General features: G+C 36.4%; 14 protein-coding genes and 1 long non-coding RNA gene across 15 annotated transcripts; 8 read left to right on the top strand and 7 right to left on the bottom strand.

The window, feature by feature from the left end:
- Nucleotides 1-810: 810 nt before the first annotated feature.
- On the bottom strand, nt 811-6418 carry LOC145204142 (E-selectin-like). The gene is made up of 15 exons (XM_080076587.1): nt 6318-6418; nt 6041-6126; nt 5757-5970; nt 5450-5534; nt 5251-5354; nt 4720-4905; nt 4203-4385; nt 3921-4100; nt 3355-3537; nt 2927-3127; nt 2496-2652; nt 2275-2378; nt 1646-1806; nt 1157-1323; nt 811-968 (listed from the first exon to the last, which is right to left on the bottom strand). Exons 1-15 carry the CDS (start codon nt 6376-6378, stop codon nt 932-934), a joined length of 2109 nt encoding a protein of 702 aa, XP_079932713.1. The 5' UTR covers nt 6379-6418; the 3' UTR covers nt 811-931.
- Nucleotides 6419-7582: 1164 nt separating this feature from the next.
- Nucleotides 7583-14462, bottom strand: LOC145233191 (COP9 signalosome complex subunit 1-like). The gene is made up of 13 exons (XM_080097872.1): nt 14291-14462; nt 14009-14104; nt 13458-13558; nt 13227-13307; nt 13007-13168; nt 12748-12883; nt 12233-12354; nt 11759-11855; nt 11346-11440; nt 10862-11048; nt 8935-9072; nt 8361-8495; nt 7583-7758 (listed from the first exon to the last, which is right to left on the bottom strand). Exons 1-13 carry the CDS (start codon nt 14336-14338, stop codon nt 7714-7716), a joined length of 1443 nt encoding a protein of 480 aa, XP_079953998.1. The 5' UTR covers nt 14339-14462; the 3' UTR covers nt 7583-7713.
- A 4345-nt stretch (nt 14463-18807) lies between these two features.
- On the bottom strand, nt 18808-22228 carry LOC145228521 (uncharacterized). Its single transcript, XM_080093599.1, has 3 exons — nt 21953-22228; nt 21483-21691; nt 18808-20273 (listed from the first exon to the last, which is right to left on the bottom strand). The coding sequence occupies exons 1-3, from the start codon at nt 22214-22216 to the stop codon at nt 20003-20005; spliced, it is 744 nt and encodes a 247-aa protein (XP_079949725.1). The 5' UTR covers nt 22217-22228; the 3' UTR covers nt 18808-20002.
- Nucleotides 22229-22367: 139 nt separating this feature from the next.
- Nucleotides 22368-38753, top strand: LOC145209095 (uncharacterized). The gene is made up of 11 exons (XM_080079342.1): nt 22368-22464; nt 22775-22911; nt 23104-23247; nt 31317-31418; nt 31891-32055; nt 32273-32416; nt 33348-33509; nt 34533-34688; nt 36300-36554; nt 36728-36936; nt 37008-38753. The coding sequence occupies exons 1-11, from the start codon at nt 22368-22370 to the stop codon at nt 37279-37281; spliced, it is 1845 nt and encodes a 614-aa protein (XP_079935468.1). The 3' UTR covers nt 37282-38753.
- A 6187-nt stretch (nt 38754-44940) lies between these two features.
- On the top strand, nt 44941-46391 carry LOC145214722 (CXXC motif containing zinc binding protein-like). Its single transcript, XM_080083311.1, has one exon. It carries the CDS (start codon nt 44985-44987, stop codon nt 45471-45473), a length of 489 nt encoding a protein of 162 aa, XP_079939437.1. The 5' UTR covers nt 44941-44984; the 3' UTR covers nt 45474-46391.
- A 29-nt stretch (nt 46392-46420) lies between these two features.
- LOC145214729 (nuclear transport factor 2-like) lies at nt 46421-55013 on the top strand. Its single transcript, XM_080083322.1, has 4 exons — nt 46421-46520; nt 46588-46659; nt 49093-49203; nt 54325-55013. Exons 1-4 carry the CDS (start codon nt 46428-46430, stop codon nt 54433-54435), a joined length of 387 nt encoding a protein of 128 aa, XP_079939448.1. The 5' UTR covers nt 46421-46427; the 3' UTR covers nt 54436-55013.
- Nucleotides 55014-56241: 1228 nt separating this feature from the next.
- LOC145214703 (transport and Golgi organization protein 6 homolog) lies at nt 56242-74248 on the top strand. Its single transcript, XM_080083289.1, has 18 exons — nt 56242-56706; nt 57604-57982; nt 58229-58346; nt 58921-59143; nt 61329-61476; nt 61790-61956; nt 62271-62412; nt 63983-64198; nt 64472-64586; nt 64843-65037; nt 65544-65690; nt 66090-66215; nt 67952-68232; nt 68367-68558; nt 68729-68847; nt 71055-71206; nt 72072-72182; nt 72625-74248. Exons 1-18 carry the CDS (start codon nt 56631-56633, stop codon nt 72817-72819), a joined length of 3102 nt encoding a protein of 1033 aa, XP_079939415.1. The 5' UTR covers nt 56242-56630; the 3' UTR covers nt 72820-74248.
- Nucleotides 74249-74291: 43 nt separating this feature from the next.
- LOC145214711 (uncharacterized) lies at nt 74292-76278 on the bottom strand. The gene is made up of 2 exons (XM_080083301.1): nt 75903-76278; nt 74292-75377 (listed from the first exon to the last, which is right to left on the bottom strand). Exon 2 carries the CDS (start codon nt 75368-75370, stop codon nt 74729-74731), a length of 642 nt encoding a protein of 213 aa, XP_079939427.1. The 5' UTR covers nt 75371-75377; nt 75903-76278; the 3' UTR covers nt 74292-74728.
- A 10871-nt stretch (nt 76279-87149) lies between these two features.
- On the bottom strand, nt 87150-90227 carry LOC145209085 (uncharacterized). Its single transcript, XM_080079333.1, has one exon. It carries the CDS (start codon nt 90225-90227, stop codon nt 87150-87152), a length of 3078 nt encoding a protein of 1025 aa, XP_079935459.1.
- A 1243-nt stretch (nt 90228-91470) lies between these two features.
- Nucleotides 91471-92446, top strand: LOC145208918 (uncharacterized). The gene is made up of 3 exons (XR_013854962.1): nt 91471-91675; nt 91968-92065; nt 92140-92446. It is a non-coding gene; the product is annotated as an uncharacterized LOC145208918 (long non-coding RNA).
- A 2369-nt stretch (nt 92447-94815) lies between these two features.
- On the top strand, nt 94816-99784 carry LOC145209235 (dipeptidase 1-like). The gene is made up of 10 exons (XM_080079506.1): nt 94816-95009; nt 95156-95276; nt 95392-95533; nt 96719-96851; nt 97159-97309; nt 97403-97454; nt 97735-97911; nt 98422-98506; nt 98829-98904; nt 99448-99784. The coding sequence occupies exons 1-10, from the start codon at nt 94946-94948 to the stop codon at nt 99665-99667; spliced, it is 1221 nt and encodes a 406-aa protein (XP_079935632.1). The 5' UTR covers nt 94816-94945; the 3' UTR covers nt 99668-99784.
- Nucleotides 99785-101436: 1652 nt separating this feature from the next.
- Nucleotides 101437-102736, bottom strand: LOC145220385 (hydroxyacylglutathione hydrolase, mitochondrial-like). The gene has a single exon (XM_080087625.1). The coding sequence runs from the start codon at nt 102660-102662 to the stop codon at nt 101814-101816; it is 849 nt and encodes a 282-aa protein (XP_079943751.1). The 5' UTR covers nt 102663-102736; the 3' UTR covers nt 101437-101813.
- A 514-nt stretch (nt 102737-103250) lies between these two features.
- Nucleotides 103251-127962, bottom strand: LOC145220376 (ATP-dependent DNA helicase Q4-like). Its single transcript, XM_080087615.1, has 25 exons — nt 127711-127962; nt 125493-126361; nt 120869-120972; nt 120465-120633; nt 120333-120377; nt 119522-119740; nt 119123-119259; nt 118317-118415; nt 117381-117551; nt 116550-116640; nt 115261-115352; nt 114839-114976; nt 113591-113666; nt 113469-113516; nt 113197-113335; nt 112429-112513; nt 110705-110811; nt 110546-110625; nt 105784-105942; nt 105632-105678; nt 105235-105316; nt 104977-105163; nt 104789-104915; nt 104290-104350; nt 103251-103537 (listed from the first exon to the last, which is right to left on the bottom strand). Exons 1-25 carry the CDS (start codon nt 127854-127856, stop codon nt 103356-103358), a joined length of 3660 nt encoding a protein of 1219 aa, XP_079943741.1. The 5' UTR covers nt 127857-127962; the 3' UTR covers nt 103251-103355.
- Nucleotides 106876-110323, top strand: LOC145220393 (dynein light chain Tctex-type protein 2B-like). Its single transcript, XM_080087636.1, has 7 exons — nt 106876-107674; nt 107762-107823; nt 108183-108302; nt 108475-108606; nt 108667-108724; nt 109378-109498; nt 109768-110323. Exons 1-7 carry the CDS (start codon nt 107623-107625, stop codon nt 109931-109933), a joined length of 711 nt encoding a protein of 236 aa, XP_079943762.1. The 5' UTR covers nt 106876-107622; the 3' UTR covers nt 109934-110323.
- A 2147-nt stretch (nt 127963-130109) lies between the features above and the next one.
- LOC145208679 (E3 ubiquitin-protein ligase Midline-1-like) lies at nt 130110-138016 on the top strand. The gene is made up of 11 exons (XM_080078993.1): nt 130110-130509; nt 131716-131844; nt 132088-132186; nt 132793-132950; nt 133190-133311; nt 133659-133812; nt 134455-134591; nt 134885-135062; nt 136083-136221; nt 136590-136686; nt 136900-138016. The coding sequence occupies exons 1-11, from the start codon at nt 130186-130188 to the stop codon at nt 137055-137057; spliced, it is 1695 nt and encodes a 564-aa protein (XP_079935119.1). The 5' UTR covers nt 130110-130185; the 3' UTR covers nt 137058-138016.
- Nucleotides 138017-142623: the final 4607 nt, after the last annotated feature.

The following is a 142623-nucleotide window of genomic DNA, read 5'->3' as shown; positions in this document are numbered from 1 at the left end:
AAGGCAGCATGTCAACACAAGTTTCACATGGCATATCTGGCAACAAGAAAGTAGCCTACCTAACTTTCTTTTTTAAAGGCGTGCAAGCAGACATGTTTAATATGCTATCTGGCATGTAGGCCTACCACAGTTTGAAACCGAATGCCAATGTGGTGTTGTGTTGATGATTCACATTCTGCCAAATGTTTGTCATAACTTCTCATACGCATTTGTAAACCTGAGAATTTGCAAAAACGGCTTTCAGAAGTTTTACCACCAAACCCCTTCCGTTATTCAATCATATTCGAATATGTTGTGAACGATCGGTGGTGAAGCATCGCTTTGAAAGCAGCCTATTTTTATCTCGGGTGTATTTGGTTATTGTGACGCCATGTATACACATCACGGTTACCAAAGCCTATGTTTTATGTTGACTTTGACTGTTACAAGGCAAAGATTCTCTTCAAAACATTTTCAAGGGGTTTGCGCTACCTAGCCTACTGTACAACGATTTACGAAAAAGAAAATACCCTGGCACGCGTTTGTTTAATCGAATTGTTTACAATTTACATGTAAGAAATTGCAAAAAAAATCTGGAAATTAGGTAATTCCTATATACCTGTACATAGAACGAGATGTTCCTAGCTTACTAACCAGCCTGGAAATTGAGTTGCTGTACCGTATTTATCTGTAACGTAAATTTAATTTGATGCCAAAACACTAATTTCAGGAATTTGTAACATGTTATCTTTTCAAGTTAGCGTATATGCTTGAGTTGTAAATTAATAACCCCTGTATGTCAATAATTGCCCACCGTATTATAATATGATATCAGTGCTTGTAAAAATGTATTAACAATTTGCAACAACAAAGCGACAAAAATATGAACAGCAATATGTAAAAAGTGATGCCATTTTCCGTGTCTTTTAAACTGGCTGATGGTTCCATGTTTTTAGGTTGAAATGAACTCGGCGTACTGGTTCCTTCGGCTGTAACAATGTGATACATAATAAATTAATCGTTGCACACTTTAAAACGTTTTGCAATATTAAATGACGGATTGGAAATTAGGTCAGTACAGTTTTGAACAATGACGACTGCGTTGTAGCATAAAAGTGACTGTATTTGCTATTTCATACAATGCACCCGAAAAAAAAAAGAGATATGTAAAACTTACTCGCAAGGATCGCCACAGATCTGGTTCAAAATCACTTCCACCAAATCGTCAGTTAAACCTCCAAAACCAGATTCCAGCAAAACAGTTTTTTCAGGGTCTCCAGCAATATCAATGATATCATCCTTCTTTAAACTTCCCTTCTCATTTACGACTCCGAGTGCAACCACCTACATTACAATTTACCAAAATTATTTTCACGTGTTCTTGTACAGGGCTTCTCAAACTGTTGATCGCGACACCAATTGGGGTCGCGAAACATTATGTGTTATTATATCAGTACATTTATTGTTTAAACATCGTTCCCGTGTATAGGCTATACCAGGGGTGCACAACCTTGCGGCTGTACAGAGACGAGTTTGTGCGGCCGTGATCATGTTTATTAGAATATATGTACTGGCGGCCGTGACGTAGGGCGGTATGGCAACCCTGGGTATGTAACATAGTTTGGTTAAAAAACGTTTATCTGAAAGAAAACCAAAATTTTCGTACATTTGCTTTTGCTGATCGAAGTTCTGAAGCAGGTCCTGCTGTATCATCTTTGGAAATTCCATCAGTAACAACCAAAACCATATCCTGAACATTTGGTCGGTTGCCTGGCGCTGTTAGCATTTTCTCACGCACATAAGTCAACGCTTGTCCAGTCAAGGTTCCTGTGAAATTGCACCTAAGTTAGAAATTTGCGCCAGAGGATGACAGTTAAGTCTGATTCAATTCTAAGGGAAGGAAGACTTCATTTACCCGTAAAGCCAGTCATAAATGGTAAGTGAAAAGCTTCGCTCCAGTACTACTTGAAAATTAGAATTTTTTGATTCGTTGAAACAAGAGATCGACAAACACTGCTGCGTGGCCTGGACAACTTATTTATTAGGCTGAACATATAGGTGACACAATACACATGCCATTGACTACCACACCACACTTAGATGTGAGCACTACATTGTGACGAAACAATCCCATGTCTGTCACTAAATGAGCGCCTTGGTGACTAGCGTTTTGAACCAGACTTTATGAGGCTGGCTTATTACGAAACAGATATCTATGGTACATGTAGTACATTTGCGAATCATCATGCACTGACTTTGACGAGAAACCGGTAATTTGAATCACATATATTTTACCTGAACCATCGTAGGGAAGATTGATGATTGCATCCGTTGTTGATTTAAGATCCTGATATTGACCAATCAGTATTTCACTGTCTGTGTCAATATATCTGTTGTATCTGTTAAAAAATGATGTATTGCTTAGCTTTTTGGACTGTGGGTTTGTCACGATCGATCAAAAACACATTTGAAAAACATAAACGCCAAATATCTAAGCACAACCAGCAAAAGCATACCTGATAGCAGCAACCAGCATGTCACTTGAGGACACCACGAAATTGTCTATCACGCTCTTGACAAAATAAACTGTTTTGTTCCAGTTTTCCTTTCCCACAGAACTGCTTGAATCGAGAACCAAAAACAAATCGACTTGGGCGAATGGGGGGCAACGTTCTTCGAAAAATCAGTCAGTTAGGAATAAATATGTACTTTGCAAAACCACATGCTGCTACTTTTATCCACCAGACATAGTTTAGAATTTCCCTGCTTGATTTAAGTTTGATAATTTAGGAATATTTTTGTCTTCTACTTAAAAAAAATTTCATGATAAAAAGAACATAAAATTTCAAGTGACATCAACCAGCTAAATCCCTTTTTAGTCACGTCAGCGTTGCCAATAATAACAAACTGTACTAAAACAATTTTATTTCTATAAGTTATGTCTTACTTGCACAGCATGGGGGATCATTGGTCCACTCGAATGTGCCAGTAAATGGGTCTTTTTCACAAGCAGTTTCATTTGAGCCGAATATATCCCAATTGTCTGTCTGCAACCCACACGAGAACTTGCATTTGGAGAAAGATTTGTTTTCCTGGTCGCATTCTGCCAGACCATTTTGAGGGTTGATGTCCGCTGGACCGCAAGTTTCTAAAGTACAGATTTTTTTCGTACATTTATTTGGTGATGTTACTGTACAAACACATTATATTTAAATTCGTAAGTAAATTGTTGTCAGGACGAAACAAAATACCAAAATAAGCAGAACTCGTCTAATATTCGACACTAGGTGTTTGATGACTAATTAAGATCGATCCAAATAAAAACACGAACATTCAAGATCATAAAACCAAAACAACTGTTCATGTTGAGTATACCTCGTTGGCACGATGGCGGAGGGTTAGACCAAACACCATCACCGATGCACTGTATTGTGTCCTGTCCAGTAAGGAAATATCCATCATCGCATGTAAATGCACATGAGGAGCCATAAATGTTGGAGTCTGTGCACTCCGCATCACCATTCTCAAAATCATTGTACGCTTGTTTTTCGCAGGTAACTGAAATAAAAATTTCCATGTCACAAAACGTTTAATGTACGACAACAGAAAGATGTAGGTAAAAATGACTTTCATTGGACAATCATCTTTTAAAAAAAAGCATCTTTTTCTAAGACGCTGTCCTAACATAAAACAATTTTTGGGAAAAGGAACAGTATGGCAGTGCTAATTATACAAGCGGCGTAAAAAGTCTCCTGCGTGATTGATTACAAAAGTGTTTCCAAACATTAGCATGCACTATATGTGAAGTACAACTCATGACTGTAATAAATAGGGCTTAATCAACTGTGAAATTATCTCTGGGTAATTCCTTGTCATCCATCTCGTCAACAACGATTCAAGAAATTTAAAACTCATGTTAATAAGGTAAAAGTATTTCTTACTTTGTTCGCAGAAAGACGGCGGGGTTGACCAGATAAAGTTGTCTTGGCATGTAACTCGAGCTGGACCGATAAGTAAATATCCTTCATCACATGCAAACGTACATGTCGACCCATAAAAATTGCTGTCAGAGCAGACTGACAATCCATTTCCAATTTCAACATCTTGTTTTTCGCAAGTCACTGCAGAATAAAAGTTTTAATTAAATTAATCAAATAACATATTCGTTTCAAGCGTATGATTGGAGCAAAAAACTATTTTAAAAAATGCAAAGGAATACAAACCTCTTTGACATGTTGGTTTCGACACAGTCCATTCGCCATTTTGTTGGCAAGTAGTCGTTTCATCTCCTTCTAGATAAAAGCCAATGCGACACGAAAACACGCAAACCGATGCATAGAAATTGCTTTCTTCACAGATTGTTTCACCGTTGGCTATGTTGGATGTTGCAGCAATGTCGCAAGTAACTGTTCATAAGTGATAAATCGTCGCATTTAAAATTGATCGGGGAGCTGAGTATTGTTTTAAAATGAAAAAAACTGTTGCTTTGAATTGTATTATGTAATAAAATATGATACTTGCTTCTATTACTAAAAATGCTAATATTGTTTTATAATGAAATATTTTGGAGTAAAATGTTCACTCACACGGCAGTTTTAAGACAAATCGTATGACTTTAATCGATTAAATGCGACATATTGGTTTATTTGCAGATTTATAAAAGTGTTAGTAGTGCTACTGCTATAACCGTTTAGCGTAACGAAAGTAAGCTTAAAACCCACCCAACACCATGTTTCTAACCTCTGATGCAAGTAGGTGATTCGTTGCTCCATTTTCCGTCTAGGTTGCAGTTGATTTGGAGATTTCCCATTAGTTCGTATCCTTCATCACACGAGTAAATGCATGAGGAGCCAACTTTGTTACTATCGCTGCACCTTCTGCGCCCATTTTGTCGTTCAGGTGCCTCCAAAGCATCGCATTCAGCACCTGACATTAATAAAAACGAAAGAGTTATAGATATAGGGACAAAGATTTTTGTTTGCATTGCTACACCTGTGAGTTAAGAAGATTCCGAATCAGAAAATACTGCTTCTGTTAAGCCACTCAACAGCACAAGGTTAGTAAAATGTATATGTTTGGTACGAATACAGAATGGTGTCTCAATCTAATTGGCTGTATATTACATGGTTGAGCCTGAAATAATTTATTAAATTTGCACACAAAATATATTAACCATTAACTTTTTAACTGAATTCGACACAAATCAATTAAGTTGCTTGATTGGTGACCTATGTACGTAACCAACTTAAAATCGCCACTGGCAGCTCTTACGTTCACATTTTGGAGCGGTCCTCTCCCAAACCAGCCCTCCGGATGTTTCAAAGCAACCAACTTCACTATCTCCAACCAGATTGTATCCTGGGTTGCACTTGTAACTGGCAAAAAGGTTTTTTTTTTCAGCTTTTATGTTGAGTCATAAAAAGCACATTGTTTTATTATTAATGCAAAGAAAATCTTCTAAAATATAAACCTGCATGTGCTGTTGAGAAAATTCATGTTGCTACATTCTACTGATCCAAAAGTAGGATTCATTGCCGGTGGACATGTCGGGTTTTCTGGAATAAAACAACAAAACTCTTCACAACGTAAAATCAACAAAACAGACAATATGCAATTCAATTGCTTCTACTCAAAACGCTTTGTTTGCATTTAAACGTATTTATGGAATCCAGAGTACGAATTTACGAAATTTACGGAAATAATTCATTTTATGGTCGTTGATAGTTGTATAAAAGGCGAAATAAAATTGTTAATGTGAAACAGACGACGTATCTTACCATCACAAGGCAGGGCTCGTTCATTACAGAAATCATCATCACAGCAACATCTACAGACACTGTTCTTTGTAAACAGTGGGTTGCATTGAACTGGATCCCAGACTGGCATGTTATTCTGATTTTGGTTGTTTTGACATGCTTCCGACTGCTTACATCTTTTTGTTATTCTATATCCAACTTGTTCGTTCAGTCGGACCTCGTTTTGGCAGGACAACTGCAAGAACATCATCATTAATATTTTCATTTAACGGGTTTGTAAACTAATTAAATTTCAATTGTGTCACCTCATTATGAGCACATTCCACAAGCTTTCCGTTTTCGTTGCACTCTTCATTCGATGTTGCATCAATGCATGTAAAGCAAGTTAAACCTATAGATACAATATAAACAGCAATGATTTTAAAGATATAAAAAAAGATAATTAATAATCTGCATGAAAACTAATGTTTACCGTTAAAATTTAAATTTCAACTTCGCTACCACTATGTCATGACTTTTCGCCGAACTAGTATAAAGAGACTAAAAACAATAGACTATGCTTATTCATGAAACGTCACTTACCGTAACAAAAGGGCAGCACCGCAGAAAGGCATACAGCGAATAACAAAAACGATCTTGCCATCTTGTAAGTCTACAAAGGTAAATATTTTGTAGTTGATGCTAAGTCCGGTGGTGTCTCTTGTTTATATATAATCTTGAATACATTTTTTCTTTGCACTAATTGTCCCTGTGCGTTCATCAAAAGGCGAACAAATTGCCTTCAAGTCGATTTATCACCGGACAAATTGACAAAACCCTGGAAGTAACAAAATCGTTTTGTTTTGAAGCGAGGTGTCTAATTGTGGGTTAGACACGTCTCAAGTAATTTTATTGCATCCGCAATAAGACTTTCGCTGCAATAATTAATTTCCCACGTGCTTCGCCCACTTTTAATTCCGATTACAGTCTGAATACATTGCAAAAAATATGATGATACAATGGTTGAAGTACTTCTATAAAGTACTTCTAAAGTTGAAGTACTTCTAAAGGTTGAAGTACTTCTATATCTTATTTGGCGTCGGTTTGTATCAGTAAATCAGTTTAAATCGTTTTGAGAATCGACTTTCTCCATTGCTAAACAAGAGCTATTTTGCCTGACAACTAACAATAATGTATTTGTTCGCGCACAATTGTAGTGTTTTTTTTTTGTCTTGACTGTGATGTCACAAGCTGTCTTTGGATCATTGTATTTTGCACAACTATAGCAAAACTCTTGCAATCAACTTTCGCTTTTCTGAAATACACATTTAGGCTTAAGGACCGCGAGCCCTTGAAATAATGGCAAAGGGACCATTTTGAAAAATATATGAAGAAGTTTGAGAACCAGAACCACTGTTTATCAGGTCCGTACAAGTCTAAATTTATCCACCGCTATTTGGGGTTTGTCATGCTAACTAGTTATAAACTTTTACCCACAAACAAGCTAAATCCCAAAATTGGTAAATCGATGTTTTGGACCAGTGCTCTTCAACCTTTTTAGTGGCACGGAACCCTTAAGGACAGTGGTTCTCAACTGGTGGTCCATGATGACTTTTTGGGTGGTCCACTAAGTTTGGTGATAAACTACAGATTATTGCATATTACATATGGAAAGAGTATCAAAATGTTAGCTGTTAATAATTGTATCTCACGTATTGAAAATCGGTTTCAAACAATTATGTTTCAAGCCCAAACAGTAGTTTTGTATGCGCACTTCGACCTTGCTAAAAAATAAAATGGTCCACGATATTATTATTTTTTTGACGATCATTGCATTTTATTTAAAACACGACTGGTGTCACACGAGGCAACGACCTTGATACTTTATTACAAAGCCAAGATTATGTGAATAAATTTACATAAATTCCTCAACAATAAACAATGCAAACAAGCAAAGTCATGTAGTAGCAGAATGTCGCGACAAAAATGCTATTTTGCGTCATCTGTTGCTGCTGCTGGCTTCGCTGTCCTTACTTGTTTGGTTCTATAAAATACATTTAATACTGTTAAAAAAGTAAAACAACGATGGTATGTGAATAAAGTTTTACACGCAGCGTATCTGTAAAAAGACAAGATCATCGATACACCTGCACATAATGACATTGTGTTAGATACGATTAAAATGACGAATTGGCGATTTGTTAGTGAAAAACTTTACATAATGATCCAAAATATGTTCTCTTTAGATTTAAGACAAGACTGCTGAAACAACAGACAATAACAAAACTGTAAAGTGAAATACGTTTTGTCGATAGCTATTAACAGATTTCGCCACAATTTTTTTCATGTGACCAACGAGTTTGACGGGAGTTGTACAAGACTGGACACATGTTATCATTTTACTCACCCTCCGGTAGGCATCCATTGCCAAACAACGAAGCCAAAAAAAGCAATATGCAAATATTATTTCAATTAAAAACAGACAGTGTAGCGATAGTTAACAAAAACTATATTCTTGTTGCCTAATAACCCAATAAACGTTACACAAAAAACATCTTTGACAGTTTTTTTTCTAATTGTAAACCCTTAAGATCTGTCTAATTTGTTTAGTGCCCAATAATAATAGTTTCATTTTGCACTACTCACTTGAACTGACAAATTGTTTCGAATGACTGCATTACGAAGAATAAGGGCTTTAGTCCGATGAAGATATTCTTTCCCGACATGAAGAGTTTTCGCAAATGTTAGGCTTCGATGATCCGTTTCACGTGCATGTAAAATCTAAAGGAAACCATAAAAACTCCAAAGTTAATTGTAACGTACAATTTTACAAGCACTGCGCTGATTACCAAGCGTCGATTTTGGGTCTCGGGAAAATAAATAAGTTGTATTATACAGTATAACTAAAGCCTGGTTAATATAAAATGGTGGAATACAACCCATACCTGCTATTTTACACATGCATATGTGACATTTTCAAACATAACAATATTTCGTATTGTACATTACAATGGGTGCCATCGACCCGGCATTAATAGACATATACATATCTATTTCTACAGCGGAAGTGTGCCACCAATTTTTTTCAATATTATACCATTTTGGGGACAACATTGTTTCAAGTTTTGATTTGCCAAAAGATTTCGTAACACCATCCTATGCATAAAGTTAGCACTACTTCAGGCACTTAGATCGATATCTTTAAACACTAGTCTTTTACCTTATTTTGGGAGTCAATACGAGCCTGTATTTGTCCATCCAGAATAAGTGGCATCAGCTCATCCTCCAACTCGGTAACACTGCAGTTAAATGCGTTCGCCATCCTATGCATGTCAGCCAGTTTGTACGGACTAAAATACTATAAATAACACAAACAGGAATCAAAACACATTGGAACAGGGGTGTGCAACCTGCGGCCCGCAGAAACGGTTGGATTACAAATGTACTGGCAAACGAGTCCGCTTATTACATATTTTTGAGCAGATTAATGTGCCCGATGCTATTTTTCTGCGACCTGGCAATATGTGGCTCGAATCAAATGCGAATTCTACTTGTAGTTAAGCATATTTGGTATGGAACAAGGTAAAATCATTTTGTGTTATATAAAGATGCGGCTCACGATCAAATTTTGGCAATTGTATTTGACCCCACAGTAACAAAGATGGCACACCCCTGCATTAGACGAACCAAAACTATTTCAACGAAACATTACCACGCTAGTGGTCCGCCTGCAAAAACACCTATTCTAAACCAAAATTTCAAAAACTGTCAAAAAGGTAATGTTGTTGGCAGATTCTAAATATGGAAACAGGTTTCCAAAGAAACAGAATCAGTCAATAATGGTTAAGAAAATAAATATGTTCGCATGTTGGTCATCATTTTTCAACAAAACTAGAAGGGTGGCTTAGCACATTTTGTTGTTGCATTTACACTATAACCTATTTTAAAACATTAATATATTTCCTATGCTTATTTTGTATTGGGTCCCATATTAGCCATTGTCTTTTAAAACCTTAGTCGCTTCTACAGGCAAAAACTCATGGGTCCCCACACATGCAAAGTTGAAAATAATGCAATTCAAGAGATAACCATGAGAAAGTCGGGTGTTATAAGGTAAAACACAGTGATCGGCACTGGGCTTAAATAATAATACTATGTAGAATACAAACTATAAAATTAGATTCACCCCAGATATTGTTTGAAGTAAGTCCTATTTAACGTTTTAAAAAATGACCCATTTTAGAGGGCTAGTAGGGTAACTAATTGGGTTCGACACACAAACTAAGAAATATATAAAAACCACAATGACTCAATCAATAGTACCGCAAAATTTCAGCCCAATCCGCCAATGTTTAAAATTTCGACCACTAGAGGTGTTTTGAGCAACAACCGTTAATGTTTCTGACGTCATAGGGCTGTTAACAAGCCCCTAACTGCCATGGCGCAAAAACGTCCACCAAGCAACATACAACTGGTTGCCCTTGTAACACAGAAATATTGAGCAACAGAAATCTTTCGTTTGTGGTACCCAGTAACATACAAATACGTTTTACACTTTAGGGGCTTGTGGGGTAAATGTTAGGACTACAGGGTTGAACACAACAATCAACACCTATAAATGGCATACTATACAAGAAATCCAAATTTCAGCCAATTCTCACACTGTTTAAAAACTCACCCATTTTAGGGGGCTAGCGGGGTAAATACTGGGGTTATCAACAAAAACAAAGTGGGATGCACATCTACATGAATATATCTACCATCTGTGTAAATTTCAGCCAAATCCATCAAACATTTGATGGAAAAAACGAGTCGGACAAACTTTGGGTAAAAACACCCATTTTAGGGGGCTACCGGGGTAAATACTGGGGTTATCAACAAAAACAAAGTGGGATGCACATCTACATAACTATATCTACCATCTGTGTAAATTTCAGCCAAATCCATCAATCATTTGATGGAAAAACGAGTCGGACAAACTTCGGGGAAAAAATACCCATTTTAGGGGGCTAGCGGGGTAAATACTGGGGTTATCAACACAAACAAAGTGGGATGCACATCTACATAACTAAAAGGAAGAAAAAAAAGAAAACAATTTGAGTAAAATCAATATGTGTCCCCTTCAGGGAAGGGGACCCATAATTAACCTGCACAAGAGCACGACAACGGATCTGGGAATAAAGTTTATCAACATGTTGGGAGAGATACAAATCAAGAAGCATTCCATCCCGACCTTCCTGCAGCAAACCAAGACATCGGCCATACTGAGATTTATAAAATGCGAAGACAATTTCCCGAATGGTTGGCTCCAGTTCCAGTAACAGCTTGAAAGAGCTATAATTGCAAAAAAAGATTAGCTTACCGGTTATTGCAAGTAATAACATGATGCCCAAGATTCCTCTTGTTTAACAACATAATATGCTGTTTGAAATATGCCCGGAGTTAATTTTTATTACACAGCTCTAAACATAGTCATAAATGCTGCCAATCTATAATCCGTAAATTTATTTTGACATAGCTTCACAGTGTAATGATTCTCTACAACACATATTTCTACACTGGCATATTTTGTAATTCCAACAATACAACAAACATTTTGCCATCAACTATATCTTGGTCATACAGATGTACCTGCTGGTTATCACTTGAGATTGTAGTTCATGTCTGGTGAATGTGGCAAGTGCACATAAGCTACCATACACTGCCACATTGTTAGGTGATAAAAGCTAAAAATATACAAGTAAAATTTAATTTTCTTACCAAATAATTTGCAATATTACATTACAAAATAAAAGCTGAACAGAGTTTATATAATTTCTTAACAAATGGTGGGCGACGGTGCGATAACCAGATTCTGGGAAATCAAGGTTATGCTTGGAGGAGACACAGATCACTAAATCTAAAGACGTCATGACATAATAATACAATAGATCTAAAAAACATACAATTTTTATCTTATAGTAATGACAAAACATAAACATTACATAAAAAACTACAGGTTTGGAAACAAAACTTTCAATTGATAATGATATGAAAAACCACACCTCTGGAAAATCACAGTGGTCCAATGATATTTGGAGAAAACTTTTAGCAGCAGCTTTGTACTTGCCCATAGCCAGATGAGCTAATCCAGCAGCGCACCTATGTTTAATGGATTTGAAAGAATTGATTTAAACAGCAAAAAAAATATAAGAAGTTGTAATTCTCGATATATTTATAATCTGCACGAAGAAAGACCTTGCTTAAAACTGGCTTCTCCAGCCAGCTTTTTTAAAACTAACATTGATAAAAAGATCTTCATTAAGAACAAATGCAAAAAAACATCTTTTTGAAAACAATGCAGACAACTGCTATTTCTACACAACATACTAACTGTTATTATTTTCACAAAACATAGCAAAAGTTTATACAAATGTCAACATTTTTCACAGTCACTTTGAATCAAAATCTGCCAAGGCGATCTGTGTGTTGTATTTTACTACTGGTGTCAACAGTTTTTATCTTGTATAACAACAAACCTGAGTTTTGTGAATGTAACATGACTTTGATTATCTCTTTCTTTTTCAGTAAAATCTCCAGTAGCTTCTGCCTTGTTGACATAGGTGAGTACATGTGACCAGTTGCCAAGATAAACACATACCTGCAGATGAAATGTAAATGAAGATCATTCGAAGTTCAAACACTGTTTGGGGCAAAAGGACTAAGTGTCTAAGTATATATTTTTTTTATTTCTAAATATTATACATCATCATTGATTATCCACAGGCAGCAGAAACTAATTTAAATTGTGAAAAACAATCTTATTGGAATGTCTGTAGACTTTTACAACCTATATTACACATCAAACACCCCCAACAGGAAAGCACAAGCAAAACACATTGTAGCTGTGCTACACTGTTGTAAAACACAACAACATTCAAGCAAGGAAAAAGAGTAAAGTTCTTTATTTAGTTTAAATGTACCATTTTTTATTGTTGATGGTGTCACTGAACAACAAAAAAATGAAAAAAATCTTTTAGTTATTTTTATTCACCTTTATGACATTAAGGCACATGCTAACAATGTGTTTTGGGGAAGTACAGTATTCTCGTGCTCGGCTGTAATTCTTCAGTGCATTGTTTAAATCTCCCATGCTCAAATAGTGACTTCCAAGTTCATCAAAGCCTCTCCTATAGATGTAAATACATGACGTGATGACAACTGACCCATAGGGTAAGACCAAAGTAAACATTCCCAGTTCCACAAAAAAACATGATATTTAAAAAAAAACAATAAAACACTGAGTTTCCTACCTGATGCTTTCTTTGATTGAGTTGCTTTTGCAGTTTTTTAGGTTTATGTCAAGTTTTTCGAGTATCGTTGTAGCATGTTTAGTTGTATGGTCCATCCACTGAGTGTCCAGGGATGGGGATTGGATTAAACCAGCAACAGCATCAGGCAAAACTGAAGATGACCTGCAAACAGCCTCCAAAATGGCAACATGTTCTTAGAAAACACAAACAAAATCTTTACCTTATTGCTTCATTCAGCTTTTTATGAACTTCTTCGTAAAGAGCAACATTAAGAGAATTTCGTACAAACTGTAGAGCCATTCTGCAAAAACAATCAGTTTGTTACGTTTTTAACCCTATTTTCTGAAACTTCCTGTAGTTTTTTAACAGCAAGTTTTATTTAATTTGATGAACACCAAGTTCGCCAAGTGGCTCTTTAATTAGTACGTATGTCAAACACAATATAAAAAACCTTAAAGCTTCTACTTTTAGTGAAGGGGCATGAGCTGCAACAAACAACAATCTTTCTATTTTCATGATTCCTTTGTAGCCACTCGCATATGCATCAAGATCCTATAAATAACATATTTTTATTACATGTTTTTTTTTCAGTTATCTTTACTGACAAAATTATACACAGATCCAATATTTATTTCATGTGTCAACAAGGGAGGTATTTAGGTCCTTGCTTCTATTTGATTTCATTTTAAAAAAATGTTTCCTTTAAAAAAATTGTGATTTTTCGGAGCAACGTAAATGGAAACACAATATCTGCGATGATAGATGGCTTTGAAACTTAACATGTAAAGTGCCAGAAACATTTAGTAATCGTTGCCGCTGTGGTTTAGTAAACCATTATAGGATATGGTGGCTAATAAATGTAATAACTACAGTATATCGACTGACTGGCAGAACTAAACGTTTAAATGAAATTGTAAAATAAGATTTGTGGACAAAGAGCAAATGCAATGTTACCATAAAATTAAGATAGACTAAAAAGATGTAAAAAATATAAATATAAACCAGAGTGGAGTTTTCCACAATAAAGTTCTGTTCTTGCATTTGTTGGTCTGCGATATCATTTTCAGGGTCTGCATCTACTTGCATAGGTTCAACACTCTGTAAAAAAGGAAAGTATTTTTACAAACATGGTTACCTTACTTACATAGTAAATGCTTTTCAATATCAATTCCTTTTAAATGTGTTTTAGGAGCAGGAAACGTTTCGGATTTGCTAGACATTTGTTTTAACTTTGTTTGTAAAGGCTAAATAATAAATGATTTTCCAGCAGAATTTCATACTTACAGCGGCCAGAGACGAGGCATTAAATATCCCAAGAGCGTGTAGTGGCATCTCCAAACTCCTATGTTTCAATTGCAACAAACGACCTGAAGCAAAAAGTATTTTGTTTTGGGTTGGTCTTAACTTTTAGTACAGTACAGAGTACACTGGTGCTTTGCAAGCTGAACTTTTAGTCACGCTTCGTCGAGTCGAGCATTCGAGCATGCCAAATTGCTAATGATTTCGATGTAATCTTCAAACAAACAGATTAGTTCTAGTAGCATCAAAGTAAGACTAGAATAAGAATGAACGAGACAATTTATCGCCAATTTGAAAAAAATACGTGCTGTTTGCAGTCACGTATGTTTCGATCGGTTTGCACTCAGCCCTTACTAAATATGGGGCGCCGTTGTCGAATAAATTAAGTTGCAGCAAGATAGCTAACCTGCAAGAAACATAGCTTTCTTGCGACAAAAGATGGCTAAGTTGCGGCAACTTAGCGTTGCAAGCAACGAAATTTAGGTAGTTGCAACGCAAGATAGCTAACTTGCTTCAACTTAGCCTTGCAAGATAGCTAAGTTAGTTAACTTGCGGCAACTGAGCTATCTTGCAAGTTTCTTGTTTGTTTTCAAAACGGCCTTAAGGCGCCATTGTCGAAAGAATTAAGTTGTGCAACTGAATTTATTCGACAACAATGCCCCATAGCTAAATGCTGCGCTTTTTGATCATGATTGTGTGGAGTTAATTATAGTTTAATTGGTTGAAACGGTAAAGAGCTTTCTTACATGAACCGGAACTAAACCCGATCCAGTAAACCGGTTTGAGCTGTTAATTGAAGCTTAAATAACATTTTCTTCAAAAAACGATTCGGAGTTGAAGCCTATATTTTGTTTGGCGTTGAACCTGACGAACCGAACCGGTAACGAATGGAGCCTGTAGTTATTAAAAGCGACAAAAAAATCATTCCATGCAGATAAATGGTGAAATAAAAATTAAACGATAAAGGATTTAAACCGGAATATTTAGTGAACCCGAACCTAACAGGGAATACATCTCTCTGAGTTTGACGATCTTTGGTATTGCCGCGCGACTTCGTGAGGTTGAGATTTGGTATTACGAAACTCCGACTGAAGGACGCCGGTTGCTACGCAAGGTGTCCTCTTATTGGTTGTTAAAAGTCTGATATGCGGGATGTGGCGTGATTGGTTGAAACTTAAAAGATGTCATGACCCGCAAAATCTTCATTGTGATTAAACTATATACATCAGGGGTCGGCAACCTTTTAGGCGACACGTGCCAATTTACTTGTTATTTTCATGTGCTAATGACCTCACGTCCCAAAGTTTTTGTAAATATTAGTGGTTCGTGCCAGCAGATATCAATAATAAAAGGAAATCAGAGTGTTTTGTACATGTAACAGTCAATTTTATAACAATGACACGATAAAAACTATAAACAAGCAGTGTAACAGCTTAAATTGTAACTTTAATATGAACACGCAAATCGGTTGGGGTGCCATGAAAAACTACCTCGGGTGCCAACCTTGGCACGCGTGCCGGGGGTTGCCGACCCCTGATATACATTCTCTCTTGCGCCGTTATGAAAATCAGACAACACGCAAGTATATAAACTTACTGGTTGGGTTGAATGTAGGGTTACCATATCTGTGTGGGCAAAATTGCGGACGGTTTCAACAACTATCTTTAGCGACACCAAAGGTCCGTTGCAATGCATTGTATACAGGCCGGGTTGCCATGCCATCCTAATTATTTCCAAGATGTCCTTATTTTGAAAGGCAATGTTTTAGAAACATTAATTGTTCTTTTTTCTAAGAAATGTCCTTGTTTTTGACTTAAGTCCTTATTTTGTCAAATCCCTGCTACAAACGAAAGTAAACCGACGCCCGAGGTGTCGTGAGATACTGGAACAAATGGTTTCTTGCAAATAATACGGCAGGTGATATGGCATGGCTTGTATAAATGCAAAGGTTTGTTCAAAATCGTTTGCGACTTTTCGTTGGAGTCCATTTCGATGGCAACTCTGATTATATCACGCTGTTACACGTTACCAACCCCAAAAGTGCTATTTTTCATAGAATATCATTACTGTCGCAGAGATAAACGCAGTTTCGTTTCTCAATAAGTTACAAAGCAAAAAGTTTTACAAGATCCGGCACGATTCGTACATCAAAATCAGCACAGACAACGTATAATGTAATCTACTGTATTAATTATACGTATAATGTAAACCTTTTAGTCTTCCAAAAAAAGATTGTGAAAACTACTGTAGTTTAAGCTACTCGCTGGCGTCAAAATTCTGGACATTAAGAGTGTTTTTAAAAATATATTTCCGAACACAGATTTTACGCCCTAATTCCGGACATGTCCGGGAAATTCCCGACTTCTGGTAACCCTAGTTTAATGTGCAGGTAAACTACAAAAACAAAGCTGACCATTATACTTTACGTTTTAGGTAAAGAAGTTGTAATTTTGCGGTCGTTTTGCTCGTCATTTTACCATTTCACTCTTAGATTTCTACTGATTACACTCACAGATAAGTTTCTGATTTTCAGTTTGCTTTCTTGCAGCTTGCCGGTGTCTTTTTGACAAAGAATGTTTCACGAATTCGCATAAAATACGCATAGGCCTACAGGCCTGGTAATAATACTTTTGTGTTTCGTTTGGCTCGTTAGCCTCAACGTTGGCCCATAAAAGAGTGTTTCTTTTGTATTTTTTTACAATTTGTTTTTAGGGTAATAAATCATTTATTCTTAATTTCAGGCTGTGTTTTTCTTACTTCTATATTTTTATGCTACTATCACGTTTTTCATGTGTTTCATATAAATTTAGGATTTTTTTCCCACTTTCTTCTCAAATTGTCGTATTGAATTTGACAAGCAGTAACGTGGTAACTTACTTTGCTTAGAATAGTGGATTTTTTCTGGTGGTTTCAAACAAAGACAGTATGTATAGTGCTCGAACACGTCCAACCTGATGGCAACCGTTTAATTGGGCGCAACAGTCAAATATGCGGGGGCTAGATGTCTGCGCGGTTCCCGCAATGAATAACAAGGCCCTGAGCTGACTATTGGTTTGGAAATGTTCTTATGCGTCAGCTGAGCTTCTTGGGCTATGTTATTCTTTACTTGAAAGCTTGTTATTTCTTCTGCTTCTCGTGGTTCGTATCGGTCGTCTGCAGTAGCGAGTAAGTTTATTATTACGATTCTTAACGCTTGCTGCATAGAGCCGCCATGATCCACAAAAGATCAATTTAGTTCTTGTCTTTTATTCTGGTTACGCAACACACATCAAGTCTCGCATTTGTCTCAAGGAAAGTAAACGGTGGAAAAGAGAAAGATCAACGATAAAACATTTGCTTTTAAACTGATACTCGTTTTTCATGCGATCATTCCAAAACAGTACCTTCTTTTACTCACATCAGTTATTAGTTTGTTTTAAGTTAAACGCTTGCAAAGATATGCAGCACTGCAATGGATTGCACAACTATTTCACCCGGTTTGACGCAACAGCCTATCTTATGGTCAGGCTGTTGGAACATATCAGGAAGACGGGAACATGTAACAACAACACTGAATATGTACTTCCAATAGTTACTGAATCATGAGGACACATGGAACAGTAAAGTTACAGTAGCATAGAATTTCCATGAAACAAAAAGTCATGCTTGCAAAGTTAAAATTTTCCATTACTTAATGCTTAGCCAAACCAAAATGCCAAACTGATGGTTTGAAAGCACGTGACCGCTACAAATACGTAAATTTTGGTTGCATTATTATCAAACAAGCACAAGGAGCCTAATACTTCTTTATCACACAACTTTATCTAAATCTTTTGAAAGACGACCCGACAACGAGATCGAAATTTCACCTCGAGGCAAAATACATCAGTTTCCAAAGCTGCTATACGTGGTCGGTTTCGTGTAAGCTTTTTTGGATATTACCACGACTTTTGCAGGATGGCGCATGGTATTTGTATGCAGTAAGTTTCTAGCTTTTCTAGACTGGCTACATCAGTGGTTCCCAAACTTTTTCATATTTTTTTCAAAACGGTCTCTTTGCCATTATTTCGAGGGCTCGCGGTCCTTAAGCCTCAATGTGTATTACATAAAAACGAAAGTTGATTGCATGATTTTAGCTAGTTATGCAAAATTGCGCATAACAATCATCCAAAGACAGCATGTGACATCACAAACAGGACAAAATCATTACGATTGTGCGCGAACAATTGCATTTTTGACAGTTGTCATTTAATAAAGGCCATTGTTTAGCTATGGAGACAGTCGATTCTCAATTCTACTTTGATTTAAACTTATTTAGTGGTACAAACTGACGCCAAATAAGATTATAGAATTACTTCAACCGCTTCGCGGTCCCCCAAAATTGCCTCACGGACCCCTAAAGGACCGCGGACCCCAGTTTGGGAACCGCTGGGCTACATAATACTTTAAAAGTGATCATTGCAAACAAGCCCAAACATATATATTAGTGTCCGTTTATTGTTATTGTTTAGTGTTTAGTGAAACAGTAAAATTCATAAAAATTAAGACCAACTAAGACCGACATTTTTTACAACCAAAAAAAAATCGACAAATAAACGGCTATTAATTAATAAACGACAAATAAAATATGAGAGTGTTTGTGAACGAAACGATTATTTTAACAGAAAAATGAGCAACTTAACTTAGATATAGTTAACTTAGATCCTGCAAATAGATAGAATAGGTGAAACAATAATTTTAGATAAGGATTACAGCGCCAACGACTAATAAGTCGAACACGGTAACGTTAAGCTGTCAATAAAAGAAACTTGGTAATGGAGTAAGTTTTAACATCGCACAATACCGTACACATTAACAAAACTAACATAACCTTCCAAGTGCCCAGCAACGATTATAAGCATAATAATTTGCTTCCGCAACGAATTGTATCTTATTTGTAGTTATTTGTGTAAATTATTGCACGGACATTGGGATACTAAATGTAACCTTTACCAGTGGTGGGATTCAAATTTTTTGTCAGCCGGTTCTATCACAAAAGTCGTATTTTTCAACCGGTTCTGTCACAACAAGTCCTTTGACAGTAACCGGTAATGCTAAACGGTTCGTTGATCTCATAAAATTTCCTGGGACGGTCCTATAGAACCGGTGCGAACCGGCTGAATCCCACCACTGACCTTTACCCAAAATGCAAGATTGCGTAATTATTTGTAGTGATGCAAAAAAATCTACCTCAAAAGATTCGTATCGAAACCAACTGTTTGGCCCGAAGGTAGCCGAAGCCGAACCCTTACATAAGGGCTTAACGTCTTTGAAAAGGTGAGTGAGCTATAAAGCAAATAAACTTCTTTTGTGACATCCTGAAGCACGTTCGAAGACAAATGAAAACCTTTTTTGTTAGTGGTTTAGTCAACTTAATATACGTCTTAATTAATCCATAATAAATGTTTAAGCGTGTAAGTTGTAAAGTTGGATGGACCCAAAAGTTGTAAATCGGGCCGGGCCTTTCGGGTCGGTTACGGGCTTAAGTTTAATAAAGCCTTGACTTTACACTTGATTTCATTGGGTCGTAATACAACCCCGGAATATTTAACTTTTGGGTCCAATTCGGGATTTTAAAAACATCGTGTTCGGGTCTCCGCTGACAATTTTTTGGTTATACGCTTAATTTTGGTTGTTATACAATTTTGTACGCTTTGTTACAAGCGTTTTTTATAATAGCTAAAAGCAAACTGAAGCTATAAAATCTTGCACAGGAATTAGTTGCAAATTTTGGGGCAAACCGGTTTTCGATCCGTCCCTACCGGGAATTAGGGCCGGTGCCTCCTGATTCTTTTGTGATTGGTCAACCGCAATCAGATCCTTCATAAACTGGTTGGCCGCCTTGACGGCTCGTTCCTCGGTGTTAGAGTCGAAGTCGTACTTCACACCCAGGAGGCTCAAGTCATGGAACAAATCAGGGATGTAATCGACGAAAATGTTTGCAAAAATTCTGATAAAACAAGTTGAACAAAACCTAAATTAGCAAAGGTATAAAATCGTTGTATGTGCTAAAAGCGACCGCAACAAAATGGACACCAGTCATTCTTCCAAAAACGAGCGAAGTGTGTTCCTTGTTTGTATGGGTATATGTCACAAATATTCTAGTTGAAATTAACCATTGAAAGTTAATTTAATACGATATTTTCCGCAACAACATGTAAGATTAACTACATCTAGTTTTGCAAGGCGCATAAAAATCCAAAATTCGTTTGTTACGTCACAGGTATTACTAAAAGTGTCAAATGACTTTGTTATGCATTTGATCTGTTGATTGTGATGCAATAAATGACTAATGCAAGCACCGGAGATTTTTCAAAATTCCACACGATATTACTTTCTCAAGAAATCACTAATCAAACTAAATAAAATCGCAGTATACCTTTAAGGTCCCGACCAAATCGCTTCACAAAATTATTTCGATTAAAGAATAATTTTTTTGTTAATGTTTGGCACAAAACATTATTATAAAAATAACAGAGGGGGGAATTTGAACTTGGTGATTTACTTTAATGGGAAACCGCACCAAATAGGTTAAGAACCACTGGTCTAGAGTCTATCGTTGCAGGCGCTATGGTGTTGTCATTGTTATAGTGTGCCAGTTTTATCGCGTCGCCGTTGCCCGTTGCAGTGTTCATTGTTTTATCTGAAGGAAATCGTCATAGCGAGTTAAAGCCTTTTTTCCCGATCTTTGTAATATAAGATATACAAGCGCCCCCATCTAACGATTTAAGAGATAGAGAAGAAGATAGAATTGAGAGATAACTGAAAAGTAGTGCTGGATTGTTTGTTTGTTGTTTTGATTACGTGTGGTTGGACGTGAATAAATGTAAAAGGAAAAGGTTTGCTGCCGATCAGAGTACACGAGCGTTAGCTGTTAAGGAACTTCCGATAGTCAGTCCCAAACTTTTGCGTACCCGTGAAAACGGGAACGTGACAGTATACATAATCTAAACAGTTATTCATTGTGTTGAATTATGGGTTGGTGTTACTATTACACAATTACTAACATTGCGAAGCGGTTGAAATAAAGGTAAAATATGCCTGACGAACAGTTTTGAGAACAAACATTTTAGTTTTATCTTTTACTTGTTAGATTTACATAACTAATAAGATAAAGTCCCAAAAACACTCTGGGACACATATACCATGTTTCTTATACCTGGTTCTAGTTACATTTATCTTCTTCATCAGTAAAGCGGGATTGTTTATAACTTTATCTAAGGTCAGTTGGGGGTGATCTGCAAGAATCTCATTCCAGTGTTCTTCATTATCAAAAGATTCGTATGGATAACGAAATTCCATACAGGCATACTTTACGGCGAAGTACCGAGCAAATGTAATGTGGTCACAATAGTGAACAACGGCAACCTGTAAAAATGAACAATCGAAGAGCATAATAACATAAAAATCTGTATGTATACAGAAAAAAACATTTCTAATTAAACCCAAACATGCAGAAATAAGTTAAACAAAAAAACTAAAATTATGCCCAATGAGCAAACAGACTCAACACAGTTCGTCTATAATTTCCGAAACGTTATGATGTTTTGTTTGTCGCAAAGTGCTTAATTACGGGCCAGATTAGCTATAAGAATAAACTAAAGGATAATGCACTATAGTGCAAATTACCGTGTGAATAAAGGTTGCGATGACATCCACCATATCGGCTTGTTCAATTCCAGGTACGTGTCTTGCCATTGCGTTTAACATATTTTTCCATTCTTCTGGTGAAATTAGGTGCGAAACGGAATTCACAAACTTTCTTACTGGTTCGTAGTAAGCAGCAATGAAGGCTAAATAGGGTATTTCCCTGTACTTTTTGTGCTGAATAAACGATGGTGGAAAATGGGGGTGTGGGAAAACCAAAGAATCTTCGTCCTTTAAAAATACCATTAGTTTAAGTTTGTTCCCCGTTTTTTAAAAAAAAATAAGGCTTTGATTAAAAAAAAAACATGATGGTACCTTAAAAAACGTAAGTGTTTGGTGTAAGAAATATTTCTACAAATCAATAAAGTACCTGATTTTCGTCTGATTTAAGATACTCATGATAATGCTGGTGGCATTTTCGGACGACCCCTTCCACAAATTGCTCCTTGTTGACAGGAATCACTTTCCACAAGAAGTAATACTTGTCGAGAAAGGTTTGCTTATTATCCGTAGAAATATTCATGTTTAATGCCTGTCAAATAAGCGATGGTTGGTGCCTAAAGCTTTTAAATACCCTAAGGCTTAAATCAACCAACGCACAAGCCACAAGCGCCTCAACAACGTAATTGTTTGGTTTTTCACATCACAGTATTTTTTGACGATTGTAACTGGGCTTCAAGCAAAGCATTGTCAGCAATGGCAAGTTTGTAACAAATAAGATTAAACGCTAAATTAAAGTACAAAAAAGTAGAAGTGAGAGTAAATACTGTTTGCCAAAATCTAAAACACATAAATAATACACAGGCAAACAAATCTGCACATTCTTTTCGGTAACTGGTGCTTTGTTTGTACCGACAAATCAAGTTCTACTGCGTCGTGACACGGCCGCTCAAGATTCTGGCTTGAATGAACGCAAGAGATCAAAGGGTTATGGCAGCATAGTACTAATCGAATGAATGAAAACTTTACCCAAGTCCCGTATTTTAGCATGTTTGGGGTCATATCAATACATTTCATTATGATTCGTCTTTTATTTAGCAACTTGTTACGATAGCCTAAAAAGAGATTACAAACTTTAAGCAGACGTTCTCCTCAGCAAAGCTAAGTGCCAATCACGTCAAGTTACCTGATAATTGATACGTTCAGTGAAACGAAGATGGGGGTCAAGCAATCGACGTAAAAAGCTGTCAGGAGGCAGAACGGTTTTGGCAACCACTGTCATTGTGGATGGAAACACAAAATGTACATGCGTGTGGCTCAAACCAGGTGCACTAAAGGTAAGCCCAACCTAAAATGTATGGTCAATCTTGCAAGCCAAGTATTTACATTAGAATCGAGCAAAAGAGCGATTACAGTTTATAAATTAAACCACTATCATGCAACAGTTTAAGGTAACAGTGTTTGCTCATGTAGTGATCTTAACCTAACTCAGGAAAAAACGCCAAATCTTTAAACCACTTTTGCCTATTTTAAGCATCTAGGAACTATGGTTTGTAAAGGTTTCCGTACCTGTGCATGTAGCTTAGCCAAATTCCAATCACACATTTTTGATTCAGGACAAGGCCAATGCGCTGTATTGCCACCTTTTAATACGATCGTCATTTTTGTGTGTTCCTTGTTAAAACGGATCTCACGCACATCCCAATAGTAATTCTAAAAAAAAACAAAGAAATATATAAGCCCGTGGTATTGTTCATCAACTATCGTATTGATGAAACAAAGACTTCGTAAACATTGCCTTTTGTGCATGCCTAGACACATGCACGTTTTAACTACATAACAAAGCATTATTACCATAAACAAGATATGAAACTTGCAGTCCGTTTTGGCAAACAGTATAATCTTGAAGTGTTTACGCTATTTTCCATCTTTACTGTTGCAGGTAAACTGCCATACCTTGTAAAGATTAAAGTTTTCCAGACCCTCAAAAACCATTTTGTACATTTGCATTTCTCTGTCATACTGCAACGAATGAGCAAAAAGTGTGTTGGTGAGGATGAATATGAGTTCTTCTTCGGAAATGACGTTGACATTTTGATAACCAAGCCAATATTTCGCAATCTATAAAACACACATGTGCGTGAACATTTGGCCTCAAAGGATGTTGAAACATGTACTGTCGTATTTACTTGGTAATGCACTAATGCAGTATAAGTGTTCAGATGGTAAAAGTACTTTTTGCAAAGGTTTTAGTCTATCCAACAACAAAACAACCGTTCGTTGTATCCGAGAATAGCAGATGACATGAAACTTATGAGTCGTGGCTTAAGTTTTCACCAGTCAATTTAAAAGGAGTGTTTTTTTGTTTTTTTACCTCTCTTGCAGCCCATACAGTCATTCTAAAAAGGTACAACGGTGATCGAAATTTTAAAAATTGCAATTCCTCGTTGTCAGCAACCCTTGTAATTTCTGAAATCTTAAAACAAAAGGATGTTTAAGTTCAGTTTCTTATTTTCCCTTATTTTCCGCCAGTGCGTTCGAAAGTAGAACGATAAATCAACATACAGTCATCTGATAATTCATCAATCGTTATGCAGCAATTATACTTGCGTCCCAACACACAATAAACTATTGCAGGAACATCAACCAGGATATCGATCGTCAAACCAGGTCTCGATAAGAAACTATCGGATATAAAACACAACAGGCTTATGGCACCAAAATGGTCAGTCAAATCATCGAACATGACAATCACAAACCAGGCGTCTGTTTAACGGTAAATGTCATGTTTGCAAAGTACAGTAACATTGTAAATACTGATCATGCATGGTAAACTTTTGCAGGAACATGTATATCAAAGTGCAAACACAGAATAACTTACCGGATATTTGTAGTTTATCTTTCCCAGACTTCCTGTTTGCTGTCAACCAACACCCGTCAACAGTTTCAATTTCAGGATGCAGCACTTTGCGGTGATTACCACTAACCCACCAACAACAAACGGTATATATGGTATGAAGAAAAACACCGACAAAACATAAATAGAAAGCGTTTTTAGGAACGTGTTCATTTCTATTTTCTTGGAAGCTCCTGCAAATGATACAATATGTGTCTCCGAGGTTGATTTCAATAAGCCACCTTAAACTATAAATCACTACAAACGTTGAAAAAAGTGCATCTAAATGTTTTAACACACAAACACACGATACTCAAGAAAACTTAGAGTTCCAAAGAACCAAATGCCAGTTGTCCAGAAATAAAATCTGAAGAATTCGGCGTTCAGCCTGTTTGAAAAGCCTGGTACCGGCTGATGTATGAATGCATTCAGATTATCCACACATGGTAGGTAGCCTAGTTACAATCACAAAGTGACTTGCAAACTAGTTAAATTGCGCATTGTACAAATAAAAAACAAATGCGCCCAGAAAGTGTGCGCCATAAAATTTGAACATTTTAAGTCTGTGTTTCGTGGTTTGACAATAACATTAACTGAAACCCTCACGCTGGGACAAAACAGCTTAAAACTTCTGACATTCGATTTCACCAACATATTTTTGTGCTCATGAATCAGGTTTCGTAATATTTCCTGCTTTATCATCGTCAAACTAGGTATGGGTAAGAAACTGTGTCAACCTTTGTCAACAAACTGTTGGCACGGACATCAAACACAACAGGCTTATGGCACCAATATGCTCAGTCAAATCATCGAACATAACAAGCACAAACCCGGCATCTGTTTAGCGGTACCTAGAACAAAAAATGTCCCATAAACAAGTTTGCAATCTGCAAAGTAACATTATAATACTGATGATGAAAATCTAAGCTTGCAACTCAACTGTTTATTCGTCATCACAAAAGCTACGATCGACGATCTTTTTCACCCTTTTTAATGCTTGTTTAATGTATATTTTGCTACTTTGTTGTCCTACACCAGGGGTGCACATCCTTTTCGCTACGACGGCCGCATCGCAGATCCTTATTTCACCAATAGCCCCCACTTACCTGCTTTGTTTTTGTTTTAAAATTCTGAATGTAAAGAAATTGTTTTATATCATATATATACGATCTAACAGCGCCCAAAAAAATCCTGATCAACTTGATGCACTGACTACACTGTACCAGGGTTGCCAGGTACTGTCAGCTGGATTCGGACAGTATTTGTCTGAAAATCGGACATTTTAGGACAAAAAAAACGAGAGCGTATAATTGCTAACAAAGTATCAATATCGAGGTGCCAACTGCCATTTTTTGTGCGTTTACGTTCCCTAAACTCATAAGCGCCGAGTTTTACACAAATGCAAAGCGGCGGACGTAAAATATGACGTCACTTATGCGTGCAACCACAAGAACGGAAATCCAAACTTAAAGCACAACAAACTTCCCATGTTCGAAAACAACGATATGTTTGATAATATCTAGTTGACAATTGCAACACGTTGCAATTGGGTTTATCATTGGTTTCGCAGCGTTTGAAAGTGTTTCGTCAACTTGTTGCTTCATATCACCTTAGATACCCATTTATCACAATACAATTGCATTGTACAATGCAATGGCCAAACATTCACTGGCAGACAATTATGTGTTTAATGTCATAAACAAGGTACTAACCAAAACAAGTTGCACTTTTAAACCACGTTTTGTCGTAAAAAAAGGTTTGCAACCTTCAAAAAATAGGAAGGAGACAAAAAGTTATTCAATCAGCAAAATTCGGACATATTAGGACAAAAAACTAAATGTCCTAATGATTTTTAGGCGTCGGACACTGCATGTGAAATTAGGCCAATTTATCGTTTTTTGTCCGATTTTTAGGCCACCTGGCAACCCTGCACTATACAGTGTAAAGATCAACCTAACTGTTTATGACGTCATAATCCATACTGTGAAGCTTATGGAACTTGTTTTTTCGCATTCTTTGCACATAATAGGCGTACAAAAAGTCTGACGCATCTGGCTACTAATACTCTTTTCAGTCCCACAAAATCGGATTAGCAGTTTGAAAATGAAAATATTTAGCACATGAGTTTTATTTAGGCTACGGCCGCCAGTGCATATATTTTAATAAACATGTTCACGGGCGCACAAACTCGTATTTGCGGCCGCATGTGGCCGTACGGCCGCAGGTTGTGCACCCTGCCCTAAACCTTGCGTGTTTAGAAAACTGCCCTTCGTACGCGATGTTCTCTACACACGACTGGCTTCCTGAAATATTTGGCAACCATCCGTGCAACACCAACACAAATTCAATGACCGGTGTTCTGAGTATTATCCTCTCTGGGAAAGTAATCGTACCAGTTCGTTGCCTGCTTTGTGACATGTCGTAATCGAATAGGTTATCTGCAAGAATAGGTTATGTCATCACACTCAGTAGTTTTTCTTAGACAGGCTTCGACTAACAAGTTCCTGGCCTTAACCTTTTTTGTCTTGTTTTCATCTCAGAATTTGTAATCCTAGGAGTAATCCTTCCGTTTAGGAACTTCTGTTCTGTGGCGTCCCATACAATGGTTCGACTACAACCAGTGGTTCTCAATCTTACACGGACAGCGTAGCACCTGACAACTTTCTCTATCGCTGCGTACCACCTAACTTTAACCCTGTTTGAATAAATAGACTAAAAAATAAGCCCATTTTCTCGCCCTGACTAGCAAATTTAGCAATTTCAAAAGATTGTTCAAGACACGAGTTTCGCCCAAACCAGTGCTCCCCAAACCAGTATCAGTTGGGTCAGTTGAGTTGCAATTTTAGATTGGACTTAAATCAGGTATGACAGAAAGCTACTCGCGTACCACCTGAAAAGTTCCGGCGTACCACTAGTGGTACGCGTACCACAGTTTGAGAACCACTGGACTGCACGTTTTAGTTCGACGGCAATTTTGTGCGTGGTAAAATCTTATCAGTTGAGATAATCAATTGTACTAGAGAACATGATACTAAGAGATACTTTCTCATTCTACAAAGGGTATGGAAGCTAATAAAGTAAATGCAACTGTGAAACGAAAATCCAACTTTCAAATTAACTAAGTTTCCTTTTTTTAGTTTATAATTTTTTTGACAACGTGGCTTACCAGTAGTGCGAGTGCGTTGTCTGATAATTGGGATCTTGTGAAACGTGTTTGCGTTTGTAGAAAAATTTTGGTGCACAACGACGGGTCCATCAAATTATTGTTTTCCTTTTTGGATTAGTCCGAAATGGTTTATTAGATATAATTTACCAAACAGTACACCAAGGTGCACAAATAGTTGCGATTTCATCACTGGTTTTTGTCAATTGTTTCCAAACTTTTGACGCTACTTAAATATTTGAAACGTTTAATTTTGTAGTTTACTACGACCCACAAATATTTTGCAAATTTTTTGTTACAAAAACAGGCGACCCAACTTCGCTATCCATATGGTAGGATTCAATTTTTTTGTCAGCCGGTTCTATCACAAAAGCCATATTCTTCAGCCGGTTCTGTTACAAAAAGTCCATAGACAGTAACCAGTAATGCTAACCGGTTCGCTGATCTTACAAAAATCCGTACATGAGACGGTTCTATAGAACCTGGTGCGAACAAGCTTAAAGTACTCAAGCGTATACCTACGTCACATCACGTGTATAATTGAACCACATTGCCACCCTCCCCTGTGGCGTAACAGTACGTTTGAATTGTCTTCTCTCTGCTGTGTTTCGGAAAATTAGCGTTGAGTTTTGCGGGCACCACGCGCTATGCGGGTGTTTTGGATGTGTATTTTAAGCCCCCAAGCTACCAGAAAAACATGGCACGAGATTCAAGTAAAACGCTAATTATCGCAGGGCACTTACACATCTTTTTTCCGCGCTCTAACTGCAAGACAACTCTTGCTTTCACACCTCGTGTATTACTGCTGATTCTGTATTCTGCTTTGCTATGTGACATTTGTTTTCAGTCATATTTTTCAATGTAGAACTGTGGTTGTCGTCTCAGTGACAGGATTGTTTTTGCAGTGTTTAAAAATACTTAGATCAGTTTTTCCCTTTATTACACGCTTTATAATACACGTCGCGGTTATTGAAATTTAGCAAAACGCGCCCTTATATTATGCGATGGTAAAATTGGTTAACGGTAATTGAAAGCATTTTTATTCTCAGTTGGATTTCAGTCTATTTCAAGCGGTCGTACAGGAAAGGAGTGTCCTGACTTTTAACAAACGACTTCCTCACTTTTAAGTTTTTCGTGATGCGTTTCGCTGTATTACCCCCGCTTATCGATACGGAACTATGTCAACATAAATTTCCAAATTATTTAATTTCGTATCGTGTGGTTAGTCACCGGCGTTGTTTTATTCTAGGTTTTGCTGCTGAGCACGATTTGGGTAAACACTGTTTGTAAAGTTAAAATTGTCGACCTGCTTTTAACTTTGGTGTCGAACAACAGTTCATGTCAGACACTAAAAGTGGATTTCCTTCTATTTTATTCATTCCAAGGTGCTGATACTTTGAAACACGGGTCACGTTCTGTTACGTTGTATTTTTTGATTTTGAGGAACCTTTAGGCTGATTTGATTGGTTATACCAATTACCTGCTATCTGGTAATTTAGTAACATCTGTCACCCGCCCCCGTGATTAATAACATTTATTGATGATCTACTGAACTCAAGTTTACACAGCTTGCTAGTGCCAAGTGACGTTCTTGGCAACTCGTTTCCATTTCCTCTGCATTTCCAGGTGGGGTTATTTAAGGCCAGTTTATTTAAGGACAAACCCAAACTAATTTCCTCCGAACGACAGCTTTAACCAAATCACAACAATGTGCAGGTGGCATTAAAACACGAAAAAGTCCGATCTTCAGCGCCGGTAAATTCTGTTTACTGTGTTTCTCTCCGCAGCTGACAAGACATTAAATATCATTCGACATATCCTATTTAATAGCATAACAGACAATAGATAACAGGTGATCAGACGTTTAGAAGGGACAGTAGGTAAGAAGAATACGCACAGTGTTTAATATTGTTGATTTAAACATTATAGCCGAAGGCTTGCGTTTGTCCAGCAAACGTTGAAAGGCAGGTTACTTTTCTTCTAAACGCATTTTTTTCAAGTCAGGTATCAAAACACATTTTTTTCCGAAAAATGCTATCATACAAACGGAATCTGCCAATTTAAAGCCTAAAATAAAAGCGTGCCTAATGGTTAATAGGTAGTTGGTGACCGATTCTATAACGCTCGCTTAATCACACAAAAATGTACCGGATTCTTAACATGGGAAGAACATAAAATGGAAGTGTTGCTGTAGCCATGTAGGTGCCAATTTTCATGCAAATTCATGTTGTCTCCTTTGGTTTGCCTAGCAGCGATCTGTTTATATCATATTGCGTGCACAAATATCACCATGTTAATGTACATAAAACGCCGCTACAGCTGAAACATAATCAGCTCGTTCAGAGGTGCAGCAGCAGTGCATTCTTATTGGATGAAGTCCGCTAATACTTTGCTTGGTCCATCAGTTTACCCCTTCTGTACGATTGTTACGGTACTTTATAGATAGTTGGTTTAAATTGGGACAAACCACGAAATTGTCTGTTATATCGTTGTATATTTTTTAGCTTAGTTTAACACCAAAGGTTGAGTCAGAATCAGATTGAACTTACCTTTGTCACAACGAAATTGAAACAGCGAAATTCAAATTTGTTGCCAGTGGCATAAGTTTTTGTTTAATCCGTTCGCACGGAATACACCAATATTACATATAATTACATCCGTAAGCTTTTGCAAGTACTGATTAAAAAAAACACAAGATGAGTTATTGCTTTCTGTTTAGTGCGGATTTCAGGTTTTCTAAATACTCTACCAGACTACCCAAGTCAAAAATTGTGAAAATGCTAAGGATTAAAAAGTTGTTGGTGGAATTTGCTTTAACCTTTCTGCTGTTTATTCCTTACTTACCGCTGTTGGTCGTTGGCTTATTGCTGGTGACTTTGAAGGCCATGATTCTCAAGTTGAAGTTGGCGACTGGGTATAAATGTACAATGGTGCCGACAGTGGGAAAGATTTGCTACAGAAACGCAGTAAGTGCGGCAAGACAACCACTTTTAGGTTGTTCTGGCAAAATTGTGAGTTAATTACCCAAAAAAGACAACGAACGAAACAGACAAACTAACATTAAACTACCGGTTTGCTTTTATGCCTATTATAGTCCATTGTATATACCTGCTTTATTATAGGCCTGTCAATTAAACTTTTGGGCCTAAACGAGCTTCTCAAAAACGATTTGGGTTCTAGCCGGGTTCTTGAATTTCGTGTTGCGTATCGTGACGTCATTACATTTCACCAATGGTTAAGACAACCTTTACACAATGTATGAGGCAAATAAGTCCTCCGAATATTTGCAATGGATTTGCGCCACTGATGTGTACGAATGTCAACGGCTAACGCATCTAAATTTTCAGATCTCTGATATCACTAACGTTTCGACCCTGGAAGAATATCAGTTCTTGAAGTATCGCAGCCCACTCTATCTATTTCGCATGGCAGTGTGGACACCATGGGAGGTAAAACAGTGTGTTTGCGTAAATTTTCCAAGTGATATGGCACATACTAGTGATGTTTTAGCTTGCTTAAGGTTCACGTTGAATGAAAGTTGTAATAACTAGTTTTCAGTGCTGAACATTTGTGGTTTTTGTAGGACGGCCCCGCGATAGAAAAATTTAGTGTCAAACCGGTCTGCAGTAAAAAAGGTTGCTGACCCCTGTTTGAGAGAATATAGCCCCTTGTTTAGCCACACAAATACTATAGGGACATTTAGATTTAGCCTATGCAAACTAAAAAAGCCAAAAAAACAAACTATAAAATACACTATATTAGCCAAAAACGTTATTTTAATTAAAGTGGCGATGTTGCTGTGAACGGTTATTAACAGGTTTATGTATTTCATGCGCTCATAGACTCCCACAAGACAGTCGCAGACATAACACATTGCGTTATTTCCGGTACATACGTGTTATACAGAGACATTTTGTGTAGGCTGCCAGGTTTTTCCTTGGAAATCATAAGCCTGGCTTAACATCAGAAGGTGAATTGCTCTCGTCCGTAATGAACACTGTATTCGCACATGCCATTGTGTGGGACAATGACATACAAATGTACAAATTATCATTGAGCGAAATGGAATCCTATAGTCTTTACCGGGTAAGTAGTAAAAATGTTTTGTGTATTGTTTTGTACACGAATCAGAAATAACTTTTATCAGTGACACATTCATACAACTTTTTGAAAGCTTAGAAACACTAACACGGGAGTGAAAAAGTAAATTGCTAACAAATACCAACGCATTAATAGAAACAAAATCGCTACATGCGCTGTGTATCAAGAATAATCCTTGTGTTTTCCGTATCAATCCTTACAGAACTACTTCTGGGATTGTAAGGAAATTTGCTTTAACAAAGAGCACACCAAGATGAGGATTGTCATGTCGGAAGGTCAAGAACTCAACTGGCCCTGTCCGGAATCAAAACTAGCTGACTGGAACTTGGCTAAGTTACACGCCCAAGTACGTACATAGTTCCACCGGTCTGTATGTGTTAAAACGCATGAGCACCTTTTTAAGTGTCAGCATGGAACGTTTTTGTGTGCTACATTTTTTAACTTTATCATTTACAAATACTTTTTGTTAATGTATCAAAACATTTTGTCACTGCCGATTTTTTGTTTGCGATTATCAGTAACTTTTTTAAAATCCATGGCAAAATCGCCTTCAAAACACGCGATTGATATTTATTTGCATCACACCTTAAACTAACAATTATGTAGCGTTTTTGACAACAGACTTGTAAAACGAGAAATACGCCACACAGCCGAAAAATTACTAAAACCGATAGGTAGCGCAAAAAGCAAATTTCTTTCAAAATGCTAACGGTAAGGGCGATTTGGATTGGCTTACAGTTTTGCAACAATAAAATGTCAGTAGAAGTAACTTTAAAACTTACTAAAAATTAATTTCTGACCTGAACCCATTCTAACTTCTAATTTCATAATTCGGATCTTTGCGCCACATATCGGCATTTGGCAAATACTTGATGGCTTGAGGTAAAGATAATACTAACAACCATGCCTCACGGCAGACCCACGTTAGGTAAATTTCGATAGGTGACGCAAAGAGCTGAAATGTTTATTTAGCAACCAAAGATGGGGAGGGTTCGGAAGTAAGTTTTAAAAAAATTGTTTGGAACTAAGTTTTAAAGTTATTTTTATTGTATGTTAAATGATAATTCCTTTATCCCGACCCAATTAGCTTTAATCGTCAGCATCTTTAAATAAATATCATTTTAAATGGGTGTAAGTGCTCTTTGCGCCACTTATCGGATTTTATCCAAGTGTTGGACTGCCGTTAGTATTACCTCTAACTAGTTTGTAAATGCTGAATTCCATCAAAATGGGCTTGTAGTTTACTAAACATGTAACTTTATAACCACTTCTCGCAGGTGTGTATGACGTTCTTTGCTCCTGGATTGAGTCACAACCACGTGCACTTTGTCTTTCCTTCAACCGTTACAGTGATTGCAAAACGAATTCTCCCTGAAGATAGTTTTCTTCGCAGATTGCTTCAACCGCACATGCGCTTTACAGAGCGAATAAACTATCAGGTATAAGTCCAACAGCAACCTAAAAACAACTTTATATCTTTTACTTCAAAAGCTTTGCATTTACTACTCAGGATGATTTTATGCGTATAATAAAAAACTTTCTAAGTACTTTCTGTAGTTTAAAGGTTTATGGAGACATGAGCCATAACCACAATTTTAAGGGGTTTTGGTTTTCTGTACGACTTTGTTAGTAAATGTATGAACACGTCGACAATCACTATGCATATGCGCATCAAATCCGAGTTGTGAATCGGGTCAGACTTTTCGGGTTCAGGCCGGGTTCGGGCCGGGTTCGGGCCGGGTTCGGGCCGGGTTCAGGCCGGGTTCGGGCCGGGTTCGGGCCGGGTTCAGGCCGGGTTCGGGCCGGGTTCGGGCCGGGTTCGGGCCGGGTTCTGGCCGGGTTCTGGCCGGGTTCGGGCCGGGTTCGGGCCGGGTTCGGGCCGGGTTCGGGCCGGGTTCGGGCCGGGTTCAGGCCGGGTTCGGGCCGGGTTCGGGCCGGGTTCGGGCCGGGTTCGGGCCGGGTTCGGGCCGGGTTCGGGCCGGGTTCAAGCCGGGTTCGGGCCGGGTTCGGGCCGGGTTCGGGCCGGGTTCAGGCCAGGTTCATGCCGGGTTCGGGCTTAGGTTTCTTTTTGTTTTTTGTTTTTTTAAAAACGGGCCTGACTCACGTCTGACTTTACACTTTCAGCATTTTTTGAATAAATTTACCTACCTAAGTGCTGGACCTAACCCAATGGCAAACAGCCCTAAAATGGCTTGTTCCAGAGACCAATTGTCCATTATTGTCTATTGTGTTTTGTTGTCTTCCGAAGGCGAAAGAGTATCAATCAAACTTTCGAACGATTCGGTTTTTGTGCTCTAATTTTAAGCCCGTTTACAACTCTGATTTAAATCAAACGTCAAGATTTGGACCTTTTCCAGGTATCGTGGCAGCATATCCATTCATTTGCTACAAGCTTAATTGCTTTAAACAGTTACACAAGTAAACTAGGAGCAATCATAGCATTGTTGTTTTATCGGTCATAGGCTTTACAACTGAACCGATCTACTGACAACAAGCACAACTTTTTCGACCAATATTACCTCCTTTGGAAGGCAATCCCTATCAACTTGGAACAATTCATAGCGGGAATTGCTCGAAAATGTCACCAGTTTTACTACAAGTACAATGAAAATAGCAAGGTTTGTAAACGAGTTAAAAGAATATTTTTTCCCGCATTGGTTCAAAACAAGATACCCGATCATAATCCATGTCTACAAAATGTTGTTTAGTTTTTGGTCACAGTGTATTTCTTTATAGTCAGAACTTAAAGTTCCACATCTCAGATCTTTTTGACGCAAATTCATGTACTTCCAAACGCGCCCAAATCCAGGTTGATAATGCCTCAACAATGCCAACAAATTTGACCAAACAATTTTGACAATTCTAAGTGGCGCGACGGAGCATAGGCGTTGTCAATGGCAATTGCGCTGAGTCAGGAATTGTACATTTTTTTTCACGGGGTTCGAACCCAGGACACTCCCGGGGACGAATCTCGATCTAGGTTTTTTATGTCTGTATGTGGGTCAGGCGCGCCAGACCATTCGGCCAAGTTCCTGCCCCAGCATTTGCACACATTTTTTTTTTTTTTTTTTTTTTTTTTTTCACGGGGTTCGAACCCAGGACACCCCCGGGGACGAATCCCGATCAAGGTTTTTTATGTCTGTATGTGGGTCAGGCGCGCCAGACCATTCGGCCAAGTTCCAATTGCACATTATTGCCACAGCAAACGCCTATGTTCCGTTACGCCACCTACCGGAACGTAACAAACCCACGGTGTTAGTTCGTGTGTTAGTTGCTATACCCGTTTGCAAAGGTAAGAATAGACAAATGCTGATTCCGCGCAATTGCCGTTGCCAATTAGGTCTATGCTCCGTTGCGCCACTTATCGGAAATCAGTCGGCCTGTGGTGTGAGTTCCTGTGTTGGTAGTCGCTTGTTTGCATTGTTCGCAAATAATTAATCAGCTTGCAAAAGTCGGACCCGTGTGTTAAGTCGGACGCCTTACGGTGTGTAATACAGTAAACCTTGGTTAAACGGGAAGTCTGTAAGTTCGGATCTTCGCCTAATTCGGACAAAACTTTATTAACAAATGATTTGTAATGTTTTTCCCAACAAAATCTTGGCCTAATCATGGGGAAAAATGCCCTTACAACATTTTCTAATCCGGATTTTTACGTTTCAATAGCAAATTTGCACATCAAATCATGTTGCATTTACGTGGTGATTTATAACAACTGCTTACTGTTGGCTAATTGTTACACCTCATTCATTGTTTTTCACTTTACACAGCCACGTTGTTTTTCACTGTTTATAGGAAGAACTACTAACACAAGAACTCACGGCACAAGCCCGCTTATTTCCGATAGGTAGCGCAACGGAGCACATGCTTTTGCAAAGGCAATAAAAGTCAGCAATTTGCTGAGTCAGCAGTTATTGCCATTGCAAACGCCAATGCTCGTCATTAATATCATTGCAAACGCCAAATGCACATCATTAATATTGCGCGAACGACGTAACAGTTTATTGCGTAATTTGTCACCTAGTGCTTTTAAGGCACTTAATGCCAACATGCTTCATAACGTATCAAAAAATTGCGTTGTTTAATGGTATGTTTGTAAGGTCGGTACTGATTCCATTAAAGTAATTTATACCAATCAACCAGCACTGTAAAGTATAGAAAAAAACGGATTACAGGAGGTTTACTGCACGTTTTTCCAGTCCCAAAATCTTTGTAACTTATTACATCTTTAGAAGCAGAATCCTGATTCCTCGGATATGAAGCATCCTCATTTCCCTCCCAACTACGTCCAGGACAAAGAACTCCAGAATATTCCCTACCTTGAATTTCTGGCATCTTATTATGAACCAGTGAAGAAATACGTTCAATCAGTTCAACACCTGATTGATACCGAGGAATGGGACGACATGAAAAGAGCGATGGCAACCCACGTTCCCGGGATTGAAAATGCTGACATGGTTGAAGTGATTGCTACTTTCATTCATCAGGTAATCTTTTCGGTAAAAAATAACACTTTAAATTGATCGGGTAATTTTGTTTAATTTGCCCATCGATGACTTAATTAAAGATAAGTTATTCACACATTTAATTTAAATTATTGCGTGCAAATGTGACTGGAAAACATACGTCGATTAAACACTAATCCTTGAGTCTTTTGCAGGTGGCAGTTGTACATTACTGTGACCATGAAAGCTATCTCAAGTTTTTTGCTAGGCAATATGGTTGTTTTGCAATCCGGTTTCCTTTCGAATCTTTTGACAATGTAGAGCACTGGGACGAAGTACTGGATAAAACCAAGAATTTGAGTGCCAAGCAGGTCAAGAATAACCCAGAAATGCTGGTGAAAGAAAGTGATGTAATGAGAACCATGTAAGTTTAAGCGACTTTAAAATCGTGATTTCTAACAAGTGGGCTTGTTTTGAATTTTTTTTTGAACAAAGGTGCTTCCTGAATTGCTTCGTCGATTACATCCCTGGAATTTGCCAGGACCTCTCACTGCTTAATGTGAAGTACAACTTTGATCCAGTAACCGAAAAGTCTGCTGTATATGCGGCTGACCAGTTTAAGCAAGATCTTCTGTCAGTTGACAAATCTCTGAGGGAGCAAGACGCTGCCACTCTAATCCCAGGAAGGGATTTCAGGTTGAAAAGAAACATTCCGTTTACAAAACAACTGATCCCAGCGCAGGAGTTCATCGCTTCGGTTTGCTACTAATCAAATAGGTTTTAGTGAAACGGGACTAATTTAAAACATTACTATGTTTTGTTTGAGACTTGACAGGTCTGTCTGTTATTTCGTGGCCACTTTGTTGGAAATTATGATGTTTGACAAAAAACATAACAACAAAAATCATTAATGGGCTATGCAGTTTTGCAGAATCAGCGATTCCCAACCTTTGTATAGTTGCTTTAAACCAGTGGTTCCCAAACTTTTTCATATTTTTTTCAAAACGGTCCCTTTGCCATTATTTCGAGGGCTCGCGGTCCTTAAGCCTAAATGAAACTAAAGTTGATTGCAGGATTTTAGCTAATTATGCAAAATTGCGCATAACAATCATCCAAAGACAGCATATGACATCACAAACAGGACAAAAACATTACGATTGTGCGCGAACAATTGCATTTTTGATAGTTGACAAAAACATTCAATAAAGGCCATTGTTTAGCAATGGAGACAGTCGATTCTCAATTCTACTTTGATTTAAACTTATTTAGTGGCACAAACTGACGCCAAAAAAGATTATAGAATTACTTCAACCGCTTCGCGGTCCCCCAAAAATTGCCCTACGGACCCCTAAAGGACCGCGGACCCCAGTTTGGGAACCGCTGCTTTAAACCCTTATTAAAAGCTTGTTAAAGAAACATCAATCACATATCAAGCGAAGCTGTAAAGCGGCATAAGTATAGAGCAGGGGTGGGGAATCTTTTTGTTCATAAAGGCCACTCAACGTTTTATCGACACTTGTGTAGGCCGCATGGACCATTTCCTAGGCCTAGGACAGTGGTGTTCAAACTCTTTGATTTACGGAATGGTCGTTGTGTCATTTTCTCTTGCAAAGTCGTGGGAATTACGCTCCAAGCTGAATAAAGATAAATAAACTTCCCACTACATTTCCACCTTCACTACAACATTCAGGATTTATTTCACGAGTAGATGCGCTTGTTTATCAATGATCTAAGGACAACTTGTGACATCACAGACAAAGCTTAGAAATTAGATTATGCGAAAACAATTGTTTTCTTTGTTACGCAAGTAAGATTGTAGACTGTATAGCCATGAGCTCTTGGTAGTCACACAGAAAGTGAACACCGCTGCCCTAGAACTTATCAAATATAATGGGAGATAAGACAAAATCCACAAAAAATACATTTTCGTATATTTTTCTTCGGCGGGTGCAGCATGCAGTATCAAGATCCTAAAATGTATTTTTGCGTTGAAGGCCGCACCTCATGCCCTAAAAGGCCGCATGTGGCCTTTAGGCCGCAGGTTCCCCACCCCTGGTATAGACTTTACTATCGTTTGATTTAGTATTTAATTTATTCGTATTTACTCAAGAGAATTTTGAAGGCACTTTTTTGATGTTATTTTACCATTTCTCATGGAGTCATTGCTGAGATTATTCGATTTTGTGTTTTTGCATCCAAACCCGTTTTTGCAAAATAACACACAACTTTAAAGTTTCAAAAGCGTGGTAATCTATTCATTTTATTGATTTTTATAGTTAATCAATAAATCAGTGCTACATGTGTCTTACAAGCGACATGTGTCTATCGTTTGCTTTGAAAGTTGCCAAAAATGGTTTAGGAGACGAAGCAAGCCGTGCAAGACCGTAACATGGTTATTTAAATTTTGACTGGCGTTTGGTTTCTGTGGAAATACTGAACAGACTTTTCGTCCACCAGGTTGCATATTTAACAAAATTTTCGTTCAACTGGTGTAATGCTAAACAAAATACTAGTTGTTGTTTAGCATTACACCAGTTGAGCGAAAATTTTGTTAAAGTTTGGTTTCTGTAGTATGTTGATGGTGGTCAACCTTTACGTGCGTACAACCCAACACATTTATACGGAATGGAATTCAGACGTAGTACAGCAGCACAGACACCCCGTTAGTACGTTTTTGGCATGTAACCCAAAACTACAGAAAGAAAAGCAGAAAGCAGTAATTTGACACCACTAGTGGCGGTCCACAAATTCGCACATAAATGCCGTTTCTAACGCAACTAGTATTTACCACTCAATCCGCTTTGTCTGTGCCACGACGGCATTGTTTAGTTGTGAATCAGGATAAAGCAGCACAGACCAAGATGTTTCAAATCTTATAAAGGGCTTCAGTGATTGAATTGTGTGAATCTGTCACCAGAAAAACTTTCATTGGTAACGTGATATATCGTGTGATCATCATCAACGGATTTGTAGCCGCGCGGGGGTTTAGAACGCGTTGTAACAAAAAACGGCGGTTTACGTCCTGTGATTGGATAACGTCCTATTGGGCATCCTGTTTGACTTTTCGTTAAGATTTGAAATTAGTTGGGCGTTATGCTGTATGCAGTCAAAAGTGCATGGTGTAATTGTTGAGTTTTGGATAATATTTAAACAGGAAGAAACATTCCAGGTGTTTCGTTAAGGTTAGGATTAGATGCACTATCAAGTCACATTGCGATATTGCACTAGTCCCGGTCTAACGATTTAAACCCACTATCTGCAGTAACAGAATCAATTTATAAATTAGTTTTTGTAAGTTAGTGCAGATGATGTGTTATATTTGACAGCTCAAGTGAACATAGTGTTGATGGCTTCGTCTAACTGACCACTCGTATGTTTTTAGTCTTCAAAAACAATTTCGAAAATGATTTTTCACCATACAAACATAAATAAGTATTTTAGTTCATTTCGTCATGATAGACCGACGTTACAAATGCATCTTAAGCTTATGTATTGTCACGTTCAAAAAAAATTTTGCTGCAGAATCATATACAGATGTGTTGAGATCAGGAATGGTGCATTGCAGATTACATGGCATATGTATTGCACTCGTCCCGATCTAAATAACCTGTGTTGAAATCATCTGTGCGGATCGAGGCGTACTGGAGTATATTGGATGACTAAAGTTGTAAATGTGTTCATTTTCTCCCTTAGTGTGGGCGGACAACGCCTGAATGCATTATGCTCGTAATGAGTCCTTCGTAGACCTGAAATAAAGAGACGCAAGAAATGAAAATCTAAAAACAAAGAGGTTGTGTTAAATAACCACATATTTGCAAACACTTCTTCGTATTTACATTTTAGTTACATTTTTTTCCTTATTATAATCAGGAGGGACGTGTTGACATTGTTCAGGTTAAATTTAAGAGTACAGCATTTATTTACCACGTGGCAAAAAATGATTCCAAATATCTGCACTTCAATAAAATTCTTTTCACTTTATGACAATCGCATACTGTTACATACTTGCTTAACTATAACCTTGCAACAACATGAGTGGGCTGATATTTTTAACTGATGTCTGGACCGTATGATGATTATACGCCATGCTTGTCTCTCAATGAATATGGGTACATGCTCTTAAACATATGTCAGAGTTATTAATCTTAGTGCAGTAAAAATGTTGGTCATGAGTTCAACCAAAGGAAGTCGATCTAACAGGCTCACTATATTTGTTGTGTTTCGAGGTTTGGGTTTTGTCCCAGGTAAATAATCTGGTCCGAACCAGTTTGCATTTTTGTAACCTGTTTAAACCTCATTTTATTTGATTTTAATTCTATCTATCATTCATTCACGGGACAATCAGACTCAAAAAGGTTGTGTTTGCACTGCAATTTTCCCTATAGCTGTTGTCCCTGATTCTTGTTCTGAAATGTAAAATGTTTGTGGTGACGATCTCAATAAAACAATACTGGCAGCATTTTTACTGGCGTGATTTATCTTCAGGTTCAAAGCCAAACATAATATTGGATTCAACTCCGATTTGGGTTCAACGAACAAGTTCACAAGTTCGGCTCAGTTCCAGTTCGACTTTCAATATAAGAAAATCAAAGATTTTTAATTAAATTCCTTAAATGTATTTGGTACCGCCATTTCTCGCAAAAAAATGTAAAAAGCAATGTTTAGAAGTACTAGCGGATAAATTGGTGAGCTGTAAAAAATGTTGCTAACTGTAAGAACAAAATTACTATTGAAGTTGCCACCTCTCTTTTTTCGACCCTGTCAAAGTTCCATTGCCCTGTTAGAACGGTAGAGGTATAATATAATACAAGAAATCATAAAAAAAGTTTGATAAATAAAAAGCACAAATCTATTTATAAAGGTAGCTTTAGTCCCCAAAATGTTGACGGTTGGGGCTATTTGGGTTCAGGCAACGTATTATTATCAAAAATTCAATAAAACTGTTTTTAAAACTAAGTTCACAATGTAATTCTTTTTAAAAAATACTGCACTACCCTACCTTTCATTAACTGATGAATTTATAATTCAGTTTTTGTGCTACCCATTGAAATTTAGCTAAATGGAAGGCTGTCTTAAGGTATGGTGTAAGTATAGCTCTATGCCAAGTTTTCGATTCTGGGTATAGTTGCTACAAACTATAACGGCAAACCTTTTGTATTTTTGCATTTGTATTCATGTTTTATCTTTCATATTATAAACACCCATCGTCAGATTGTAATATATGTTACGTTAATGTATTTACTTTTTTATGACGTATCATTTTATTGTACCTATCAGGGTGGAAAAAAATATCTTCGTGTTTTGGCTTAATGAATATTAATTTTGCTGTTTTAGATGCATACTTAGTCCGTCATTGTTAACTTTTCCTGGTTTTCTGACAATAAACACAACTGACCTAAAATTATTTTTGGGCACGGGTGTGCGTAGTTTTATTAGTTGAACAGCAAAGTTTAAAGGTACTTATAGCCTCACACCCACCACATAGTTTTGGTGGGGGTCATCTCCAGACATGGGGTAATTCGTATTCGGATGCATTCGAATACAGGATTTTGTCACCTTCGTGCTGTATTCGAATGATTTTGGTTTTCTTTTGACAGTTCATGAATACAATTCGAATTGTTGATGTTAACTTTTGACCTAACAATTCACGAATGCAAAAGCTTGAGTAAATTTATTCGAATACAATTCGGTATTTTGTAGGTCCTTGCCAACCTAAGAATTTGCAAATTTGAATACACCATATGTTTTCGAATTGTTGTTAGCCTTTGACAGCGCAAGATTCGTAAAATCGAATACATAACCACAATTTTACGAATACAATTCGAATTGTCGATTACCTCCAGACTAGGAGTAGCCAAGAATATGTTGCCACATATTTTTGCCAAATAGATTCGAATACAATTCGATTTGGCAGTGAATGTGGCCTGATTTGACAAGTTTTTGTTTATGTTAAACAATGACACATAGAACTTTAATTTTGACGTTACATAAATGCTATTGTGCTACAAAGCTTGCAACATTAGATTGTTCTCAGGATATGGCAGGTGAAGCGCGTTTTGGAAGCAAACATCTCATGTAAATTTGGGGAAATTTATGTAACGGAGATTTAAATCAGTTAAGCTAACGTGACAAAACAAAGCTCGTTGGTTTACATTTTAACAATTTAATTTGCAATGCATAAACCCAAATGTTACTTTTTGTTCGAATACTCTTTTTTCGGGGCGGTTTTATTTCCTTTATTTTCCACAACTACAAATACCCGAATCGGTGCATTCGAATCGTTTGCTTTTTACAACAATTGAACAATAACTGAAACTATTAATGCGAATAGCTACATTTAAAAAAGTACGTTAGTATTCAGGAATACGAATACATGCTTCGGGTTTATTCGAAAAGTATTCGAATTACATGTCGTTGTTTTTTGGTCAACTATTCATGACTACAACTACTTGACTCGTTTTATTCGAATACTATTCGAATTGCTGTCACTCAAAAATTACCAAAGTATTCATGAATTCGAATACAGTCATGGAGGTATTCGTATAAGTGTTCAAATACATGACGCGTGTATTCGACCCCATGCCTGGCCATCTCCGCCTAAATTTTTTGTGACGCCTCCTATTTGTTCTTCCTAAATATATACACTACGTTTGTTACACAATAAGAAACGAGCACATATTATAAAACATTTTACAGACCCAACATCAAGCAGTCTCTTTTTTCACCTTCGGTTTGCCAGAAGGAGCGAAAATGTTGCCAAGAAAGGAAAACAAGGAACTGACCATCGGCAGCTGGTCTACCTGCTAACGGATTGGAACTTTCTTGTTAAAACTGATGACGTTCTTAAACCTTGGTAAATAACGATTTTCGGGGAACAAATATAGGCCTACTAGCCAAAAAGTTTTCGTGCTGTAGGCTAGGCCTACCTTCTTTTTTTCGTCGTCCAACATGCAATTCTAAACAGTACTTTGCTCTTTTAAGTAGTTTTTTACAGTGCGAGTCCTATAGGCCTACATAGCCTACTTGCGCGCGAGTACATACCACACCAAGAAAGTGCGAGTGCAAGTCCATACCAAGAAAGTCTTTTTATTTGTAAATAAAGTAGCCTACCTACAAAAAATGTAACGCCACCGATAGACACATTTTAATGCGTAGGCTATGTTCCTGTTGTGTCTAATGTAAAGAAAGTGAAACTACGACCAAATCTGTGAATATGAAATCGGGTCATGGGCGTAGCCATGGGGAATTATCTGGCAAGGAGCAGTAGCTCTTCCAAAATTAAAAAATGCACTCCGAGTTTTAAATTTAAAACCTACTTGTCACAACATGTTTGACTTCCCAACCCTCCAAAACAGATTCGGCTTCTGTAAATTTTGGATGTGGCTACGTTACTTGTTGGTTCTAATTTAAGTTGTGTTCCACTTTGATCGTAGCTTATATTTGACTGTGATAAAGAAAACTGTGGACGCAAAAGACAAATTAGTCGGGCGTAAAGTCATTTTTCTTCCAATCATTATTGTGAGTCCACTTCCGTGTCACCCCGTTTCACACGAAAGCACTAATAAATTTACGAAGGTCTTCTATTTGCATTTCCTAATGTAACTAATTTCATTTATATATGAATCAAAGAAATATGGCTGAGCTTTGTAAGCAGTGGCGCCATTCTTTTACGAGGGGCTAAATACTAACTAACTAACCTTATTAGGTGATGACTGATCACAACCACAAGCGCAGTATAAATTCAGACTATTTTTTGTGACATTATGTTAAATTAACTTGTCACAATAGCCTGACAAACGTTTTTTTAAAGTATATTGTCTTGTAATTTTGTTGTGTATTTTGTTTTGTAGCACATTACCCCATCTTGTGGTATGTATGTAATGGTGAAAAATGGTGGTAAAGTTGCTTATTAATAATGTGTTCGAAATCGAAACTTCCAGATTTGAATTTGTTTGTAGTTGTTGGTAAGAACTGAACAAATTAAACAGTTTACAAGATTTACCCGCTTGTTTTTTTGCTGTTTTGTAATGCATTTTATATTGCACAGGCCACAGGTGTTATTATTGTTTCTCAGGTAAGTTTGATTTAAACGAGTTGATTGTTACTTGAAGTTAAAGCAAGCAAGATTATTAAATTGGTTGAAGATCCGAAGTTTAATTATGCAAAGCATGTAAAAAATAGTAGAGAGTTTCAAAAATAATACTTTACCTTGACTTAGCAGTAAGCAATGCACCTAGCTGTCAGAAAGTGTTTGTAAATGATCTGTATTGAAACCTGCACTTTGCATGTATGTATATTGGAGTTGTGTTGGCGTGTGCAAAGTGATCAGGTGATTGACATTGAACACATTACACTTAACAAAGCGACTAGACAATTGCATGTTGATGGACTCGTGAAATGTATTTTATTACTTAGTACCTACACTGTATAATCTATAATGTGATGTCTTGAAAGGACTAAGAAACATTTAAAATGGTTAAAATAGCTCTTGAAATTGTAGCAACATTGGAAAATGTTTCAGAAATTAGGACTTGTGGTGATGATTTTCGCTGGTTCATGAAACTGCGATGCAACAGTTGTGGGGAAGTTTCAGCAACTTGGCAATATGTATGTGTTGCGGAAAGCACAGACACAAAAGGTGGACGTGGTTCAGCAAGCATGGTACAGAAATGCAAAATGTGTTCAAGGGAAAATCGCCTTGACATTGTGGAGGACAAAGTTGGGACATACAAAGCGGATAATGATGGACAGTATGTGGAAATTCTTGTATTGGACTGCAGGGGTATTGAACCTGTTGAATTTGACTTTAGAAGTGGCTGGACTGTGTCATCTGCAGATTCAAATCTTGTTTTTGAGGATGTTGACTTTGCAGAAAAAGAGTGGTATGACTATGACAGCAATGTAAACCAATCTGTTTCTGTGACAGAGCTGGAGTACAGGTTTACAAAAATTAAAAAATGAATGAACTTTCAGAAGTTATTTCTTTTGTGTTTATTTGTGTTAGAGGTGCTGTTTATATCACTTTAAGGTGACACATCAGAACCGTGCACTCATTTTTAGAAAAAAGTATTTTCAAACTGACAGGTGTCTCACATAGAATCTAAAAATGTAGTACAACGAAAAGCTCAGCGTACTAATGCGCAACCTGTTCCTTGCTTTCCATTAGCCAACTAATTGGAGGCAAAATATCATGACACAATATTCTGTAAATCATGTTTTCGCTTCGAAATTGCATGAAAAGAATTACAATGCGCTTTTAGAACTTGCACTCTTGCAGCACACCTCAATTTCCTGGAAGCTAGTTATATGGTGAGAGCGTATTCGTTTTTATTTTAGTAATGACGAACGGAATAAGCGATTTGTGTGCAAAAATATGGAATAAATAAAACACCCAAAGGTGCTCTTACCACCAGAAATGCCACTAGTGGTATCCGTACTGCCAGTAGGGAATCACTGCTATACAGGAACTAAGCACCCAACTTTACAGAACTTTTGTCATAAATTACATCGTTAGCCAAGCCTGACACACATGAGTTGTAAACCTGGTTAAATGATGAATAGCTTTGTGTGATAGACTACATACAAGAGTAGTTTGAAAAAACCTATACTGTCTAAAAGTTTCTATTAAAGTTTTTGAATGTTGATAACAACTATGATCATTTAATCATCTTTAAAAATGTGCTCATTATGTACACGAGCTCTCAGGCAGTTGTATGCAATTTTTGATCAAGCTTTATGTTACCTTTTGGGCATAAAACCTTTGAACAACTGATTGTATATGAAGTGCTTCTATGTGTTATGTGTAATGCTCTGATTTATTGTGTGCATCGCATGAATAAGAAATCTAGTACAAACCAAAAGTTTTATTTACCACAGAAAGATATTTCTTAAAAGCGTAATAAAGTAGTTGCAGTAATGAACCCTCAATGCGAGCTGATCGCAACAAATTTTGCACAAGTTTATTATTCTGCTTTTCAAGGAGACAGAAGTAAACTAAAAGATTTATATGTAAGCAACATTTTTCAATTCTAGAATTCTTAGATAGTATCTCAGACACTTTTATGTTGTTTTATAGTGCGAAGCTTCACAAATGACTTTTGAAGGAAAGTCTTACCAGGGAACTGCAGACATTATGAAAAAATTGCAGGTAAACCATGTTGTTTAATAAAAATGTACTTAAAAAGGTATGTCTATTTCAAAGCAGACTTTGTTTGATTGGCTGTGAAAAGTGTATCAACAAAATGCTGACGGAGTTAATTTACCACTCACACATTTTTCAGTTGGGTTTACAGTAACCACTTTGGAGTTAAGGTCATGCTTGTATAAATTTGCTAATATGTGAGCTATTAAAACTAATAACTTTTTTACATTTCTTTTATGTGTGTTAGTAATGGGACGATGCCAGGTTTTGAAGCGAGTACCGAGTACGAGTACCACATGTATATACCTTCGATACCGAGTACGATTGCCAAGTACTTAAGTGTAGTGTTGTACTTAGTTGTATATCACTGGCTAATTTATCTGCCATGGTCGGGGTACAGGCGTACACACAAACATGCCGAAAAATGTAATCTCCACGTGATAGCGAAAAAGATATATGTTAACTGGTGGAACTTCTTTCCAATTTTGTGCTATCCGAAGCAAATATTGACATTAAGTTGCCTTATGGTGTAAATCGGTCTTCGGTACTCGCACGTTGGTATCGAAAACTGAGACAAATTATTTCGATACCGAGTACGAGTATCGATACCACTGAAATCGTTCAATACCGAGTACCGGGTACTCGTCCCATCACTAATGTGTGTATTAAAAAAACAAGCCTTATTATCCTTTATTAAATAAAGGAAAACAAAGGAAAGTGCCTGGCAAATCTTAGTTTTGCACTGATCAAATATTGCATCATAGGTAAATACATGAACATATCCAGCAACTTATATCTGTAAAATGTAGTGCAACTTGTATCTATAAATATTCTTAGTAAAATGGATGTAAATACATACAAATAGAAGTATTCATAAATAACTAATTTCCATTGGTGGGGACCAATGAGTTTCTGCTTGTAGAAAACATGGGTATAAAATAAAATACATGGTAATTTTGTTGGGGCCCACTTTAAATAATATAGAGCAAAGGTGGGCAACCTTGCCTTCTCCAACTTGATCCCTAAACAGATTTGAGGTTTGCTCATAATACTTACAATCAAGCCCACTCACACAGTAAACTTCAACACAACTCTTTTGACCAGGGTTGCCATTAACATAGACCCTAAATATGGACAACTGAGCAATTAAATTTTCATAAGAAACAAAATAAACAATTTTGAACAAATATTTTCATTTAAACCAGCCAAAATATATCAAATGCCTTTTTTTACATATATATTCTTTTACGGTGTCACCAAATCTCTGCATTGCCCTTTAAAATAAGGACAAATCTTAGAAATAAGGACGGTATGGCAACCCTGTCTATGACACAGTTCTAGGGCAAGAACACATACACACAATAACTTTTTTGTATGTAACAATGCTTATTCTTAGTAATGAACTAATAACTACCAGCATTTAATTTAAAAAATCTTCGGTACATAAATGGAATATAACGCATAAATTGCATCCGGCCAATAACTTTTTTTTACAGCTTCCGGCAGCTTCCCAAATACTCAGAATTTATGTAGTATGGTGTTATAAGCTGTTTGTAGGAATTTTATGTTGCAACTTTTCTATTTTTCGTGTAACTTTTGACTGCAACTTTTATCAAGTATTGCGCAAAATGTAAAGGAGTGATTTAAAAAACATGCTATAAAACTATTTCTAGTATGGTTCTATTCTCTTTGATTTGCATAACAAAGAGCTGTGTGATGGATTAACTGCATAAAGCGTTATATAAAAGTGCATTCGTTATTTTGCAAGTAAAAAGCGATAACCTTGATATCTGTTAAGATGACAGTCTTAAGGCAGGGATTGTCCAACCTGCGGCCTGCTAGTCATTTTAACTCCAAGAGGTATGCATAAATGCAACTTTTTACTGCAACTTTTGTTGAAATTAAGTGCAACTTTCTCACGTTTTTAGTGCAACAAAAACTTGCCCTAATAATAACGCATAATGTTTTGCGACCCCAAAATTATATATATTGGGGTTGCGACACACAGTTTGAGAAGCGCTGGTATAAATAGTACATAAACTTTTCAAAATGGGAACTGTAAATGTGCAATAGTTAAATATGCTTAATACACCTTTTTGGTTTCAAACGGGTATCACAACATTGGCAATAGAAACCCTAAAAGCAGGGAACTTATTTGCAGAATTTAATCTAGGGTTCCTTTAATTCTCAACCTTCTTTTGTAAACCTAACAGATGTTAAAATTAAAAACATGAAACTATGAGAGGAATTTAGCACAGTACATATTTTTATTCCGTCCTTCCCTGTGTGCTGTCAAGTAACAACACCCCACAATAGTTACATAGGAAATTAGGTCAATGTTATTTTGTTTTTGTACCAATTTAAAAGCACTTTTGTCAAGTATCTTGTTAACAGTACTGCACAAAGGGCCATGGTAGAAGTTTTTTTTTAATTTTCCAGGAACTACCTTTCAAGAAAGTTATGCATTCGATCACATCTTTTGACTGTCAGCCAATTTTAGGTGTTGATGGTGGTGAAGCTGTTACTTTAGTCATTATGGGGCAACTTAAGGTATGTATATGGGTTTTCTTAAAACAATATGAGATGTGCAATGACTTATTCCAAGGTATTAAGTGCCAGCCTGGAATAAATTTGGCCAAATAAATGGAATCATGTGTGATTTCATGCAAAGTTATTTGTTTTTGACTTTGTTTCGAAAATTTGTTTCGCTTTCAGGCAAACAGTGGTGTTACTACAAAAGGAAGATTGTATTGCATTATGAACTTCCTTCTGAGTGTTTCTGTAGTAGACAAGATGATATTGCCATATACTAGTTAGCGCAATTTCAGTTTTGTGCAGTTTGTAACATTCTGTGGTTGCAAATAAGTTGACAAAGACAAGTTCGACTGTTTTTGTTCAAGTTTGCTCGAATGTTTTTCGGTTTCGCAAATTGAACAAATTATTCGGCAAAAACTGAACCTTGTATTCAGCAAAAAAACTGACTGTTTTGGCCAAGTTAATTTGGCCGTGGGTGTGCAACCTTATTGGAAAGCCAAAATCTAGGTAAAACCACAGGCTGCAAATTTTGCAGGTACAAAACTAGTTATCGGTTCCTTTCCCTGGAAGGAACACACATTATGTTTCATCGATTTGGATGAAACTTACACAGATGGTGGATATAGTTATGTAGATGTGCATCCAACTAAAGTTGTCAATCTTAATAACTCCAGTATTTACCCCACTAGCCCCTTAAATTGGTGAATTTTTAAACAGCGTTGGAATTTAAGCCAGATATATGTTACTTGTGTTTGTGCATTGCTTGGTGGCTGTTTTTGCGCTGTGGAAGCGGCTATTACTTAAAACACCTCTAGCAGTCAAAATTTTTAACATTGGCGGATTAGGGCAAAATTTCACAGGGCTGTTGCATAAGGCCATTGTGGTTTCATTCCACTGTAGCCCCAATATTTACCCCACTAGACCCCTGAAAAAGTTATTTAAACAGTGTTGAAATTACCTGAAATTTGAATAGCTTTTACAAATTGCTATTTATGGGTCCCCTTCCCTGAAGGGGACACATATTGATTTTACTCGAATTGTTTTTGTTTGTTTTTTTCTTCTTTTTTTTTCTTCCCAAAGTTTGTCCGACTCGTTTTTCCATCAAATGTTCGATGGATTTGGCTGAAATTTACACAGATGGTAGATATAGTTATGTAGATGTGCATCCCACTTTGTTTTTGTTGATAACCCCAGTATTTACCCCGCTAGCCCCCTAAAATGGGTATTTTTTCCCCGAAGTTTGTCCGACTCGTTTTTCCATCAAATGTTTGATGGATTTAGCTGAAATTTACACAGATGGTAGATATAGTTATGTAGATGTGCATCCCACTTTGTTTTTGTTGATAACCCCAGTATTTACCCCCATAGCCCCCTAAAATGGGTGAGTTTTTAAACAGTGTCAGAATTGGCTGAAATTTGGATTTCTTGTATAGTATGCCATTTATAGGTGTCGATTGTTGTGTTCAACCCTGTAGTCCTAACATTTACCCCACAAGCCCCTAAAGCAGGGGTGGGCAAACTACGGCCCGCGGGCCGCATGCGGCCCGCCAAAGGAGTTTATGCGGCCCGCCAAATGTTAGTAAATTTTAAAGAGAAAGTTACCGAGCCACGCTAAATAGTACGGTATTATAAGCACAGGCGTAGAGTTTTAAAAAATACCGAAGGTGCGACTTGCCGATACCTATACCATATGCAGAATCTGTACCAGTATACAATACTTTGGAACTAAACACAGATACGTTTTACATGTTTTAGCCTGTTGTTTCTGCCACGTTATTATGCAAATCGTCACTTGACACAATTTCTTCGTTCGATAAAAGTAAAAGCTATTCACGTTTTCAAATACAGCCCACTTTGCACTGTTGACGCCAAAACTTTGGTCACTTTGGATCAAGTTTAGGTCGTTGCAGTACATTGCAAACGGACATTAAACACGGCTTTAGAATCGTTAACACAGACCCGCACAGCACTTAAAGATGGATACTAAAAGCGGCTCGCTTTGTTTAATGTTGGCGCAAGGAATTTGTTAACAAAAAATCGTGGTGTATCCTATGTTGCACCAAAAGCCTGTTTATTTTAAAACAATTACAATAGTAGCGTTTCAACTAATGTTTCTCCAAACAAACTGATAACGTATTTGCACATAGCTGAAAATATACTATGTTAATACTTTGGGCTAAATCAGGGGTGCACAACTTACGGTCGTACGGCCATATGCGGCCGCGGAGACGAGTTTGTGCGGCCGTGACCTTGTATGTTAAAATATATATACTGACTGCCGTGAGGTGACTAAAATTATTTTGCCAAATATTTCGATTTTCAAACTGCTAAAACGAGATTTCGTGAGACTGGCCATATGCGCAAGGCTTTTTATCCGCTTATTGTGTGCAAACAATGCGAAAAGAACAGGCACTGCAATCGTCACAATACAGATTATGACGTCATAAACAGTTATCTCCGTTCAGCTAAACTTATATACACCAAGTTAGAAATTACTAACCTGAGCATTTTAGGCGGCTTTAAATGGTATATATATATATGATTTAAATCTAATTTTTTACACCAGTTATTTTTAAAAACAGGCAAGTAATTGGGGGCCGTTGGTGAAATACTATGCGGCCCCATAAGATTATGAACTTTTGAATGCGGCCCTTGCACTGAAAAGTTTGCCCACCCCTGCCCTAAAGTGTAAATAGTATTTGTATGTTACTGGGCACCACAAACGAAAGATTTCTTTGGCGCAATATTGTTACAAGGACAACCAGTTGTATGTTGCTCATTGGTGGGTTGCTTGGTGGTCGTTTTTGCGCCATGGCAGTTAGGGGCTTGTTAACAGCCCTATGACGTCAGAAACATTAATGGTTGTTGCTCAAAACACCTCTAGTGGTCGAAATTTTGATCATTGGCGGATTGGGCTGAAATTTTGCAGTACTATTGATTGAGTCACTGTGGTTTTTATATATTTTTTAATTTGTGTGTCGAACCCAATTAGTTACCCTACTAGCCCCCTAAAATGTGTCAGTTTTTTAAAACGTTAAATAGGACATACTTCAGTATCTGGGGTGAATCTAATTTTATAGTTTGTATTCTACATAGTATGATTATTATTTAAGCCCAGTGCCGATCACTGTGTTTTACCTTACAACACCCGACTTTCTCATGGTTTTCTCATGGTTATCTCTTGAATTGCATTATTTTCAACTTTGCATGTGTGGGGACCCATGAGTTTTTGCCTGCAGAAATGACTAAAGTTATAAAAGACGGTGACTAATATGGGACCCAATACATAATAAGCATAGGAAATATATTTATGTTTTAAAATAGGTTATAGTGTATATGCAAGGGCAATATGTGCTAAGCCACCCTTCTAGTTATAAATTTCAATTGTTGTGTTTAACCCTGTACACTGCGCACCTCCCACTTTTAACTTTGTGTTTGTAGTCATGTCATTGATCAAACAAACATTGTTTGAATTTTTGGAGCATGAACCTCCTGTAATTATGGGTCCCCTTCCCTGAAGAGGACACATATTGTTTTTGTCTATATATTTTTTTCTTTTTTTCCATCTAACACGGATTTGTTCCCACGTTTTGGTCAAGAAAGAATGGTTCAAACTTTTTCAAATTTACACACATTATAGATATTGGTCTAAAGATGGTCCATGTGAATTTTTTTTCAAAAATGTTTCTTTTAAATTAATTTTTTTTTTACCCACAGCCCCCCAAAACGTGAAATGTTTAAAATGGCTATACTTGCTAAAGCAGATGATTCTGGAGTTTCATACTTTTTTGATTGGTACATTGCAGCGTATTGTAAAGTATTTTGTAACTTGAAGCTGTATATATCCATTTTAACCCCTTTACCCCCAAATATTTGTTTGTTTGTTTGTTCACATGTTAGTGAGGTCTGAGTTCAAGACTTAACCTGCCGAAATAAACTCAACTCAAGTTTTAAACAGCTGTAGATAGGGTGCTCTTTGTTGGCTGCTAAAAATTTCAGTGCAATCGGCTCAGCAATTACTCTTACAGCCCCAAATATGTTTTTACATGCTGTCTTTTGTCAAATTTGTACTCGCTCAGTGCACAGCTGACGCAATGGGTGTGATTGACGATAGTGGCACATGGAAAAAATGCCTCTGCTTCACTCATGAACCAGTCGTCACTTGACCATTTTCTCACTGGTTGGAATTAAGATGTTACTATGTTAGTTATATTGCGCTGTAAACATTAATGTAGGTCAACTTATTGGTGTTTCAAAACGCAGAGCGACAACGCAGCATGATTTGTTACACGTGTGTAACATGACTTCTCAAACTGAAAGCATTAATAAAACTGTTTCAGAACAGGTTTTGGACATAAAAAGCCCAGCTAAGCAATCGTATTGTTGGTATGTAGAAACTTAACGGCGCCAGGGAAAATGTGCGGATTAAAAATCATAATTCAACAAACAAATGTCTGTTAAGGAAAAAAAATTTGAAACTTTTCTGTACAGTTTCTGTAAAATGGAATATATAGGAAAACCACTATTCCAGTTTAACAATGATTGTGCCCTATTTTTACTGTTACTAAATCGCATGTGCTTATGTGTGGGGACCCATTAGATTATGCTTGCAGAAGCAATTATGTTATAAAGTGCCAAGAAAAAGGTAGGGACCCAATTAAATGTAGGTTCCAAATATATATATCCGTTATAAATATAGTAAATGGTATATGTGATACATCGTTAAATATGATGTAGTATATATAAACTGGCAATATATAGGAAAAACCACTATTCTAGTTGAAAAACATGTTTTTTTAGCAAACTCCCAACCACACAAAGAAATTGTGTCAAGTGACTTTTTTTAACAAAACCGGCTGGAAAATATGACTTTTGTGATAGAACCGGCTGACAAAAAATTTGAATCCCACCACTGGCCATAGGTCATAGGATGATTTCGCATGTGTGTGGGGATCTGTTAGTTTCAAACTGCTGATACAATTATTCGGTTAATGTGGCTAGAATATATATCCATTATATATATGCTTAGCAAATGATATATGTGGGTTATCATTAAATATAATGCAGTATTATAAATCAGCAAAATTTAGCAAAATACTATTTTAGTTTTATATATCTGTTATTTTTTGTTTTAAGACGGATGATGATCCTCCACACAGCTTTGTACAGAACTTCCTTTTAAGAAAAGCTGGTGACGCATATGTTATCGGGAATGAAATGTTTAGAATGGTGCTGCACCACTCATAAATGAACCAGTGACTTCAAGTGCAACATTGCCTTTATTATCGAATTGGAACAACTGATTGCTAGCTGATTTTCTCCCAGAAAGCCAAAACAGAAATATACACTTTTGCGAAAAAATTGTTTTGCAAACATTTGTGGGGCATCCATTTATCAAACATTTAAGTGTGTGTGGTTAATGTACCTGAGTAAAAACCATGTGCTTCTTCAAGACATGGAAGTGATCAAACTGGACAAATCCAAATGAATAAAATACATGGAGGCCAAAAGGTATTGTATGAAGTGTGGTATAAATGAAGTGTGTTGTGGACACACTTGTATGCAAATTGTATGTGAATGTGTGAGTGCTCTGATCAGGTTTACCATGAATGCTGTGAAGTGTGTGCAACATCGAACATGTGTGTTATTTTGCATGCCTAGTTCTTATGTCTTTTACTCTGCAATGGAACCAGTCTATGTTTCTAGGAAACACAACTGCACAAAACAATGCCCCATGCCATTTATCTTTTGTATAGCTAACAGATTGTTTTAATTTAATGTAATCTGTGTCAGCTCTTTTTCATGAATAAAATCTCGCCACCAAAGTTTCAAGATTTTTAAGTGTCAAAACAGTTGTTTAACATTTGCTTGTTAAAGTGAAAAAACTTTAATGCAAAGTAAGTCTTTCAAATTAATAACTAGCTTAAGCTGAGAAAGGTTTCGGATTAAGAAGGGCTAAATTAAAATTGTGCTCTGAGGAGTTACAACTGCTACTTTTTTTCACTTCGGTAATAAAAAGTGACATGTGTAGATTGCAGGAAGAACAGTTATTGAAAAAAAAATGAAAATAAAAAAGAAAGAGTCACAACATAACTTCAAGTTGGCCGCATGGTCAGCAGCCCAAACTTTACAATTGTTTTTTCTAAATGTATATTTTAGCAAAACGACTGACTGATTTAATAAAAAAAAACAAGCAGAATTTTAGCTTGTTTGAAAATTTATAATTATTTCCGAATTCTGGACATGTCCGGGAAGTTCCGGAAGTCTGGTGACCCTGCTTTAGAGTAGCCGGTCCTTGCGAAATTGCCTCACGATGCCTGAAGTGACCGTGGGTCACAGTTTGAAAACCACAGGCAATCGTCTTTTGTTAACAAAGTTGGAGGTTCTAATCTCTGAGCAAGAAACTTAATCGACAATGCCTTAAGTCTTCAACCCAGTGGAACTAAATTAAAATCACCAACCCTCAAGTAAGAAGTCATAACAAAATGATTTAACGGACGGCGGTTTGATGGCGAACTGAGGATAAATCAACTATCCTTAAAGGAGAAAAGAGAAAACATCACAAAAATACAAGTATACGCAAAGTGTGTAGTGTTTATGGAGCGCCGTTGTCCAAGAAAAGTAACTTGCCACAACTTATTTTTAATGCCGCCTGTAGGCCGTTTTGAAAACAAACAGGAAAATTGCAAGATAGCTATATCTTGCGAAAAAACATATAGTTAATGTGCTTAAAATTAAATGACGCGTTTCAAGTTAGCTTATGTTAAGTTGCAAGTTAGCTATCTTGCAGCAATTTATCTCTATTTCGTTGCAAGTTAGCTAGCAAGTCAGCTAAGTTTGGTTGCAGGTTAGCTGTGTTGCGACCCCAGATAGCAAGTTAATTTATTCGACAACGGCGCCCGATAAGTGTTAAAATTGTCAATTTCGATTAACAATTATCACAACCCACGCTAAACATAGGTATTCGCAGTGTCACACAGCTGTCACAACAATGTTAAGTCCATCCATATTTCTTTATAGATAAGCTGAACATGTATTTTGGGCTGTTTTCGAAGACATAATTGTCAAATCTATATTTAATGATTAGAAAATTCAAAAGGGTTATTTGGACACTTTTTATTGTCGTCTGGGGACAACCTCGTTTTTGCTAAAAAGGAGGACGTCCAACGAGTACACGTTCTATGATCGTGTGTATCTTCGGAGGACAACGTTTTTTTTTCGGGCGCGAAGGGTGTATTAGCTACCAGCTATGTATTAGGTAGCTTCCATCGAGCTATTACAACATATTTTGCTCCAAAAATAAAAATTAAAAAAAAACTGCGGTGGTAAATCCCCCCCTGGTGCAACTGAAAAGCATGGAGATGGCAGGTTGCTGGACACAAAAAATTGTAAACACAGTCAGTACATTTTGTGTGTCATTTGTTTATTTGATGTGACGAGTTATGGAAAGCAATTCCATGGGTTTGCACACTATTCAGCAAGTAATGCGTCAACTCCATACGCTCATCGCAGAAAAATGTAAGTTATGTTAAATTAATTTTATGTGGTGGTTTTCGACTATTTTGTTTTGTGTATTTTTGAAAGAAAGGGTCTTTCCACAACATTTAAAGGAAACATTCACAAAGTGCTGCAAAATACTTATTTCTAGATTGCTAAGTGTTGAGTTGAGTTGAGTTTATTTCGCCAGGCAAAATCGTAGCAGCACAATTGCGCTAAAATATTCACCAGGCCGGAAATATCAGACGTTGAAAAGCGCGACAAAATTGAGGGTACAATTCGTGGAGGGATGGTAGAAGCGCTGCGGCTACATCGTTATTATAAGCGTTACGTGGCGGGAATCACATCAGAGGATGAGGTTGGCGCATTTAAACATTGAGACTGGGGGAAACGTTGGTGGAACCATTCAAGTTGGGACCTAGAAGCTAACCACCCATGTTAGGTAAAGAGGGTGGGGTTCAACAGGAAAAGAAACCACCCAAAGAAACCCTATTGGTTGGTTTCAGGCGCCGGAAGAAAGGGTGCAGCACAAAACTTAGTGACGATATTACAAAGTATGTAGTTGTACTACGTATCACAAAAAATGACACAATAAATACAAATAAATAACAATTAAAATAAATAAATAAACAAGAAATAAAAGAAAAAAATGAGTCCATGGGCTGTCGCATCGTCGAAGGGGTAATGGGTCACTTGTTGGTCATTACCTAGCCGGTCAGTGCAATGAGCCTACAACAAATTGGAGACCACTGGTTTAATTTATGCCATCATTGTTCCTATTTACTATATGTTTGGGTGCGGTCAACTAAAAAATGGGTTGGTTAACTACAAATAAACTTTAATGATAGGTTTTGTTTGATTGCTATTTTATCTTTAACTAAAAACTTTGGCCAAACATGTTTATTTTGTGTATTCTAGGGGAATTCCAAACTGTTGCCGAAAATTTGTCAATGGTGAATAATTTATTGGAGCAATTGAAGATACCACTTAACAGTACCCCATGTACCCAATGTGGAAACAACTTATTTTGTCAATCATCAGGATTTGCCCACAAATGTTTGCTAATTTTGCAAAATGCTGCAAAATCATACAGTGATGCTGAGATGGAAACTCAACAAAAATTTGATCTGTTGGTTTCGGTGCAAGACAAAAAACAGCTGGACTATTTGTTGTTCTTTATTGTAAAAGTTGGAATTAGTCGACATTTGTATTTCCAACTCACAACATTATCATTAAACTTTAGTGATCCACCGGGACCATCAACTTGTGGAAGTAAAGCATTATATCAAATTTGCAGGTTACCTTCCTATTTTAAATTTGTTTGGTTAATTAATAAATACATTACTTTTTGCTTTTCAGGTGTTGTTTAATATTGTGAAATAAACAATAGCTGTGCTATATTTGAACAATATAATAAAGTAATGCAGTTGCTTTTTGCGTTGTGGATTTAACATTTCACTTTTTCAGTTGTCTTAGCAACAACAGATTGCTGTGTAAGTCAGTAATAGGCAAATCACAAATACAGTAAAAATGTTTTGTTCAGGAGTTTGCTTTTGTCTTGCAACCACAAATATATTCAGCTCAAATTGTCAAACCAATATTTACTGGATATTCTTGCTGGAGTTCTTCAACTGTGCTACAGTCCACAGTGCAGCAAAATGGTATTGTTGTACACAAGTTTTGTTTTAATGAGCACAGTCAGTTTTATCGCCAAAAATGCATTTATTTTTCTACTGGAACTTACACAGATGCTAGACATATTTTTTGGCTATACTATATTTAATTTAAACATGTATCTAACATAAATGACAAAACTGAGCCATGAAACCACTGTATACCCATGTACTTGACTTATTATGTTAATGATGATATATACCTGAAAAGAGCAGTTAGGTCCACTAAAGTTTTAATTAAACTCAAATTTATAACCACTGGTTAATAGGTAGGTCTAAATCTTTTTACACTTTCTGCATATAAATATCAGATGGCATTGTATAAAATAAATGAATTGCAGTAGCCAACACCCTGAATAAGTCACACATCAATGAAGTGTGTCTTTCTTTGCAGCTGGCCAGGTATTCATGAAGCTCCTAATGTGGCCCCTCATGCTCTCAGTCTCCAATCAGCCTGATTTGCTGGACTGTATTCCCTACTGAAGTTTCATTACCTATTAAACACAACAATAGATAACGCTTATTTCCTTCAAAGCTTACTAAAATCTGACTTTGTTTTAAGCTTGATGACCTAGAAAGAAAATCCTGTCTTTCGTTGCTTACTCACATTTTAACAAGATGGGCCAAACTGGTAGAATCTGTCAAGAGCTTGATCACATTGCAAGGTTTTCAGTCTTCAAAATCTCCAGTCTGGTTGCAACGAGCATGTGGAATGCTTCTATCCAAGTGTCTTTTACTACCTGGTGGTGTTCTTGCCACCATTAATGGAGTCATTATGAGTTTAGGTTAGTATCTACTTTCATAATCCTATTAACTGAAGGGGACATGGATTGTTTCTAATCTGTATTTTACTTTTTTACCCTGACACTTGTGGAGGTGATTTTGATAAGTTACATATTTCGATGGAAGTTTTACAATTGACACACATGGTCCTGCAGTTTTTTTACAATAGCTCCAATGATTATTCAAAAAAGTTTCTGTGTGTGTGATTGCTTACAGATTAAGTAGTGTTGGATCTGGGTAGTGTATAATATATAAACCACTTGGTTAAGTTTCACCCACCTCAATAATTAAATCATTAATTTTGATTGATGTGGATTGGGTTATTGTTTTCTATTTGAGGTGCAATGTAACTACCCCCCTTTTAACTAAACTTATCGAATGAAACTTTATGTATGCCTAGTGATATTATCTGTGCTTTTTATCAAAATGCCATTCCCAACACAAAAACAATCATCCTCTATTAATAACATTGCCAATTACCGCATACACTTGTGTGGTAAACCATTAGTGTCTGATTGCAGAAACCTGTATGTTATTATGGGTCCCCTTCCCTGAAGGGGACTCATATTGATTTTACTCAAAATGTTTTTGTTTTTTTTCTTTTTTTTTCTTCTACCCAAAGTTTGTCCGACTCGTTTTTCCATCAAATCCTTGATGGATTTGGATGAAATTTACACAGATGGTAGATGTAGTTATGTAGATGTGCATACCTCTTTGTTTTTGTTGATAACCCCAGTATTTACCCCGCTTGCCCCCTAAAAGGGGTATTTCCCCCCGAAGTTTGTCCGACTCGTTTTGCCATCAAATGGTTGATGGATGTGGCTGAAACTTATACAGATGGTAGATGTAGTTATGTAGATGTGCATCCCACTTTGTTTTTGTTGATAACCCCAGTATTTACCCCGCTAGCCCCCTAAAATGGGTATTTTTTCCCCGAAGTTTGTCCGACTCGTCTTTCTATCAAATGTTTGATGGATTTGGCTGAAATTTACACAGATGGTAGATGTAGTTATGTAGATGTGCATACCTCTTTGTTTTTGTTGATAACCCCAGTATTTACCCCGCTAGCCCCCTAAAATGGGTATTTTCCCCCGAAGTTTGTCCGACTCGTTTTGCCATCAAATGGTTGATGGATGTGGCTGAAACTTATACAGATGGTAGATGTAGTTATGTAGATGTGCATCCCACTTTTTTTGTCCGAATAACCGTAGTATTTACCCCGCTAGCCCCCTAAAAGGGGTGAATTTGTAAACAATGTCAGAATTGGCTAAAATTGGAATAGTTTGTAGAGTATGCCATTTATAGGTGTCAATTGTTGTGTTCAACCCTGCAGCCCTAACATTTACCCCATAAGCCCCCAAAGTGTAAAACGTATTTGTATGTTACTGGGCACCACAAACAAAAGATTTCTGTGGCACAATAGTGTTACAAGAGCAACCAGTTGTATGTTACTCATTTGTGACTTTGTGGGTTGCTTGGTGGACGTTTTTGCGCCATTGCAGTTCGGGGGTTGTTAACAGCCCTTTGACGTAAGAAACATTAACAGTTGTTGCTCAAAACACCTCTAGTGGTCAAAATTTTTAACATTGGTGGTTTGGGCTGAAATTTTGCAGTACTATTGATTGAGTCATTGAGGTTTCTTATTTTTTTTTGGTTGTGTGTTGGACCCCATCATCTATTGAATCTATTGAATTGCATTATTTTCAACTTTGCATGTGTGGGGACCCATGAGTTTTTGCCTGCAGAAACAACCAAGGTTATAAAAGACGATGGCTAATATGGGACCCAATACAAAATAAGCATAGGAAATATATTTTTGTTTTAAAATAGATCATAGTGTATGTGCAAGGGCAATATGTGCTAAGCCACCCTTCTAGTTTAAAGATGTGTTATGCTAAGTTAGGAAGTAGTCTGTATAAGGATAAATATTTAGCAAAGCCACCTTTTTAAGGGGTTGTTAAATAACAAATGAGTGAATGAAAAGCAAAATATGACTGTTTAAATTCTTCTTCATCTAGAAATCATTCTCTACACAAGTTTTTTATTGCTGGCAACTTGGGGTCTAATATTAATACAACTAAAAGTTAATATCAACATCGAACACTTCTTACTATACAAGTATTTGCAAACACTGGTCTACATATATCAATTAAATAGATTTTTTAACATCATTTGTTTTGTTTTCAGACACTGAATTAAGTGATTCCAAAAAATCTCAAATAATTTCAAAAATTCTTTCTACTCCACCTAAGGCCGGTATTGGAGTGAATGATTACTGTAGCAAGACATGTAATCAACTAGTATTATACCTTCAATCAATAGAAATTACAGAAAGGTATGAATTTGGTAAAATAATACATTCCAGCTAAAATAGCTTAAACACTCCATTACTTGAATATTTTTCTGTTTTTTTTTCTTCATACAAACATACTAATCCACTTTTTCGTAGAAATAAGGTAAATTCTTAGAAAAAGCTTTGATTTAAATAATTATAAATGTACATGAAATAGCATTTTTTTAAGCAAAGATTACTTTCATGTTTACTTCTTAAGTACCTTTAACTTTCGAAAAAGTTTTAAATTAGGGAAATTAAAGCAACATTTTATCATCGCAGTATAGTGCAAAAGTAAGACACTTTATTTTTGTAGACTACCAGATCAACAACTTTTCCATCATGTTATTCTGGACACCACATTTGCTTTGTATGGAAAATTTCCTTCACTTGTTGTGGAACATTATTTTCGGATTTTTTTTACCTCTCTCTATTCACTTACTACAGAACATTCTAACCCATCTACAGCTAGTTTGGGGGAAGGTTAGTAAAAATCCATTGTAGATTAATTTTGGCAGATGTATCTAGTGCTGTTTTGTAGCCTGTTATCTAGCTGCAACCAATTAGGAATTATATGAGAGTAGTGAAGACTAAGTATTGGGTGTTCTGCTTTTTAAACAAATATGTTACAAAATGGAAACCCAATGTAATGGATATTACAATATATCTGTAACATTTGTATTGATTAGAAGATCATAGTATTTTGCAAAACAGCCAAGAAATTTATAGTTTGTAATCACCAGGATTATATGCATGTTTAAACTGGTTGTTGTTATTCTTATTCAAATGTTTTTAAGAATCCCCGTTGGACATCAATAAGTCTATGGAATATATTCATTTCATTTTCACATATCTCAGGATTGAAAACAGAGAAACTGCAATTCAAAAACAGCTTGTGCCCTACATTGAAGTCTTGTTTGCCATATTTATGTGGACCAGGTGAACATGCAACTGTCATCATTACACATTTTTTGTGCTTAAATTTCATCTGGAGCTGTGAAATTATTTGTAGTTATGGGTCCCCTTCCCTGAAGGGGACACATATTGTTTTTGTCCGTATTTTTTTTTTCTTTTTTCTGTCTAACGCTGGTTTGTTAAACGCATTTGGTCAAGAAAGAGTGCTTCAAATTTGGACAGATGTTAGTTATTAATCTAAATTTGATCCTCCTGAAGTTTGACCCCGAATTACCCAGTGGTTCACCCACAGGCCCCCAAAATGCAAAATTTTTAAAACATGGTTTGTTATATGCGTTTGGTCAAGAAAGAGTGCTTCAAATTTGTTTAAATTTTGTCAGATGTTAGTTATTAACCAAAATTTGATCCTCCTGAAGTTTGACCCTGAATGACCCAACGGTTTACCCACAGGCCCCCGAAACGTAAATGTGTCTAACGCTCGTTTGGTCAAGAAAGACACTGTAGGCAGAAGTCCCAAGAGAGTAACTCACTGGTTTACGATAGCAGGAGGGTTTAGCTTGACGTTGGACAGACGTTTTACGAGACGTCGTTTCGGTGATTAGAAATCAGCTGTTTTGCACAGCAATGCTATTTCGTTTTATTAAGTTGTCACTCACATTTTCAGTTTCGGCAAAGGTTTCACACCTATGACGTGATTTAAACCTAATAAGCGTGCTTCGGTTTCGTATATGTCAAGCAAAACTTGTTATTCAAAATAAAGTTGAAAAATCAAACTTGACATTTTTGCAAGATAAATGTGTTTTTTTAAATGCTCGTTGTCAGGTTGGCCGCCGCATGACCATGGGTTACTTAAGGTCAACTAGTAGGTATTACTAACACAGTTCAGAACTTTCTTTCATCATAATGTAGTGTTTTTTTGCTATAAATTTAGGAATCAACACTCAAGGCATGTATAAATTAGGTTAAACGGTTTTGTTGAACAGTAAGGACGGCGTCTATTGAAAACGGTGTCAATAGGTCAAACAGTCGTTTGACATGTGCACCCTGAGAGGTTACTGGAGGTCAATGGTACGACAATATCTGGGTCAAAGCAAGAGATTAAATTAAAGTATTTGTTTCGTTCTTTTTTAATGTTTTTGTAATTTTATGACAATAATAGTGCAAAAAGAATACGAACAATTTTTTTATTGTTGGGTTAATGCTTTCTAAAAATTTGTTTTTAAAAATCTAAAAGTCACCGCAACATTTGTTTACCGTAAATCCGCACAAACACGCGTGTGGGGACCCATTAGTTTTTGTTTACAAAAACAATCATATGTGTGGATCAAATGATGTGTATAGTAAATTGGTAAATATCGTATAGAATATATAAAATGGAAGTATATCAGAAAGCCACCCTTCTAGTTCATTATGACTTTGTTGTAAACTAGTAAAACCTTGAATCATAAAGAAATCAATGGTACATAATCATGATGCAAGTTGTGATGTTAAATGTTCTTTATATTATATTTTGCGGTCATAGGCACTGGTGCAATAATATTTGTTCAAAGTTTTGTAGTATTTGTGCAATTACCAGGAATATTTTTTGTTCAAGGAACACTGTATGCCGTTTACAAACTATTTGTCGAGAAGTAATTGTAGCTACTTTGAATTCCTGTCCTGTTGATGCAGCAATTAGCATTGTTTTTGCACTCTGCAATATTTCAACTCATGCAAATCAACAGCTTACAATCTTTGAAGTGAGCGATGATATTTCTTTTTCACTGTCATCTGATGGCAAGCTAGAAGTGTCCAAACAAGAAGCTGAACAGTATGTTTATAATGAAGATATTCCCTTATTAATGTTTTTTAGTGCAATTTTAACAGCAATTTATACAATACACTTAAACTCTGGTTTGTTTCATGTGTTTGTCCAAAAAAAGTGCTTCAAACTTGTTCAAATTGCATACATGTTAGGCAGTTATCCCAATTTTATTCTAAAATTTTAACATTATTTTGTCTCTATTTTGTCTGATCAATATTTGATCATTAGGTTTATTGCTTGTAAGTTATTTTGTGCTTTTATCTTATTTTCCTTTTGTAGGACTCCTGAGAGTATTGTAATGGAACAAGACAAAATTGTTCAATCAATTATTGAAATAGTGTCATCTATTCCAAAAAAAGAATTTGCATCAGATTTCTTCATTTCCATGCTAAAGGTAATAAAATTGTAATGAGTATAAAATGGCTTAGCCTGTGATATGTTTCATACAATTATGTTGGTCTTGTTAATAATGGATAGAGGTGCTTTAAACTTTTTTTTAACTTTTTTTTCTATAGGCATAGTTTTGTGTGTTTAACTTTACAATTATCAACTGTGAATTTTTTTAACTGGTGGTTTTACCCAGCACACTTTATTTTATTTTTCGTACTTTTGGTCTATATTGTTTTATCCTCATGTTGGTTTGTTTGTAGCTACTTGGCGATCTACAAACTGAAAGCATTGATATTATATCACACACTATACTTACACCGGAAGATCGTGCTGTTCAGCATTTAATAGCCGGGGAGAGTCAGTTGATTTTATATGCACTTTTGATGTCAGTTTTGGAGAGTTGTGATCCCACAACTTTGTTGTCTGACAATGACCAAATCTCAAACTTTGTTAAGGTTAGAATATTTCTCTCCATATATATCCAAGCCACTGCTCCACAAGCATTAGCCACACACGGCAATTTGATTTTTATGCCTGATGTCTGCAGTTGTAAAATAAAAAAAAATAAAAAAATTTTTTTTAGATAGACATCAGTGACACTTTTGGGTGAAAAGTAGAGCTACCTTTGAGCTACTACACTAGCCTCTTAAAATGTATATATTTTCTGACAATGTTTATTTCTTACCTATATTTTTTTCAAACAGACAAAGGTAAAAATGATGCCAATTATGGGACCCAATGTTAAATATTTTCTACCCCAATAAATAGTTGTGTATGTGCAATTGCTTAGCCATATTTTTAAATTGATCGTATACTTCTTTAACTATTTCTTTTTAACATCCTAAGTCATTCGCAACAGTAATTAAAAAAACATGTGTAAGCATGTGGTCAAGAAGCCTTAAGTCTGATATCTGAGCATGGCAAAAACAATGTACATACTAATTTTTTAATGGTTCTACAGGTAATGTTAGTACGTGTCACAGAATCAAAAGAAGAAATTATAGCTGTTGAAAATTTGAAACTCAGTTTTGCTATTCTTGGCCTATGTCTAATGAGTCAAGAAAATTTAATGCAGGCAACATTAGCAGACCTTGTACCACTTTTGCAGGTAAGGACACTGCATTGAGTTATTTGTGCGGCAGATCTTTTTTTTTATAAGGTTATCATATGTTCTAAACTACAATTACTGACAAGCTTCCAGTTCCAGTAGTGACTTCGTGTCCAACATTCTGTACATATTTGACAAACTTCTGCAAAGAAATAAAGCTTTTTTGGCAATGTAACATGACAATAATTTTGCAAAAAGATAGTAGTGCTGCTGCCATTGTTTACCTTGATGCCCCAACTCTGCCTTTTAAGGTTTGGTTTTTAATGGCGATGTAGCTACTCTTGGCTGTTTTATGTTTTAGGTGCCCACAACACCTAAAACACAAAACACAATCTCAATGTTGAAAACATTAAATATTGTATGGTATCTTTTGTTATCTGAAGTTTTTTGTTTTTTTAGAAAGTTTCCGAAATTTCTTGGTTGTCAAAAGAGGATAAAGATACTTCCACAGATCTTGCCATTGCTATAGCAACACATGGGAAAGGTGGTGAATTGGATATGAATATGTTTTCTAGTTCGCTACAGGTATTATGGGTCCCCTTTCCATTTTTATTTTACTCCATTTCATTCTTTCTTTTGCCATTAAACTTTGATGATTTGGATGATTTTTTTAGTTGGTAGACATAGGCATGTCTTTGTGCCATTTGCTTTGTTTGACTCAATAGGCCCAACATTTATCCCACTAGCCACCTAAAATGGGTGAATTTTTTAACAAACGATTTGAATGAAATTTGGATAGCTTGTAGATTTTGCCATTATAGGTGTTGATTATTGTGTTTTACCCCATATTTCCACCATTTACCTCTTCTTACCTTTAAAAATCGAACATAAAATTGGACAAACTTCAAACAATGTCTGAATTTAATAAAATTTGGGTAGTTTGTACTTTATAAAGCATGAATATCAAAGCATAGTATTAATCACTGTGTTTGACCTTACAACACCAAACGTTTTCATGCTTATCCCTTGAAATGCATTATTTACCACTCTGCATGTGTGGGAACCCATTAGATTCTTCCCGCCGAAACAAACTAAGGTTATAAAAACAGTGTCTTTTATGGGACCCAAAATAAAATATGGGGAATATATTAACATCTCAAAACTTTTGTGAATTTTGTAAAAAAAAATAATGTTTAAACAACATCCAATTAAAACATGGGCATGTCATGGTGATGTGTTTATTGCTAAATTCAGCCACTCCAATTGGATGAAATTTGGAGAGTGTTGGTTGCTGTGTTTACACATTGAATCTGTATCCCAAACATATACCTCGGGTTTCCTACAATAGGTCAAAAACAAACTAAGAAAAAATGTTAATGATAATAAAGCATTTTGTAGCAGTGCATTGAATGCTGTTCTGCTTAAACCTGCAGTTCAATTCTATACCTTGTTGTTGTGGAAAATGGATGTAAGTTTTTATCTTTTAAAACAGTGGTTCTCAAACTGTGGTACGTGTACCACTAGTGGTACGCCGAAGCTTTTTAGGTGGTACGCGAGTAGCTTTCTGTGGTACCTATTTCAAGTCCGTTCTAAAATTCGAACACAAATGACCCAATTGATAAGCTCTGGTTTGAAAAAAGGATTTTGGTCAATGGTTCCCAATGTGGGGTCCGTGAGATCCCATGGAGGCAAATATGTTGAGTATCTTAACTAACAGAAATTTATTTTAAGCTTCTCAGCAGTTTTTACAATCCTACATACAAGTGCATACAGTATAACAAACCTTAATTAGGTCAAGAACAATTACTTTTTTATAATTATTTACCCTATTGTGACATCATAACACACATGGACAATAGACTTCATAGGACAAGGTTTGAGTCAAGTTATATATACCAGAAAATTTATCGGTTTGTTGTGTTGACCGCTACTGTACAGAAACTTCGTTGAAAGAAAGGACTTAGTTTAAATTGAATTTGAATGCTTCAATAACGTATAATGCAAGTCACATGTAAAGACGGTAAATTACGTTGGTGGTACGCAGACTTACAAAAGGGGGCCGTGACTACGAAAAGGTTAAGAACCCAGGTTTAGGTGGTACGCAACAATAAAAAAAATTGTCAAGTGGTACGCGATCCGTACAAGTTTGAGAAACACTGTTTTAAAACAACCATGCCATGATTTCTTTTTTCAAATAATGGACCCAATGTAAAATGATTTGAGGAATATTTACAGTTTTGTGTTTTTAAGAGGTTGTGGTGTATGTGAAATGGTAATGTAGTAAAAACCACCCTTTTATTTGTAGACTTGTGTATTTTTAGGCTGGAGTTACAAATCTAACGAATCTTTTTGGTAAAACTGATGACTTTACAAGTATGGAAGTAGAAGGCAATAACAAGCAAAGACCTGTTCAAAGCAGTTCATTTAAACCCCATGAACAGGAACAAGTTATGGACAATCTCAGCAAAAAACTAGAATCTGTATCTGTGAAACAAAGTGCCCATCAAAGATCGGAACATGGCATTGATAATTTTGAGTCAAATGAAGACTTCTCTGTGACAGAAGCAATTGATTCACTATTTCACAAAAGTCCACCAGTTAGGTATGGAAAGTAGAAAAAAGTTGATGGGTATGTGAAATTAGGTATTAAAGACTACTTATTAAGTTCGTAATGATCTAAATTCTAAATTAAGGCTATTTTAATGAGGTCTTGTTCTGTTTGTTTTTTCATTGTAGGGCTGCTGCTGTCAGGCATTTGACAAACCTTTTCGAGAAAAGTGATCAGTCAGTTGCTGAATATCAAAATAAACTTTATCAACTGTTTGTGGAACGCTTGAAAGTTGAGGATGATTCTTTTGTGTACCTTTCCCTATTGCAAGGAATATTTATAATAATTAACAGAGAAAGTTTCAATTCTGAAGACAGAGTGTAAGTAAATGATTTTTGATTGTTTAGAAAAAGAAAAACCTTGTATTTCTGGATTTGTCTTCAGTGCCTTACAAACGTTTTAAAGATTACCATTCTGTCTTAATGTTACCGACATCTAAAAGTCGGAATTATTAGTTGGTACACTTTGTGAAGTAAGTTTTTTTTTTCAGGTCTTTAGTTCTACATCTATGTGATGATTATGCAAAATGCCTTGCAAGCAAAAATGAGTTTGATGAAGCCAGTGTTGTCAAAATTGGAGAAATATTAGTTCGGTTTATTAATCAGCTAGGTAAAGTAAATAATAATTATGGGTCCCCTTCCCTGAAGGGGACACATATTGTTTTTGTCCGTATTTTTTTTTTCTTTTTTTCTTTTTTCTGTCTAACGCTGGTTTGTAACGCTCGTTTGGTCAAGAAAGAGTGCTTTAAATTTATTGAAATTTGGACATATGTTAGATATTAATCCAAACTTGGTCCACCTGAAGTTTGACCCCAAATTACCCAGCGGTTCACCCACAGGCCCCCGAAACGTAAAATTTTTAACTCTCGTTTGTAACGCTCGTTTGGTAAAGAAAGAGTGCTTCAAGTTTATTCAAATTTGGACAGATGTTAGTTATTAATCCGAGTTTGGTCTCCGTGAAATTTGACCCCGAATGACTCAGCGGTTCACCCACAGACCCCCAAAACGTAAAATTTTTAAACGCTCGTTTGTAACGCTGTTTTGGTGAAGAAAGAGTGCTTCAAATTGATTCAAATTTGGACATATGTTAGTTATTAATCTGAACTTGATTTTCCAGAAGTTTGACCCCGAATGACCCAGCGGTACACCCACAGGCCCCCGAAACGTAAATGTGTCTAACGCTCGTTTGGTCAAGAAAGACACTGTAGGCAGAAGTCCCAAGAGAGTACGTTTACGAATAATAGGGCAGAGCGGGAGGGCTCAGCTTGACGTCGGACAGACGTTTTACGAGACGTCGTTTCGGTGATTAGAAATCAGCTGTTTTACACAGCAATGCTACGTCGTTTTATTAAGTTATCACTCGCATTTTCAGTTTTGGCAAAGGTTTCACACATATGACGTGATTTAAACCTAAAAGGCGTGCTTCGGTTTCGTATATGTCAAGCAAAACTTTGTTAATCAAACTAAATATGAAAAAAATAAACTTGACTTTTTTTGCAAGATAAATGTTTTTTTAAATGCTCGTTGTCAGGTTGGCCGCTGCATGACCACGGGTTACTTAAGGTCAATTAGTAGGTATTACTAACACAGTTCAGAACTTTCTTTCGTCATAACGTAGCGTTTTTTTTTTGTTTTTTTTTAATCAAATAGTCAAGGCATGTATAAATTAGGTCAAACGGTGTTGTTGAACACTAAGGACGGCGTGCTATTGAAAACGGTGTCAAAAGGTCAAACAGTCATTTGGTGTGTGCACCCTAAAAGGTTACTACAGGTCAATGGTACTCGTTTCGCGAAACAAAGTTAAATGAAAAACAATTTGTTATGTATAAACTTGCAGCAAATCGCGTTTTAATTTAAAGTGTCTGTAACACAACTGTTACAGCTTTCTAGAAAAAAAAATGTGTTTAAAACCCGACCTTGGACGACAATATCTGGGTCAAAGCAAGAGATTAAAATGAAAGTATTTGTTTCGTTCTTTTTTATTGTTTTTGTAATTATACGACAATAATAGTGCAAAAAAATACAAACAAAATTTTTTATTGTTGGGTTAATGCTTTCTAAAAATTTGTTCTTAAGAATTTAAAAATCACCGCAACATTTGTTTACCGTAAATCCGCACAAACGCGCGTTTGGGGACCCATTAGTTTTTGTTTACAAAAACAATCATATGTGTAGATCAAATGAGGTGTATAGTAAATTGGTAAATATCGTATAGAATATATAAAATGGAAGTATATCAGAAAGCCACCATTCTAGTTTAAAACGTCATCAAAGAATGCAGTCTGGCAGAATTAAAATGTATGCAAAAAAGTTTGATGATTTTTGCAAATAATACATAAATGGGTAATGCAAATAATGCGTTAAATACTGGGTCCTGCTAAATCCCATTTTTGTGAGCACTACTTGTATGGATTTTGTGTGACAGTTGTATTGTCGACTGGTAAATTCTACTGGAATTAATCAGCTCAACTGTCGCTTGTTGCTGTCGTCTGCCGAATGTTTTTTACACTGCTTGTCTGTGAAAGTAGGAGATTGTACTGACACCAGCACTCACACCAGACAAAATTTAATAAATACCGTTAGGTAGCGCAAGGAGCTTCAGTGGATACTTTAAATGCAATTTGTGTAAAAATGCTAAAGGTTAGCCCAATCAATCTAAAAACTTAGTTCGTAACGTTAAATTTAGTTCATAACCATAACCCAGTCCCACTACTAATTTTAATAACTTCGCTCTTCACGTTATCTATCGGTGTTTCGTAGCTCTACCGTGGAAGGAATTCTTAAGAATTTTCATGCACAATTGTCATACATTTACAGGCGAAGTTGCTCCGCAGTATAGCAAACGATTGGTACCATTATTCTTTGCTGGTGCTCGTCACACAAGCGTGCAAGTCCGTGCGAGTTCGCTATCAAATCTGGCCGATCTCTGTCCCTTGTTACGTCATGTTTTGTCCAACTTCGAACAGGAGGTTGTTTTTATTTTTAGAAAGAAACTTTAACAATTCGATTTGGTATAACTCAGTGGTTCCCAACCTTTTTTGTAACATTCCTCCCTTTGCCCATTTTCGAACTATTCATTCCTCCCCATGAAACGAAAAACAAATAACTTATAACATAAAAAATTAAAGCAATTTTAAATAGGCCTTATAATTAGGGATGTCCATTTTGGAATGTTTTACAACTGGCTCTAAATGTGAACCGGATCCAAATTATAACGGACGTCCCTAATGTATAAATAAAAATATTCTGTAACATTTCCAATGTAATTTTTTTTACAGTTTTTATGAAATTCCTCCCCTGAACTCATAAAATTCCTCCCTAGGGAGGAATTCCTCCCCGGTTGGAAACCACTGGTATAACTGAATGTCTGGGTGACAAACATTGTTTCGTACGCTCATCATAATAGATTACCGTACTTTAACGAGCGAAAAATAGCTTGTGATGCACCAAAGTTCTGGTCAGTAAAAAAAAGTACTTTGGCGATGTTTCAGTTTGGTTTAAATTTATTTCTTTGAAATTTATGCAAAGCCATACTTTTTAAATGTATGAAATCAGTGCCTAATGATTCACAACCGAACATTCATAACTCCATAATTTACTTATCTACCCTTTTTGTGCCCCTTTTCTGTGTACTGTACAATTTACATTAGTAATATACGATTTTTTGAAGCATTTGTTGTATCGGGGATTTAGGCTTTCGCCAGATCCTACCGAACTTTTCCCCTATGTGTTGAGTACTTGGTTTCGACCCTGGCCTAAGCCATTCCATAACATGGTTGAATTGGGCACAGTTAAATCTGGGTAATAATTTTAACCATATTTTACCGTCGATAGTTGAATTTGTGCATCGTGTCGATTGCCAAATCCGATAAAGCGGAACCAAGACGAGCTGCCGTTTTCGTCATTCGACGGTTGATCGAAGTGCTCGGCAGTGATATCTTGCAGGTATATTGTCCTAAACGTTTTATCTATCTCTGTTTTCGTTTGAAGGACATCGGAATTTAGGATCTCTATACATGGAAATATAATTTAATCAAAAAGACGTTTCAACAATCACTGTTCTCATCATCAATGCAGGTGCACTGATAATGACAACATTGATTGCTGAAACGTCTGCATAATGCATTCTCTATACACAACTTCTATCGCAGTTATGTTTTTGATTAAATCGGAATTTACATCTTTATTTTTTCCCAACTTATTTTCTGCTTTTAAGGCGTTCCTGCTGTTGTCACAAAACTATTTAAAAACAGCGTTGTTTTCCATAGGGAATAACTAAGTGTACTTTACCTCAGCTGAATAAGGATTTGTAGAGTTAAAATAAGGTATCCGAATTCCTGCAATTATCAATAAAACGCAAAATTGTATTGTTTTTTACTTTAAATAGGTCCTTCCAAACTCACTTAAAAGCATGTACGAAGTCTTAAAATATGTTTACAACATGGACGAGGACGGGGCAGCAACGTTACATGCTCAGTTAGCCTTAGAGCGACTTGACGTTGTGCTAAAAGAGGAAATATTTGCGTCGCCTCTAAACAGAAGTAAAACGCCCACTAAAAAGATCGTTGTCCTGCCTCCTTGAGACGACTACAGTGTGTTGTAACAACATTTCGACCCTATGTCGTGAATGAAAGGATACTGATCGGTATCTGCCTATCGTGTTACTCTTTGTCACAAGCGCCATTCGTCTGTTTGGTCTGTGTGGTTTTAAAAAGTTTCATGCCCTTTTGGGATAAACTTTTGTATGCGATGGTTGACAACATTTCGCAAAAGTAAAGGGATTTAAAAATGTACCTAAAAAACACTATTGAGTCTATGCGAAATAAAAAAAACTTGTTAGCAAATCAGGCACCACATTTTTTTTGTCAAAATTATGTACGTCTAGTGAAAAGAATGGATTAGTCACCATGTTGAACGAGCACAAAAGAAGCACGCTGGTTAGTATTCCCACAACAACACAGCCTCGGACGTAACAGTATCCGTTGTTACGATTGAAACTCCACCCAACCCATATAACAAACGTCGCGTTTCAAGGCATACTGATATAACCAGGGTTGCCATATCGTCCTTATTTCCAAGATTTGTCCTTATTTTAAAGGACAATGTCTTTGAAAAAATTAGATTCCTTATTTCTAAGATATGTCCTTGTTTAGTCTTATTTTCAACAATTAACTTACAAGTCAAATCCGTGCTTCAAGTAAAAATAAACATAGACCTGAGCTGTCGTGAGATGCACGAAGTATTTTCTACGAACAAGTAGTTGTTCGAACAGATTGTTTCTGGCAAAAATGTGCCATGTGGTATGTCATGGTTCGTATAAATGCTTGTTTGTTTAAAAACGTTTGTTTCGTGTAAAAATTTAATTTTTCGCTTGTCATAAATTTGAGGTCCTTGTCGGTGGTATCCCTGGCATAACACTGACGCACCACAAAACTTGAAACAAGTTAAACGGCGACATTTTGCTTTATAAGATAAATAGTTTGTTGAAAAAATAAAAAATAAGACGATCACGTCGTCTAAAAAAAGGCAACATGTAATGTACAAGAAATGGCAGAAATTGGTTTGGTATCAATAAACAAGTTTTTTAGAAATGTGTTTTACATTGATAACAGTAAAGTGCAACTAGGCTGTTTTTCTCAAATGTTTTGTGCTTTTTCTTTGTCGCAATATCTTAAATGGCTTCTTCTTGTTGAAGTTTCGCAAGCATTTAAATGTTTGACAAAAACAATCGATTGTCCAAGTGAAATTCATCCCCACGTGACTTGACAGGTGCTCCTTAGCCCAAATGTCACACCAGCAATCAGTTTTATTTGAAGTTTGTGAATTATTAAACGCGACTCCTTGGGCTTGTCTGCCCGCATTGGAAACCCTTAGTGATTTACAGCGTAAATGTATCAAAGAAAATGACACCGTTGGCACTGGTTCCTGACCTTCGTGCGTTTTCTACCTTAGGCGTACTACTGTATACGAAGTTTGTCCACACGCTAAATAATACATTATCTCGTGCTTTTTCCGTTCTTTTCGTTTGTGCAGTTATGCTGAAATGTAGTCCTGCACTCATTATTGACTTAAAACCGCGAGTTGCAAATAATTAAACAACGAATTTACACAAATTTGTATTTGGCCCCATTGTCAGTCTTGCAGTCTGAGCATGTGGAAACGGAAGACATAATTACATGTACAGTAGTATAACAAATATAATCGCATTTGATTTGCGCTGATGTATATATTTCCTATTCGCGCAGAAGCAAAGTTGAGTCACGATAGTAATAAGATTTTTCGACTGAGCCTTGCTACACAATACTGCTATACCAAGTTAGTCCAAACGTTTATCCAAATATTTTTACAATGCTCATTTGTAGATGGGCTATGTTTCGAACTATTATAATGGAATCCAGAGGTCGCGGGCTTTGCTTGAAGACTGACTGAAACATGTTTATTACAATGTTCGAAGCTGTTGGAAACAAGTAGAAAGGTAGTTTGTGGTAGTGCTACGAAAGTTTGTCTTTTCTCCCAGGCGGCTGGACCAACCTTATTTCTTCTCCGCTTATATTTGACTTTAGTGCGGCTTCGTTTTCGAACACCAGGTTCTGTTTCTGTTTTGCGCGAGGTTGAACTAAGATAATGCTGGGCTCGTCTTGTTTGGATGTGGAACTGATCTCTGGCATCTCTTTTTCCTTTTCATTTCCTGAGGTTTCAGAAGGCACTTGATTTTCGTAAACAGTGTCTAGCGGTTCCACATAATCCTCGAACATTTTTCGACCGATTTCGGGCGAACCTGGTGAGCTTGCAACCCGCAACAGATTTAGTAAACCGCCGCCCGCTGTACTTAACTTCTTGTTGATTGGTATTTTAAGTTCCATCTTTGGCATTTCGATGTTTAGGTCATCTTCTTCCTTTTTCTTCTTTTTGGCCTTGAATGCAGCTCTTTCAACATAATAGCGAGTAGTTAACGATATAATTTTGGCAGTTATTGCCACGGCAATAGCTACGCCAAAAAACAGCAGGATTTGGGGAGGTGTAGTGTCTTCTGTGGTGTTGAATAGGGTCACCGTGTTGTTCGAGCTGGGTGTAGTTTCAAACAAGGTTGTTGTGTTTCCTCCATTCGCCGCTGTTGTGTCGGTAGGCTCCATTCAAATTCTGAAGTAACATTTATTACATGTAAGCTCATACACCGTAGGCCATTTATTTGTTAACACCATTACTGCGGACTGAGAGCTTGTTCTTAAAGCAAACTTAAATATCTCTGTAGCTGATATTCAGTTGGCCAATCTTGTAGTTATTTAACACAACAACTCGTGGTAACATGTAACAACCAACAGATTACAATTATATTTTTTCTGACACATTATAAAAAAAGTAGATCACTAAGCGATTTCCATGTCTTTTCGCCGTGAAATCTTTTACACACAATACTACATTGTTCAGGCAAAATGAATACAGTAATTGAATTTTTGACGCATCTTTAAGTGTCATCAAATTGACCCTTAATTTCCCATCTGCTGTTAACCACATCTTTAGCAATGTCATACATACAAGTGGTCAATATCTATTTGCGGCAACTGTCACAAGGCCAAGGTATGGGGGATTGTCGTTTCCTTTTTGGAACGCAAAATAGCATTTTCCAAAACTGGCCCTTTTTCACCAGTTGTTCAACTCACTTACCTTTTTGTACTTTATCTTAAATACAGGAAAATCGAAAAGCACATCTTTTGTATTCCGTTGAACGTACTCCCAAAACAACCAATGCACGTCCGCTACAGTATACAAATAAAAACTGTTTCAGTTGTCTGGCCTAACTGAGCTTGAAAACAATAATTTCCAAAACAAGTGCCCAGGAAACATGATCACACAACTATTTCACGTCTCTTTACAAATGTGAAAGCGAAGAAAAAGGCAACACAACTGTTCTACAATACTGCCTGTTTGTCGACATAAAACGACCAAACTTTCCGAATAACTCACTGCTGTGCTGCAGCAAGGCCAGTTGTTAGGCTGTGGCTATACTTACATGTACTTGATCCGAACATATAATTCATGCTGCCACAGTTTGCTGAACTGTGCATCTAAAAACGGACGCTGTCATTCATGTTTCGCATTGCTGACAGCTTGGATGTAAAGTGGCTTAGCCCTAATGCTTCTGAACACACGTTCGCCATTGTACTGGATTATGAGCAATCCACAAGTAGCCTAATCGCGGAAATATGCAATCTATTCAAAAACATTTAAACGTATGCTACATTGCAAAACCTTAATGCGCGAACACCGTTGGAAGCATACGCCTACATATTTTCACATTCAAATGTTGAGAATGCTTGTCAGCTTTCTTGTTGCCGTATTTCTTTGTTTAAGAAAGTCATTGTTTTTATTGAAGGACAAACTGAAGTAGATACATTTTGCCCAGGCCGCTGTTTCACTGTATAGTATCAAAAAAATTCGCTTAGATTCTGACTATAAATTTTGTGATTTTAAGACATATATTGATGTTTTTAGCTTGGAATTAAAACACACAAGTCTTTAGGAACATTGTATTCAACAACATAATAAAGACGTGACAAAAATAAAACTGACATATAAATAAAACCAGGTTTATGTCTGCAATCAAACGAGACACATCACGATTAGTTCACAATGCAGCAACCGTGTTTACAACAGGTCTTCGTTAGGTTTCAAAAGTCGTAAAAGGGTTCGTGCTTTGGTATAAACCAGGGGTGGGCAATTAATTTTTAAAACGGGCCACATAAGAAACCTGACTTATGTCCGAGGACCAAACCAACGATTACTTGGTTAAACTTTATTCTACATTTGAGCGTTGTAATGCAAATATTTATAGTTTGCATAAAAAATAAGCGGGCAAATTGACATGAAAAATAGCAATTTAGCTTGCAATATTACGCTGAAATGTTAAACCCAAAGTTTTTATTCAATTAGGTTGATCAAATTTGCGTTTAAGCTTTCCAGTTTGTAAAAATCAGATTTTTGTGTTTTTCCCATCCCCGCTGTATTATTTTGACACAAAAGAGCTATAGGCTCTATCGCATAACAATGGGTTGAACAACTTGTGTTTTATGACGATTTTGACCAGCATCACACGTGGCTGTTCGCCTACGCACGTGCATCACTACGTAATCATACATAACAAATTGCTTTTTAAAATAACAGCAAAATTGCCGTATTTCATGCACAGCATAAATAGACCTATATTGGATTGTTGTTTTGATTTACTTAAACCTCACGCGGGCCGGACAGGGACAGCCAACGGGCCGGATGTGGCCCGCGGGCCGTAAAATGCCCAGGTCTGGTATAAACAAAACTTGCTTTTAGAACTTTTCAGGTTCGGGCGGGGCTGCATGCTTGCACTTTCGGGTTCTGGCCCGCGCAAAACTCTTTAAGTGGAGTCTGGTGAGCGATGCAATAAAAATTAAACAGTTGTTGTTTTTCTTTTCTCGGTAGAATTGTGACCAGACATTTTAGTTGCGAGCGTATGTGCAGAATCTGAAAAAAATAATGCAATATTCACTATTCAGCTGAAATGCTAATCCTAAAAAATACTTTGCATTTCACTGGATTACCGAATTCGCGAGCTGTAGTGTGTTACATTGTAAAGTTGGTCCATTTCGACTAAAATAGTAAATCTCAACCTCTTTTTCCTTTTTTTGTGTTTTTTTTTCACGGGGTTCGAACCCTAGACACTCCCAGGGACGAATCCCGAACAGGGTTTTTATGTCTGTGTATGGGTCAGGTGCGTCAGACCATTCCGCCAAGTTCCTGCCACTGTTTTTACTTTATGACTTCCTATTTTTTTCGTTTTATGGCAAGTTTAAGGACGCAAAAAGCAAATGTACTTCCACAACAAAAATTTTTCAATCAAACTACCGTACGAGTTAACTTTGCGACCCTTTAAAGGTGCTCAGTGACCTCTTTCAGGATCGAGACTCCAAGGTTAAGAAACACTGGTTTAATAAATAATTAATTAGTATTTTTCCATATAATACTTACCGGTCAATGGTGCACGTTTTATACAAGCGCGCATTGCACCGCACATTTCCCTCTGAAAGTCAGGATGGCTCATAACGTACAACACGGAGTTCATAACCGTTGAAGATTTTGCCAGCACAAATGCAAATGTGATAGCGATTGGATCGACGAACTTTAAAAGAGACATTTTTCTTTTTACTCGATAGGAATTTTAACAAACAAACGAGTTTTTTGTAATTTGATGCTGCTCTGCGTTAATGGTTTTAAAACAAAACTATTGCAAAAAGTATCCATCTTAATTTTGATAAAATCACAACAAAAACGTTTGTTTCTTGTTTACAATGAACAGCTAAAAAACACAGTTTTGGTTGTCAATAAAAATGATGAAGCAGTAGTGGTTCTGCACCAGCATCTGTCAATACAATGTCCTAAAAAGATACATACACAAACATAGCATATATTTTATCTTGGTAGGCATCATCAGTCTCCCGTATTTAAACATACTCTTATAATCAGCGATTGTCGAGTTTGGGTTCCCACCATTGAAGAGAAAGATTGTCTGTAAAATGTATTTTTGTACTTAAACTATATACTTACAATTCCTACAAAAGAAACTATTGCAAACACAGCGAAAGGAGTCCAAGAAACAGCAAAGCAGACGACGGACTTCAGTGCAGCTATTGCAAGTATTTTGTTTCGCTTTCTTAAATGGCGACGAAAATATGAGCTCGTTGATCCAGAAAGTGTCTGAACATTTTTCCCACTTTTTCGCGCGGTTTGGACCATAACGATGTAACAGTAGCAAATTCTGATTATAGGAGCTGCATATAAAAATTACTAACTGGATTTAAAAAGTCAAGTGTAGGTATAACCTATACAGAAAAAAGTACCCAAACTTTTGTACAAAAGTAGGCCTAAAAACGTTGTCGCATTGTATTTATTTCCTTAAACAGTTTTTTTTTAACTTCATGCAGTTTTCTGTTTAGGTTTGTGAAGTCGGTGGGAAAATTAACAATCCAGATAGTTAAAAAAGGAAAACAATTCCACACTGTTTTAAGTTATACCAATTTTAAATCTTAATTTAGGAAAATAAGCAACTTGTTTTACCTAAGTATCCAAAAACTACCATGACAGCAATGTATACAAAATTTGTGGTATTCATTTCAATGTAATTGAATGAACAACTTATCAATATTCCGTCTGGTGCATAACCAACCATGCCAAATACGGGCATAATAGCTAACAGCAACCTACAAAAACAGAGTTTTTTAATAAAAAAAGAATCTGGTTTAGGTGTATTTGAAAAACAAAAGTAATTTAAATTAAAACGCTTTTTGCTTTTAATTTTATCAGATATTTCATACACGTACTGCATGTTAGATGGCTACGCTATAGCTAATACGTCCTGTGTCTTGTCACCAGTCGTACTTATGAGACATTACAGGTCGTGTACACTGTAGCTTTCTTATCATTTATTGGCTTGATGCTTTTAAGTTAAACGCAATTCTAGTACAAATTCTACAATTGTACTTACGACATGCACCAAATAATCGCGATGTTCCAGCATTGTTTTTCGATCGAAATTGATTTCATCAAGACGATGGCATCATAGCGTTGATTCACAATTGCCACAAGGGTTCCAATTTGAACAAAAGCAAACCACGCACCCAAGCTAGCAATCACCTTACACACTATTTACACATTTATTGTCAAAAAATATGAATGGAACTCAAAAGTGAAATGTGTACATCCGCGAAAAAATCTGGATTTGGTCTTGAATTGTGTTCTCGTGACTTCTGATAATTTTAACGGGAAGTATTTTGGGAGTTTTCAAAGAAATTTAAAAAGCGAAAGAAAGTTAATTGTGATTTTACCAACTTCTATCAAAACGTTAGACCTATAGGTCTTAGCTCTGGTCATCAACCGAAAAATAAATAGCCAAGGGACGTGAGTTTAAGGTAGTCATTTTGAATTGGGATTTATGAAAACACAACTTTCGTCGTCATAAAACATAGTCCATAGTTAACTAACCTGTGATACTATAAATCCATTTACCACGAAAACAAGAATAAAGCATGGTGGGAAAGTTGCTTAAAAACATTCCGAGATCCGTAATAGTTAGCGACGCAACATTCGCATTCAAATTGATGGCCAGATTTCGTCGAATTTTTCTGACAAAAACATATGGACGAGTAAATTAACACTAAAACTAAAAAGTACGGTTATTTGATATCAGTCTTGCGATTTGTTTGAGGCAGACCGGATTTGGCCAACTCGGTAAACTTTACAGTGTCGAATGTAGCTTACGCAAAAGTCGGTTTAGTTTTTTTAGCGTTAAAAGCTTTTAGACAAACACGTAACTACCAATAGTTGGTCACGGCACACATGTCGATTTATCAAAGACTGTAACCAGCTTTATGTCCTTAAGAGCATGTAGTCTTTAAAGCAGAAACTTACTTGGCGAAAACAGCGAAAATCATGACATGAAACACCACGAAAAAGATTCCGACCACCAGCAGAACGGAGCCGAAGAACTTGTACCAGAGGTGATGAATGTTCATTGCTTTGCGGATAAACTTCAATCCATTATCCGCTGATTTGTACATGAGTAAAAGGTTGCAAATGTTTGCTTCAAACTCGCACTGAGATTCATTGAACATTTTTTCTATATCCCCTGTCTTTTGATTTTTAATGAAAACAAATATATTAGTTTCCAATATTCGATTTGATCCAGGGCTATTCGGAGATGTTTAGTCCTAAATGGGTTCGATATTTCTAATTTCAAAAGTGCATTCTTGTTGTCGTTTTGCAGCGAACGTTAACATCGTTTCAATGATCAGGGGTCACCAAACCTTTTTACCACGGGCTGAACAACGACACGCGAGGGCCACATAGTTTACAAAGTCAAATGCAGTGCGGTTCTAAAATTGCGGCCGGCAAAGCGCTTGAGTCTGACTCCAAATAACTTATATAACTTATTTGGAGTCAGATAGTGATATTGTCAAACCAGAGTTGCAAGTCGGGCCGGGCTTTTCGGGCCGGGTTCGGGCCGGGTTTGGGTTCGGGCCGGGTTCGGGTTCGGGCTTAGGTATTTGTGAGAAAACGGGCTTAAAACGGGCCTGAGTTTACGTTCCTTGTCCGCCATTTTTTAAATAAAATCACTCAGCTAAGTAACAAGTCTCTGCCTTTGACCTAATGTCAGCCCTACTAAAAAACATATTGTTTACGCCAATTATCTACTATTGTTCATTGTGTTTGTTGTCTTTCCCTTTTTTTATTTCTCATCCTTTGTTGCAAGGCTTTCGTGGATAGGCCTGTCAATCAAAATTTTGGGCCTAAACGGGCTTCTCAAAAACGTTTCGGGTTCGGGCTGGGCTTCGGGCTTATACTTTCGGGTTCGGGCCGGGTTCGGGCTCAGATTTTGGGCCCGCTTGCAACTCTGTGTCAAACATTAAACTTGTGTGGAATATTGAAGAATCATTACAACTTAACTTTTAACGGTTAACTCAGGCTTGATTTTTTCAGAATGTGTTCAGAACAAATACCTTCGCGGGCCCGATGAAATGCCGTCTGACCTTGAGTGTCGTTTCCTTCTGCGTTGTTACGTATTAGATTTGAGCGAATATTCACTTACGTTGTGTGACAATGCAGACACTAATTAGTGTTAAAACAATTAAAAAGAAACTGTTGACAGCGTATGTAAAGAGTTCGCTTTGTCTAAAACCTTTTCTTTATAGCTGTCGCGCACCTTTTTATTTCATCTACGTCCAAGCATGATGCATTATTGATGTCAAATGCATATCTCAGTTAAAGGAAAAATTCAAATGTTTGTCAAATGCGGATAACTAAAAGTATTTTTTTCATTTCGCACCGAAACATTCATTGATATTTTAACTTAACATTTATTTAAACTAATTTTACAGAATCACGCAAAACAACGTCTCGGGTGTTTGTGATAGTGGTTCCCAAACTTTTCAAACATGCAGCGCATTAGCTAAATTCCGCATTTTTAAATTGCGAATTTTACGCGTCACACTGGTGTAATTTATGACATTACGCAAAAGACTAAACATTATTATTGTGCGCGAACAAGTGCATTTTAGTTACTTGATAAAGAAGCATTAACTTATTAGACTCTAAGGATTTCAGATAAATTTATGTATATTTAGCCGCACGATCTGACGCCATATATGAAGGTAAAAGTATAGGTTCAGCTTAAAGTGCATTACATCGAAGTCGCTTCGCTCATAAGAAACCGCACCACAGGCTCCAGTTGGGAAATCTAATTACAAGATATAAAAACTAGAGTTGTGGCAATAAGTGAGATGTACCAGTTAACAAAAACCTTTTTATGCGACCCGATATGCAGCAAGGTTATCTGTGATTTAATATAACGAAATATTGTATATTTTAAAATTACATGCTGCTATACCGTGAAAGGAGAACTACTTTCAAAACAAATGTAAATTTTAAACGCAAGCTTGGTAAATATTAATTGGCTGAACAAGTTTCGACGATAGCTAAATACTGCCAGATATGCCAAATATATGCTGCTAAAACACCAAATATCTCACTCTAAAAAGTTGCTATATTCTCGTTTCGGATTTGCAAAAATCGCCATCGCCTCTGATGTAGGTTTTAACTTCACGATCGTAATATTTTACCTGCATTAGTACAGACTAAAAAAACAGCCCTCTTAATGTTTAATTTTCTCGCTTGCACCGACTTTAAATACCAAAAAAGCTTGGTCCTTAAGCCCTTGGCCACCAATCAATATTATGTTTGTAATTATTTTCTATAACCTGCTGATGTTCAAACGTCGTTGACGGGAAACGTGGGATCGTATAATTATCTGTTTTGAACTCTTAACTAATTCTATCGTAACCATAGGCGCAGAGTTTTACAAAAAAAGCAAGGTGGCGGATGTGAAGTATGACGTCACTAATGCGTGCAATCACAGGAGCTCAAACTCGAAGCCCAAAAAACTTCCCATAGAATACAACGTTAAAATAATATTTATTTTTGGAACCCGTTGTTGTAACGTTTATTATTGGTTTGGCAACGTTTAAAAAGTGTTTCGTCAAGTTGTTGCTGCTTTATATCACCTGACATAACCATTTATTACAACACATTCGCATTGTACGCAATTGTTACCGAACATACACTGTCAATCAATTGTGTGTTTGGCGTTAAACAATTAAAGCACCAACCCAAACAGATTCCAGTTTTTGGGAACGTTTTGTTGCTATTTCGCCAGCACGCTAGTTTAAAAGTATTTTTTCCAACTTTTCTTAAGACTTTACGATGTTTCGTACGATACCGCTATTAGCAAACCAAAATATCCACGGTGGCCGCCACCGTGCTTTACAAACTCAAGTTGGCGGCGCCACCCCGTCACCGCCTACTCGGCGCCTATGATCGTAACTACTTCACGCAAATAGACGTGTACAATTTGGCTTTGCAAAGTGTTACAAACTTGCTTATTTTGTTTTATAAATTTGTATCTTAACTGGACTCGTCGTAACATATGTTTATTTTTTCATTTTTTATGTAAGGGCTACGTTAAGGCTCTTCCGTTATTTGCGCTGCAGCTGGACCAAACAACTCTTGTTTATGCGCAACCCCAAAAGCAGCTGTTGCGATGCACCTCATATGTCAATTATAAACTGATGGTGAACTGGAATAGCTGACAACATCACGTGCTGTCAGTACAGGCTTTGTTGTCGTCGATAAAAAATCGCAATTAGGAAGTGTAATATTGATTTACGAAAATTATTTTTATTTGGAAATTGTATTTTCCCCATGTTTTGTTAGATCTCTCCAAAAATGCGTAGTAATATGATAAGTACCTGCTGTATATGAAGCATACGTATTTAGGATCAAACCTGGTATATTTGTCTTTGAGCTAATCGTGTCCTAGTTTGTTGCTCAATATACTTAATTTTTACAGAAATAGTATTGTTACATCGCAATACGATTGTGAGTCAAAATTTTTGGATTACTTCTGGTTTGATAATGTTGTTCTATTTATTTTAACAAGTGTCATCATGGTCGTTGAGATTTGAACAGCCACTTGGAAAGCAAATCACACAAAACTTGTGTTGATTGAGGATTTTAAAATAAAGTACTTTCAAAAATCTCTCATCTCATGAAGAAAAAGGGTACATTTGCATGTCAACCAACTATTTGTGGTACTTTAAGCCAACGGATAAATTGGAATGATCAACACGGTTTTTCGAACAAAGACGCGGCGCAAAGGCACCTGACTGGTAAATGCTGACTGGTCGGCTTGAAACATGAATAAAAGTCCTTAGTTAGGTTCGAATGGGTACTGTGACGTAACCGATTACGTCTTAACAGAAGCCATTCGTTTTTGTTTCGCAACTCCGCGTTTTAAATTTCCCTGTTTTTAAGTGTTACTCGTGTGTTTGAGCTTTAGATTTTTGTCCACGACACAAAACTGCAACGCCTCCCAAAACAACCAACCAAGCAAGACCGCGGTACAACCTCGGCACGGTGCCTATGACGGTACCACCGTACTACAAACGTTTTTGCGCCTTGCCTTAAAAATTAAAATAAACCAATAGCAATTAAATTGGAGAAACTTTTTGCATGCAGACTTTTGCAACGTTAGTGGTGTCTAAACAAGTTGTTCCGCGAAGTTGATTTAAAACCCAAATAGCGTAGATCATTTTATCTTGGTTTATTTCTTTAAGATATATTAGGTTTTTAAGAATAATATGCAGATGAGTTTGAAAAGGTGCCATTTTAGAAACGTAAATCCAATTTACACCCAAATTCCAAATAAAAAGCGATGCTAATTGGAAATCGATGCAGTTCAGTGTTGACGAAAAAAACTTGTGACGTTATGCATATTTTTTAGAGTATCACCGTTTTTTGTCTAAAAATAAAAATAAAAAGTATCGTCATTTTTTGCAAACGTTGCAAAACATAGTATTCAACAGCAAAAGTTAATGTCTACTGGATTCGAAGATGAAATATTATTGGCGAACGAATGACCACATAACAAACATTGAGCCCTATTTGCGTACCAGTAGGTAATAGCCTACGCTTTTGAAACGGTTGTACGCTCGGGTGAAGGTTCGTAACATCGCACGGCGCCCGAAATTGATTTTCTGTGCGTATATCTTATACCTGCTTACCATACTTTTTGAATTTTCAAGCGAATCAAGACACTAGAGGAGACTTACCACATGACTTCGTCAATGTCACCATAAACACATTTTGTTGTTCGGAACGTGTTAGCAAAAAGTATAGCCGAAATAACATTGGGCTCAAATACCGATTTCGTGTCAAATCATATTTGAATATATTTGTTGAAGAACATTTTTCTGTAGTCCTAGTCACAGTTTAATTGTATATTAAGTTTTCTAAACCAGAATTAAGTCCGGCAATGGATAACAGAAAAGCTGTTGATACGTTGTGCTGACTATTAAGTTGCAACAAAGCGGTGATGGGTATAGACTAGAGCAGGGGTTCTTAACCAGGGGTACATGTACCCCTTGGGGGTACGAAGCACTAGAGCAGGGGGTACGACATGCAGGGTGAAATTATACCGTATTCAGGCATATTTGTGAAGAATGCGTAACAAGTTACTTTGTTATACATCTAAAACGGGTTGGTTTTGTATTACTTACAATACTGTTTTAATGCATGCATCCAAAATGCAAGTTATAAATAGCTATTATTAAAATTATGTTAATTCCTATTATTACAATTTATTAACTTCCGTCGGCTATTTTAAACAGGGGGTACGAGAAAATTTTATGAAAGCTCAAAGGGTACGAGCACTAAAAAGGTTAAGAAACACTGGACTAGAGCAGTGGTTCTCAACCTTTTTTCTTTCGTGGCCCATTTTTATTAAACAAAAATTCTGTGGCCCAGTAAATTTGTGTGAAAAAAAACTATAATATAGGTTCAGAACAAAAAATTGCAGATCAAATTTTAAACAGATTATAAGTTTAAAATAACTTAATGCAAAAAATAATAAAACAGCACTTTCCTTCTTTTAATCAAGCACTTTCAGTTATGACCAGAGTAATTGGACAATAGATATGCTGCTATTATCTGGCTTTATTATAATCACAAAGTATTTTATTACGTCATAAACATAAGGTGTTGCAGAAACGCAAAGTAACTTTATTCCGTAAATAGATTAATTCAAACAAATTTACATTCTTGAGTGTACTGACACAAATGAAAGTTTTTTTTTAAAAAATAGCTTTTATTTGATTGGTCTGTGGCCCAATCAAAATGCTTCCATGGCCCACTGGTTGAGAACCGCTGGACTAGAGTGTTGCAATACTTTGGTAATGGAATTCCGGATTGGGGTCAAAAGTATGGCGCCGCAACTTTAATGTAAAGTACTACCGAACTTATAAGGAAGATATCAAGTTTCTTTAAACCTTCCTGTTTATCAGCACTCTGTCATGACAAACCTGACTCACATCTTAACAGATGTTCAACTCTCAAGCGTCTGAGTATTACTAACATACACAACAATAACTTTCAGCGCATTTAAACTGAAGTGTACAAACTCTTTTTGTGGCCTTAAAAGTCAAAACAACTACAGACAAACAACAAATTAGTCAACTAGTCAAATAAGTTCTCACATAACCGATGCATTTGCATTTTGTTTTGACGAAAAATACCATATATATTTTATATATTGTTTAATTAACAATATATATTGTTTAATTTCACGTAAACCTTTGTTAAGCATGACGATCTATCAGGGGTGGCCAGACCTGCTTCATGCTCGAGCCGCATATCACAAAACTTATTTTTGAAAGAGCCGCAACACAAAAAATCAAAAACGAATTTATTCACTCACAATGAAGTGTACGCTCTATAAAACAATGATTATAGTTGTGTGGTATATATTGTCGTATGGTTTCCACGTCTCAAAAAAACTTAGATGTGATCGGATATATTTTGAAACCAGTCGCTAAATGCTGTATCGCATTCATGTACGGTCCGATATCCACCTTGTAACTTGGTTGTGGGGCATTTTAGGACAAGATGGTCGGTGTCTTGCTTATCTGCCCCACAGTGAGGGCATTCCGAACTCGTTCTTTCGCCCCAGCGTTGAAGCATGTGGGCAGTGCGAGCGTGTTTTGATCGCAGTCGGTTCGCTGCTACCCAGTTACGTCTATGTGCTAAGTCGAAACCTGGCAGTGGAGTTGTTGGGTCGTCTACTAGCTCTCCTCCAGCGGGCATGTTATTAAACCAATATTGTTTCCATTTTTCAGTCATATCGAAAGTGTTGTCAGTCTCTAAGTTGTAGATTGGATGCCTGGATTTTAGTCTACGTGTTTTTGGTGCTTGTCTTATAATTTTGGTGAGGGGAATTTCCTCGGGAAGTGTTTGAAGATTCTGTATCATCTTCATAGCTGATGCTCTGCGTCGTAAGTGTGGGGGAGGTATTGCACTCATTGTTGGTAGCCATGTAATAGGGGTGGATTTTAGAGTTCCTGATATTATTCGCATTGTTCTGTTCAGTTGGATGTCCAATTTTTTAGTGTGAGTACTACGCTCCCATGTCGAAGCACAGTATTCTGCGGCGCTGTAACACAAAGCTAAGGCAGATGTTCTCAGGACTGATTGACTTGCTCCCCATCTGGTGGCTGCTAGTTTGTTGATCAGTGAGTTTCTAGTTTTTATCTTGTTTGATAGTTTCTCCAAATGTTGTCTATAATTTAAAGTTCTGTCTAATGTTATTCCAAGATACTTCGGATTGGGGTCCGTTGGCAGTTGCTTTCCATCAATTGTAATATTCAGTTGTTGGTTTGCGCGGTGATTGTCCAGATGGAAAAGAGTTGTCACTGTTTTAGTGGTGTTCATTTGTAGATACCATGTCGTGAAGTATTCCTGGAGAGTGGTGAGATCAGCTGTGAGTTGGTTTTGAATCGTTGTTAGACAATTTCCTTGATAAGTTAGTGCCCAGTCATCCGCATAGCCGAATTTAAGACATTTGGTTTTAGGCATGTCTCTGATGTATACGTTGAATAGTGTAGGGGCCAGTACGGAGCCCTGAGGTACCCCGTTTTTTATTTTAAAAGTTTTGCTGGTGTCGGAACCTACACATGTGTAGAAGCGACGAGTACCTGTCATTTTTGATATGATTCGCAGCATGGTTCTGCATTTTATTATTTTTGCTAGTTTTAGTAGAAGACCATCATGCCATACTGTATCGTAGGCAGCTGATAAATCTACGAATATGGCTCCAGTTGTGTTTTTTAGTTCATATCCTGTTTCAATGTGTGATGTTAAAGCAAGGACTTGTTCACTGGTGCAACGATGTTTTCTAAACCCAGATTGTTCAGAGGGTAAGAATGGTTCGACCAGTGGCGTTATTCTGGCAAGTATGATTCTTTCCAGAACTTTGTAGGTGCAGCATAGAAGAGAAATTGGCCTGTAACTGCTTGGATTGGTTGGATCTTTTCCTGGTTTCAAAATTGCTATCACCTTTGCTATTTTCCAATCTTTGGGAAGTTTTCCGGTTTGAATAATGTCTGTCAATGCGGTCCTCAGCCATTGAAGACTGTTATTTCCTAAATGTTTCAGCATTTCAGGGTAAATTCCATCTATTCCAGCAGCTTTGCTCGCTTTTGTTTGCTTTAGCGACTCTTTTAATTCTGACATTAGTATATGTGATGACAGGTTGGAATCTTCCGTGTATGTGCGGTATAGTTGTTGATATTCTTTTCTTACAGATTTTTCAAAAGTGTGGTTTGGTTTATGGTGTCCTCGTTGTTTAATTTCCTTTGCGATTTGGTTTGCACTTATCGGAGCTGCAGTTTTGGGCTTTGATGTTGAATTAAGGTCCAGTTTATGTAGAAGTGCCCATGCTTTACGGCTTGAGTGTTTGAAGTCGAGATTTTCAACTGTACTGATCCATCTGTTTCTCCTGTCTTTATTAAGCGATGATAATAGTTGGTCTGCTGTATTATTGTCATTTGTTTCTTCGTAGGCTTTGAACAAGGCCTCACTTTCTTTTGACCAGCAGGGAACATACTTTTTTCGTCTACCTCTTGGAATGTAGCGTCTTGCACTTTTTAAAACTAGTTTGTGAAATCTGGGTATTGTTTGAGCTGATGGAGGAATATGGATGCATGTCTGGTCCACGGCTTTGGCAAAGTTTTCCCAATTAGCTTGTTCGAAGTTCCATCTGTTTTTTGGAAGGGAGTTGATGATAGGAATTTTTAATCCAACTGTAGTTATTATGGGCCGATGTTGGCTATGTGGAAAGGAGGGCAGAATTTCCGTAGATGCTGGCAATGGATCGAGGTTATCGTTTTTTGATACGAGGCATAGATCTGTTGAATAATCTTTGTTCCATCTTGAGGAATGAAAGGTACCATGGGTTTTGGGGTCGTATAGTAGATGAAGATTCGTGTCATTTATCCATTGTCCTAATTGTTCGCCTGCTTTGTCGTTTTCATTATATCCCCAGTCGGTGTTGTGGCTGTTAAAGTCCCCAATGTAAACAGTGGGGTGAGGAAAGGATGGGAGAGGAGGATTCGGCCATTCTTTGTTTGGTGGTTTGTATAAGTTAACAACCGTTAGTTCTTTGATTTTTACTGCTGATCTGTGAGTGTTGTTGGATGTTAGAACTGATTGCAATTCTGTTACTTCAGAAGGGTTTCTGGCATAAGTGCATATCCCGTATTTGTCATGGCAGACTTTTGAAATAAGAGTGTATCCTGGTATTCGGGTCTTTGATTCCGGTGATGTTGCTGTAGCGTGGGTTTCTTGGAGTAATGCGATGTCGACTCTGTGTTGTTGGAGGATTTTCCCAAGATATTCGCATTTGGGCATTGAACTTCCCTCGATGTTAAGTGAAAGGATCTTTGTCTGGTTACGGAATTCAATGGAGCCTAACTTATTTTTCGAACCTGCTGGGCTCTGTAGGTTGTCAGCAGGAACGCGAACGTTTTTATTCTGGGCCACGTTCGATCCAGCATTTTGTTTCATTTCTTTGTAAAGCATCATAGTAAGTAAGGTAGTAGAGAGACGTGTACCCAGGATGGCGCGTTGCCGTTTGGGTACCGGGTTGGACTCGATCTTAGTGATTGTAAGCCCCTACACCAACGACAAGGTGTCGAGTCCCTTCGTAGGGGAGTTGTGTGGTGATACTGTGAGTCTAAATATTTTTGACTGCAATGCACAAGCCAACACGCTTTTCTACAATAATATTTTTTTCGTTTTTCGGGACCTACCTTGGTTATTACTAGTGATGTACCGAATCGGCTAAATTTTGGTCCGGCCGAAACCGAATATTCGGCGGTTTTGCCGAATAAATTCGGCCGAATCAACCGAATCAATTATGACGTCACGCGAAGTCGTACGCTACGCGTTAGACATGAAAAAATGTTCATCTACCAGGCAACTAGTGCAGAATAGTCGTGTTTCGTCCTCATTTCAGTTCTGTGGGGTTTAAAATTGCCTCAAGCATGATTGGCAACCTGCCAATAAATTACTAATTTTTTGACTACAGTGGGAAAAACGATAATGTGTTGAAAAAGATAAAAAATGACGCAATTTTCGTTATGTTTGGGCTTTTGAAAGATTCTGTGGTACCTTAATGAGCAGAAAAGACATGTTTAACGCTTTAAATTTGTGCTCGTAAAAGATTCGGTTTCGGCCGAATCGCAACAAATTATTCGGCCGAAACCGAATCCTTGCAAAAATGACCGATTCGGCCGAATAAATTCGGCAAACCGAATATGCGGCACGATCTCTAGTTATTACAAACAGTCAGTCTATTGTTAATACGTGATAGAATGCATTGTTTAAAATCAGATTAAACAATTGGGCAATATTTGTGCAACATTAAAGAGCCGGAATCAAAGGCTCAAAGAGCCGCAGTTTGTCCACCTTAAACATATACATTAACATGTAATTGGCGGCAAACAAGTATGGCCTTTTCGTTTGTGTTTTTCCTTAAACATCGTCCAAGGCTTAGAACCATATTGCAACAGAGAAGCAGGAAGATCTTTATTTGATATAAATTAAGGAAACTTTCGCAAGAACAAGTTTCCGTGACAGGCTTCGGGCACCAACGATAATCACGAAGTCGGATGTAAAAAGCGTTGCATCAACTTTCTTTCGTTCTAAGCCTCCATAAGTTGACACATAAAGCTGTTTTAAAAAATTGGCGTAGATTATAATTATAATACTGTAACTTTTTGTGTATCACGTCATGGAGTTGTTTGTTCGCAATTAGCACTTGTAAACAAAGATAAAAACCTAAAAGCGTATATGTTAATCAACTTTGTGTACACAGATGCAAAACATCAAGTTATTTGTCTTAATTCTTGGACTTGTGCTTATCACATCCAATTCAGTCCAGGGAAATGATTGGATTGACATTGTTCGCTGGGGAGGAAGGTCTTGGCACTTTTGGATTCCTTGGTTTAAGCAGAACAAGCTTGACGGTGTGTATTGCGGTGTAGTGTGTGGGTCATTAACATTAGCTTATCCGTTTGCTATAGACAGAAGATGACGGAAGGCGTCGAGAGCGAAGAGTTTGTTGTAGCGTACGGCAAATGTTTTTTAGTGTATGTAACGATCAGATTAAATTTTTATTTGCTCAATTGCAAGTAAATTGCTTGCAACAATTTTTGTGACCCGATAAGAAAAGAAAGTTTAAATATATTGAATTATTTAAAAGTGTAACAGAATAGATATTAAATTCCAGTGATTTAAGTCAACAATTTGATTTCACAGAAACCAACACCAACGACGATTTTCCCTGGCCTGACGAAGCTTAAGAAATACCGCTCTACCATAAGAAAAGCGGACAAAATGTTGCTGGAGCCAGTGAGGTTTGTGCACCAAATGCGGCTCTGTTTTAAACTTATCCGCGATGACTTTGTGTGCATAATATTTTGTTTCGCAGGTGAATTGCCACAGATTTCAACAATTTTATGGCGTTGGACACCTGGATGTTTGAGTTCTCCTAAAAATACAAAATTTATCAGCAACAAACAGTCTAGTCATTTTTCCACAAGACTATTAACAGGGAAAACGTCCCAAATGGATTTTTTTACAAAAACATGTGGATTTTAGCAATAAAAAACAATTTTACTTGGGCCTAGGAAAGGTGACTAAAGGGGAAGTTACGGTGAAAATATGAGAAATAGGAGCCAAAATGCCTAAAATGTTAAGCGCTTTGCATCAATGAATGGTTTCATTTACCCTGCGCAGTATTAAATCTTACTACCTTTTTTAATTTACTTTGCTTAATCTTAAAAGCATTTAAATCAATTTCTTGCTTGAAATATGTTTCCCACAACATATCGGATACTTTAAAAAGATATGCGAAGTTAGCAAAAGACAGGCAAAGTTTTTTTTGCAAAATTCTGCGCTCAATTCCCTGCATAAAAATTCAATTGGTTAAAGTTTGGGAATGAATGGCAATAAAAAATCACAAAAACACCACCAAATCAAAAACTGATTGTTCGCGCATCATTTACCATTGTTTTTAAATGTTGTGACGTTACGACTTGGATTGTTCAGATATGCAGAGTAATCCTGCAAATCTACGGTAGTTGAAATTATTTTGGATGTTGTTAAACTTGTAGCTTTTAGTTCACTCAAGGTCTGATTTTTTAAATCAGTTAATTGGGGTTCTATGGGGTTCTATCTAAACAAATTCTTACCTTTACACACATTTCCTGGGTTTAGTGCAGGGATGTGTAACCGTTTCGCTGTGCCGACCGCATTGTAATCCTTTTAGCCTATAGGTCAATTTCTAAGTTGTTCCGCAAATTGAGCTGAACAGACTAGTGCAGGGCTACTCAAACTTTCTTGCTCTGCGACCCCAATTTAAAACAGAAATTTCTACGCGACCCCCTTGATGGGTATGATGTAAAAAAAATTATATTTTATATATATACCATCTAATGGCGTTTAAACAGCCTAAATTAATTTCTAACTTGATACACAGATTGACAGTCTTAGTTTTTATGACGTCATAATCAATATTGTGACGCTTGTGGCATCTGCTTTTTTGCATTGTTTGCACACAACAGGCATAAAAAAAGTCTGGAGCATATGGCTACCAGGCTGGTAATACTTTTTAAGTTCCACAAAATGTGTTTAGAGCAGTTTGAACACACGGGAATGATGTTTAAACAATAAATGTACGCACGAATACCATTTATTGTGACTGACATAATAACCCATAATGTTTCGCGACCCCAAAATTATATTACGACCCACAGTTTGAGAAGCCCTGCCCTAAATCAAGGGTCCGCAAATAGTTTGAGTGCGACCAACAAAAAACAGTTCAATACCCCGCGGCCCGCGACCTGTATTCGAGAGTTCCAACAACATGACTAGAACCGAACGCAGTAAAAAGGTAAAAAAATCTTACGGCCAGCCGCGACTTGGCAAATCTCCGTTTTGGCCCGTTGCATGCAAAAGGTTTTCGACCCCTGACTTAGTGTATGTAAACAAATCTGGTTCAGGACCAAACAAGGGCAGTTGTGTGAAGAACGCAGCAGATCCACAAGCTGTGTTGAACAAGTTGCCTTCTTTGCCAATGCAAATACTGGAAACTTTGGTTCTCCGTTTAACGCTCATCCACCAAAAGTAAAGATCAGTTGAACGTCCAACTTGTTTTTGTACTTTTAAGGTCGAGTTTATTTCGTTTGCCTATGAAGACACGAAGACAGTAAAAAGTCAATTAAAATAAAATACTATATTGTTAATTTCAAGAAAGCAACAAATACGAGCTGCAATTTCATATTGTTGCAAAACGTTGTGTGGGTTTGAGAAACGTTTTGTTATGTGGCGTCTTGTTTTAGATTGTTAGGAAACCGAAGAAAGTATGTTATTCACAATGTTGTTTACCAACATACAGGTGTTTGTGCAAATCGAACGGGTATCTTTGAAAGTTATGTGTAAATTCCTGCAAATTGGACCAACCATTTGGTAAAGTGCTTTTTCAAACTTAATTTGGGCTGTTTTACAAAGGTACCAAATGGTGCCTTCCTGACACTTATATATGTACACCACCTGACACTTATGTATGCATTTTTGTTTAGTATATCGCCCTAGAAAAGATGGAAAATTGTTTTCCACTAAAACGTCTGCTTCAAACCCGATAAACAAACTCATATGTTGAAACAGTGTGGTCCAACTTTATTTTGTTGCGGGCCAATAAAAATCGGTAACATACTCCGCGGGCCAATGTCTAAAATTTTTGCAGGAAAAACATTTTTCTGGCACAAACACTATGGTGACCATACACCGTTTTCAATCAATAGATAGTTATATTTTTATCTTTTATAGTTGTATACCAAGTAGCAGCCAATAAAAACATTATGTTTCTACTCTGGCGCAAAAAATGCGCAAACGATTTGTTGACGCAAGAACCTATCATTACACATATGCCTTGTCTTGCGTCACAATAGGATATTTTTGCAGCATTTTGTGTTGTTGAATTAAATCAGTTATCAAATTGAAAACAAAAATTATAGTTGTCATAAAAACGTCAGAAAAAGTATTCCCGGGCCAACAAAATCATCTCGCGGGCCACAATTGGCCCGCGGGCCTGCAGTTGGACCACGCTTCAACAGTTGAAACATTAGTGACTTCAAAAAACATTAGTAAAAAGGGCACACTTTTTTTCTAAAATTGCCTCTTTGCTGATTTCAGTTAACATTTTTACTGTAGCTAACGTGGAACCGGTGTAAAACATGTCTAAAAAGGAATACACTGTTGGTGATGAAAAGTCCAATCGCCGTTTGATTATAATTGTTGGTAAGCAACTTTATGCCTTAGGTGCTAACAGAAAGCTACCTAAATTTAGTAAATCATCTTTCTACGATTCAACGTAAGATTCCGCCTGCAAATTCAACCGGTCCCCGGTTTAAGAAAGGGTAATTTGTGCATTATCTTTGTTTTAGGCGTCCTGTGCCTGCTGGGAGCAATAACAGTGGCGATAGCTGTCCCTTTGACGTTGGTCAACAAATCGACTTCGTTGGACAAAGCGAAGAGTTTGCTCGACGAAGTTCCTATCATAGATGGGTAAGCACGTGTTTCTTTGTCTATTTGTTTAACCGTGTTTAATTTTGGTCTTATTTCAATAAAACTAAAGTTGTATCACAACCAGTAATATAACCATAACATGTTTAAATTGCAGACACAACGATTGGGCATGGCAGTTCCGTGACAATCTGGACAACTCCATCAATGGCATCAGTTTACATGACGATCTCACTGCATTGTACCCAGATTCTCACACTGATATACCACGATTAAGAACTGGCAAAGTTGGTGCCCAGGTCAGTATGTTGATGAAGTTCATTACGCATAGGTGTACCTTGCGCCAATTAAATGTACTTGGAACAAAACTTTTTATAAATCAAAAATAATCTCCGAACATTTCTCAACGTTAAATTAATAGGGTATGTAAGTATAAAATTTGATGTTTATTTTGTAAACAAACCTACAAAAAAACTGTTGCGTAATTATTTGCTCCAGGTGGTACGCAAATATAAGTTGACAGGAACGAAGCCAAATAAAAAACAATTTACAAGATTTTCGGATTTTCGGATTTTCGGATTTTCGGATTTTCGGATTTTCGGATTTTCGGATTTTCGGATTTTCGGATTTTCGGATTTTCGGATTTTCGGATTTTCGGATTTTTCGTGTATTATGTAAACTTTGTATGATGGTAGCAGTTGTAGTGCGGTGCTGTTCCTCCTAAAATGCTGTATTATTTTAGTTTTGTGTGAGGTTTTATTTTTCCTTTTTTTCCGATGTAGCTTGTCCGCGAACTTTTGAATTGTTTGCGTGTAAAAAAATTAGGAATCATTGATGTAGGCGTAGGGGTTCAAATTATTACACAAGGTTATGACCTTGATGTTAAAATGTTACTACCATCGCCTGCACTGCAAAACAAAATAGTTATTTGATTTAAATTTCTTGAAACAATTATGTTGCGCAAAAGGAAAAGCTCTTTCGATTTACACTCTGGGCGGTCCAAAGGTTTGAACTGCGTCAACGTCCCTTTAAACGTTCGCCGTCCTCCCAATTTGTGAAAAATACCAATGCAACATTGACAAGTAAACGAAAAGTACTTATGCGTATAGCTGAGGAGGAAAAACTGCGTTAATCATTATAATAATACACGGAAAATTGCCTTCGTCGTTTTTTTATATTGCAGTTATTACTGTGTATGCATAATGATGCATTCGAATGTTTGCTTACTTTCGGTACGAAGGCATAATGGGCAGTAGATGCATTGATGTTGTTAAACATACATTCGAAAAATTCCACCAACCTCTGCACGTATTGTTTCCCGAATAAGTACACCCTAAAAAGTAAACAAAGTGTTCCGCGGACAATGCTTGTAAATACTGCATTTCAAAGCCATACCGCTGTCAGCAAAGTAAAGAAAGGGCATTATTGTCTGCGTACGATTGGTTTTTGAATACTTTGATCCCGCAAATTTTTCTTTTTGGCAGTTTTGGGCATGTTATGTGAGATGTACGTCACAATACAAAGATGCAGTTCGACAAGGCATGGAACAAATGGATATGATTTGGAGATTTACACAGGATTACCCTGAAACATTTCAATTCGCCACGACTGCCGATGGTATCAATTAAGTTGGAAATATCTGCTGTTAGGCTTAAACAAATGTAGTCGACATTTACCATAGCCACAATTTAAGCTTAACTTTTGTCAATTGAATATTGCACAAAATAGGGTGTTCCACACAATCAGAAAAAATACTGTAATTAGATTCGCGTGTCCCAATGTTACATTACCTCGTACGTGACGTCGACACTTCATGAATAGGCCTGTCGACCGCCACCAGGTACATTGAAGGATAAAAATTAAGCATATTCGATTGAATACTTACATAAACCACTATTAGCTTCATGCGGACCGCTTTGTACAGAAATTGAAGCCGCAAACAAAGAAGGGAAAATCGCGTCAATGATTGGCGTAGAAGGCGGTCACATGATCGACAGCTCATTAGCCACCCTGAGAATGCTTTTCAAGCTTGGAGCAAGATACATGACACTTACCCATAGTTGCAACACACCATGGTGGGAAAATTTAAATTGTTAATAAAAACATTTAAATTGTTTCTATATATGTTGTTGCACGTACTCACTACGTTATTTTTGCTGTTGAAACAGGGCACAGAGGGCTGACCTGCTCACCACTGAAGGCCTGACTCAATTTGGTTTGGTAAGAGTTTGGTAAATTCAGTTTATTGACTGTTTACGTTATAATTTGTTCTATCCAACCACCTTGTTTCTTTAAATTCTTCAAAAGGAATTCTTAACCACAAGGTTCAAATTAGCGTGAATGGTGTTGAAACAGTTACTTATGCGGTAGCCTATATATGCGTCGTGTTGTAAAAAATTACTGATACAAACTCGGGAATTTTGAAACATTTTTCCAATTCTCGTAACGAAATTTCACTGAAATTTATTTTTGTAAGTATATTTTACTTGTACGTTTTCAGTTGGTGGTGAAAGAAATGAACCGACTTGGCATGTTGATTGACATCTCCCATGTCAACGATGCGACAATGAACGACGTGCTTGACAACACTGTGTCACCTGTCATATTCAGTCACAGCTCGGCACGAAAGCTTTGTGACCACGCAAGAAACGTACCAGACTCAGTGCTGGAAAGATTGGTATGCAATAAATCTGAGATAAAAACTCACTTGCTGCATTTAAAAAGTAGAGAGCATTCACACCAGTTGCATCCTAAAACACTTAACGGAAAGAATAGTCGTGTAACTAATTCGCGAGGTTTTTTAAAATTACAGCACAGTTACATTATTAACTATTTAGTAAGGTTGTTTTTGTCGGAATAAGACATAACATTGTTATTTTGGAGCAAACTGCTTCAAGAGTTATTTCACGTAAAGTAATAAAAACATTCTTAATGTTTAACAAATTCGGCTTAAAACGACTCATCAGTCATTACTAAATTCCGCGATCACAATTATATTTGTTTGTACCAGTGTGCGACATTACTGGGATGGTAGTTATTACCCCACAAAAACAGCAGTGCAAATGTTGCTGTTTGCTTGTCGGCACGTACGCATTTAAATCGGAATCGTAAATAGCAGTAAAAACATGGAAAGTATCAACCGTTATACCTTTTTTATTTATTTGTCACACTCTGTTTATTGTTGCAGAAAGAGAATGGAGGAGTAATAATGGTTAACTTTTACAACACCTACGTCACCTGCTCAGATAATGCAACCACAGCAGATGTTGCAGGTAACTCCAAACTTTCGAATGGTGTCGAAACATTGATAGTTAGGACAATTGGGTTAAGTAAATCTTTTCGATTTATCGGTAAGAGGGAATTTCCGTCCTATAAACAACGTAAATATTTGAATAGGCTACCTATTAGCTTTGTAAAAGGGTTTCCAATTAAGTGATCCAAATTTTTGACCAAATGGTTTTTTGATCTGATTTTAATCCCATAAAAAACACAATTTTCTTGTCTATACTATTAAATAACCACAAAATATTATTCCATAGCGGTATTTATTGCATGCGAATTACTGTATTGTTTACATTTAAACCTTGTTTTTAGACCATTTTGACTACATAAAAAACATTACTGGAACTAAACACATTGCAATGGGGGCTGACTATGACGGCGTGACAAAGTAAGTTCACAGGTCATGTCAAGCCTAATTTTAACATTTGTTAGATTTATTTGGTTGTATACATTCTAGCATTAAAAAAATAAGGAAAAACAAAATGTCACGGAATTAAGCAAACGCGACGCATCACCGCATCGACCCAAAACTTTTTTTTCAAGGGATTCGAACCCAGGACACTCCCGGGAACGAATCCCGATCAGGTTTTTTATGTCTGTATATGGGTCAGGCGCGCGCGCCAGACCATTCGGCTAAATATACAGATTTGTCCTGGGTTCGAACCCCGAGAAAAAAAGAGCCTAAAATCAAGCGCGTATAACACCTTGCGCCACCATGCGGCAAGAATTTAAACACTAAAAAAATAATTTTCAAGAAGCAGCAAAAGGTCAGAAATTATGGTTCAAAAGCGAGCTGCTCAGTTAATAAACCATTTGGATCTTTGCTAATTCTGCAAAAAAATCAACGTGACGTTACACTTCAATTACCTGTTGCGCTTGTTATGTTTATTATATTATTGACCTAAAAATAGAGATTTTGTATTTTGTACAGAGTGCCAACTGGTCTTGAGGACGTCTCAAAATATCCCAACATTATCGCTGAACTAATAGACAGAGGTTGGTCTGATGACGAACTGAAAGATATCGCTGGACGTAACATACTTCGAGTAATGAGAAAAAACGAAGAGATTGCTGCTGGCATGAGCAATCAGTTAGCTGAAGAAACATGGATAGACAATGCTGAAGTGTCAAATAAAAGTTGTAGAACTTAAACAAATTGAGTTACCGTTGTTTTGTACATAGATAAATTGCCAACATGTAATTAATATTGCTGTCATAATCATTTTGAATCCGACGCATCATCACATTTAATAAATTTAAAATGGGCAGTACTGTCTTAATTTTTCGCAGTTGTAAGTTGTACAATGGGTAATTCCTCTTTCCATCGGCAAACGCAGTGGTTTAAAATTTTGAAGACGTTGGCGCGGTGGCGGCTCGTAGATATTTTAGTTTGTTTGTACGAAAGTTTGAAGAAATCAGGAACGGTTTAGCTTTCGAGCAAACATGCTATGGCATTGAGGTAAAAAAACATACCCCAAAACTGCGGTTTCTGCAGGTGATGCGCAGAATCGACTGAATTATGTTCGGTCCGAACAAGTTTTCCGAAAGGTCTTGCGCAATATTTGACGGAATCAACCGACTCGCTTTTGATGTCACGCGCTAAGTCGTAGACAACGCTCTAGAGTTGACAGTGACCAAAGTTTTGCTGCAAACAGTTGCGCTACGGCTACATGTTAGCCTATAACAGGGATGACGAACCACTGACCCGCGACAAAGTGACCCACCACGTTAATTCCAGTGACCCACTTGTAGTTTTACAAATTTATACTGATTACTATAAGGGTTACCAGACTTCCAAGATTAAAAAGCAAACACAACAGTTAACTTTAAGCCCTTTGCCAGATTGCCTATTGTCTTAAAAAACAGATTGTTGAGTCAACTGTGAGGCAACGGATATGTTTATTTGAACGTACAACTTGAAACGATTTGTTGTAACTTTGTTGACGCTGTTCAGTTCTACATATTCATGCGAATCCTTGTTTTCACACATGAATTTCATAAAATCAAGTGCCAGGAATAGCCTCAGCTCAGATATGACTGCTACGTGTATTAGACTGAAAACTACCTAGCTAGGATTACAAGACTTGCAGAAAAGATGCAGTAACAAGCATCTTTGCATTGACATTTGTGCTATATTATTACCTTTTTAATGTTAATTGTTTCTTCGGCCACCGTACCAGTCTGTCAATCAATTACTGATCTTTTTCTGGGGTGGGCAAAACATTATTGCTATGAAAAATATACTTGTTGGCGTCATGGGGACCGACACAGAACTAGAGATGTAGGCCTACCGGCCATTTTTGCAAAGATTCGGTTTCAGCTGAATAACTTGTTGCGATTATATTGTTGACCTAAAAATTCTAAAGAAGCGGGGTTTGACGATGTCGGCTATGTGGAGATTTCTTTGCATCGTAGAATGTTTTAGGCATCACACTTGTACTGTAAATAATTTATGCCTATATGTACATAATTACTTGATATCGCAATCTATCCATGTTAGTATAAACGGGTAAAACTTTAAAACCACTCTTGCAAAACTTTATGCCGGCGCCTGGAGTTGACGCCATGTTAGTCTTTGCGCCCTTTCAGATTTAATTTTACGTGATGGGTCGACAATCGTATACGTAAAAGATTAGGTTTTGGATAAACTGCAACAAATTTTTCGATCTTAAAAAAATCCTACATTTTGACCAACTTCCTTTTCGGTGTATGGGTTGTTTTGTTTCAATTGTATGGAAAAGCAATCTCGTTGTTGTGTTTCCAGGTGGCTAACCATCAGACTTGCTTCTATGAAGGTTTGTAACTTTTGCAATTAACCTTTTTTGTCGCTTCACATATCAGTGACGTCACAATAAATTGGGTTTAATTTTACTTTTGCTCAGCTACAACTGTGGTTTAACTCCAAAGTGCACAGAATAAGTTACATCAATTTTGATGTTTATTGTTGCCAAATTTCATTGATTTTCCGTATATACAACATAATTTGACACTTATTCTGAGTTTTTCTGTGCAAAAACATTTTACAAATCGTTATTATTATACATTGCTCCAAACATAAATGTACTTAATCTCCACTTAAGGTTTTTTGCAGAAATATTTTCATTACTCTTGTTGGTTTCACTTCAAAATTAATTTAGTTCGTATAACAGCAGTTTAGTATGGTACATGATTTCAGTGTTGACACAAATTAACAAATCATAACTATCACATATCGAAACAGTATTATTGCAAAAACACTACTTATGAATTAAATGCATACAATAATTTTATCAAAAAACTGTTTGCGAGCTTAGAATATTACACTTTTGGTTTGAAAGTGTTCTTTTCATTCCTTAGAAACCCCATAGTTTCAATTCCATTTTTTGTGCCACATCGTTTTTGTATTGTCAGGTCATTTACTCTCATAAAGGGGTTGTATAAAAGTTCTTCACCTATAGTTGATGGTATTGTTGGTAATCCATTTTGCCTCTGCTGTTTAGCCCACTTTAATTTATTTTGCAGCGTCTGATTTTCAGGATCCACAAATGCCGAATATGTTAAGCTTCCTACACTATACTCATGCCCACAGTAGACTTTTGTATCAGCAGGTAGAGCTCCCAAAATGTCTACTAAAGCTCTGTGCATTTGTTCAGCAGTTCCTTCAAAAAATTTCCCACAACCAGACAAAAACAATGTGTCACCTGTAAAGACTACAGGTGTTTCCCTGCCCTCAACAAAATAGCAAATGTGACCAGATGTGTGACAAGGTGTGGAAAGGCACTGAACAGTCAAGGAACCAAAGTTAAAACTCTGGCCATGGTTGACTTTTTTAGTCATGCCATCAATTCTGTCATCTCCAGCATAAACGTCAAGTCCCTTCACCCTTGACACCAGGTCTTTGTTGCCACCAGCATGATCCCAGTGGTGATGTGTTGTAAACACTGTCGTGAGATTTACGTTTTCTTCTTTGGTGGCTGCAATAATTTTGTCTGGTTCAACTGGATCGACAGCCGCTGCTTGATTTGTTTTTTCGTCAATCAATAAGTACATGTAGTTGTCTTCCAAAGCAGGAATTATTCTAACTTTCATGTTTGCAAAGTAACTGATCAATTCTTTCGAATGATACCAGATTTTTTGACCCAACAACCGTGCAGTTAGAAAACCCATTGCAGCATTTTAGCGCAGTCATGCGTAACGCATAAGATTTGTTTGTTTTGTAGGATTAATCCCATGATGGCAAGGTTCTTTGAAAAGTTTTCTGCCATAAATAGCAATTTATTTATAAATTAGTCAAAACAAATAACACCATTTTTAAACAACTTAGTATAGTATAAAATGGCGCAATATATTGTGTATTGTTTGCTGTCAAATTAAATAGATTGAGAGTTGATGCTGATGGCAGACACCAGTTCACTAACAAGAGGTTTTATGTAAATGGTAATCAGTGTTGTGAACAAGCAAGTGACCAAATGACGTGAATGGTCTATAGAACAACCATTGAAACTTTCTTTTCACCCTATTTAGTTACCGAATTCTTCAGCGCATTCACTCTGTGTGCAAAGCAGTACATAATGCTTAGTAGGCCTACCACCTAAGACCAGTAACATATTAGTTGCTGGTACCACTGGCGAAGACTATATTAATGTCTGTTTCTTAGTGTGTCTTCCTACACTTTAGGGCACAACTTTGCCCTAAACATAGAAATCATTTAAAAGGCTCATGGTTCTCATATTGATGAGCACACATTGCACAGTATAAAAACCGGCATGAATTTTGTCATACAAATCGCTTTTTATTGCATACACAGGTGAGAAAAATAAAAATGTAAAGGGAAAACAGTAAGCTCTAAAATATCAATTTTTATCTAAACTTTAAAATTTCCTCTGTAGCTATTTTTATAATTGAATTAAAATCAACATGCATTTTGGATCTCCAAAATCTTCGTGCTGGTCCCCATGTTCGGGCTGGATACCTGGGACTGTCAATCCCATGCAAAATCCGCGCAATTGCTCGACCTGTCACCCGCCCTTCTAAATCTGCACCTGTTAAGATTTGCGCAATTTTACAACGGATGTAGAAACAAATGCAACATTAGATATAACTTCAGTTAGATGTTGGCTAAAACAAGAAATACTTTATAAAACGTCATATTTGTGATATAAAGTGTGTAGATTAAGATAAATCATTGCCTGTTTTTGTTTCCGTTAAAATCCTGTAAGATGATAAAATAAAGTAGCGTTTTAAAAAAATATTATTCAAATAAAACTTGGCTAGTTTCTACTTCTAATATCTCAATTACGGTAGAAACAGTACAACGATCGGTACATTGAACTTAAAAGCATAAAACTTCCACATACTTATCTCGTAATAGACATAACTAACAACTTTGTGGCGGGAACCCACGATTTTTTCCCCGACATGTGACCCGATGTAAAAAGATTTATTTAAAGTGTAACTATGCCAAAATTGTCCATGATGTGTGTGCTGAGTCAACCTTCTAGTTTCACGTTTGTTTCCTTATCATGATTGTATCCGCAGGTAAATACAATCCAACCCACAGTTGAAAAGTTGTTAATTATGATTTTTGCAAAACAAACAAGTGAGAGTAAATACTCTGTAACGTTAGAAAGCAATATTCTGCCAACTTAATGTAATTTGGGCAGTCAGTTAAAACTATTAAAATTTCACATGAGCTATTTTTTCAATAACTTGTCGTTTTTGGAAAGCTAGTGAGGTAACTAATTGGGTCGTAGGATCAAATACAGTGATCACACTGCAACTAGCGATGTCTTACTATGCACTGTGAGAAATTGACGAATAATCCCTCGGACATCATTTTCAACGTCGGGATCGATCTAAAAATATTAATAAATTGACAGGTGATTAAAATGTTAATTTCGTACTCAGGAATCAAAAAAACAATCCACAAATTGTTAAAACATCCCAGAACAATGTAGTCATTAAGACTTTGTAGTCGCCAAACTACTTAAGACTTCTGAGACAACCAAATATATGATAAGCATAAAGTCCAATAGAAAGACAATAATAAGAGATTGTCAGGAAAGCAACAAGTCAAAACAGCTGATCAGCTTTAGGGCCTGAGCAAAGTTTTTTTGCTAAGTTGCGCATTATTACAGTAATGTTAAAAGTGCAATGACAAACGTGTAATGCAAAGACAAAACAATTTGAACTCCAGTAGGGCGGAGCGTTTTTTACACCAAGTAATAAAGAAAAGACACTCTTCTTGGCATTGCCTCTCTGCATTTCAACAAGATACAAATAATAGCACTTACTGTAATAGGTGGGACATCCACAATTTGCTCATCAGCTTGAAAGTACTTATTGATTACTTCTTTTAACCCGTTACTCTTGTCCAAATCTGCTTCATCCATGCAGTAACCAATATTTGCAAAGGAAAATCTGCACAAGTATGCACGTTTTTAATTTCAGTTAAAGGAAAACGCTTGCAAAAACTGCCTACTTTTGCATGGTGTTAAACGCAGTTCTCAATTGAAACAACTCTTTCTTTTCTTGCTTTGCAACACGCTGATGTAATGATGATGTCAGTTTGTCAATGAATTCGTCATCAGTTGACTGTTTCGTTTTTATCAAAAACGAAACATCTTGAAATTCGACAACCACTCCACTTTTGCCGATTGCATTTCCCTCTGTGCGTAACAAAGCTTAGGGTGTATTTCGTTTTCTAAATGATTTAGCAGTAAAATCCCGAAACTGTTACCTGTAGATAAACTTGAATCCCAGACAAGTTGCCTCAAGTTCTTTTTCAGTGTAGACAAATCACATCGCATTGCGTTGGCGACCTGTACGAAAATAGAAAAGTTTACGAGTAGCCAAAACTAAACTAAATTATTGAAATATTTTTTTATCCGATCGCCCTTAAAAACTTAAAAAATTGACAAAATATACGACACTTTGCTGAGACTGGCAAAATATTTCTTTTTAAAGTGTTTGGTTGATAGTACTCATAAGACTTTTGGAAAAAAACGTTTACGGCAATGCACAAAACCTTTATAACGTCACACGTCAAGTCAATGTTAACAACTTGTGTGATAAATATTGACAAAAATCACCGCTAGAAGTTTGGTTTATTATACATAACACTAAATATTACTTACGTCACTCATCGAAAATGTAATATCTGCACAGGACTTTTCCACACTCCCTGCGAAAAAACAAGAGTAACACAGCGCAATGTCAGATCAAAAATATTATCGCTCTTTAAAGTAACATTGCAATTGTTTAATAGTAAACAAATAAGAGAACGTACCCATTTTGGAAATCGCTGCAGCTACTGCGGCACATTTTTTAGCAACTTTTATCAACTGGGCTGGTCCACCATAGCAACGAAGTGAACATGTTGCTTCTGTAGGCAAGTAAACATTCAGAAGACCATCTAATTCCAAGTAGCAAAGTAGGGTTTCAATGCCTGCAAAAGATGTTTTGATTAGGGAATTTGCACAAATAAAATTCGCATATGACAATAAGGCAGTGGTGGTTTCAACCTGAGAGGAATTTCAACCCAGCATGAAAATTTTAAAAAAGGGAAAGTAATTCCACTTTCATATTTGCATGTGGTTGTAAAAACAGGATTGCGTTCTAAAAGCGGGACCATCTCACTTTATGTAAAGCAACCATCTAAATAATGTTTGTTTAATTTAGTCTATCTGTGTCGTGGTATATTGGCGAAAAATATATTTTTTTTGAATTTTTTCAATTGTTTTTCAAAAGTGAGGAATTAGTCAAAAAGGTTGAAAACCACTGCACTAGAGGGATTATGATCAAACTTAAATGTTAAGAAAGGTAAATGCGCCACGTTTGTGGTTAAAAAATGTTTGTTTTATAAACCATAGCTAAACTCAGGCGATTGATGGTGCGCAGTTTTAGACCAAATCCAAACCTAAATTCCATTCAACAAATTTTAAAATGGATTTATTTCTACACCAGTCAGGAATCATTGAAGAAGCCCCCTTCACAAACATAACAGACCTAATGTTGTTGTAGCTGTAATCCATAGATTGACTAATGCAGCAATCTTTGTTGTATATGAAATGCAACCACAAAAAAAATCGAACGTACAACAACAGCATGTCTCAGCAGACATTAATAGACGTGGCTTTAACTGGTGCCAGCAAGGCAGCGGGATGGCCGATAACAATGGACACGTTCTTGAAATAAGGTAATCTTAGAAAAAAGGTGAAGGACATTCAGGTGATTGTTGAGGACTCAGCGGGCTACTTTTGTGTGTATTCTCCCAACGTTATTTGCTCAGTTGAACAATTAAATATATTCCATAACTACGCGCTGTAGTCGAAAATGTTACGCCCATTTTTTCCAGCATTTATTTACAAAGCCCCAAAATGCAGTGCGGCAGTTAAGAAAGATTTATAATGGAAGGAAGTGTTTTTTTTTTGCTTGAATACTAAAATGTACAGACATAGTAAGTGAAAAACATTGCATATGTACTCAGTATACTGTAAGATTTGTAGGTTGCAACAAGAGTGAGTTAATATATCTTTAGCGTGTAACAGGCCTGTTTGGAGCAGGTATATCAATTTAAGTACGCCATACGGTAAGTCGTAAAAATGTGTCATTAAATTTTCAATAACAGAGAATTTTTGGAAACCTGGGTGAGGGCTTGGCGTAGTTTATCCTGGCAGCAATTTTGACTACCCGCTACAAAAAGCATTGACAGAGTTGTGAAGTAAGTTTAGTGCGTGGGAGGCGGTGGGTAAAGTCAAAACGGTTTTTGAAGAATCGTTGACTGCACAAACCATTGTAGATGATTAAATCGATCATTAAAATAAGTTTTACTCGGGGTAATAAACGCTGACCATTCTTGAGATAAACATATTGTTTTTTCAAACGAGGACAGGCGTATTTGCTCAGAGTCCCGAAAGACAATGTAAATAGGTAATAAAAAACCCGCAGCTTTACCTTGCTAAACATTAACCAACCACTTGCGATCTTCGACAATAAAATTCAGATTCATTCAAACTCAAAGTGTAGGAAATTCATTGAACCAAGTTTTCCTGTTTATACATCGGGTTTATCTCTAGGCAACTAAAAACGTCTTTAGGCAACAAATTTTGAAACTCGTTAATGCGACATGGACTCGATTCCCAGGAGAAGATTTAGTGTTGACGCCATTGCCCTAGCAAGTGAGTTCTGTTGATCAATAATAAATATTTCGCAAGCCTGTTTGTGAAGTTAGCAGGATGTTTAAGCTTTTGTTGCAATGTTGTCAGATGCCAAGTCGTCGCAACACAGCAAGTTTGGAAATAACAATCTTTTATCACTTGATCATAAGGTAAGCAAGAAAACATTTGCTAATATGTGAAATCTGGATTTAACAGAATAATTTCAACATACGCCAAAAGTTGTTTCGCAAAAACTTTACTTCGTACTTATTTTGAGATATATGTATATGTATGTATAACTAAGTTATATTAAGTAAACAACGACGCTATGTAGGCTAAAAAGGTATTTCTGATGACTAGTTTGTTCGGAAAAATTAATACACATTATAGTCAACCATAACCACATTAAAATTCTGATGCAAGTAAAATAATCGGTAAACTTTAAACTCCGGCTCGATTTCAGGTTTAAATGGGGGTTAAGAAGATAAGCTTTTCGATTTTTTAAAATTTTTCCATCAACCACAAACAGGTACAAAAACGACGAAATTCAATGGCGGTCGTATCGCAGTCGCAGAACAGACGACCGTCATATGCTTGGTCACGAAAACACAGCAGATTTACACCGATAAAGTCAACCGACAACTTTGAGGTTAGTCACAAGAAAATTTATGACTTACTAAAGGGCTAAAAATAAATTACGATACATTTTTGATGGGTTCAAAAACTAACACTGTAACACATAAAAACGAAAATATTTTGTATCTTTCTTTCTTTTAAGAAACAAAAAAACAAGGTAAATATTCCCGAATTATATTACACAGGGATTTACTACAACATTTACCAACCTGCCTGCGGTACCCGAACCGAAGGAAAAAATGGAAAATACCTACAAGCTCAACCCTGATAATGGAACAGAATTCCGAACACATATTATTAGAAAAGCAATAAATGAGGTTGAATTGTTAAAAGTATTATTGCAAGCGTTTAAAACATAATAAAATTGCGTTGTTTAGATATTTGATGACATGCTGCCGAATATTGACGATTATTTTAAATCCCTTCTTGAAGCACGTAAGTAAACAAGCGTGTAAAATAATTTAAAACACATTGCGGGTTAATTAGGCTGATTTTAAATATTAACTAATTTCGGGGCCAGTTTTGTGGGCAAACGAAATAGGAACTTTTCTAAGTAGAATAAACAACCACTTTTCCACTTTTTTAAATTGTTGGTTGCTATTTAATTATTTAACATGAACTGAACGAAACTATTGGACCAACGCTGGTAGTTAAATCTGCAAAAACTGGCATCAAAACACAGACAAAGTTTGTCGAATTATTTTGCTGACATAAAGCGACAACAATGTAAGCCACAAATTTAAAGCTCATCATAAAATCCATCTTTGAAATGCTTAGCAAACAAAAAGCAATAAAGCGATTAAAACACGAACCACAATGCAAAAAAGGTTGTAAGAAATAAGATATCGCGCAGTATTGGTATTAACCGTATTTCTTGACAAAAAAAAACACATCGTTAAGAAGCATTTCTATTTTAAATTACTAATTCAACACAAAGCGCAATTATCTCAAACAGTTTTATTCCTTAAAATAATAGTGGCTCAGTAAAATATCTTTACAATTTTTAGTGAAGATGACAGCATTTCGTAATCTGAACATTTGGGTATGGGGTATTTTTTATGATTTACAAACTTTCACTACATTTTAAGAGCAAATCTTTGGAAAATTGTTTGGGCCAAAATCAGAGGCCAACGTGAGCGTGGGTGGAAAACTTGCAAAGCTACTTGTCACCGAAGTAAAGGATAAACTTAAAACGCTTGGAATGGACAGGTAAATATGATGGTCCGACTACATTATTTGATAACATTGGACGGTGGAACGCTGACTCGAGCTTTTCCTAACTACATAATGTTTGTTTATCAAAGAGCGAAACTATTGGTGGAATATTGCTATTAAACCCAAGAAAAAAAAAACAGACCGAAAGGGGATTCGAACACGCAGTCTTTCGAGTATATGTATAACTCGACCAGTAAACTATACCGAGCTTTGCGGCGACTTTTGCAATAAGTAACAAAAATTTTTTGAATGATTTTTTGCAGGTATAAATTTGTGACAAACGCTTTTGTGGGAGACTGCGTCGGACAACGAATGATGATTGTCAGCAAAAGTTTACTCAACACCGAAACAGATGGTCACGTGACAGTACAACGGCAGACCGGGAAATATTACGCGGTTGTAGTCGTCCATGCGCTATATTTCGAGTAAAACCTGAGTTTTTTTGCTTTTTGTTTGCCCAAACCACAAGACCAGAACAAGAAAAAGTGTATTACCGCCTAAAACCAGTATTCGGTCTGATAAAGAAGAATATATTTTTTATCATTGATTGAGGACCAACATACAGGACGAATGATGTTTTTGTAGCACTGTGTTAAGACTACAATTTATTAATGCTCGAATTTGTACAGAGCTTCCTGCACTTTTCAGTTTCCCTTCCAACAACAGTACATAAGCCATGTTGTATTTCACCTTGCGCAAAACTATTGTAGTGTTTACAGAACAGTGTGGTTTTGTAGTTTTTTCACGTTCATATACATGTCAGTGTTATTGGTGTTAAAACAAAAAGTTTTATTTTGCTAATAAAAAATGGACAGTGCCTATTCTTTTAAACTATTGGGGATATTTCAATATGAATAACGCTTGGGTAGCAGTGCTTAAATTGTCCCGGGTTATCTTGACTCGTTTTAGCGCTAAATTGTAGAAAGCTCCATTTCTTTTACGCATCAGGCGTCATTTCTACAACTATACTCTAATCAATAACAGCCTCAATTGAACTAATAAGTTAAGCTTTAAAATTATTGATTTCAACAAACACCATACCTTCCTTTGATACATCTAAATCATCCACAGAACTATCAATAGGAATCGATGCAAAATGGCCGGAACATTTCCTCCCGAATCTGAAGAAAACAAACAGAAATGTATATCATATTGTCCACATCCAATATTGACACGTACTGAATCAAAATTCATACTTACCTCTCACAATCGCACGGCGGAAAAACACTTTTTAGAAGTTTTTTGACAATGTGACGATCGACAGTTTTGCCGTAAGTGTGTCTTGCCAACTCAAATATGTCTCCGCCCTGTAAGCCAACAACTGTTAGTTTGATACTGTGGCCTTGAAAAACCACCGATCGTCGTATGCTTGTTTCGAAAATAAATTATTATTTGAAATTGAATTGGATTTTTTAGTTTTAAAAAAAATCGGGAACACCAAAGTCTATCTAAAACACAAGTTTTTCGCGTAACAATGAGACAACTTGTTTTATAGATTTCGGGACCACAATATTTAATTTAAAACTAAACTGCCATAGAATGTACTCTAGGTACACAAGTTCTCTAACAGATACGTTTTTAATTAAATTTATGACCTAGGATCGTAACATAGTTTATGGCAGCAATAGTAAAACTAGTTTTTAATCTGAATAAAATGGTAATGTTAAGGTTTGTTCTTCACTATTCCGTTTAGCTAAGAGCAATGTCTTTACACCTTTTTGTCCAGCCACATTACCTAAGTTTACAAAATTTACGATGCATTGCGTACCCTCGACTTAAGGAAAACCAACAGCAAAAAGGTGTGGTGGTCGAACAAAAGCCTATAAAAGTTGAAATTGACATGGTGTGTGGTTTGAGGACAAATGATGGACTTGGATGGCATTGAGCAACTTTAAATCAAACAAAATTGGGAGGAAATTAAAATCTGTTACATTTGTCAGTGTTTGGACAAAATGTAGCGAACAATGTGAAAATTGGATTAAAAGTTTAAATGTGGTTTAAGTGGGCAAAGTGACAAAAAACCCTTTCAGACTTTTTTGTGCTTTGTCTGGTGACGCCGATTTTGATTGGCAGCACGTCAAACTGAGTTCGCCGTTTATAGTGTATATTTTAGCTGTCCAAAGCTTGCCAAACATTCGCATTAACTGTAAAATGTTTTAGGTAGGCCGCAAAAGGTGTTAAATGACCAGAAGCTTTCTCCTAGAGTTGCAACCTCAAAATGACCAGCACAAAAAAAGAAAAAAAAAAAGAGTTTGAGTTTCAAAGACCAAGTCAATTAACTGAGGGTTAATGAGGATGTGCCTTTATAAGATAAAGTCGTGTAGGTCAACTTTTTCTTATTAAAGAGTCAACACAACATCATATTAGCGTGCACAATTGCATTCTTTTGTTATTAGTGATTTATTTAAGAAGTACCAAAGAAGATCCTTTTTCTACATTTTACACTTTAATAGTTGCACTAAATAGACTTACATGTAAAGTCAAGATTCTCAAGTTTGTAAATAAATGTAAACTTTAATAGTCATACTATAAGGCAGTGGTTCTTTTTAGTCGATATTCAAATCTAATTCCCCCTACAAATTTCGTTTGCTAAAATATCGTTTACATTAACATTTTAATGTAATTCTTAGAACAGAAATTAAACTCTCGATTATAAGGCCTAAAACGATTATACAAGAACTTTCTTTTTATCAGCTCATATATGGCAAATCCGGCAATAACACATAGCACAGACAACCAGTAAGAGATTAATATTGTGACACAAATTCCCCCCTACAAATTACAACCCCCCCCCCCCTAGTGGGGAATTCCCCCTTGGTTGGGAACCACTGCAAAAAGGCAATCAAATTAAAAACTAAACTCATCAAAGATATCCATAAAGATGAAACTTACTCAACTCACATCACATGCAAACTTTAACTTACATGAGGATCAAGAAACAAGTGACAGTGCGCTGGTAAACCATCCCTTCCTGCCCTTCCCACTTCTTGTACATATCGCTCAAATGATCTAAAATAGAAAAGTAATTCAGTCTTTAACTGTCATTTTACAAAACGCAAGTTGTTTACTATATTTGACAACATTTTACATATAGTTTACAGTTACCAAACAAATTATCACAACCAGTGTTTTTTTAAGGTGTTCAAATTTCTTCAGCGGTTTCCCAAAATTTGCCAGTAGCCTAATAAATAATTCGTTTAAGCAAATATGGCTATTTTTTGGTATTTAAATGAAACACTTGCGGTCTCTTAAAACTACTTAGCGGTCACTCAAACCAAACCTTAAAAAACCTGCCCACAACTAAAATTTATTTAAATACATGTCAAATGTTTTAATTTTAGTGTGGTAAAACGTTAATTTCATTGATTTAAAATCTTGTTTATTTAATTGATCCTGCTGGGGGTTCAATGAAATGCATAAATAACAACAACAACATATTTTCCATTAGCACAAACTTTATTCATTTCTAACTTTTTTTATGTGGATTACAGAGTAAATGCTTCTTCTAAAACACAGTCATAGATATGTTACAATGTCTTGATCTATGTATGTTAACTAGTTTGCACATTGCAAAGAATATTGTCTAAGTTCAAAAGAAAGAAATGTAACTGTTGGATAATGCAGAAGGAAATTATTGTCCCCTCAGGAAAGAGGAAATATAATGAGTAAATTGCTGCATAATTTTGATTTACCGTGGCATGTTGTAATGAATAACAGCACGAACATCATGTTTGTCAATCCCCATTCCAAAAGCTACAGTTGCCACGACGATCCTCAGTTTTCCACTCATAAATCGGTTCTGAACTCTGCGTCTCTCAGCAGATGACATTCCTAAAACAGAGATCAATTATGTATATTTCTAAATAAATCACTTCTGTATTACACAATTAAAAAAACTCATTGTAAAGAAGTTTGCAAACAAAGATCTAGTTTTCATGGATCCAAATAAAGCAAAATGTTAAACCTGCATGATAGCAATCTGCTTCATATGTGACCGCTCTACGCTTGCTTCCTACAAGGTAAGTTAAAAGTTGATTAGGCTGAAGTAGGCAAGCAACTATATTTTAGTAATAGGTAATTTAAAACCTTTAGAAGACGTTCCTTTTTTTCTCTTTTTTGAATTCTGCTTTTCTTCGGTAGCTTCACTACTTTGAGCTTCAACCTGTAATGTATTCACATAAAGCTGAACAACAGAATACCAGACAGAAAAACTGTTCGGTAGATTTAAAACAAATGAGTCAGAAAGAACGACTTTGGCCTGAGGCTCTCAAACCTAAGACTCTAACTATGCAACTCGGTTTTAAATCAGATAAAAGATTTAAAAAATACAATATGGAATGTGAACTCAAAGGCTGTTAAAAATACAAGCTACATAAAAGAATAAAAAAATAGTAGCTTGCAAACAAACATGTGGTAAAGAGTATTTCATGGTAATTACAATAAACCCATATAATTGATTTGATAGCCCTGATGTAACTTTTATAGCCACAGCATAATCTTACTCGCTTGGAAGCAGGGGCGTATCCAGAAATTTTTAAAGGGGGGGGGGGGTCCAACAATTTTTTTGGGGTAAATCCCTAATGACGTCACATTTTAGCGAAAGCTTTGTAGTTTTCTGATTTCACCGCTGCTATCTAGCTTACTCAACCAAACTGCAGCTGCAAAATAAGCGTGACTGTCAGGTAATCAAAATCGTTGCTTAAAAAAACAGGGTCCAATTTCTAAAGAACTAAATCCCTTGCTGAAGCGGTAATCCTACTGTTAAGTTGCGCAAAGTCACGAATGCACTAAAGGTGGTAACTGCAGAAGGCATAAATTGTGCCTGGCAAGTAACAAATTACCCTAATAACATAACTCGATTTACATCGATCTAATGTTTTTGACAAACTATTACGTGTTTGGCGGATCAAAGCAACACAACATTACACGTTTTTAACACTTTTACATTGTTCAAATGCAAAAACAGTTTGATATGTTGCACTTAGTGCAGTTACCACTTACCAAGAAACTGCTACCAGCGCCCTAGCCGGAACGTAATATTCCGATTGTTAGCGCATAAACCTCCTTATTAAACCCTTGTTACGTCACAATTGGCGATTAGATAACAAGTGAATACAGGAGATTAAAGGCTCGCGTCTTTGAGATAACGACTCCCTGTTATCACGCAGTGGTAAACGGAACGATTTTGGCCTATTTAATTCACGCACAACTTTTTGAAAGGGGTGGGGGGGGGGGCGGACCCCAAAACCCCCCTTTGGATACACCACTGCTTGGAAGTGAAAAAAATATTGTTGCAATGAGTGCATTATGAAGTTGCCTAGAATTTATATTTACTGGCATTGGAGTTGGTCTGGTTTGTAACTTGGTGCGAAGAAATGAGGAAACTCGTGATACATCGTCTCTTCTTGTGCAGTAAATTATAATGGAATCCAGTGATCCAAATCTCTCACCCATCAAAAGCTGCTCTAGTGACTTAAAAACAATTTTTAGTTTCAGTTTTTTTCTGCTGGGAAACATGTTTTCTAAAAACAGTATGTCGATACATGACCACCAGAACATAAATTAGTCCAGTGTTACTGGCCTTATCACCTATCAATTACGTTGGTAACTAAAAACCACACAGGTGTTAAGAAGTTTGAGATTAGGTTCAGTTTTAGCCCCTCGTTTAGCCATAAGTTGCCTAACCTATTAAGAAAGCCAAAATTTGTTTACAATTTTTAACATATACTTATTGTTCAAAATTCCAGCAAAAGTACCTCATCTTTATAAGCATCCCTGGAAACAGATAGAGTAAGATTTGATGGTAAATCCATCTTCACAATCATACCAGCTTCCTTGTTTTCAATACCTTTCAGTGCACATTTAATTATTTAAACAAAAACTAGAAGGGTGACTTAGCACATTTTGCCATGGTACATACATATAACATATTTTGAAACGCTAATCTATTCCTTGCACTTATTTTATGATGTGTCCCATATTAGCCACTGTCTTGTATAGCATTAGTTGTTTCTGCAAGCAGAAACTCATGGGTCCCCACACATGCAAAGTTGAAAATAATGAATTTCAAGAGATAACCATGATCAAGTTTTGGTGTTGTAAACACAGTGATCAATACTGGGCTGAAATAATCATGGTATTAAAAGTACAACCTACACGAATCTGATTCAATTCAGACATTGTTTGAAGTTGTCCTATTGAAATTCAAGTTTAAAGAAAGAAGGTGTAAATGGCCGCAAAATAGATTAAACACAACAATCGACACATATAAATAGAAAATTCTGCAAATTTTATTAAAAGATTGTTAAAAAATCACTTATTTTAGGGGCTGGTTGGTTAAATGTTAGAGCTATAGGATGAACACAACAATCAACATCTATAAATGGCGAATTCTACAAGCTGTCCGAATTTCATTCAATTCCAACACCGTTTAATAAACACTCATTTAAGGGGGGTAGTGGGGTAACTGATTGGGTTTTACCCCAAACTGATAAAATATGAAACCAAAATGACCCAATCAACAATCCTGTCAAATTTTGTTACAACTGACCAATGTTTTTGAAATTTTGACCAATAGAACTGTTTTAACAGCTGTATTGAATGAAATGCTTTTGACATCATAAAGCTGTAGACAACCGACTAACTGCAAAAACATCCACCAAGCAATCCACAAACACCAGTAACATATGTCAGGTGGCCATTATAACACTATTACACCACAGAAACCTTTTGTTTGTGGTGCACAGCAACATATAAACTGTTTTAGATTTTTGGGGCTAGTGGGGTAAATACTGGGGTAATCAAGACAAACCCATAATTTTACTCTCTAAAATTGTGTAACAGATGTTTGTTAACTATATGTACAATTGAATTGGGTTGTAAATGTCTGTAGTCGAAATATTGCTCACACAAATCAAAACACAAACACCCAATGAACAACCTGTAATTTTTAGACATTTAGCAGGTCCATCAAAAATGTTTTTTTAAATGATATGAAGGAAAAATTTTGTACAGGTACCAAAAATGAAGAAAAAAACTTCTATACCAAGTTGTTTGGCAACAGAATGACACGAAGCCATGGTTGCAGTAGCTGTCAGCCCAACCAGGCACTTCACTCCAAGTTGTTCCTTCAGGATCTAAACGAAAGGGTTTAATGTCATTTTTTATTTTTTAAATTTTAATTTTTTAGAATTAATTTTATGCTGATGAGACCTTATAAGTTGAAATAGTATGCACTGTTTATGGGCTTGAAGCCTTTTGTATTTTTTGAAAATTTCACACAATTCAGTTATTAAAATTAGTTAAACTTGCTTCCTTATAACAGGGCAAATCGGGAGCAGGGCTTTACAAACTCGGGTTGCATAACAAACTTTATGGGTCATGAAAAGCTATTACAAATTGACATTAAGTGTTCCAGATTATACTGTTCTATGTTTTAGCCATTTTATTTAAAACACAGTTGTTCAAACCGGTACAATTTCTTAAAATATTATTATTGACTGGGCTGTAGATTCTACGTAAATAAATAGGTTAATGATGTCAACTTTGCCTCTTCGGACAAGAGGCTTGTCACTGAAAACATATAATTTAAGCTGATCATACTGAATAAATTTTGTTTTTTGTTTTGTTTCCAGAAGGCTACCTACATGTAAAATAGTAGACTCTGAGTACCGGTAGCTTGTTTTGAGTTTTCACTCGAATTAGGCAATTTAACAAATACAAACAACAAACATATATATTTCGCACTGTTTATGCTATTAAAATAGTTGTAATAAACAATGCGCAATCAAATACAACATATAGAATAATAATGGTTCCATCATGAGGTAGGCCAGTGCCATGGTACATCCATTTTACAACATGTTTTTCAGCTCACCTGACATACACGAAGATATGAAGGTCGAAAACTGTGAGACCATTCAGCCAGGCAATGACATTCATCAATACACACAAAGGAAATAGGAGGCAAGTGAGACAAGGGACTGTAATGTGGTGGCATTCCTGCCCATTTCATTAGTGCTTCAGGAGAAACAAGCAATACATCAACCTTAAACAAACAACCGATTTTGTTGTTTCCAAACATTAAATCAGTATAGTAATTTGATTTTCAATAATCCATTTTATTCATAGTATCACTCAGAAAAGTGACAAAAACATTTTCATTTTTAAGCTTTATGATGAACATGTTTATTGTAAATTCAGAATCCAATTTTAAACCCTTATATTTATTTTGGCAGAATGTCTTACCCTTCACACATTGCATAGAACAACTAAAAAAAAACTGTTTACAAACTTATACTTATAATTTTAAAACATACAAATTCTTGATTTTCTTAATCAACCACAAATTCAAACTGTTTTTTTTTCTTTTTTTACTGCAAGGGTATGCACTTAGCAGTGTTCAAATCTGCCCATACAGTATTACATTGTGGAAGATAAAATGTGCATTTTAAATGTACTAATAAAAAATCTCCTCATTACGTGCATACAAATAGGAGTGTTTGATCTGTTTTGAATCCACCTTTAATTCTACTGTTAGAAATCTTGTTACGTAAACAAACACTCCATTAATGTCACAAATGCTTTAATTATCCTTATTTGATATTGCCAGCTAATTTAGTCCACCTACAATATGGACAAAACAATATACATCATTGTGTGCTTAGAATAAATACCACGAAAATCACGATAGATAGTCAAGACGTAATATACTGTGCAAGCAAACTTCGTTGGTTTTTTAGTGACAACCCCACACAGCTATTTCATGTATCACTAAATACTACTCTTTTTACATTGGTAAATACAAACCAACCTTGTTTTCCTGTATTTCCTTCATAACTTTTTCTCTCTGATCTTTTGACATGCCTGAATGCAGCCTGGTGGCTTTCAGAAACTTGGGCAGGCCGTGAACCTGTTAAAAAAGTTGGCATGTTAATAGCATGTATAAATGTCTTCATCATTAAATTCTAATTGGATTGTAAAAAATGGCCTGTAGCTGGATTGTTAAAAATCACATACAGCAGGGGTGTCCAACATGTGGCTCATAGAACATTTAAAATAGACACACATGCTTTTGCAAACATTCAGATAGTAAACATTAGGATTTGTCACACAATAAAATTTGTTTCTATTGATTCTTCATGACCTTTATTCTAACTTCAGTAAATATTATCACTTATCAGTAATAAAGTTACACAACCCCTTAATTAAATTATTCGTTTTTTGACAAAACTTTAGCCCCTTTGCAAACTATTTGTATTTTGTGTCCCATAAACAGAATAAAAGGTTTCTGGAGTATCATAAACAAGTTTACTTGCATTTGAAGACTTTTTCTTCTTCTATACATTTAATAGGGTTGTATGTATTGGCCAAATATTCGGAGTGAGCCCGAAACAATAAGATGATTAAGACATAGTTTTGGAAAAAGTGCCAAAAGTTGGTTGACATGGTGGTGTGTTCCAGTTGGACACCCCTGACATACAGCCATACATTTTTTCACTAAGCTCCAAAATTGTGGAATTGTCTACCATTGATATTACAGGTTTAAACTAGTGACCTAGCTTGCTGTTTGTTGTCCATGATAATATTGTAATACTAAATTGTGTCACTATAAACTACCTGGTCATCCATCAGGGAAACAAGTGGGGACACAACCAGCGTCAAACTTTGTTGTTTTACTGAATACAAATGTGCAGGAAGTTGGTAACATAAAGATTTTCCCGAGCCAGTGGACAAAACTAGCAGAGTTGGTTGACCTAAAAAAATGCAAAATCAAAACGATCTGTTGTGGGTTCTGAATAAAATAAATTTATAACACCATAACCTTTCTCAGTTTATTTAATGTTGTTGCTTTTTGAAAAACACTGTTCCGTAAAAATCAGTTAACACAAAGTCTCCTATTTTTATTTAAACTTACCAAAATTACAAAAAACATACATTGTAGTGACTATAGTTATTTCACTGTCACAATTGATGTTATAAAGACAATAGCAATTTCATAAAATTAGTTTACTTTACCACACAAAATTCTTTTAATGGCTTCTTCTTGTCCTTTGCGAAAGTCAGTGTAGCCAAATTTCTTAAGGACAGTTTTAACCTCTTCTCTGTTATAGTTTGCTTCATTATATAAAGGAGTTGCACTTTGTAGCGTTACATGCTGGCTTGGTGCATCATCAAAGTTGAATTCAGCATTTTCCATTTGTGACTGAGCACTTTCAACCACATCCATTAAAAATTCTGCATGAAAAAGTTTTCATATGTAATATTCAGACAACACTGATAAATTACATATATTTTGTAGAACAGGTGGTATTACTGCCAGCAAAATAAAGTATTTTAATGGCTCACAAGCAATCAATATTTGTCCAGATTAGTTTACAAAAGGTTCTTAGTCTACACTTTTTACCAATTGAAAGAGTTGAAAGAAATAATTTTGAGTATTTTTAATGACATAATCAGAACACATTTAAAAAAAAAAAACTATATTGACATAATTTTTTAGTTTTTAAAACCATTAATCTTAGACACAGGTGTTTAATTGGGAAACCAAAAAGGAATGTTTGAAAAGTACCTTAGTACTTGGCACCCTAAGCAACAAATTTATTTAATGCATTGCATTTAAGCAACAATTAAGTCATCACATAACATTCACACATTGAAACATGCATTTTTTTCTGGAATGTTTTTTTAACTGGCAAAACTGAAATAGTCTTTTGGAAACAAGTTTATTACAGTGATTAAATTATTGTTGTTTTTACTGTACATCATAAAAGGGTAAGATTGAAAGGCCCATGCAAAAATGAAACAAACACTGATATGGGCAGGTTACCTGTTGGTTCTTCATTTTCTGCCTGTATCTTCTTCTTATCTGCATCTGGTAAAAAATAGAAATTCAGATTAAAACACTACTTACAAAACCTGCAATTTTTTTAAAAAATATGTGTGCAGCCATTTGACTTACTTCTAAAATTTGGTTTATTTTTACATTTGCTTGCCCAGTGACCAGACTCCCCACATTTGAAACACTTGTCTTCACTTTTATCACGAAATTCTGATTTGGCTCCACCACTGCGGCCTTTCCAACCACTTCGGTATGAGTAACCTTTCTTATTGAGCTTTTCTCTAAAAACCTGTGGAGTTTCTGCAAGTTATATTCTTAAATACATTTTGAAAATAATATAAATAATTAAACAGGTAGTTTTATCAATCATGTTTAACTCCATGTTAGAAATGTAAAATCCGAAGGTAAAATAGTTTATGACTAAACGAAATGTTTCAAGTGATATTAAATTACATAAACAGATGAGGCAGGTGAGATGATTTGACAACAAATATGATTTTTTTCATGTGAGGCACATTTGTCACCTGTTTCCTTAAAAATCTGCCTTTTCCTCGTTTTCCAAAACATTTTTGTTTCATATTAAGTCGAATATAGTTGGTATTTGCTGATTTTTTGCTTCCGCCACTACCTGTTATAAAAAAATAATAATAAAGCAAAAAAATGCTCAACAATACAATGGTTTAATCAGTGGTTCTCAAATGATGCACCCTGGAAAGGAGACAGGAGCCCACAAGATAATTGTCGCGTTCCGTTTTCATGGGTACGCAAAAGATTGGGACTGACTATCGGACGTTCCTTAACAGCGAACGCATGTGTACTCTGATCGGCATCAAACCTTTTATTTTACATTTATTCACGTCCAACCACACACAATCAAAACAACAAAAACAACAACCCAGCACTACTTCACAGTTATCTCTATATTCTATCTCTGTGTTATGTATATTTATCGTTAGATGGGGGCGCTTATATAACTTGGATTACAATGATCGAGGAAAAAGGTGTTAAATCGCTATGATCATTTCCTGTAGATAAAACAATGAATACTGCAACGGGCAACGGCGGCGCAATAAAACTGGCACCCTAGAACAATGACAACACAATAGCGCCTGCAACAATAGACCCTAGAACAGGGGTTCTTAAACTGGGGGGCGTGAAGGGTTCGCAAGGGGGGCGCAGCACAATCTGGCAGCAAAGTTTTCACTTGCAAACAATTGTAAATTAATGCATTGGAATTATGTCGGCGCTGATTTCGAACTTATTGTTTAAAGTATAAACGCTTCAATACTCTGAAATGGATGTCCAGCTGTATTAACCAAACTTTTCCCACTGCGGGCCGCCGCATAGTTTACATGCCCTAGTGCCGTCTTCTCAAACTGAGCCCATGAGGCGATTTTTATATGGGCGCCAAGATATGGTCTTTTTAAAACCCTATTTAAAATCTCTTAAATTGTATAGTTAGTCTCATCTTACAAGGAATGCTTGTATATTATGTCATAAGTGACACAATAAGGCAATTGTTTGCGCACAATTAACACTTTTTGTTTTGTCTGTGAGTGTGACATAATAAACTGGGTTTGGATCAATCCTGGGCGTTGCAATCCTTTGAGAGTCGGTAATATTAATTTTACATGTCGTAACAGTAAACTTTCGTAAGGAGTAGATTAAGTTTTGACAGTAACAAAGCTATCAATACGATTTGGCAAACCAAAAATTGGGTCGCGAGCCGGATGAAATGACCTCACGGGCCTTAGTTTGGTGACCCCTGTACTATATAGTCGGCTGTACATTCTTTATTTGTGCGCAATTTCGCATTAGAGATTGCCCTGACTTTGAGTGAATCAACGATTTCTGGGCAACATATGCGTAGTATACTGGCAACGTGTCTCTGTGTTCGCAAAAGCCTACTTTTTTGCAACTTATCAGCGTTGAAGTGGCTTTTTCCAACGTTCGGAACTAACTTGACAGTAGCTTAAAGGGGACCTACCATGTATGTTGTTTCCGAAAAACAAGGCAAGCATCATTAGTGTTAATGTTTTTTAGGGGGGGCGTGAGAATAAATAATTAGTGTAAAGTGGGCGCGACCGAAAAAGTTTAAGAACCCCTGCTCTAGAAGGTAGAAGGACAGAAATTGCCCGTGATGCGTTGTAACTGGGTCGCAGGATATTGTCATGGGGCGGTCTAGAATATTTGTGACAATAATGAAACATTTTTTGACATAATCATTGTCAATGGTGGGCCCAAAATTTTTTAAAATTGTCTTGGATTCAAAATTTGGATGTTTTGATTAAAACATTTAAAAAATTATTTCAAGATAATCATTTCACAAACCATCTAAAAAGATGTCTTTCCTAAAATTTTACTATTTAATTTTAAATGCATGGATTCATTTAACTTAGAGCAGTGGTTCTCAAACTCGGTTTTCGGGACCGCATGCGGCTCCCAACTACTTATTTTGCGGCTCGCACCATACCTCAGAAAACCACCAAACATTGCTATTTTAGCTTTCAAAGCCATCTTCTTTAGTGATTTTCTCAAGGTTTCGTTTTTTTGCGGCTCCCTACACACTTAAAAAATACCATTTGGCCCCGACAAAAAAAAAGTTTGAGAACCACTGACTTAGAGATATAGTATAAGTTAAAGACATAGAATACAATTTGTCAAAGATATGCTAAAACTAGAATAGTGGTTTTCCTATATATTGCCAGTTTATATATACTACATCATATTTAACGATGTATCACATATATATACCATTTACTATATTCATAATGGATATATATTTGGCACCTACATTTCATTGGGTCCCTATCTTTTTCCTGGCACTTAATAACATAATTGTTTCTGCAAGCATAATCTAATGCAGGGGTGTCCAACCTTTTTGGCCAAAGGGCCACATGCGGTTTACGAATGTTTGCGCGGGCCACTTGAGTGTTACTGCCAATTTGGAATCTTAGAAATAGCTGTCTTATAATTTCTAAATTAAAATCCTCACACCGAAATTCTGATCTTAGAAATGTGTATTATCCTCGTTTACAGTTATAAGAACAATAAACACACCAAGATAATATCTAGTAAAAAATTATAGTAAAGTCAACAAAGTTTTTTCCACACGTCGACATTTCAATGTGCAGTTTGGCACTGTTTTTCTCTAACAAGTTTGGCATTATTCGGTGAGATGGACGATGGAGCAATGCGAAGCGATTTTTCCATATGGCTGTCAGAAGTTACTGATCTTACAGGGGATTTAAAGTCACATGTCAACCTTTCTTGGAAAGTTCTGTTAGCGTTACTTGCTTTTGTTTCCTGTTTGGCATAATCTATATCACTGCAGAGTGCGGAAGATGTTTTACTGCTAAATGCGTTTTATGCGAGTCTCTGATACCAGATGTATCTCAATGAACCACGAGTAAGATTGTGACGTAACAATGTAGAAATTGCGATGCGTAACAATGCGCATTGTGACGCAATAAAAGTAACTTGAACAGTTGTGTATTACTACTCTATTAACAAAGAAATAAAGCAAACAATAAATGCCATTTTTTCGGAATGAAAGTTCGCCATAAATTACGTAGGCGATAAAGTTGCCAATATGAGTCATTTCAAAAAATACCGCGCGGGCCACTCAAAACCTTCCTGCGGGCCACGGGTTGGACACCCCTGATCTAATGGGTCCCCACACATATGCATATGCGATTAGGTAACAGTAAAAATAGGGCACAATCATTGTTAGCTATTTACCAATTTACTATACACATCATTTGATCTACACTTATGATTGTTTTTGCAAGCAAAAACGAATGGGTCCCCACACGCGCGTTTGTGCGGATTTATGGTAAACAAACATCCTGGTTATTTTTACATTCTTAAGAAAAAACTTAACCAACTTTAGCCTTATTCTTTTTGCATCATTATTGTCATATAATTACAAACAACAGTAAACAAGAACAGGATAAATACTTTCAATTTAATCTTATGCTTTGACCTTGATATTGTCGTTCAAGGTCAGTTTTTAAACACAATTTTCCAAAACTGAAAATGTGCTTGATAACTTAATAAAACGACATAGAATAGCTGTGCAAAAACAGCTGATTTCTAATCACCAACACGATTGTCTCGTAAAACGTCTGTCCAGATGTCAAGCTGAGCACTCCCGCTGCATTCACCCGTCTTAATCGTAAACAATTGAATTACTACCTTGAGGGTTGAGACTTCTATCTGACTGACAGTGTACACATATTATGGGCTGTAAAAGTAACTATTTGGCAGATTAAGGCAAATTTTTAAATACGAAGCGAATAACCTACTGCAAACAATTGTTTAACATTTCAGCACATTAGGGCTTGTATTTCTGGCCTAAAACTTATTATTTTGGGGTTTAAGGGGTAAAAATGGGTGAATCCAATAAAAAGTTACAAAATTCTTTAGAATAGCTTACATTGCACCAACCAACAAAGCATGAAACCCTCAGATTATGTACTTGGGTCAGTACAGCTGTTTTTTTGTTTGTTTTGGGGGCCTGTGGGTGAACCGCTGGGTCGTTTGGGGTCAAACTTCAGGAGGATCAAATTCGGAACAATAACTAACATCTGTGCAAATTTGAATAAATTTGAAGCACTCTTTTTTGACCAAACGCATTTAACAAACCAGCGTTACACAGAAACGAATATTTTGGGGTTTAAGGGGTGAAAATGGGTAAATCTTTTTTTAAAGTATAAAATTCTTTGAAATACCTGATATTGCATCAAACAACAAAGCATATAACTCCTAAATAAAGTACTTTAGCCAGTATAGCCGTTTTAAAAATTTCACGTTTTGGGGGACTGTGGGTGAACCAAGGCATCAAACGGGGTCAAAATTCACATGGACCATCTTTAGACCAATATCTTTAATGAGTGTAAATTTGAAAAAGTTTGAACCATTCTTTCTTGACCAAAACGTGGGAACAAATCCGTGTAAGAAAGAAAAAAAGAAAAAAAAATATGGACAAAAACAATATGGTTTACTAATCATTTGTTTCTCTAATTTTTTCTAGGTTAAGTAAAGATCTGGATTTAAAAAAAACAGATCTGAAAATGAGGTTTACTGTAAATACATACCTATCAGGTAAACTACAAGAATTCTTTATTCATTTTTGAAAATACTAACCTGCCGAAAAGGTGCACTTGACAGGGAACGTACTAGAAGGATTTGGTTTCTCACTATCATGATACGGAGATGTTGTCTGTTTTTCAGCATCATTTGTTGATTCACTAGTTTTCTTGGTTTTACGTAAAGCATCTTCATCTGTGGCAGCACTTTCCACAATTGCTCTGTCCTGATGTATAAAAACTGACAATTCTTCAGTTAAAGAAGGAATGGAAGTATCGCTTATTGAATTTTCAATGTTTTCTGTTAAACCAGATAGAACCTCTTTGGCATTGCTTTTTTCAGCACTTTTGCAACTCACAGGATCTTTAATTTCATTTTTTTGTCCAACCTGTAGCAAGTCAGTCAAGTCTTCCATTTGATTATTTAACCATGTGACATCAATTGTTTTTGTCTTGATCTTTTTTTCGCTGGTGTCCTGTCTAACCATGAGTGGTTTTCTGGAAGGAGTCCTTATAATACAATTTGAGCTGCTTTGAGAAAAGGCATGTGGCTGCTCAGAAAGAGTTACATCAGACATCAGACTTTTTCTCTTGTTGGAGTTTTCCGAATTTGAATTTTGGGGAACAGAAACATTTAAATTTTGGGGAACAGAAGATTTTCTTGAACTGTGTTTAAAAGATGTTGGCAAAGACCGTATTGTCTTAGAACACACATTTTTACGTATGTTGTCTCTACATGTGTTGTATGAAATAGTAGTATTGTTTAAAGTTTTTTCTTTGGCTTTTAAAGGACCTTCAACAGGAGTGTCAAATGATGATGATGATGTATTACTCTTTAACAGTTTCTCACCCCAAACAGATTTTTCACGCATTTTATTTTCATCTGTAGATTTAGTTTCAGTGGAATCTTGTCTTAGTTTCTTTAACCTAGAAAAAATGCTGCCTTAATCACATCAAAATACTGACCACAAACAAACTCTAAACACCAATAATCTGACACTAGGAATAAAGATAGACCTAAAGCAAACAAAATTTTCAGCAGAGCTTTTTGGTAACACTAGTGCTCTCACCCCAATGTTGTTGCAACCATTTTTAAGACATATTCTCACTACATGTCACCAAAAAATAAAAATAAAAAATAAATCCTTTAAATGCAATATATAGTTCACCTAAACCTGGATGCCTGAGTTATCACTTTCGAAGATTACTTTTGGCCAATAAATCTTTAATTTGTTTTTTTTTTTTTTGAAAAAACAGCAATAAACTGTGCTAGGGCAACTTAAATGTTATTTTTGGGGGGTTTTAGGCACAAAAAAATTTATGAGTGGAAGGGGAGCCAAAAATTGTAATAAAAGAAGTCCAATAGTACACATGTAGTACATCCCATTAAACAGAGTCATTAATTTACACTTCTCCAGCCAAATGAGGTTAATTTTTTTCATTCTTTCTTTTTTATGTATAGTTCAGAAAGAAGTAAATCACTCTCTTACAAATGGGCCAATCCCTACACCACACCACAGAAAATGATACCACCCTTCCAAACTGTCTTGGATATGGTGCATTCGGTCACATGAGATTCAAACAAAAGATCAGCAACACACAAACCACGACACACAAGTCACACATACGTCAGGAAGTAATAGCTTTGTCTCGTCTCACAAATCTATTTTACTTTTTTATGCTAAGATTTGTTTTGAAGCAGTTCTTACAGGGAGGAGTCAAAAGAAAAGTGCCCAACTAGTAACTTAACTTGATGCATTGGTTTGGAGATAAGTAAACTGTAAAGTGTAAACATTGCTTCATAAGGAATGCTGAAATTGCCATTTTCGGTGACATAAGCTATTGATGAAATTGTTAAGTCACATTCATACTTGTTGCATCACTGTGTCCCATTATTTTCAAAGATAATGACAGCAAAGCTGATTTCTATTTTATTACTATTTTGCTGTAAATAGCATATGTATGTTCTGAATTTTGTATTACAAACTGTTAATCACTGTAACAAAATTTCTATCATGTAGCCCCTTTTGCATTTATTTCAATCATACATTTTTCAAAGTCAAACCTTGTTTTATTTAACCTATAAGTTCTTCTTTGGTGAACATGGTTGGTCGAAATTAAAACACAATTTATTGGACATGTCAGAAATGTGAATATATATAATTGGTAATTTATGGACTATTCTCAATTTGTTATATAATGCAGAAATTTTGTTTATTGACAATACAGAACTAGGTTTTACTCAAGGTATTCTCTAAAAATTGTGTGTAGTTTACCTTGAATATTGAATGTATAGGTTTTTCGCCGTTTCATCCTTTTCAATGTCCACCTTTGTTGGTGCACATCCTGTTTGTTTAGCGAAATTGAGTTCCCACTTCTTTAACTTAACTTTAATTTCCATACCCTTCATTTGAAGATCCATGACTTACAAAATCACAATAACAAAAGTTGAAAACTTTCTTAACAATAACAAATCAGTGTGTTACTGACTTACTGTTAAACACAAAGATGCAATGGTAATGTTTTTAATTCTTCTTCAATGCGCGCCAAATTAATGTCACACACGGTAATTCCCCTAGTGTATTACTAATTTTTTGAAGGACCAGTTTAAACATTCTATTCGCATGTCAGTAATTAAACTTTCAGCACCACCAAGTTTTTTTTTGGTTTAAATCAATATCGACTGCAAATACTGTAAAGTATTTCTCAAGAACAACCCCGTGACTGTTGCCTATATAAAATTTCCGTGTATATTTATTATAAATTTAAGATGAGACATGAGAGCAATGAATTTTTCTTGGTGAATAAAAGCATTCTGCAACGACACAGTTTTACCAAACCAAAGTCAGATGTGGCTGTGCAACTCGAAAACATCAAAAAAGTGAAAGACGCCATTGGCGGATTGGGGTTGCTACAGCTACACAGCAATCGCATTGTAGCTACACCGTGTTAATAATGTTATTAATTTGGAATATACTAATTGCCTTAGGGCAACGCTTAATTGCAAAATGAAACACACTTTGCTTTCGACCGTTACTATATAGCTGACAAAGCTGACAAAGTACAAAACAATGAGTAAGCATACATCAATCGCATGAAAAAGGAGGTACAACTGTAGGTTGCTTGTGCAAGAGCGCACCGAGAGATGACCGGTCGATTGAGACTCTGAATCGATCCACTCGCCGCTGGTTAGGCAAAATCCGCCGGTTGGCAATAGAAATTATAACCTCCAGTAATTGAAAGTGCCGTTTAGATTTCCTTGGAGTTGAAGTTGCCAACTGTTGTCACAAACATTGGCTGTAAAAGTGGCAGAGGACTTTGACGTTTACAAATGTCTTATAGATCAACATACGGTATAAGAAACAAATCAACATATCCTCAATGTTTAGTTAATGTCAGTAATGTAGCAAAAAATACTTGTACAGGACATAAAATAAGTCTATCTGGTATTAAAAGTCGTAGTGAGAGAGGCCGATACAAAGCCAAGATAGCATGCAAAGGGTGCAGTTAATCATGGAGGAATATTTTAAATTGGATGTCTTGTTTAAGTAACCTGCTTATTATGGTGGCTTCTGGCCTTCAATTCAGCGCACTAAAAGCATTATCAGTCACTTGCAATAGAACGTATCAAAACAGGTACACGTACTACCGTGATTTGCTGCTGTATGTGTCGGCAATAAGCCTAGGTCAACAAAGAGCTTGGCTATTGTAGCGTCTTGTTTGCCGATGCGACGAAAAACAAACAAGTACACCGTGTCGAGGCAGATTTATGTCCTTACTGATTAACTTAAACCTGTTGTATTGACAAGTTCATTTCATTATACTAAATACTGTTAGTTCATGTTTTAGTTTCGAAAATGCGTTTTAGATTTAGACCATTTGCAGTCAGATTATATATAAGTTTATGTTTACTGGCGCGTTGTCTCAAGCGGAACGAACTGTACTGTGGCGCACCAAACCTGCGCCTACGGGGTATAAAGACAGCTTTACGTTTAAAACGACGAAATTTCTTGACGCATACAGCCACTAAAATGTGTCAAAATAGGCCAACAAAATATGGTTTGGGACCACACAAGTCCAAAGTATACGTGCCGTAGGCATGGCGTTGAGGAGTGTCGAGCCGTAGCCTGTAGTCAGTGAGGCTTTTGTCAATAAAAGCAGTAACAGAAATAGATTCTATTATACTCTGGGTTATGTCATTTACCTGCTGTGTAGTGATCGTTCAGTGCGCTTTTCATTATACAAGAGTAGGTAAAACAGGTAAGGAACAGAGAAAGGTTGCCAGTACAGTCCTACGACAACGATTAATTGTTAAATGGTCAACAATGAGCATTGTATGCGTGTGTGGCAACTTACATAACGGTGTACAGAAAGCATGTATTTTGTGTGCTGCTATTTTGCAATATGTGGTAGGCTGGTAGCTATGTGTTTAGATTTTATGCGATGTGCGGCATAGTTTTGTTTAGCAAGGAAGTATTGGACCGCAACAAAATAGCACGGCATGCATTATTCAAGCAGTTACGTCCAGAACGAAACATATACGTTCGAGGACCAAATGTCCGTGTCACCAAACCTTTTAGACTTTAGAGCGAGCCTTTTTATGGGAACGGGTTGTAATCACTATATTTATCATGCAATGAGAATCAATAAATTTTAAATCCTTTATGTAGGTATCGAATCTTAAAAAGTCTACTGTGCCAAAGTGACTACGAAAACTGTTTGTTCAGTAGGGGAACTCAATTATTCAGATAATGGATCGGAGTGAAGGATCGATGTTAGGTAATGGCGAAGAGAGACCAAAAAATGGTTTGGATGTACCAAAACCAGTCGTGGCTCGTACATCGCCATGTTCGAGCCCATACTTTAAAAAGCTCCCACCATTGTCCCCGAGATCGCTTAAAATGATTGACCCGAACTACAACTATACTGAGTTCACATATCCAAAGGAGTTGACTTCTTCAAGCGAGTCAGCGTACTCCAGTTACGACTCTGAATACTCGACTACTCCTGGAGAGGGCCAAAGTGCGTTTGATTTCGGCAGAAAAGCCAGCACGTCGTCCAACGCAGAGGATATAGTAAGCACGCCTTTTTCAAATTTTGACATTTTTTATCGTAAAGCAATTAAGAGTTTTAATTGTTTAAAACAGCACAGAAAACATTTCCAACATAAATTTAATTGATATTAAAAGCCGCACGAGTAAGTAAACAACTGTTTAAATGTCTGTCAAATTTTTCTGCTTCCTTTTTATATTGGAGAAGTGTATTTTTGTCTTACCATGGTTGTTAAGCATTTCGGTGTATCGGTAATTGCCGCACTCTCTACCACGCAGCGTGACGTGAAGTATTGATTGTTTGTCTTTTCTTAATGACTTCAGTAATTGACAAATGTCAGATTGACAGAAAACTAGAACACTTTTCACACTTCTGTGAGCTTTAAACTAGTTTAGAGTACAATCTTACTACTCATATTTGAGAATGGAAACTATTTTCCGAGTAACAAAATCAATCGATGAATATAGTGTATCTTATTACGTGTGGGTAGGATTCATTATCTTCTATTTGAAACATTTAAAATTTGTCTAGGATGGCTGGTTTTTTGCAAGGGTTTATTCAATTTTACAAAGACACAACCGCATTAAGTTCGACTATGCAACCTCATAGTCATGACACTCATCACATGTTTGGATCAAAATGTACGCTAATCACAAACATACAACTTTTAAATTATATACACCCGACATCGTGATTTTATTTAAATCCAAAAGAAAGCACACAAGTTACAAGTACGCAATAGAAGGATTTTTTGTACATTTGTAATAGCCAATAGATATTCACCTCATTTTGTTTAACCGACATATTGATCAGCACCGATCGAGGCTTCCAAATCGCCGATAAAACCAGTTGATAATGTTAATCTCGGAAATATGAATAATGCATTGGTGTCGTCTGGCAAGAAATCTGAATCTAAAAGCCCACCAAACGTGCGTGTGTTAGTTCACCGCCTTGATCGTTTAGTCAGTGGGCAATCAATAACCTGTGCAGGAAAATACAGCAAGAAATCAGAATGTTAAGAATCAACCTACGTTCCTTGCTATTTTGTTTTTTAATGATATTTTTTGTGCGATCTTTAATCACCTTTAATGAATGAAACAATACCTACACCTTCGTGCCTGTACATGTCTGTGCAATACACATCTTGTTTGTAAAACTTGGTTTGTTTTTCATTTCTTTTCTTGTTTTCATACAAAAATGTTTAGTACAGTAATTTTGCTTTCTGTCAGGATTTTTTCTTGCAAGTCGTTGGCGTTTTCCGGGAGTACACCAGCGACCAAATTGACGCTCTCGAGGGTAAAATGAAAGAAAATCAAGGTCAACTTGAAACGCTTCAACGAAATCTGAAATTGATTGAGGTAAAGTTGCAATACAGGTTTCCATAAAGCAAAGCAAAAATAAGGAGTATTCCAACCAGTTTCTAATAAAGATTGTTATTTAAATTAAAAATATGTCAAAGAAAAGAGAGCTTTAATTGTATCTTTGTGGAATTTTGTAACATTTTTAAAAACATCTGTTCTAGAAGTGAAAGTAGTATTTGGTAATTAGAAAAAGTTCATTGAAAATCATTGTTTCCTAACTTAATCACTTTTGCCGAACAGAACGAGGCAGACCAACAGGAAAAACAGCTAAAGCGTGACGTCGCTCATTCGATTTCTATGTTGCATCGAAGACAGTCCGATTTATGCGACAAATTAAAGGTAACCCACATTCCAAAAACATAAAAAACACATATATTTATGCAACGGTTTAGTTAGTACTCTATTGCACTCAAATACACGAGACAGGTAGGCCTATATCGTATTAAATCGTAAAATATTTTTGTTCTCTACGCAGCAAAGCGTCGTATATTTTAATCCCACGCGCTTACAGACTGAGCTTATACACGTGTGCATGACAAAAACACGTATTATCTATTTTCGCGTAATAGCCACAATAAATAATTTATTTCAAAATCTAAGTGGAATCTGAAAACACAATATTCAGTACAGGCATCCCATTAATGTGAGAGTTTAAAAAAAAATATTATTGTATGAAAGATTGTATTGGGTATATTGAAGCCACGTACACCGAAAAAACGAACTTTAGAATTACCTCACGTTTTCGTAAATTAATTGAAACGAAAAACAACATGATTTTCTCGAAACTCAGAAAAAAATACACAGGTCGAGTGTTGGATAAATCACGTTGTCAACATCCTAGCGTTTATCGAATAATTTGTTTCCTCAACACTAACTTTTTCCTTTCACTAAATGTTACCGTTAATGCTCAAATCTACGTTTTGTGGTTACATGTGGTTATCACAGATTCGAAACCAGAAGAGAATTGGGGACCATAAGGAGCAGATGGAAGTGTGCAGAAGAAACTTGAAACTCATCTCGGGAGTTCTCAGCTTTGCCAAACGTCTTCGAAGTGAATCGGAAGAAAGTCTTCGTGAAAACGCTGTTCGGGAATTAAAACAAAGGTTTAAGTTGAAAAAATAGCCGCAAAAAATATTGTGGTTAAAACGTTTTCCAAAGCAAGTTTTAAAATTACTGGTATCTTAATTTGCAATAACCTTTTGGGCAGATTTCAACTCATTTCTTTAACGTGTACTTTCTTTGTACAAAAACGATTGATTTCTTTGCCAGTTGAAAAAAATTGAAGTGACAAATTTACTACCTATCACTAAACAACATTGACGACCCAAAATCGTTTTAACAGACTTACGATGGCGTGCGAACTGCAAACCCCTGATCTACCGACAGCTTGCAACACAGACGCGCGCATTCCCTTGAACTCGGTTGAGCGGTTTATTGAGCAAATTGATTTCTCGATTGAGGCAGGTGTGTTTATGTCAAAAATCGATCAACAATTGGCAACAAATCCTAAGTACATGCAAGGCAATATTGCTTTATAAAGCCAGCTGCTGACCCGCTCTGGCATAGTTTGTTGCACTTAATCTATTTGGGTCATTCGGTTTTTACTTTTGGTACTTTGTTTGTTTAACAATTATAACGAACATAGACATAGTAATTTTGGTTTTCACATATAAATCCACTTATTAAACTCAAACTCCAAAACTCTCATTAACGTTTTTAATTGAATTGAATATCTTGTTTATCTTGTATTTGTCAAAAATTATGATTAATATGCAATGGAATATATGTGCACATATTGTTTTATTTTTAAGAGTCCTCCCCGTTATATCCTGTGATCTTAGCAGCGCATCCTGACGACGAAATCTCAAGTAACTGTGTGGTTGTAAGGTGGCATTACAGGCAGTTAAAATCGGGGAGTTACGAATTGAAATGGTGGTACTTGAAACGAGGAATAGCCGTAGAGAAGTACGTATTGCTTTTTGTCCCTTTTTGCCGAATCAGGCCTGACAAAAGCAACTTTTTGTTAAATTGATACTTACACTGTAAACAAACATACAAATAATTTCACAGTAAATACATAGTAGGTTGGAGCAACCGTCGTGTACAAGGTAGTTATTCAATATTCTTTGATAATATGGCTGTTATGAAAACATTTGTATATATTCAACAACAGTTATTTCCAACTTTTTTTTAACACGATGGTGCAGACTTGCAAATCACTCTTAATCGCTGGCTATATATATATTTATATATATATTCCAGCTAGCCGGTGTCAGCTATTTTTTCGGTTGTGGGTTTTTTATCACAAAAAGGGTTCTGCGGCTCTTAAACGGTTGAAAAACACCGTCCTATAATAATAAGCGTGGGTTTTTCGGTTGTAACTTTTGTGAGATCTACTGATTATAATCATTTTATAGAACATATATGTTCTGCGGTTCAAATTAACCTCCTGTCGACGAAAACTATTTTCTATTGTCTATGAAGCGATTGACTATTTTATTAATGACATATTAATGACAGGGGTTAATCAGGCACATTGTCCAACAAAGCACAAATGTTAAGCTTAATCCATCAATGCATTCAGTTATTAACACGATTACCTACTAGTTTCAAAGATGGGATATTGGAAAAGCAACACACAGTGACTGATCTACCATGGAATTCAAAAATCTTTTTCAAGGTTCGATTTTGCGGTGATTCAACTGAAAACTGGAGTGAGGTTGGGTGTTTTACGACATCGCCAGGTAACCGTTATCATTTTAACACGACATTGCTTAAGGCAGATTTTAAATCAGCATAGTTCGGAATATTACATTGCATAGTACTGTTAATGGTGTATTATACTATCGTATTCGTATACAGAATTCGCAGTAAACTTAAACTTGTCCCATAGTCACAAAAATATTTTTTGCTGCCGACATGCTACATGCATGATATTACTTAATTTTGTATACGCTCGATCATTGGTTACTTTTTTGAGGAAATCTTTTTGGGCGATATGGGAGCAGAAACGTAACAACAATATTATTTTATTTAGCTCCGGCCAAATTTAGTTTTGACATGAGTACCGCTCATTCGAAGTTACAGCTTTCATCGGATGCTAACACAGTATTTTATCCGGGAGAGCAAAATTGCGCTTCGTCGAGTCCGAAATCACCATCCCGATTCACTTTCGCGTTAAACGTTTTGGGAAATATCTCGTTCTTTTCTGGCAGGTAGCTATTGTTTCAGTTTTTTATTGTGGCATTCCTACATATTGTTAGTTTGTACTTCTATATAAACGGTAAAAGTATGTTTAATTAGATTGGAAAACCAAGTGGATTATCAAGTTTAAACCTTGATAACAAACAAGGGCGTCTGCAACTGGCACAACGAAATAGATACCTTCGTTAAACGAAGTTCGTTTTCATTGCTGACATTTACATTAGCCATCTGCTAACTTTTCGGCTGACTGTTTTTTTTACGTTTGCAATGTTTCTTCTTGTTTCTTTGATTTTTGCCAGTTTTGAAATCTGTGATAATGATTTACAAACAACAAAAATGCACAGGCCTGCCAATAATGCATACAGCTTTAGATGTGGCGAAGAGTAGACTACCCAGTACGAATTGTGCTTTTAAACAACATCAGATTACGTTTCTGTGCATATACCAAACTAACCATTCACCCAAGTAGCAGTCCACAGTTTAGGCACCAGTCACATCGAAGCGAATTTCGCGACTTCAAATATGGAAAAAAATCTTTTATCCGACATACATTTTACGAATAAATTCTTCGTACATTACAAATATTATTCAATGTCAGATTTTATTCGGCCTAAGCAAACATAATAAGACTATCGATTTGACAACAATTGAGTTGCGTCACCATTTCAACATCAGATTACGTTTCTGTGCATATACCAAACTAACCATTCACCCAAGTAGCAGTCCACAGTTTAGGCACCAGTCACATCGAAGCGAATTTCGCAACTTCAAATATGGAAAAAAATCTTTTATCCGACATACATTTTACGAATAAATTCTTCGTACATTACAAATATTATTCAATGTCAGATTTTATTCGGCCTAAGCAAACATAATAAGACTATCGATTTGACAACAATTGAGTTGCGTCACCATTTCTTTATCGTAATGGTAATGGCGTTGACGCTTGTGGTTTGTAAGAAAATAGATGGCTGCTTTCGTTTGAAAATTTGGAGTTGGAAAGTGATGTGAGATTTTTCGTTTTCGTGCAGGCATTATTGGGAAGTTGCCGTAAACCGCGATGGTTGGGCGGTGGGAGTGGCTTCAAGAAACATTGCAAGGAACAGTTGGCTCGGTAGCAATGAAGTTTCGTGGATTTTGCATTACAATGCGGCAAAATTCGAGTACAAGGTATATGATTGGATAAATCTTGTGTCCACAAAAACAGTTTTTATTTTAACCGTCTCGAACTGATGGGTCGACAACCAATTTACTAGTGTTTTTTGAAGTTCAATCGCCTACTTAACTAGTAAAACCCACGTTTTGTTCGGTGCTCTATTTTGTAAAATCATGCAGTGTAAATCCGAAACGGTCCCCCAAATTTCTCCAGCGGTTTCCCAAAATTTGGACTTGCAACTACAGTAGCCTAATAAATAATTCGTTTAAGCAAATATGGCTATTTTTTGGTATTTAAATGAAACACTTGCGGTCTCTTAAAACTACCTAGCGGTCACCCAAACCAAACCTTAAAAAAACCCTGAAATCATGTATTGTTTTAGGTGCGAAGTGGTGGTGAAGCGTTCGTAGTTACGCCCAAACTCAGTGATCCGAGACAATTTTTAAAGCGTGTGGGAGTTTTTCTTGACTACGACGCAGGTTGGTTGATTCACTTATTTTCTGTAAAATATTCTATTTACAGAACAGAATTTTGATTATTAGCATGACACTTCAAGATTTATTTCAACTTGTATTTGCGATTTGGCGGTGACATTTAAATACCTAAAAAGGATAAGTTACAAAACAGTACTGATTTATTCACAAACCCAACATTCACAACTCTTTAAGACAACAAAATTCGTATTTGCACAGGAATTATTCGCTTTACCGACTGCAAGAATGAAGAAATTCTTTACACATACACGGTTGAATACTTCAGTGACCCTCTATGTGCAGCAGTTAATCCATTTTACCACGGAGGGGGTCTTACACTTTTGTCGGGTCTTCGTATTCCTAAATACCTTCTCTAGAAGAAGTTTGAAAAAAAATCAGATCAGAATTTATATTTTCAGATTGTATGGCTTGTTTTTCTTTACTGTTCTCTACTTAATAAACTTTTACCATTGCTTGCTTCGTTTATAATTATTTTGGTCCTATTTGTCGTTGTGAAATTTTCAGTTTTATGAACAGTAATCGCAGTTAATAATGAAACCATATGATCATTTTTATTTGCTGGTGATATCTTTTCTCGTCGTGCGGCTATAAGTAGCTTATTTGCTCGTGAGAATTCAATCATATTAATTCTATTACCATGTAAATTTATCTTTTTGTGATTTTTTATTGATTTTGTTTCTTGCAAAGTTGCTTTCCTTGCTTGGTGAGTTTTCTTCTTTTACGCAACTGCAATTACTTTGTAAAATTCAGTTAATGGAAAATCTTAAACTTCTTTCACTTGTTTGCTGTTTTTATAGCAATAACGTTTTGGGGGGCGTTATTTGCGATACATAATATGTTAGTCGTGTTTTAGGGTATAATGCAGTGATACAAGACATGGTAAAATTATTAACAACTATTTTCGTATCTAAAAGTATCTAAAAGGATTTTGAAGTGATTATAGATCCGCTGAGTACATCACAGCCCTTAAATTCCATAAAGCTTCTCCCATATAAGCTGGTTGCAAACGAGGGTAATCCGTACGATTACACTTTTTGTGTGTCATCAAACATATGTCGTCTGTATCACGTTTGTGTGCATTGGTTCACTTAGTGCCAACTAGGTCGTTTTGTTCACTTTAGACGAATGATGAATTCATGAAAAAACTTAACAATAAATAAATGTTTCAAGAATAATTGATGTAAAATGTATTTTAATCGATTCGTGGCATTTCATTACATTTTGTCACGTGTAACGTATGCTTGTTGTTTTTAACGTTGTTTAATTCGTTTTTGATGAACTGTTGCAATATATTTGACAATGTGTGCAAAAGGAACACAGTGCCATATTTATGGCAACTGCAGGTTGCATAGCTCACATGCAAATAATCATCCAAGTTTACAAAAATTAATAGATACTAACATTCGACCCTTTGCCGATCACCATACTTTACAAACACTCACTTGTACTTAAACACAAATTAGCCTTTTGAAACCTAGTAATTATGATCAAACAAATGTTTTAGAGTTTTCGTAGGTCCATTTTATTGATGACAACGCACACAGGTAGAAATAAAACCGTACAAATAACCGCTCCTTTACAATGCATAAACAGGTGCTTTACTTTGCAAATTATCAAGTTTGTGAGTCTGCTGGGACTGTAATCCTTCAATCCATTCAGAAAACATGATTTCATTGTTTGTAACTTCGCAAGAACAGTTTGCCTCTAATTGCTCCTGCTCAACTGAAGTGTTGAAGTAAACGTCAGGACATGGAGTTGGAGGAGCAATAAGAGAAGCTACTGGTGGTAACGATAGCAACGCGTCGGGGCAATAGGAGTTGCTGTGAGCAATTTTGTATTCATTTTGCTCTGGTTTTCTGTTTTTATCGGCAGGAAAACGTGGTTGCCATATTGGCGCACGAATTGTTTTCTTTTGCCTTTTAAATTCGTGTGCGGAACTATTCTGCCGGGATTTCGGATGTGGTCCGCTCCCATTGTCTTTAGAAGAAGGGTTCTCCCATGACCACGAGAGAGAATGACCAAAAATTTCTTTTTTGGTTACATCTACATTTGTATTTATTTTTCTGTCCTGGTTGCAGTTCGATTCTAAAGACAAAATTATTGAATATTAAGCAACTTTACCAAAAACATTTTTTGTTGAAAGTGGTTCGTAAATATAAAACTTAGTAACAGTTTTAGACTTTAATGATAAGTCTTTAATACACAGAAAAAAATTCAGCTTTTGGGCGTTTTTGTTGGTGTAAACATTTGCAGGACAAACCATTTTCTGTTTAGACGGGCTACAACGGTCTTAAAAAAACTAAATGCGTTACATTACATTTTGTGCAAGAATTTGCTCACGACAAGAAAATTGTTTTCACCTGCATCCTGACAGTAAACAACAACTTTATGTTTCTCTGGACTTTCCGATAGAATCTCGGCGTTTCCGTTAGTCTCCAGTAGTCTCGCCATATAGGAAATGTGGTCTATCGCTGAACGAAGTGTTTCAACCTGCCCCAATTAGCAAGGTCAAATTATTGTCTAAACTTATGGGTGAATCATCAATAACATTTCCTAAACTGCTTTCTACAGATTGCAATGAAAATTAATTTACCACTATGCATAGCAGTTGTGGTAGGGAATTGGCATATTTTTGCTAATCAGTATTATTCGAAACAACGCCAGAAAAGTTAAGGTAAAAGAACGTCTCTACGCATTGTAGTGGATCCATTTATCTTTTTAGGACATACAACCTTGACATGTTTTTTTATATATATTTCCATGTTCTTAATGCCAAATGACCTTTAGATTTTTTACCTTTGACAACTTTTTCTCGTAAGGGACGCTCGGCAAATATCTTCGCAGGTTTTCGAACGCATCATTGATTATTTGCATCCGACGACGTTCCCTTTTATTTGCCGCTCTTCGTTGTTTGAAACGGGGAACACCAGGAATGATGGCGTCATATCCTGAAGTCGTCATGTCCGGTGCGTAGGAGTGATATAAATCATCTGCTTTTAAACGAACCAATGTTACTATTAAACTTGTTTAAAAAACAACGAAAGTATAATTAAATGTTACTTGAATAATGGTGTTCATTCGACTGGCCCACCGGAATTCCAACACCGCCGTTGAAATTCACATCATCATCCAGTTTAAACAAATCTTCCGAATCAATGTCGAAATCTTCCTGGTATACAACAGGTGACGAATCACCAGTCAACGTCGATTGATCATCTCCACTGCCGAACGAGGAAATGCTTTTTCTTGGACAAGTTTCTACTGGAATCACTTCTTGAGCTTCGGGCTCTACTGCTTGGGCTTCTTGCAAACTGTATTCAGCGACTGGAGCAGTGCAAGATGGAATTTGGTTACGGTTTATGAATCCGTAATCTGGTAACAAACTTGAAGCGTATAGGTATGTTTCTTCTGGTAAAACTTGCTCCGTGGTCATTGCTGGCAGTCCGACGATATCAAAGGTACCTTGCAGTATGTTGGGCTGTTCAGGATTGGTGACGAAGTCGTACTGAAGCACTGGTGGTAAAAGCGTGCTCATGGTAAAGTTGTGACTTGCTGCAAGTTCCTCGATCGGAGGTAGAATCAAAGGGTCCCGGAATGTTGCTGATGCTTGCAAGGCACTACGGTCGTCCATTTTCCCTTTTTTTCACTGAAACCTAGATGATGCAAAATAGTAATATTTTTTTATTTTCCTACTTGCTTAAGTTTTATTTTCCTGATTAAAACGCAAACTGCTGCTTAGCAGTGAACTGTTAAAAAGGGTAAAAACGATCATTTGCGTATTTTAATTTTTTCGGTGAGTTAATCGCTCCAAAGAAAAAACCTCCGATCAACCCAGAGCACCCTGAAAATACATCCTTCAAAATTGATTGCAGTAGCATCGGCCCCTCAGCCTTCTTTCTTTCTTAACAATGGTATATAACTAACTACGCTATATTTCGGTCTATGCCGATTACTTATTAATTAGCCAACCTATAATAAACAAACCAACATAACGTGTGAATCTCCCATGTGCCACTGGATCGTGGCAAACGCGTGGCATAGTGACGTCACGCAGACATTGTGGGCACTTGGATAAGTTGAGCAAACTTTAAGCGCGTGTCTGCCATGTCAAAAATTAAATTGTTTGCACAGCAGGCCTATCATAGAAACTGTTGTTCTTCGCAATTAGAAAACGACTACTTTCCCCGCTGGCATTAGCGTATAAGTAGTCAAACCTGACATTTTTTAGAAAAATGAAATATGTATATCTGTTTGATGGCACGATCCTCTTACATTTGTTTTTCTCTGATTGAACGATAGGTTATGTGATATGGATTTGGCAGCTTAAACCGATAATATCAATTTTGTGTTTTAGTTAGCATGTAGATTCTATTACATTAGCAGTAAAGTTAAATGATCAACTGTTTTCAATCGGGGTAAGATTAGCAATTTAAAGATCCATAATGAGGAGCGATAAACTGGGCATAAAGTTTAAACAGATAACTTACTTATCAACTCATTTTTAATGTAGTTGAACTTAGGTTTGTTGCTGCAATATATATATATATATCTTCATAGCAAAAATAAATAGTTTAGTATAAATTTTGAAAAGAAGAATCGCAAATCAGTCCATTCGAGGGTTCAGGATCGACTATTTTTATTCATGCTAAATTATTACAACTTCAACAATTAGAGTTTGCTGGTCGTATTGCAGATAATTTCGTAGTAAATGGTTTAATCGGATGTGTTGGTAATGGTAAATATAAAAAAACACCACATTGAGTTCTTCCTCAAACACTTTATTTTGTCTAAATCTGTAATCAACAACGTCACTTGCATGACGAAACAAATGCAGATTATGTGACCGTCCCAAATGGACAGTGTTGATTTCCAAATGTTTGCAGAAGAATGACGCCAGAACTTAGCTCTATTGACAGTGTGGCTCTTTAAATTTTTTCCCGTGTACTTTTGACATAAACACATACTATTCGTAATTTTCAGTGTTTATTAGTGACAGGCCATAGAATACATATTTTCTATCTGGTTTTGCGAGATTTAGTCTTACAAAATAAAATTCATAGACGCAAAGTTTTTGTTTTTAAGCATCATCAATTTTTATCCTGCCTGTTTAACAGCAGTTAACAGTTTTGGCGACAGGGCTCCAACATGTTGCTAGATAAAACAATGGAACAATGTCAAAAAATCAAGCTTCCGTATTCGCCAGATGCTGCCTACAGATTAGACATCCCAATTGTCGCCTACCAAAGTTTTACTTAGCTCTTATTAACAGGGAAAAGCCACTTGGTAATAGACAACATGTTTGCTAAGTCAAACAGACTTTTTGTATTGGGCGCCGACCCCTTATGTACCTAGATGTCTAGTTAAGTGCTTGCTAACCGAATGCGCGTGCTTGGACTGCCGTTAGACGGTTCCAGGGGTTAGTCACTGACATGTTATCATAGGTTTAAACAATGGAGCCTTTTCTAGGAACGTCCCGCCATACGCGTGGATGCTGCACGCTGCTGTAAAGTTGATAACCGAGACATAAATAGATTATCTGTTTGACTTACAATCAGTTTTGTGGCTAAAATTTACTAATCTTCATGATACATTTGGCGACAGAAAACACTGAAACTAATAATGGATGAGCCCAAGTTTTCATTTAGCGTTATTGTATCTCAAATCAGACATGGCAATGAACAAAACAATGCTTTGGTAGAATTTTCTGCATTGTTGCAAATTTCCAGAAAAAGAGCAAAATACGGCGCAAATTCTTTGTTAATCGCACGTTGAAATACGTTTCATATTTATTTGGGGGGCAAAATTTCTTTCAAAAAAGTAGTATATCACTTTTTGGCGTTGTAAACACTTTTTCAAGACAAATATTTTTCTCCAACAAGTGTGGCGACATAACTTGACACGTCATAATATATATACGTCATA

Source organism: Phallusia mammillata, chromosome 1, assembly GCF_965637545.1.
Source record: "Phallusia mammillata chromosome 1, kaPhaMamm4.hap1.1, whole genome shotgun sequence".
Classification (NCBI taxonomy): Eukaryota; Metazoa; Chordata; class Ascidiacea; order Phlebobranchia; family Ascidiidae; genus Phallusia; species Phallusia mammillata.
The sequence above is the reverse complement of the archived record's forward strand: the minus strand, read 5'-3'. Positions and strand labels throughout refer to the sequence as shown.

Excerpts from the sequence above, each read along its gene's own strand:
- LOC145204142 (XM_080076587.1), bottom strand. The coding sequence starts at position 6,378 with ATGGCAAGATCGTTTTTGTTATTCGCTGTATGCCTTTCTGCGGTGCTG. Across the intron at positions 5,355-5,449 it reads TTTCTCAACAGCACATGCAG|TTACAAGTGCAACCCAGGAT; the intron begins GTTTATATTTTA and ends CCTTTTTGCCAG. Across the intron at positions 2,379-2,495 it reads ATGCTGGTTGCTGCTATCAG|ATACAACAGATATATTGACA; the intron begins GTATGCTTTTGC and ends ATTTTTTAACAG.
- LOC145233191 (XM_080097872.1), bottom strand. The coding sequence starts at position 14,338 with ATGCCACTACACGCTCTTGGGATATTTAATGCCTCGTCTCTGGCCGCT. Across the intron at positions 13,169-13,226 it reads AAGCTGAATGAAGCAATAAG|GTCATCTTCAGTTTTGCCTG; the intron begins GTAAAGATTTTG and ends GGCTGTTTGCAG. Across the intron at positions 11,049-11,345 it reads TCTCAAGTGATAACCAGCAG|CTCTTTCAAGCTGTTACTGG; the intron begins GTACATCTGTAT and ends TTGCAATTATAG.
- LOC145228521 (XM_080093599.1), bottom strand. The coding sequence starts at position 22,216 with ATGGTATTTTTAAAGGACGAAGATTCTTTGGTTTTCCCACACCCCCAT. Across the intron at positions 21,692-21,952 it reads TCGCAACCTTTATTCACACG|GTTGCCGTTGTTCACTATTG; the intron begins GTAATTTGCACT and ends TCATTTTTACAG. Across the intron at positions 20,274-21,482 it reads ATAAATGTAACTAGAACCAG|AATTTTTGCAAACATTTTCG; the intron begins GTATAAGAAACA and ends TTGTTTTATCAG.
- LOC145209095 (XM_080079342.1), top strand. The coding sequence starts at position 22,368 with ATGATAATGCTGGTGGCATTTTCGGACGACCCCTTCCACAAATTGCTC. Across the intron at positions 23,248-31,316 it reads TCAAACCAGGTGCACTAAAG|ATCTCTGATATCACTAACGT; the intron begins GTAAGCCCAACC and ends CTAAATTTTCAG. Across the intron at positions 36,555-36,727 it reads TTGCTACTTTCATTCATCAG|GTGGCAGTTGTACATTACTG; the intron begins GTAATCTTTTCG and ends AGTCTTTTGCAG.
- LOC145214722 (XM_080083311.1), top strand. The coding sequence starts at position 44,985 with ATGGTTAAAATAGCTCTTGAAATTGTAGCAACATTGGAAAATGTTTCA.
- LOC145214729 (XM_080083322.1), top strand. The coding sequence starts at position 46,428 with ATGAACCCTCAATGCGAGCTGATCGCAACAAATTTTGCACAAGTTTAT. Across the intron at positions 46,521-46,587 it reads GTAAACTAAAAGATTTATAT|TGCGAAGCTTCACAAATGAC; the intron begins GTAAGCAACATT and ends GTTGTTTTATAG. Across the intron at positions 46,660-49,092 it reads ACATTATGAAAAAATTGCAG|GAACTACCTTTCAAGAAAGT; the intron begins GTAAACCATGTT and ends TTAATTTTCCAG.
- LOC145214703 (XM_080083289.1), top strand. The coding sequence starts at position 56,631 with ATGGAAAGCAATTCCATGGGTTTGCACACTATTCAGCAAGTAATGCGT. Across the intron at positions 61,957-62,270 it reads TACAGCTAGTTTGGGGGAAG|AATCCCCGTTGGACATCAAT; the intron begins GTTAGTAAAAAT and ends AATGTTTTTAAG. Across the intron at positions 62,413-63,982 it reads GCCATATTTATGTGGACCAG|GAACACTGTATGCCGTTTAC; the intron begins GTGAACATGCAA and ends TTTTTGTTCAAG.
- LOC145214711 (XM_080083301.1), bottom strand. The coding sequence starts at position 75,370 with ATGGAGCCTACCGACACAACAGCGGCGAATGGAGGAAACACAACAACC.
- LOC145209085 (XM_080079333.1), bottom strand. The coding sequence starts at position 90,227 with ATGCTTTACAAAGAAATGAAACAAAATGCTGGATCGAACGTGGCCCAG.
- LOC145209235 (XM_080079506.1), top strand. The coding sequence starts at position 94,946 with ATGTCTAAAAAGGAATACACTGTTGGTGATGAAAAGTCCAATCGCCGT. Across the intron at positions 95,534-96,718 it reads CTGGCAAAGTTGGTGCCCAG|TTTTGGGCATGTTATGTGAG; the intron begins GTCAGTATGTTG and ends TCTTTTTGGCAG. Across the intron at positions 97,310-97,402 it reads CATAGTTGCAACACACCATG|GGCACAGAGGGCTGACCTGC; the intron begins GTGGGAAAATTT and ends CTGTTGAAACAG.
- LOC145220385 (XM_080087625.1), bottom strand. The coding sequence starts at position 102,662 with ATGGGTTTTCTAACTGCACGGTTGTTGGGTCAAAAAATCTGGTATCAT.
- LOC145220393 (XM_080087636.1), top strand. The coding sequence starts at position 107,623 with ATGGACTCGATTCCCAGGAGAAGATTTAGTGTTGACGCCATTGCCCTA. Across the intron at positions 107,675-107,761 it reads TGACGCCATTGCCCTAGCAA|ATGCCAAGTCGTCGCAACAC; the intron begins GTGAGTTCTGTT and ends CAATGTTGTCAG. Across the intron at positions 109,499-109,767 it reads AAAACGCTTGGAATGGACAG|GTATAAATTTGTGACAAACG; the intron begins GTAAATATGATG and ends GATTTTTTGCAG.
- LOC145220376 (XM_080087615.1), bottom strand. The coding sequence starts at position 127,856 with ATGGATCTTCAAATGAAGGGTATGGAAATTAAAGTTAAGTTAAAGAAG. Across the intron at positions 118,416-119,122 it reads TTTCCCTGATGGATGACCAG|GTTCACGGCCTGCCCAAGTT; the intron begins GTAGTTTATAGT and ends CTTTTTTAACAG. Across the intron at positions 113,336-113,468 it reads AGCAGATTGCTATCATGCAG|GAATGTCATCTGCTGAGAGA; the intron begins GTTTAACATTTT and ends TCTCTGTTTTAG.
- LOC145208679 (XM_080078993.1), top strand. The coding sequence starts at position 130,186 with ATGGATCGGAGTGAAGGATCGATGTTAGGTAATGGCGAAGAGAGACCA. Across the intron at positions 133,312-133,658 it reads TGATTTCTCGATTGAGGCAG|AGTCCTCCCCGTTATATCCT; the intron begins GTGTGTTTATGT and ends TTTATTTTTAAG. Across the intron at positions 133,813-134,454 it reads CGAGGAATAGCCGTAGAGAA|TTTCAAAGATGGGATATTGG; the intron begins GTACGTATTGCT and ends ATTACCTACTAG.